At 35.9% G+C, this 105,519-nt stretch overlaps 5 protein-coding genes and 1 long non-coding RNA gene across 12 annotated transcripts; 3 read left to right on the top strand and 3 right to left on the bottom strand.

Annotated features, from left to right (window-relative positions):
* Positions 1 to 4,627: 4,627 nt before the first annotated feature.
* LOC148650479 (uncharacterized) lies at positions 4,628 to 24,189 on the bottom strand. Its single transcript, XR_015926139.1, has 5 exons — positions 24,025 to 24,189; positions 8,219 to 8,306; positions 7,259 to 7,336; positions 6,798 to 6,854; positions 4,628 to 6,453 (listed from the first exon to the last, which is right to left on the bottom strand). It is a non-coding gene; the product is annotated as an uncharacterized LOC148650479 (long non-coding RNA).
* A 4,318-nt stretch (positions 24,190 to 28,507) lies between these two features.
* On the bottom strand, positions 28,508 to 56,672 carry rgs14b (regulator of G protein signaling 14b). Of its 3 annotated transcripts, none has more exons than XM_088604313.1 (16): positions 56,582 to 56,672; positions 50,598 to 50,720; positions 40,479 to 40,500; positions 38,547 to 38,716; positions 37,464 to 37,556; positions 37,091 to 37,234; positions 36,491 to 36,670; positions 35,453 to 35,594; positions 34,793 to 34,899; positions 34,013 to 34,216; positions 33,063 to 33,136; positions 32,445 to 32,571; positions 32,115 to 32,196; positions 31,543 to 31,601; positions 31,342 to 31,453; positions 28,508 to 30,018 (listed from the first exon to the last, which is right to left on the bottom strand). In XM_088604313.1, exons 1-16 carry the CDS (start codon positions 56,603 to 56,605, stop codon positions 29,591 to 29,593), a joined length of 2,091 nt encoding a protein of 696 aa, XP_088460439.1. In that variant the 5' UTR covers positions 56,606 to 56,672; the 3' UTR covers positions 28,508 to 29,590. The 3 variants fall into 3 exon arrangements, with proteins under 3 accessions (XP_088460439.1, XP_088460440.1, XP_088460441.1); XM_088604314.1 differs by having other exon boundaries at positions 34,793 to 34,896; positions 56,582 to 56,668; XM_088604315.1 differs by lacking the exons at positions 50,598 to 50,720; positions 56,582 to 56,672 and adding an exon at positions 48,971 to 49,128.
* Positions 56,673 to 59,138: 2,466 nt separating this feature from the next.
* Positions 59,139 to 80,510, top strand: LOC148650481 (uncharacterized). The gene is made up of 18 exons (XM_088604317.1): positions 59,139 to 59,287; positions 62,907 to 63,058; positions 64,708 to 64,886; positions 67,028 to 67,233; positions 68,031 to 68,168; positions 69,324 to 69,504; positions 70,093 to 70,183; positions 71,002 to 71,100; positions 71,809 to 71,899; positions 72,316 to 72,495; positions 72,835 to 72,976; positions 73,556 to 73,652; positions 73,739 to 73,833; positions 74,796 to 74,950; positions 77,070 to 77,253; positions 78,091 to 78,203; positions 78,869 to 78,962; positions 79,313 to 80,510. The coding sequence occupies exons 2-18, from the start codon at positions 62,956 to 62,958 to the stop codon at positions 79,376 to 79,378; spliced, it is 2,214 nt and encodes a 737-aa protein (XP_088460443.1). The 5' UTR covers positions 59,139 to 59,287; positions 62,907 to 62,955; the 3' UTR covers positions 79,379 to 80,510.
* Positions 79,979 to 86,127, top strand: LOC148650482 (uncharacterized). Its single transcript, XM_088604318.1, has 9 exons — positions 79,979 to 80,095; positions 81,351 to 81,418; positions 81,727 to 81,849; positions 83,035 to 83,109; positions 83,218 to 83,343; positions 83,704 to 83,727; positions 84,435 to 84,689; positions 84,810 to 84,908; positions 85,486 to 86,127. The coding sequence occupies exons 2-9, from the start codon at positions 81,367 to 81,369 to the stop codon at positions 85,533 to 85,535; spliced, it is 804 nt and encodes a 267-aa protein (XP_088460444.1). The 5' UTR covers positions 79,979 to 80,095; positions 81,351 to 81,366; the 3' UTR covers positions 85,536 to 86,127.
* A 4,801-nt stretch (positions 86,128 to 90,928) lies between these two features.
* Positions 90,929 to 102,236, top strand: arl3l1 (ADP ribosylation factor like GTPase 3, like 1). 2 transcript variants are annotated; one of them, XM_088604320.1, is made up of 6 exons: positions 90,929 to 91,108; positions 94,842 to 94,964; positions 97,825 to 97,941; positions 99,211 to 99,261; positions 99,600 to 99,785; positions 101,867 to 102,236. In XM_088604320.1, exons 1-6 carry the CDS (start codon positions 91,091 to 91,093, stop codon positions 101,912 to 101,914), a joined length of 543 nt encoding a protein of 180 aa, XP_088460446.1. In that variant the 5' UTR covers positions 90,929 to 91,090; the 3' UTR covers positions 101,915 to 102,236. The 2 variants fall into 2 exon arrangements, with proteins under 2 accessions (XP_088460446.1, XP_088460445.1); XM_088604319.1 differs by having other exon boundaries at positions 90,933 to 91,108; positions 94,821 to 94,964.
* Positions 102,237 to 103,462: 1,226 nt separating this feature from the next.
* Positions 103,463 to 104,670, bottom strand: LOC148650484 (profilin-3-like). 4 transcript variants are annotated; one of them, XM_088602321.1, is made up of 2 exons: positions 104,575 to 104,670; positions 103,463 to 103,975 (listed from the first exon to the last, which is right to left on the bottom strand). In XM_088602321.1, the coding sequence occupies exon 2, from the start codon at positions 103,938 to 103,940 to the stop codon at positions 103,527 to 103,529; it is 414 nt and encodes a 137-aa protein (XP_088458447.1). In that variant the 5' UTR covers positions 103,941 to 103,975; positions 104,575 to 104,670; the 3' UTR covers positions 103,463 to 103,526. The 4 variants fall into 4 exon arrangements, with proteins under 4 accessions (XP_088458447.1, XP_088458446.1, XP_088458445.1 ...); XM_088602320.1 differs by having other exon boundaries at positions 104,476 to 104,605; XM_088602319.1 differs by lacking the exon at positions 104,575 to 104,670 and adding an exon at positions 104,424 to 104,533.
* Positions 104,671 to 105,519: the final 849 nt, after the last annotated feature.

A 105,519-nucleotide genomic window follows, 5' to 3' on the forward strand; every position in this document is an offset into this window, starting at 1 on the left:
TCATCATGGCGTCATGACTATCTGAGTACGGGGCTCGGAGCGCCCGGTCTTGTTACCTTAGTTTTATTCCCCATCCATGTTCTGGATCCCTTTACGGATTTTAACTGTGTTTTATTTAGTCTTGGATGGATCACCCGGTTTTGGATTTTGGACTGCGCCCCCAGATTTTCCCCTTGGGCTATCTGAACTTGGTTGCCTGCACCAAGCCCCCCGAGCACCGGATCACTGCCATCATGCCCCCCTGTCTGTCAACCCGTCCTGATCCTCTTCGTCTCCTCCCTGTTGTCCTTCTCCGCTTACTTCTGGATACCGTCTGCATAGGATCCTGAACTACGCTTCGTGGGAGCCTGGACTGGCTCCCATTAAAAGTCATTAATGATAAACCCTCTGTGCTGGTTGTTATTGATCGTGCTTTTTGTCCTAGATAATTACAAATGTCCTGTGATAATAGATGGGTGGGGATCAATGCATTATTGAAGCATGGTATGTCCACTGAAAATGGTTTGTAATTTCAGTGTGTCTACAATTACAGTATGAGGCCATGGAACTGCAGGGTAAAGTGTGGATGTCTCAGGTGTGTCAAAGCAACCATGGAAATGATCTTACTTTCCCAAGACATCTTCTGGGCTGAAATAGTTACAGTATGTACAGTTATAAAGATGGAACAAACCATGCAAAAACCTCTGAAACGATAATAAAAGATTTTAGACTTGATAACATTAGAACACAAGAATATGGGCAATGCATTTTTGAGATTATGTTTACAAGTATTTAAAAATATGTGTATATTCTGATTAGAAAAATTAAATAATGTACTCCTTTTAAATCTTATAATTCCCCCTTGCTCACAATTCCCCTATTTTGTAAGTACAACACATAAACCATATAAATAGTACCGAAAAATAAGTACCAACAGATATTACTTTTGATCAAAGAAATAGTACATTTATTTTCTGCTGTTTTTACAAGACATCAAAAGTGTTATTTTTTTCATTTTGGATGTGTTGTAGCATAGACTTTAAGACACTAAGCTATATTTACCTAATTGAGGAATTCCCTGGTGCACATCATAAATAACACTGGCAACAGTTTCTGGATTCCTACCAAATTATACATAAGCCAGGATTCCACTACTTAGCAAAGCTAGCTGTGTACTGGCAGAGAAACCACGGGTTGGTTGCTAATAAACCATGGATAAGGCAATAATCACTTTTCATGTGAAATGAGCTTTGAAATGGCTCTGTTAAAGTGGCAAGGTTTAAGGAGGTAGCTACCCACCAATATATTTTCACTAATATTGGGACAGCACAATGGGCAAAACTGGAAGAAGGGGTACAGGTTATGGAGACACACTTTGTACTATTTATCACTTTGCCAAAGTAAAATGTTGTAGAGTTGTCAATGTTCATGGACAGTGTAAAAATATGTGCTCACTTCCATAGATAAAAGGAAGAGAGTTTGTCACTGCCAGCAAAAACTCCTCGTGGTGTGAACACTAAAGGACAAGTGAAAAACTGGTAAACAACAGTACTTTCTCAGAGAATGCTTTCTGCCAGCAACCTGATGATGCATGCCCACAACAAGCAGCAGAGACAAAAGGCCATTCAGGAAACTCTTCAGCTTAGAATTCTTTTTGAGCTTCAGAGGTTTACATCACAATATTCTTACTAACATGGGGTTACGGAAATGGAGAAAATCAGGAATAAGCCGAGCGGATAAATCGATAAATAATTATAACCTCCTACCTGTTAATAATATCTGCCAAAAATATACCAAAGCAGTTGGTATAACTGGAGGCACATTATATTTTTGGCACTGGTTTGGTGAAAAAAGTAATAGTTCAGGCACAATTGGTTAAGCAAATATTTATTTAAAACGACAATACACACACTAAACCACATAAAACACAAACATACAACAGACAAGTTATGCTACAGTATGTATAAATTTACAAATAAGGCTCAATGTCCTCACTTCCCAGAAAAACCTCAGATTGTTACCAAGTATTCAAACTCTATAATGCTTACAAAAGCAATAAATAAGAGATAAGCTGCCTACTAAACTAAATAGAATACTGTCTGTTATACACATTTCTCCCTCAGTAAACCCAGATGCCACCAAATGAATGGGAACCTCTCTCTCCATTCTAAAAATGCACCCACGACCCAGGAAAGGCTGTTTTTAACCAAGGGATTCTTTACGCAGGAAATCAGAGTTCCTTAAAAACCACAGAATAACTAACTTCACAGAGGTTCAAATAATTAGCTCCAATCTGGTGGTTGATCTGGAACAAGGAGCTTGAGCCTCAGATATCTTTCTTGTAGTCTTGTCTGTTCTTCTTCTTCCAACCTTTTTATGCTCTGTTCCTGGACCGTTAATTGACACTTAATGATTTACCCGGAACTTAATTAACTAAGGTAAACCAAGGTAAACTTCACAATTACTTTGATCACTGAATCTGGACCCCCTACATCTCAGACACACAGCCCCTTGCTTTGAAGAAGGAGATGTTGACACCAGCCAGGTTTCTTAGAGACACTTCTGTAGTCACTTATCACTGTAACAATATTTTTATTTATTTGAGGGTTTTTATTGAGTATAAGAAAGATGAGTGAGGAAAAATGTACAAAGAAAAGGGATTAGTGCATGAAATATATAGCTTTGAAATTACACCAGGAATGATTATGATTTAGAAAAGCTGAGGTGAAAGTCTTATGTTATCATCCAACCTACTGCTGTTACAAACTTCATTAAAATGAAGCCTTGCATCTGGGCAGAGGCAACATTGACAGCAACCTGTTTCTGGACTGAACAGTAAACTGATACATCTGTTCTTTTTCTTTTCCCGTTTACAGCCGTTTTTGTGCAATACAGTATATGCCAGGGACCTGTGCAATACATTTATATTTATAGTCATATAGTGCAATACGACTTTTTTGTGTACTGTTCTGTTCTGGTTTGTTCTTTGTGTGTTCTGGACTGTGAGAAACTCTTCTTAGTGCACTTCTCACTGTACTGATTGCATTGTATGTATTGTATTATTAGTATTGTATCATTCCTTACACTGTGGCTGTGTCGTCTGTGTTAAGCTGCTGTTGCACTGCAATTTCCCTCATGGGATCAATAAAGTATCTACCTATCTAAAATGAGAAAAAAACAGTGAGGGTAGTGAGGACTGATGTTCTTCAATATACAAACATATACAGATTGAGTCCAGTACATACTGTTTATGTATACACACACTTATTGTATATGCATTCACATGTACGTTCAAAAATAAATTAATTAATAAATACACTTAACAAGTAGAAAAAACAAGTTTTATTATTCATCAAAGTCCTGGTTCACATCAATACATTTATATCGCCACTTCACAAGTAAATAAAACGATGTCAGTGACTGTTAAAGAGTGAAACCAGTGGTAATTGGTTTATTAGTGTTACACAAAGGTGCTCTTCGAAAACAGTTTGGGAAATTGTATTTATGGCAGTAGTAATGGTATTTGGTATTATTTGAAGAGAATAGCAAGAGAATGCTTCAGTCAGAAAAACTAATGGTTTCAGAGTGAGTGTTTCTTTTAAAAATCCACATGTTTGGGCTGTTTCAACCAACTCCCATTTAGGTGACCAATGAGAAAAACACTTACTCTAGCTTGTAAGGAAAGGGAGAACCTTTGACTCAGCACAATGATTCCACTTATTTCTTAAGAGGTCCCAGGAATTTTCTTTCTATCTTAGCTGATAACAGCATTTAATTGTGTGAAACATGGCTTATTTTAGTCAGTCATTTTATTGGGTAGTGCTACTGACCCAGAACTGTTCACTAAATTTGCATAGGCTACAGAATTCAAGTATCTTATTGAGTTGTAAAAGTACTGTGCCACTGTGCCAAATTACTTAGTAATTTTACAGTGCAAAAGGATTTAAAGAAAATAAAAAAGTCTGAGGTCATAGTTTGCTCGTTAAAATTTGAATCAAACTCAGTTCGTATAGGTTTATATTTGTTCTACTATAGATCCCCATTCTAATGCCAGCTTTAATATTCACAGTTTCTAGTTGAGAAAATTTCATTGCATGACTTGTTTACATCTAGAAATATATTAATTAAAAATAGAGTTAAAGTTTTACATAAGAGCCATGATAATGAATGACATCCTTCTTTGAAAAGAAAATGGAATATTTACCAGACAAGATGACTAAAACTAATAAAGACTAATATGACCTGTGCAATACATTTATATTTATAGTCATATTGTGCAATATGACTTTTTTGTTTACTGTTCTGTTCTGGTTTGTTCTTTGTGTGTTCTGGACTGTGAGTAACTGTTCTTAGTGCACTTCTCACTGTACTGATTGTATTGTATTGTATGTATTGTATTATTAGTATCGTATCATTCGTTGCACTGTGGCTGTGTTTTCTGTGTTGAGCTGCTGTTGCACTGCAATTTCCCTCATGGGATCAATAGAGTATCTATCTATGCTGATTCATTAAATTATTTTAAGTACAATTAATACAAAACTAAGCAATAGTTTGATTTTCCTTTTCTCAGTTACTATTTTATTGAGTAATGTTCAAGTGTGTAAATGAAGGGACAAAGAGAAATAAAATACAAATAACACAGGAAAGCTAGAGGTAAATCTTTAATCCATTAAAATAATTATGTTTGTGACTATACAGTATATCAGGAACAAAATATACTGAATCAACCATTCCTTGTTTAAACAATAATGTTTCTAGAACCATAGCAATACTTACATTTTTGTACTATAATTTGTATTCAAATATACTGTATGAATGCTCATTCAGGTGTATGTCCATTTTGTGATAAATGTACTTTACCTTCAAATAAGAAAAACAAACTATCACAGAACACATTCCCAGAAATAAATATCCATAAAATGGAAGATGAAATTAGTATGTTTGAAGCAGAAAACTGGCTAGGGATAGTCAAAGAGAAATGTTTATTGAAGAATTTAGATCAAGTATTTATCTGGCATTTGACCGATAAAATGAATAGGTCACAATAATGGTACAGTATATAAGTTATATATAGAAAGAAAAATACAGAGGTCATTAAATTCTAAACTATTTAAACTAATTATTGAATTGTAATATGTTGCATTCCTGGTCAATTTAAATTATACAGAACAGAGCATTCCCTGGTGTTTCTAAAACTGCAATTCCTGAATATGTTCCAATTTGGGACAAGAATGCTATTTGTATTGTGATATTACTGATAAAAAAGGTAATAACTCATACTGAGATTGAAAAAATTAATACATGTAAGACTTAGTAATAAGAAAGAGTAAAAATCAATACCAGAGGGAGGATTCTGTGCTCCAGAAAGTAATTTACTTTTTGTTCATTTTTAGTAAATATTTTTTTTTAATTTCAATATTAGCATAGCTATTACTCTGGGCTTAAAATTAACTAAATATATTGATGTTCTACAGCGTGCCTGCTACACACAAGCTGTATGTGGATATACATACATAATCTAAAAGTATTTAATGACATACTCTAAGCAACAGATATTCTGACCATCTAAGAAAATTAAGAACAAGAAACTGTTACAAATGAGAAAGAGGCCATCAGGCTGTCATACTTGCTTGGTTGTGGTATTTGGTGCTTGAAAGCATACCTTAAACAAGGATCTTTTTTTAGTAGTCTTCTACCTTTGACTTTCTTATTCCTAATTAATTTATTGTATTAGCATTCCCTGACAACTATTTCGATTCTCCTGGTTTAACAGATGCTGAGTAAAACTTAAACCATTTCACACAGGATAGCAATTTCAAATGAAGAACTGTCAGAGAAAAAAAGACCTTACAAATCTTGTAAGATTCCCCAAGAAGAGACTCTAACCTGCCTGATTTCCCCCAGGCTAAATTTTAAAAGCATGCTCCTGGTGAAGTAGAATTGAGTGATTTCCACGTCTTTCACATTATGCTGAGGTAAACAGTAGTTTTTTTATTATTTTTAATTAGATTTATTTTTACACACACATTACAGAGTTACTAGTTAACTTGAAGCATGACGCTTTATAAAATGAAAAATGTACAGAGACCATTAAGTGTAAAATAAGTGCTTCCAGATCTATATAGTAGTATTAAGATATACCCTGATTACTAAATAAAGAAAGAAGAATGAATTCAGAGAAAGAGAACTTCAAGGTCGCTTTTTTGTTAATGCACATTCAGTTCTTTACGTACAGTGGACTGACATTACATTGACATTACGTCAGCTTTATATCTGAAGCATGGTGATGACAATGGGAAAGTCAAGGCCAAACCACTGCACAGTTTTGGCTCCCTGTTGCTGTGTGTTTGAGTGGATACTGACAGAAATGCTGTTTTTGGGATGACTCATTAGCCAACTAGCCATTCGGCTTTGATCTCCCACTCATTTTAACACTTCAGGTGAGGGTGTTGTCTCTGAGACATCAGAGGCCTCCTGAAATGGGAGCAAAGATCCGTAAACAACATTCAGAAAGGCAGCTTGGAATAGTGTTAATAAGCAGAAATACACTGTACGTTATTTTGTTTCACAGTTTCCAAACTTTGCAAACTAAAGTGCAGTTTAACTGTATGTTTAGCTTATAGTTTATAGTTATAAGCTTAAAGTTTGTATCATAGCTTTATAGTTATACAGGTTGGTTGATTTCTTCTTGTTCAATATGTAGTAAAGCTAATACTATTAATACTATTAAGATATACCATGAAGAAAAAACAGACTGACTCAGAGAGAACTACAAAGTTGATCTTGTTGAGAAAAGCTCGCTTTGAAGCAAAACTTACCTTAAGTTTCTCTAGTTCTGTCTTCCCTGGCAGGGATTTCTGGGGAGTGTGAAAGGCCTGTGATGTGGGAGAAATTATTTTTTTAAACTGCTGTGAATCTTCCTATATATTATAGGATATACAGAAAGGGAAAAGTCATATTTTTCTAGGCAACATCCATTACTTACTAACTTATTAATCCTAAAATTCAGAATATTTCACTGATATTTGTAATATTTTTTAATATATATTTGATTCATTCTATAATAATACATTTTCAGATCCCATTTGTGCAATGAATATTCAGGATACCCCAATGATTCTTGTTTTATTTTACCAAAAGACAATGAATGCATTCAATTTTGAGGTATCTTACCATTTTTCTAGTTATTGTTGTAAGTGTTATTAGTAATAGTTATTTTTCAATATATGGTCTTGGTGAGAACAATGAAGAACAGTTACTTTTTGTAGAACACTGATACCTTTTTAGCTTGTTGGATCTCCTCAGTGGATTTGGACCTGTTTTTCACAGTCTGTTTCTGAGGAGAGGAAGATTGGCACTAGGAGAGAAAGAAATTGATAAATACTGATATAAAAGTCAACAGTCATCCATTTGAAGTTTGATTTCATTGCATACAGTAATTCCTACAAAACAAGGTGAAGTGTTTTAGCACACAGAGAACTACAGTATATGGATGATAAAGTACAGACAGCTTTGGTGAAACATGATTCAAACTTAATCATTGCGAAGCCAAATGGAATACTGTGTTTACATTTAGCAAGAGAAACGTTCATAACTAGGAACATCAGTAGAATTCATGGGATGGAATCTCTCATTCTAACTATAAAAATATATGTACCGTATATGCACTGTACAGATGAAACACAATGATTTTAAGAAAATATTGAAGTATAGATATGGAACAAAATAATATAAAATATGAGAAAAATACATATCAAAACACTTTTTATTCACTATGAAACATGAGAAATTAAAATATTACAAAGCTAATAATGAGTGTGATTTCCATGAGCATTGCCAGCATTCTAACAGCCTTGACACATAGACCCGAGCAGCCACTGGATAATTTGTTGTAGCCTTTGGACAGATTGTGAACATTGTCCTTTTGGCTCAGTAGCTTTTTGGTGTTGAACACATTATTGTTGTTGTTTTTTTCAATTACACAACTATATCAATAGTTTTTTTTTTCTTAGATTGTCACTAACCATGGGCAATTCCAAATGAATTTACATGGGACTCTAAGGATAAAGTATTTGTGTGTTATTCCCGAGTTGTTCAGTCAGAATTCATTAACATTTTGTGCCCATATATATGTAAGTGCTTTGATCGAACTATAGATGTGGCTTGAATTTAATTCTTTCTGAGAAACAGAATGAAAACATATTTAAATAAGAAAAAATCTATCCAGTTTTTTTTTTACCTTTGGGTCCATAGCTGAAAAGTCACTTCAGAGATTGACGGTGCTTTGGAATATTCACACAACTTTCTACCCTCTGGAACAATGATATCTATGGAAGTAAAATATGCAATCAGTAGTAACACATTTGTTTCTCAGTTGTAAGGTAGATTATCGGAAACACTTTAGAAATGAGTGTGGATAATCTTGTACTAACTGATGCCTATTAATGTTAAGTACCATGTCTTAAAACAAAACAGATTATCCTGATGTATTATTATACATTTCTTTAATTGAAAATTAATTTTTACACATTGTTATACATTTGTAATGTGTTATTTGAAATCCCTCAACAATAGTTATAGTCATGTAGTAAGTTTTTCTCTCCACTAGAGGGTTGTGTTTCCTTATATGAAGTAGGAAAGCTTTTACCTATTATACATTATATATAAATTGGACAACTGTCTACCAAAATGTGTCCCACACAAAATATCATCATACTGAAGTGAAAAGGCTTCCCTGTTTCCTCTGTGGCTGTTGACCACCACAATCAACAAAACTTTATAAAATCAGCATTTCCATTATATGTGTATATAACCTCTTCTTTAAAATATTGAAGAGATCAGTTTCTAAACTACATACAGTACATATGAAGTGGAATTCAGCATGTAAACACAGAAGTAGACACATGTAGTTTCATTGACATAGTGTGTCACAATCGTCCTTAGTTATAAAGCTGAAATTCACTTTACATTCCACCTACAATATATTAACAATCATCGGATACACCAGAATTCTTTACATTCTTATTATTATAACAACAAAACTCACAGTCTGTCCCTCCTTCACCATGAAGGGAGCATCTTTATTGTGAATAGTAACATTTGCAATCGCAGGAAGCCAGAACCTATCCTAGCTAGAAACAGGCCCAAGGCAGGATACACCCTGGATGGGATGCCAGTCAATTACAGGCCACACACACAAACAACACACACACCATTTTCTCAGAAGCCAATTAATCTATCAGTATGTCTTTGCACTGTGGGTGGAAACTGAAGCACCTGGCTAAAACCCACGTCAACACAGGGAGAACATATTGTCCAAACTACACATAGACAGCACCACAGGAAATTAACCCGGAGTTCCAGCTCAGAGAAGCAGCAATGCTAACCACATGAGCATTTTTCTCCCCTGGAATGTATTTGTAAAATTAAGTGGCTATGAATAACATTTGGATAGATGATGGACATATAAGTGGGTCCCATTGTGTCATTTCAATGCCTACCCAGCACTCATCAAGTTAATTGACTCTCGTAGGTCTTACATCTGCGCATAAAAAAAAATAAATAAATCTGGTTTCATGACAAACTAACAAAAGTACTTTTTGGTGAAACAGCTAATCATGAACTCACGGAGCTGAAAATATGCATCACACTGTGACAAAAGTTAGTGGTTACTCATACCCAATTAGTAAAATGCTCCAAAAATAACAAGATTATGAAAGCTTGACAGTCCTTCACTTCAATTCGTATTTGTGATTAATGCAGTCTGGCATTTAGCCCCCTGAACTTTCTCCTTTAAGCAAGGTAGCAATAATTAGATTAGACGCTTCAAGAAACAACAGGGTTCACTATTTCCATTTATTTACCACCCTTCAAACACTTCAAAAGACCATAAATTAGTGAGGACAAGACCTGACTGATAGACACTGGAAAACTGCACAGTAATAGCTACAAAAAACAATGATGTTCAAATGTGCATTATTAATCAACCCAAATCACCAAACTATACTTTTTTTTGAATGGATTATGGAAAATTTACACAAAGAATAGTTAATACAATGTTTAATACACAACATACTGTTGCTGCAGTGATGTTCTGGTTCAAAACCAAAACACTATCTCAATGTTTCATGCTACACACAGGATACACACTTAATTAGGTAATAATTAAGACTAAAATACATTTTTTTTCAACATAGGCCAGTTGCACAGCAAAACAAAATATGTTTTAGAAATGTTTTTTAATTAGAAAAGGACAAAAAACAGCTGATTTTTCTGACAATTTAAGTAAGCAATGAAATTAGTACAAGTAATTTAATTGTTACAGCAACTCTGGAATTTAGTTGATCTGCCCTTCATCTCACTCACATACAACATGAACTCACTCAGCTCTTGGAGTAAGGAAAATGAGTTATTAATTAATTCTGAGTCCATGAATAGTATCTAAAAATATTTTCTAAGGCAATTCTCTCTCTACCCTTCTTCAAACATCAACTAGACATTCTGAGAAAATTATGCTCATAGCTACTGTATAATGCTTTAATCAGCAGTTCTTAATGCCTCCAGAATTTTTCCACAGATTTTTGCACAGTATTCAACATCTTGTTCATTTTTTTCTTACAGGTCAGAATTCAGAATTGTTGTGTGAAGTCTGAGAACTCAGGCACCCAGTAATAAAATGCCTATTTCAGACAAGCTGACAAAACACGAATAGTTTTTAAAGGTAGATCTGATATTGAACACTGTGTGTCTTCTTCTCCAGATAAGAACGCATACTCCCATACTGTAGGTCACAAGCGCTTTAAGCTTTAAAATAACTAATCGTGTTGCATAAAGATGTCAACAAGGCTTCCAGGCACAATAACAAAAGTCACAGATTACATAAAAAGCACAGTTCTCTGGAACAGAAAGAGATAAGTGGATATCTGTGTAAAAAGAAAATATTTGGACTTTTAATTTTGCAAGCAAAAAAAATGAATGCATTTTATTTTCAATTTTAGAGTTCAGAAGAGAGATCTCTGTACACTGTTGCTTTAACTGCATTTGCTTGCTCCGCTTTGCTTTAAAGCCTTTGTTGCCTTAACTCCCAAGTGGAGCTCTATAATCATCTATTAAGAGATAATGGGAATCGTTTCATCTGCTTTCTGGCACTGTGCACAATACCAGGATATTAATAAGTTCACTTGAGAGACGTGATCCATGCTCTGAATCAGTTGCTAACTAACGCGGTCTTTCACCATGACAGAAAAACAATTTTCATGCGGCTCTAAAGCTCAAACCAGCCCCACTGTCAGACTGGATTGTTTCAGTCCGGTTAAACTAGTCTGTTAACACAGCTGGACAGCATTTTTAAAAGTGATATTAGCACACGTCTTTCTTATTACAACAATTTAGTCTCCTGTGAAGTCAATTCACATATTCACATACCATGTAACGTCAATGTAAGCTTTTACCCGAGTCTTTTTTCAGAGCATAATGAAAAATAAATTATTTTTTACATTGTCTTAGGGGCTCTGCAACAAATACGAGCAATTTGGAGGAGAAATACAAATATTTTTATCTTTTTAGATCTTACTTATTTAGACATGTAGCATTACTTTTACACAGATCCAGCTATTCAAAATGCGCGAGGTACGCTTCGTTAAAACGCGGTGGGCGTGGCGCATCTACTGCATTTTACCGTATGTTAAATGAAAGTGATAATAGTATCCGAAAGCGCCTTGTAAAACCGCAATGTGGAGCTAAGAAAGCTTAACTTCTCATGTACAGCATTTGAGGGAAAATTAATAATTTAAGTTGTATACTCTTTAGATTTTTAATAATTTTGTGTATTACACAATGTTAATCACTAAACATTAAAAAGTCGGTATATTTTATAAAAACAAGATTGCTCAATTGGACAAAAATACACAGCCTTAATAAATATATTAATTATGCATAAATATTTTATGCATCAAAGTCTTTCACTTGGTAACTTACACGGGTTCTGGTTTAAACGGGCTTGTTCTAACATTATTAAGCTTATATTCTGTACTTCATAAAAAGTTATAACGTTTTATCCTTTTCTAATACGTACAGTAGTAAGAACACCACTTGCTGTTATTGTAAAAAGATAAATGTTGTTCAAGTTCAAGTTTATTGTCGTTATACTCATATACAGTACAAGTATATGGCATAACGAAATGCTATTTACTTAGCTCTCAAACAGTAAGAAGTACATAAAAACAACAACACAATTGTGTAAGAAAAGAAAGACAGACAACAGGCAATGTACAAAACAACAACAGGTAACAGGCAATGTGCAAAACAACATCAGATGTGCAAACTCATACATCAACAGAATGAAATAAAGGATAGAAAATTATGGGGAGTGAACATCTTGACATGTGAGGTAGAGGTAGATTTCAATGTGTGTTTGAGTTTTGGTAAGAGAGAAGGCACTGTGAGGTTCAGATCGTAGGTGAGAGGGGCTGGGAGTTGAATAGTTTGCGGGGGTAAAAACTGTCTCTGAGCCTGGTAGTCCCGGCCCGAATGCTCCGGTACCATTTCCAGATGGTAGAGGGTCAAACAGTTTGTAGCTGGGGTGTGTGTGGTCTTTGATGATGTTTAGAGCTTTCCTCAAGCACTGTCTGTCATAAATGTCCTGGATGGACTGGGCAGTTTTCACCACCCGCTGTAGGGCTTTTTAGTCAGCAATGCTGCGGTTGCCATACCACACAGTGATGCAACCTGTCGCTGTGCTTTCTGTAGTGCATCTGTAAAAGTTATTTTTTTAAAAATATACAGTATGCTACATTTTTAGTTATCCATTGACAATTCCTACACTTAAATAAGTCAAACACTAACTATTGTTTAACTGGCCTAATTAGGAACTTTCTCTTTTCATCTGATTGTCCTCTGGAGCACTTGAGGTCTAACATACAGTTTAGTTCTATGGAGTTTTACAGATACTGTATGTTATGACCCCAGGTGTCTAGGGGTAAAGGGGTGTGACATTTAGGATGGATTTGGATGCAGGTGGGTTTCTGGTGAGAGACTTAGAAAGTGTGACAACAAGTCTGGTGCAAAAGTGATTTCTTTTAAAAAGTGAATAAGTGACTGGTACGTGTACAGAACACAATAACACACAGGGAAAAGGAACTTGAGCGGTGCCAAAGGAAAGAAAATAACAAACAAAATGGAGCAAGCTAATAAAGTGAGGGGAAGCTGACCTAACTACAAAATAAAAACCCAAAACATTCAGTCTTCATTGTCTTCTAATGCCCTACCTAACCTTCACTAACTACCCAAAACCATAAAAGACACAAGGCATTCACCCATCCTAAACTAGTGTTTCTAATAAAAAGATAAAAAGAACTATGTGTGCACAATGTACCCGACAACCTTAACTAACCCTTTACACAAACGTTCACACAAATACACAAGTGAGCTACGAATACAAATAAGGGAAAACAAGAGTAGACACAAGGAATACAGTACAAAAGAGCACAGAGGTTGATATGACACATTTGGGCAAGGTAATGGCGAAATAAAGGCTAATACAAACAAATGAAAGTACAAGGCGATGAACACAAACCAACAAAGTCGAAGCTATACGGAAAAACACACACAAAGCGAAATAAACTAAAACGAAGAGAGACGAAGCCGAAGCTGAGCCGAGCAGAACCGAAATCAAGCAATAGGCCCTTTCATCCTGAAAACCTCCAAGTTAAATACTGAAGAAGTTGAGATCTGATTGGTTGAGAAGCTGATTACGAATGATGTAATACAGCAAGATGGATAAATTAATGAACCAATAGGGAGGAAGAACAACCAAGGTCAGGAAGTGTGGAACACTGAATCAAAACAAACACACACGGACCACTCTGGGACGTACCACCCCCACCCATAAAAACACACATCTAATGTTTGGACAAATGGAAAACACAAAGGAAAACAAATCTCATTTAAACTCTAAAAGGGCGTCAGCCAACACATTTTCTGCCCCTCTCTTGTGGAGAATTTCCAAATTATAATTATGGATAAACAAAGACCAGCACATCAGTCACTGATTTTGATTATACATATGGTGCAGAAACACCAAAGGGCTATGGTAAGTGTAACAATTATAAACAATTACACATAAACTTTGAATTATTATGGAGCTAATAATAAGGCCAATGCTTCTTTCTCAATGGTGGAATAATTACCTTGATGCTTGTTTAATTTTCGCAAGAAATAGCGAACCGGTCTTTCTGTCTCATCATACTGCTCCAGCTCCCAGAGCATTTGCATCTACTTCTAATTTAATTGGTAAGGAGAAATCTGGAGCAGCAAACATGGTAGTGCTACAGAAGAGAGCCTTTAAATACACTCTCGAAAGCATGTTGACACTCATCAGACCAGGTGACGTTTTCATTGGGCTAAGTAAACTAGTAAGTGGATGTACCATTTTAGAGAAGTTTTTACAAAAAGTTCGATAATAACCAGTCATGCCTAAAAATCTTTCTCTAACATCTCTGTTTACTCTTTTGTTCCTTTGCACTCACCTACGGTACCAGCTTTAACTTTTTCAGACCAAATACCATCTACTGTTAAGAAACACTTATATAATATAGCTAACTGATACTGATATGGATACTGATCTACAGTTACTTTAAACACACTTTGGAGAAAGAAAATCTAATGTATTTCATTTAGATGTACAGTGCAATGTGTATTCCTTCCAGATGTACTATTGTACCTGTAGCTGTATTTTAGAGGTTTGTCATTTAAAAACTCCTTAGATCTCCTAGACTTGTCTAGAACTTAAAAGTTTGGTTTCAGATGCTATAGCATGCAAAATCGCATACTGTGGAAGCCTATTTTATTTTTCTGCCCCACCAGGTAATGAAGCTGCTCTGTAGGAATGAAAGGGGTCATCTCAGAGGGGGTACGGAAAAAAGCCAGCAGGAGTGAAGGACGCCCTGCTCAAAGTTCCTGCCAGCTGTATAGCTCAGCCTGTCCCCCTCCTTTGCCCATTAATAATGGATTGGCAGAAAAGGCAATGATACCTCAACAGCCGCAGTATGGGGTTGAGCACTGCTGCAGTATGTCCGGAAGAAGGATAAAGATGTTATCTAAAATAGTGACATCCTAAAACCAGCAGAGAATTGTGAAGCCTACACTTCAGGCAGATTTCTTCATGTATAGTACAGATGAAACAGCAGTCCTGAAGAACCAAAGTCATTAAACTGTTCATTCATCCATGTTAATGATGTGACCATGCAAGTTCACTGGTGTTTGTGCAGATAAGAGCAAATTAATAAGGTTGGGTTGGGGTTATATCTTTGCTAAAGGCAGTCGACACTTCCAGTACTCTAATACTGCAGGTGATTTTATTTCACCAACACAAAGCACCAACATTACACAAGAAAAATAGGCACATTTTAAAACACAAACAGGTCCTCACAAAGTTAATTAGAAATGGACAGCTCAATTGTTCATCTGTAAATTGAAGAATAGAAAAGGTATTTGTCTTTTCTAAGGAGGAATTAATAGTAAATACACTGTAAATATAGTTAATAGTGTATTGTGATATTTGATTGTTTGATCTACAAAATTGCTAAATTAAATCACTTTGAAATTACTGAAATTACTGTATTCACATCAAACTTGTTGTAAAATTATTTTTAGCGTTGTATAATGTCTCATAAGTAGTTTTATTTAGGATTGCTATCTATTAATCTTGGGTCTTCTATTTAAACCAGCAAAGCAATCGTTAGTAGGATTATAACCAAAAAATATTTAAAAAGTAATAATAATATGCTTATTATTCAGAGTTCAGAGATCAGTATTTTAAACACAGGCCTTCAAGTTATAGATCCAATTCTACTGAAGTAGCTTCAAGTGGAATTGAATGGAGGAGAAATTCTAAATAAATTATTCAAATTGAGTTAAAGGAGAGCTGCAAAGTTATTTTTACATTTCGGGATTAGAAAGAATCAGCATTGATGAGTGCATTTCAAACAATAAAAGTAAAATGTACACAGTAACTTGTAAAGCCTCCAATTTACATCACAAAATAGATTAATTTTCCATGTATGCACAGCGCCATGTTTTACGATTCAGAACAAGGCAACAAAGCATCCGGTGATGCGTTGCAGTCTTATTACATTTTAAACAAGCACGCTCTCTTGTTCAATCCAATAAAATTATTGCTCCTGATTTCAAAACGGTTTTGACAACAAATACTACTTACTTGCTAACTCTGCATACAGATCACATTGGAACATTTCTGCAGTGAAATGTCTGCTGCACAACCTGTACGTATTCGCTCTTACATCACATTACATTAGTCATTACAGTAACTAGTGAGTAGGAAGGGCTGCATCACATTGCAATCCGTGGGAAATAGAATGCAAGTTTCCGACAACATGGTGACTTACAATACTTTCACAAAGTTTGACGTTTCTCTTTTTTTTAATTCTGTAACATCACCAAGATTTAATAAATGTCTGAGACATTGGGACTGCAGTTTCCCTTTAGGTTTTTCAAATATAAAACATAGTTCTTACAATCAAAATTCAGGATGTCACAGAGAAGACTGCCAAGCAGATATATTCCATGTTATGCATTATTGTGTAAATATATTTGCTTTTTTAGAGTTTTCTTTATCTAATCTTCTTTAACTAGGGGATATACAGTACCTTTCAGTCAGAGAATCGGACACTGTTAGTATTTTAACAAGTATATATGTACTTATTTCACTACTTTTATGTAACTGATACTTTAATATCTTCTTCTCAGTGTTTTCATTTTAGAATTATCCTCACATATTTTATATTTTCATTAATGTGTTCTACTGTTATATTGATAAAGTAAGAAGAATAAAGATTTTATCTTTGTCTCGAGATCTTCATACTTACAGGTGCTATGGAAATGTGAATTCAATTGTACTATATTGCAGTTGATTGTAATTGTGCCCTTAGTCAATAAATAAAATCAATTTATTTATTGATTGAACTCAGGGGCTGATAGACTATTCTGTCTACATTTGGTAACCTGTAGTTTTTCCCATCCTAATTTCTCATAATAATTCTGGAGAGCACCTCTTAAAAGCTGAATTAGTCACCTTGCATAAATTCTTTTTTTTAAATTCATAATGATAATCTAAGCACACTGAATAAAAGAATCACCATGGGAACAAATAACAGGTTACACAAGCATTACAAAATAAAATAGCTGGCAAATGTAACTTGTTTTATAAGAAATTAAATCACTACATTTTAAAACTGGTCAGAAGAATAATTTGCTATCTGTACATATTGGCCTTTCTGTGTTCCATTGCTTATGATATACACATGAACTACACCATTAATATGACCCTCTCTGACTAATAAAATATTTCTTAATGTCATTGTGTAAAAATAAAGAGGATGAATCGGTAGATGTACTTTCTTACAGAATTGATTTTTTTATTTTGCTTCCATTTTTATTTTTTTTAAAAGCCAAATATCCCATCTGCTCCTGCAGGCCATGGCTCATATTGCTCACTCTAGCTAAAAGCAATAGTCACAAAGATATTTTCACCCTAGCAACACTGAGACTCACTTTTCCTCCGAAATTTCCACTTTGCCTCAAATTTCTGGTGAAATTTCATAGATTTGTTTTCAATGTTTGTAACTATGGATTCCTATACAGGAAGGTAAATCGTAAGGATTCACCTTCTTGTGATTGCTTATAATGATTTCTAACTGGAGACAGCCTAATACAAAGCATGACTTTAAGTAATTTTACTCTGGACAGTATGTAAAAAATTTAAAAAAAGATTTACATTATGAAGAATCATTTGACCAAATTCAGAGCACGAAACATTCTGCTGGCTGTGTGAGGCTGTACTTTAAATATCAATATAATTTTAATTTTATTGTTATATTATTAAAACAAACACACCAGAACTGATTATAATATATATCACGCTGAATATGTGGCAGTTGTTTGAGTTTGTCTATTGTATAGAGACATACTTCTGTTTTACTGCTTTTCTGAGGGAAAGTTTTGTCAGACATTGCGAATACGAGATGATAAATCTAAGCTGAAAGATGCAGAAAGATAGGTTATATAAATATAGGGGTTCAAGATTCAAGATTTTTTATTTGCCATATACAACAAGTATATTGGAATGCTTACTCGCTCAGCTGTACCCAGTAACAGTAGAGAAAAAAATAGGCACAAATGACAAATGGATATGGACAATATATTTAGACAATAGACGTTATAGTACAGCCAAGACAGGTCATAGTGCAAACAGTGCTAATTTGGGCAGGTGCTAATTTGAGCTGTTTATGATGTGGACTGCTTGGTAGAAAAAAATGTTTTTCAATCTATTGGCCAGTGTTCTGATACTGCGATACCTCCTACCAGAACCCAGGGGTGAAAACAGATCGTGGCCAGGGTGAATTGGGTCCCGAAGTATAGCTCGAGCCCGGCTGTGGCAGTGGTCGAGATATATCTGGTAAATGGAGGGTTGCTTGGTCCCAATGATTTTCTGAGCAGACCTCACAACCCTCTTTTTGGCTTTTCTGTCCTGTACTGTGGCTCCACCATACCACACCGTCATACCACTGGTCAGAACACTCTCAATGGTATTACGGTAAAAATTGGTGAGTGTTGTCTTGCTCATCCCCCACTTCCTTAACTGTCTCAGGAAGCGAAGGCGCTGGTGGGATTTAGTGAGGATATCAGCAGTTTTCTCTGACCAGCTCAGCCTCTCACTGATCTGGAAGCCAAGGAACCTGAAGGTGCTGACAGTTTCGACTGGAACCCCGTAAATGGTGATGAGTGTGTGACGTCCTCCATGCCTCCTGAAGTGCACAATAATTGTGAACAGGTGTCTAAATATTGTTTGACGTCTTGTTATTATGAGCATAAAATTTGTGGAAAAAATCCAAATCATACATTTATTTAAAGGAAACACTGTTTATCCATTTGTCATTTATATATTCAGCTGCGATCAAAGAAAAGCATTTTTACTTATTATTCTTGTTACTTAATTGCAGATATTGAGATACTCCTTAAAATGTTTTTTACAAGAAGGTAAGAATAGCACTAATTCACTTTTTACATTAGCTCTGCTACTACTGTATATTATATTTCGCCAAAGATCGGGTCTACGTGAAAAGTGATATCAATGTTATTTCTCTTTTTCTTTATCTGACAAGATTTATCATTGTGACCCTGTGTAGTATTTTAATTTATTTCTATTATGTATCTTATCTGCCTTTCATTTATAATAACACCACCTATATCACCGAGCTCTGAACTGCAAACGTGCCATTTATTTCATGCTCTCATTCAGTACACACACTGGCATGTTCACTGACAAAAATACCCTTCAAGAAAAATCCATTTAAAATCTCAATTATCACTTTCTATGATTTTATTTCCTTTAGGCAAATGAAATCTGCCGAAGTGTGGAATCAGGTCACAGATGATACAAGGAGGTTTTTATGTAATGAATTATTTTCCTTTTATGCAAAGTATGTACAGTACAGCCCTTCAAATGCCAGATCCAAGGAAAAAAGCAAACTGCAAGGCTACAGAATACTAAATCAAAGCACAACTAAAGTGCTTTGCTTAGCCAACAGCAAAAATATTTACCTCGTTTTATGAGATAAATGATTGGATAAAGTATTATTATTGGAAATACCTAGATTGGCTCTGATCCTTGCTTACAAGGACAGCTCAGCATAAGTTCTTTACTTCTAGAGTGGCCACATCTCCAAGCTTCCATTGAGTTTTAAATTATTAAAGTAATCAGTTATAGTTTTTATGTAATTGGTCAAATATGCTAGTTTTTCATGTCTTTATCCCTATAATTGCTCTTCTGAAAAACTGCCTAACCTTATAAACACCAAGAGCTGGCCTTTACTTTAGTGAGATCCAAAGGCCCCTGAGCTGAACTTCTCTTCAATTTATCCACATGAACGAATTAAGTACACCAAATGTGACAGTCTTTAAATGCAGTCAATATGAATCTTGGGGGGAAAGCTTAAAAATGCATTTCTCTGTTGTAACAAACGGCATGTCTAACACGTCTAACACAGTAATGTTTTCTCCTTACAAACTCTTCCAAATAACTAATTCTTTATCCTGTGACAGTAGCACATAGGTAGGCAAAGTTCAGCTGAGGCTTAAAGAAAGGTCATTCAAAGGAATATGATGTGGCAGGGAATTCCACAATTATCTTGGCTGATGTGTGTGTTTCTCGCTTCAAGTTCAAATTGAATTTGCTTCTCGCTTTCATGCCATTAAACAATGAGCTCTACTGGAAAATATGAGGCTCCCATCACTCTTTAAATGTAATTTAAAAACTTTAAAAACACAAATTATTTTGAATAATAAAATTTAATCTTCACAAATGAAGCTACCATTAAGCCATTTTACAGTAGGAGACTGAATAGCATTAAACATCTTAAGCATTTTGTCTAATGTTAACCCTTTTAAATAACCCAGAAGGTTCTTTAAACGACTGTATGCATTTAGTAAAACAACTACTTTCCTTTTTTGTTTATTTATTAATGTGCTAAACCTTGTTTCAATCATAAGACACAAACCTATGAATATACTTTTTATCAAGACAAACCAATGAAATGTACAGTAGTTCTGTTTTACATGCCTTGAGCACATAGTTATTTGATATTAAGAGAAGTTTTCAGTACCTTCACTGTCAAAAGCAATAGAAATTATAGGCTTCCCAGAGTTTTGGTTATGGTTTTCATTTAAATGCAAATTCTTATCTGTGTTCCTAACTGGGTGGCACATCTTCAATCCTGTAATATCCCTCTGAACAACAAGCCAACTCCAATACTATTATTTACAGTATCTTAATTTCTTAATCCAGAACCTACCAGAATTTGTGATCATTCCCCTAGTTCTGGCCCTTTTTAATCTCTTTCTATAAAACGGGCGATCTTTCAATTTTGACAAACGATAAAAATGACAATTGACCAATAATGAACAAGAGAAGCTAATTCTCTATGTAACTGAACAAGAAGAATTAGTTTAGCACAAGCAGATAATGACTACAAGGAAACCCAAAAATACCCAGAATGGAAAATAATTATATATATACTGTATTGATTTATGGTTAAAAGTTAAATGTTGAGTTCCTATGTTCCTGTAAATGTATTCAGTAACTCCTTTTTTGTATTTTTGGCTTTGATACAGGTTGAGTAGCTACCAGAGCTAGATAAAGATACCTCCACTGCCATTAAATAATTGATGAAAACTACAGATTTGATCCAATGCTCAAAAAAGCCTTTACATTAATAAACGTGGAGCACCTGAAATGCCAATTTTATTAAAGACCCAGTGGAGATCACATGTCAAGTCTGAATACATTCATTTTCTTGGTGTCTTTAAATTAGTTTCCTTAGAAGACATGTACAACTCTTCAAGTACTGAACAAATGAGTGGAAGAGAGTCAGTAGGAGAATCATATTGGTTTCCAGCACAGCAGAGACCTCTTAGTATGAAAGGCTTCAGCAGAAGCTGCATCTATGCCTCAGATTTCCACCTCCAGAATGGCACTTCTACTGCAGTCTATCTATTCTGTCCAATCTGTAGAGATGTCTGGCACAGACATTTGCCATAGCCCTCTATTAGTGAGCTGAGGTCCAGATGTGTCATGGAAGATCCAAGTCTGGAAGTTAAACAGTGCTGCATCTGGAACAATAAGCCTCCATCTCACATTTCTATCTAAAATGTCATCAGGAGAGTAAAATATTGCATATATATCAAGAGACTCAGGGGAAAATACAAAAGTAATTGCAATGTGCATACTGAAATATGCAGGCAGGCATTATCTCAGTAAATAATTACTGTATGTGGTATAAAGTAAACTACATAACATATTTCTGGATGTTCCTTTTTTTACAATATAAACCATTTATATTGGTTTTCTCTGCACAAAAGCATTGTTCATACCTTTAGTGTGCTGTAACAATTACCCTTTCCAAATGAAGCCTAAATCAGGACAGGTGTTTAATTTTTGTTCCAGATCAGTTTGATCAAAACCGATAGATACTGACTTCTTGTCTCGTTAACAAAACCAAAACTGGGATCTGTGATTCTTCAATCTATAACATATTTCCAGATGCTTAAACTCTTCCTGAAGACAATGATTCATTCCTCCCTATGAGATATTACACAGCTGGTAATTAAAAAAAACATAACTCTCAATGTATGGTCAAATACATGATACTAAAATAAAATACAGCATATTACTAATACACTGTGTAGACAGTAATGTTAAGAGATGCACCACTGCAAAATCCTTTTCTCTTACAGATTGACTAAATTATACAGTTGTTTTTACATCTTGGTCACTGAATGAAGAGCTAGCCATTTTACAGCATGAATCCTATTAATCTGTTTTACCCCCAAGCTAAAGTACAGATACAGTACAGTAGGTCAATAAACAAGAGACCATGCAGAAGTCAGTGATCCTAGTCCTATTGCATAAGCACCTGGTAAACCAACAATAATATGAAAAAACAGATCAGGCAAGTGTCTCCAAACAAACAATACTGAATAAGTGACCATTTTACACAGCTGTGCACAGCTGCACATTCAGTAGTATGTGGACATGAGAAGGAACCAGGAACTATAGTATGTGTGGTACACGGTGTGATTTTTCATCTTACCCTAATGATATGGGTCACTTGTAAAAAAAATTGATATCTAATCCTGAAGTCCACAATTTGATTTCGAGCCCATTGGAATTTAGGGATCCTTTTTATATGGAGAGCTGGAAATTGAAATGACTTCAGTAAAGAAACACATTGCTTCAGCTGTGTATATGATGAATTAAAATCTTTGAAAACCCAGAATTCCTTAAGATGATAAGAAATAAACTCAACATTGAACTGCGGCATTCCTTCAGTGGACAACCTTGTCCTCCCTCTCTCTTGCATCGATCCATGAATGCTCTGAACATAACTGCAGAAGCGCAGACACACCCTTCCACACACATCTTTCCATATTCTGTCCGAGGCACCTGACTGAGGTACCAGAGCTTTGAATTTGCATCATTCATAGAACAAGAAGCTTTGCCTGTAATTTCTTCTTGAAAGGAAATGTTTTATTTTACTTGCTCCACATGCTATCATTTCAACCTCCAGAGAAAACAGCACATTCTCATCTTCAACTGGTTGTATGAAGATAAAGCCATTTTGAAAACACACAGTAAAACATTGAACACAGATATCAATGTTTAATAAAATGACTTCTTTCCATTCCTCTCCTTGTCAGTTTGGATACACAGTATCATTTTATAAATGTCTAACAATGTGTTGTTATAATATAAACAATAAGTATGTTTATTTCTGTGCTCATCAGTAAATTCAGATACAAGATATGTTACTATATATTGTATACACTGTATATGTCATTATAATGATATCTATCATAATAATATATATATGTATAATTATAAACATTAATAGTGTTTGAAACTGTCTGCAGCTGTAGCTGATATTTGCAGCAGGTATGAGACATACAGTATACCTTATATAAGGTATAAGATATAAGGTTTCATGTCTAGAATTAATATAAAAAAATATTATCACCTCTAGACTGTTATAAATGCAAAACATACCAGTCAAGGACCTTTAAATATGAACACGCTCTTCTAGCAAATACATATATCAAACCTTATTTATCCTCCAAACAGTTTACTGCTTTTCTGTCCAGATCACTATATCTGTTTACTTCTGGATTGCTTATTTTATTAATTACTTGTTAATACATGTAGTGAAAGAAAGCAAGACACATTACCAAGATGGCATACTGTTTTCAATTAGCTGTCTGATGGACCTAATATACAACCTGTTACAGCCTAGCAAAAACATTCTGCTCCCTAGTGTATTGTAAAAGATGATAATAAAAAGTGATCCCAGCACTTCTACATGTTGTCAGTTAAAGAACACCCTCAGAGATTCTTATTCTTTCCAGTATTGCGAAACAGTATTTTAAATAAGGCAGAGACAGCTAATGAAAAGCTAATGAAAATGAGAATTCTATTACCTTTTTTTCGCTCTGTCTCTCCACCAAGAGGAAGCAATGAAGCTCACAGGTTTGCACTCCTCATTCTGCTGGTGAATTTTTGCCTTTCTTGAAGCACTCTTTGCTGCCCATTCATAATTTCTGTGACATACCAAGCAGCATCCCTCCTCTGAGTCTCCCAGGCCTGTCAGAGAATGTCAGGTGCTTAGTCTTGCACCAATCCTAGCCACTGAGACTCTGTTTAGGGTCTGTGAGTGTGCATGCAGCTTCAGCAGGCAGACTCATTATCCACCTACCAACGCGTTGCGAATGCAAAAGGACTGCTTCTTCAACTAACGTTTCTTCTCTCTCTTGTTTCATTCCCTCTATGTTATCCTTGGAAGAGAATTCAGAGAAACTGAAATCTTTTGCCAAATGCATGGAAACTGCATGCTGTAAAATTAAATATGTTTACATGTTTTAATAATAAAGGTGGTCAAGTCTCTTTTACACTACTGTAAATGGGGAGGTTTTAGATCATTAAAATATTTTGGAATGATTTTTACTTTGGGATTATTCCCACAGAACTGCGAGAAAAACAATCTTTAGCTAAGAAGTACTGCCTGAATTAAGATTTGCTGAATATATAGTAGATAGTCATCTATGCAGCACTTTCACCTTCGTGTCTTAGTAATAACACACTTTTGTTGTTGCCATCTCTTCGAGTTGACATTTATAATTATTGTCAAGTCTTTTATGCTGATATATTCAGTATATTTAATTTCAAAGCACTGAAAGGCTAAACGAGTTACTGAAGTCTGAACAAAATTATCTATATCTAACTGCCATGAATGCAATTTAAGAAAAAGAAAAAACCTTACTATGTTTTCCAGTATCATTCAGATGTAAAATTCTCATGGACTTCTGCTGCTCCTGAATTTTCTCTTTGCTCCAAGGCATGTACACAGAGTTATTAAATTAGTCTACGAGATGACAGGGTCATCACTTCAGTTTGTCAAAAGAGAGACAGATTCCCTGGCTGCCTCTTCTGTGTAACAAGTGCTTTGGATGACTGTGTTTACTTTTACTAACTGAAAAGTTATTTTTAACAAGAATGTGAATCAAGCTAGGAATGACTCAGATAATATTGATTGCTCACTCCATCTCCAAAAGTTCAAATTCTAGAATGAAAGGGATGCCCTGCCTTATTATCAAGTCCCCAAAATAGATACAGCTGTTAAACTCCACATTTAAGAAATATCTAAAAATGCAAGTTTACAATAAGTGCTTCACATATAAAACATCCTGAGATTTCTTGCAGTTTAACAGAGACTTTGAAGTTATCTTCCACTGTTGTGTGCTGTGATTTATTTTAATCTACATTTAGAAAAATGTCAAGCTGTTAGCTGTTCTAAAGGGTATTTGACTGGCATGCCTGCAAGCTGCCTGACAAGCTCTGTCCATCTGCACAGCAGTGAGGCTTAGTCCAATAAATACAAATCATCTCCACATACTGCCAATCTCCTAACACAATTATCCCAGTCCGACATAATATACAGTACGGTAATACACAACATGTCTACAATAACAAGAGAGCCCAGAGTGAGGTGGAAAATACCTTTTGCAGCTTTGTAGGGGGACTGAGAATTCAATGAACAGAACCAAGTACACATTAATTGACAAAGAATTTATTTATTTGGTTCACTGCACTTACTTTGGATAATAAGCTGACACCTATTTGATGACACTGATCAAAGATAGCTACAGAAAGTTGTCTTGAAAACTTCTATACACAGAACATGCTTTTGCAAGTTTTGACTTTATTCCACACAGCCAGGTCATTGCCCCATCTATGCATCTATGTCAATAACTTAGGACTATCTCATTGACATGCAGACTGATTTTCTTTTATTGGTGGGGATATCTGTGACTCTTAGCAGACTGCTATTCTGCAAAATTAAAAAATAAATAAAGGTGGTTGACCATTTTGCTATTTTTAAAAACACATTAACTGTCCCATATATTGTACATTCTTAGAACTGCAATGGAATGAATTAAATTAAAAGGTAAATGAATTGAGTTTTTAACCAAAAGCGACTGAGGAATTGTCTTGTTCGTGCGCTTTGTGTGTGAAAAAATGATCCAGGTCAACAATGTGCTGCTCAAGAACAAAAACACTTTATTCCGTAATATAACTCCAAACATGTTAACCCATGTGTACTTCACCCTGTGTTCCTTAACTTGTATGAATCCCATTCCCACACACCAATCAACATGGAACGTCATGTGGTCAATGACGTCAGCCGATGGCACTAACTGTAGCTATATTCACTATGTGGTCGTGTGCATATTACAGGAATGACAATTCCTTTTTCCTTTCGCCTCTTTTGCTCTTACAATCTTTCACAAAGCCACTTTCTGAAAAGCTATAAAGGAAGCAAATCTCTTCACATAAGGTTTTCTTCTGTATCCCTCCATTAACTCATCTCCACCTTTGCAGGTCCAAATGTCCCACAGGCAGCTGGTTGACCCTTACCCAAGCAGGTCAAACAAGAACTCATCATGCCTAGACTTGCAATAAACACTGAATCATAATGTCTTAACATTTATATTATTTCTAAAATTATGAATATTCTCACAGTCAGGTAGACATGCTTTTTGATTGATTCTCAGTAATCCCTAGCAAAAAAGGCAGCTTTGTAGATGTTAAATGAGCTACGTAACCCTTTTTTCTTAGTTAATTAACCATGAAAAAGCACTGAAAATCAGATCATTACACACTGCAATGGTACAGTATGCTAGCCAGCCATTGCAAGTTACACACAATTACATAACTATAACATGTGGGTATTTTATCTTAACTAACTTGCCCTAGTGCAAAGAAGAATGGTCTAGACTGTGAAGTGGAGAAAAATGCAATCAAATAACAGATCAACCCTTCTAATTACTGACAACATCATTTGAGCAGTTTCTGTCTGATACAGAACTTCAATGAAAACTACAAACTGTTTTTCATCCCAGGGGACATAGATGCGTTAATTCTTAATGTTTCACTAAAGAATTTATGAGCACTTAAAGGTAAAACCTAAAAGGGGGAAGAAATCAATTATCACTCTTCTTGATATTTATTATGCAGGAACTGAATCTTCTGTAGCTTGTCTAGTGAGTGCCAAAAACAATGCTTAATCCTTGTCCTTTTTGGAGATTGTTTTTGATTAAACTTTTGAAACAGAGAGACTGCAAGATCTTCTTCATTGATTTTTTTACATGTGTATCATGTACAGTAGCAAACATTTTGAGGTCTGCATTTACTCTAAATGGCAATCATTTGCCCAACTTGAAAGGTGATTTTAGAAAAAAAAAATACCTTTAGCTAGGTTCCAGAACTTAATATGACCTACTCCAATCAAAATCAGTCATTTGAGGGAATATGAGAGTTCAGTTTTCCCTTGTGATATTACTGTGTTGTAGAGAGAGCAACTGACAGGGAAACAACTGTGTTCATCCAATTTCCCTGAACACAGAAATTGCCTCAGACTCAGAAGTACAACAATATGTCAGTGCATTAATGGTTTGATTCCAGATCTCGGCTCCAGGCATCAAACATCTCCCAGAGCTCACTAAATGTAGAAAACAAACCCCTGCTGTTTTGGAGACACTTATTGCCAGACCCACCTAGGGGTGTCTAGACTTAAAATTGTCAATGAAAACAATCAAGGTTAAAGTCAATATGTTCCCACCCCCACAGAAAAAAAAAACATTGGAATCTTGCCTTCACTTAACAATTTAAAGGGAAGTTGATTTCAGTACTGTATATAGAGTATATAGTATATATACCTCCTCTCTCCCAGCCTTTGTTCTCCAGCTACATTACCTTTGCCTACTGCCTTGTCTCTCTCACACCAGCCGAAACATTGTGTTCTCTTTCTTCTTTTTTTCAGCATGGAATAAACCTATTACTTGTTCCTGTATATAGAGGCATTTCATTCTCCAAATCCTGTCCATTGCAAATAAAACCAGAAGTAAACTGGGTGGTTTCAAACCAGTAGACTTCAGTTTCTTTTGTCACATTTTTTTACATTAAAATCTAGGTCTTTGTATTTAAATCTACAATGATCTTTATATTTTAAGAGCCATGAACATGTTTAAGCACACAAGAAACACAAGAAATAATTTAGGTATGGTAAACGTTTTTCATAGCCACATCCAGTAGTGTCTGACAGCTTGGCAGATGACAGGTTTTTGAAAAATAATTTCCTGAGGATGCTAAAACTGTTATGCATTATTTAGTGTGGCTATGTTAAAACCTCTCGCACCTTTGCAAGGAATGAGATTGAGAAGAAAAACTGAAAGCTAAAAAGGCACCTGTGATGATCCCCATTACTGTAAGGCAGCAATGGTAACCATTGCAAAACCATGACACCCAGATCAGCTTTCTTAAATGAAAACTAGGAAACGCTTAATACATGATTAACTTGCTAAAGCAACATTCCAAAGTGAAAAATCAGAGGCCTCCAGCAGTTACTTTCCATTTCATATTCAATTTATTCTGTACTATAACATGGACAAAGCAGCTTGGAATAATTATTTTTGGTCTGTATGCATTCCAGATGAGTACATATTAAGCTGGTAAAGAATGATTAACATCATAACAAAGAATAAGGAAGCCGAAACCAAAGAAATATAATTACACATACCCATATACAAACTAAAAACAATGTGAAAAGGGGAAAAAAATAAATTAAAATAGAGGAGTGCAAAATACCTAGACAAAATAAATAACAATAACTTACCCTTAAAGTTTTTCATTCAATAATCCACAAATTTCAGTGTTGGAATAAAACTAATGTTGAATAAATACATGACCGATTACTGCTCTGCTGTAGCACAATATAAACAGTCTTTCTCAACAAGGTGCCTCATTGGTGCTAAGAGAATCAAAAGTGCAATTCTAAAAGTGGAAAAAATCAGACAGCTGAAAGGGAAAGCAAGGCAATTTGAGAGATTTTATTTTTATTGGATGTATCTAATACTTTTTACTAACAGCCGAAAACCACAACATTTTAGAAGAACTACTGAACAGTGCAAAAAGTGCATGGACAATTGTTTCTACTTTAAAATGTGCAAAATGGAAAAACAAAGTATAAGTTAAAATAGAAAAAGGCACAAAGGTGTAGCATTTTTTGTATGTTATTATACAACTAATTCTTCCAATCTACAGTATCCGAAGCCTACATAAGTTTAATCACCATTTAAAATAAGTTAAAGCAGACAACTATACTACAATATATATACAATTAGAGGGAAAAGGTTTTTGAAAGCTTAAAATGTAGTTTCTCTTTCTAGTCCAAATACACAAAAATAATCCCAATAAACCATCTGACCCCTCCACTTCACACACATTACCTTAAAGTCTATAGTGCACAGTATAACTCAGATAACAGAAAGAACACTGCTCTTTTACTGAGCCACTTTCAGCTCACTTTATCTACAGCTGGCAGTGAGAAAAGCAGAACTCTTCCAACTTGAAAAAGGACTTCTCTCAAAAACAGTGAGGGGAAAATGCAAAACCCATTTGTTAAGCAAAAAATTTTTTGCTGCCAGGAAATCATACTGTTGTTTCGCGACTGGAGTCTGTGTGCACAATGGGCATTTTCGTCTGCAATGAAGGTGCATTGCTGTCTGTCACTTGGCTGGACTGTTTGGATTGACATTCACTTTGGTCTGAGTCATTAGTTAGTCCTGTATCACTGTCCCCTGAACTCACTGGCTTGTTGCATTCTGGAAGTGTGGTGGTGCTTGCAGGCTGCTTCTCAACATTCTGTCCACCACTGTCCAGTTGGGCCAGGGGAGGGGAAGGGTCGGACACGAGCTGACTCTCTTTCAGCTTCTCACGTTTGTCCTCATCTTCCTCACTTTCTTCCTCCCTCAGAGGCTGCTGCAAAAAGTGGGGAATTACCAAGTTCTCTTTGCAAAGGAGGCCTCGTTGATCATTCACTCTGGAGTTCTGCACTTTGGAGAGAAGATCGATCAGCCCTTTGGAGGAAAGGGAAGGAGCTTTTAATGCATAATCTAATAAAAGACTTTCAACCACAATATGATGTACAACTATTGGAAAGCAGCATGTTCATCCTACAGGTGTCCCTGTGAGATTTATGGAGGATTGTACCATTATCCACACAATTAGGACTGCAGGTTCAATGTCTCAATTTTCAGTTTGAACAACAATATTCCAACTTGCTTTCTTTTATATCTTTGCAATTCAATATACAGTATTATTATATGTGATACTACTTTTTCATTTCCAACAGTCTGGATATCTGGAGTAAAATAAAAACAGTTTTGAATTTTGTGATCCTTTGACATGATTATAAATAAAAGGCAAAAACACAAACACTGAATTCACTTAACCACTTACAAATGTCTCTAGCTTGCCCAACATGGAGCAATAAACATATTTTGTTTATTTTGTTGAAGTGGTTTCTTCATAACTTTTTTAAATGCATTCAAAGTGTTTTCATAGGGTGCTTTTTCTATTAAGGCCTTGTACCTCATGAACCACAATAGGCCTCGTGAACCACAATACATAGAACCAAATGTATCAAAGTCTTTGTAATAGAGTGCCACTGGGACAAAAGAACACAAAGTATTTTACTCCTAGAAAACATTCCAGCTCATATTTTTGGGTAAGTTACCATTTAGTTTGGGGTATTTCAAAATAACAGTATGGCTTCATTTTAATATTTCTGATTTTATTTATATTGTTTTCATGAAATACATTAAGACTCAAAGACAATTTAATTCCAATACCTGTAATGGAGAGATAATTGTCTGATAATGGTTTCAGAACCTACAGTATGTGCAGAAAATGTGTCTGGAAACCACAAAAATGTTTAACCATTTTAAACCTCCCACCACCTCCTCAGTAATATGACAAAATATTGGGTCTTTGTCAGTTGTCTGTACCCTGCAGAGGTGTGTGAGGGGTCAAGGGTTATAAAGCCTTGGTGACCCCAGCTTTCTCACATTAATCTTAAAACAAGGACAGCTTTTTCTGGGCAGAAAGATGATATCTTAGGTTGGATTTACAGTTCACACTAGTCCCCCTTCTGATGAAAATATTCCATCCTTACATTTTCACTGAAAAAATAATAATTTAAAGGTGATGATAATAGGTTCATAGACATTACCTGATGAACAAAAGAAGTTTCACTGTGTATTTCTGGGATTTCTGTCATGTGAAATCTGTTTTGTATGTTAAAGATTGATCAACAAAATTTTGTCACTAAAATCCCACATCAATTTATTGCCCCACTTAGATCCTTTAGACTATGTTTTAAAACCTGAAAAATTCAATACCATCCATGTCGTATGTTCTCCTCTGCATGGGGTTTCTCACTCTGGAGTTTGTTCTGGTTTGGTTTCTTCCAGTGTAGGGAGTCTCACTCTTTTCTTCTTGTATTGAACTTTCCTATTAAAAATGAAATCAGTATGAGAATTCACATACTGAGCGCATACTTTAATTATTTTTCAAAGTATGTAATGACATACAGTACTTACAATCACTTGAATCTCTGGAGGGGAAATAGGTGTTTTTGTGTTGCTACTCTGTTCTTTACCTAAGAAAGTAAGAAATAAAAGTTTGACCTTAATATCTTATTTGATTTGGTCTGGTACACAAATACACCTTAGTCCAGTTGTGTTTTAAAAATGAATCAAAATATATAGTAGTTTTCCACCATAGTATCTTATATTGTTGTTTTAAAATGATTTACGTACACTCAAGAAAAGATTATTTAGATCTTCTGATAAGCAAAAAAAACATTCATTTTCCCTGTGGCTTGACCACACTAAACAAGTTCTAAAAGCACATATAAACATAAAAACCTATAAGGTACTTAATCTCTATCATGATATACATATTCCATTGTACTGTAAGTGGTATGTTAAAAGAAAATCCCATTTCTACACCAGTCATATATATCTTAATATTTGATCTAATAGGAAGCATATACATTCATTCTGGTATTAAAACGTCAGACATTAAACATTAAAACTAAATATTTATTTCTCAGTGAATGAATTTAAGGAATTTAAAAAAATGCATGAAAAAATAAAATGTGTGTTTCTACCTTTTATTCTGTCCAGAAGTACTTTCTTTTTGGCTAACGACATGACAGGTATGCTCATGTTTAAAGGCTCCTGGCTTCCACTCTGAAAAACAATATTTAGATTCAAGGAAACTTCCACTAACACAAGGCAGAGCAATTTCTTCATCTCTGGGGGAAATTATAAGATATCTTCAAAAAAGCAAAGTGTTTATTACCTCCACAGTTATACATATAGAATATATATACACACCTCTTGGGAAAAGCAGTTTTGTCTTTTTGACAAGCCAGAACTACTGTTAATAAACAGTTAAGCTCATTCCAGTTACTGCATGTTTCCAATGCAGTACTTACAATAGTAGCCACCACCTCTTCGGGTCTGAGTTCATTTTTCCTCAGGACAGGGGCGAGAGCTTCAGAGAGAACCTTGCTGGATTTAGCAACAATTCCTACAGTTTTACCAAGAAACACCACCTCCAATCTAAATGAAATAAAAGAGAGTTTAATGGAAATAAACATCAGTCCTTACTACAGCAATATTACGGTGCCAGTTGAGTAACTACTGACTGAATGGTGAAGTACTGTGTAATTAGCTTGCAATTAAATTAAACTATAACAAAAGGGGGCACATAGTGTACATCCAGTACATCTACAGTAGCTGTAAAGATTGAAAATAAAGGAAGCCCAAGTCTAACATTATGAAAAAACAATGACGCATTGTAGCAAAACGAACATTGGTTTCCCAATTTTGAATCATTTGCAGAAGAAAAGCATAATTAAAAAGCAAATAATATAAAGATGAGACTGTATACCGTGCTACTACAAAGTTATTTTACTACAGGAGTTATCTTATAGTTTTAAGCATTAAAAGTCAATACAATTATTAACAGGGGAAAAAAAAGGTATGACACCAAAAAAAGTAATATAGTTGGTTGAGTAGCACTGATTAACAGGTGCACCAAAACCACTCACGTAAATGTTATCATGGTCTCCAGAAGGACCTGTTGATCTGTTAGGACAAGGCTTTCCTGGTCAAGAGAAAGAGGCTGTTGGGAAGAGGAGAGATGAGAGTTTCTGTCAAACAGTGGCACAAAAAAGGCAGGTAGATGATTGATGATGATAGATGGGGATTCTCTAATTGTTTTTTTTTATGCCCATCCAATCTGGAATTGCTAATTGCAGATGAGCTTATTGTGTCTCTACATCCAGCAACAACTCCTGTACCCACGTGAGCAGAATGAGGTAGGGCAGACAGGCTTATCCTGTGACACACTGAAAGCTACATCTCGCCTTTGTTTGTTTGTACTGACTGGAGGATACACTCCTTGGTTCAGGCCATTGGCCAACTTATCCCAGTCCTACCCCCGTTAACCCCCTGCCAATTAACACCATCGTTTGGTGGAAAGATTCTAACCACACCGGGAAGAGAATCTTCCATATGAAGATGAGATGAATGTTGATGACTAAAACTAGATGTACTGTACTGTTATTAAGATTGCTCAAAGTTTCTAATCAGGCTATAATAATAAAATAATCATGTAATGAAAAATATAAAAATAAAATACAAATAATTTAATAGGTGTTACAACATGGTTTGTTGACTATCATTATATTTAATAAAATGAAAATGTAAAAGGTAAATTTTGATTTAAGATAATCTTAACAACAATAACAATTTCCCCCTTTTCAGTTTTGATTCCTTTTTTCTTCAATTTTTACCTTCCAGAATATTATTATTATTACAGAATATTAGAAAGACATTAAAACCTAAAACAAAACCAGCCTGCAAGGTTGGTACTTAATATATTACAGGAAAAGCTAAGTTCAAAAGCTTTTAAGGTTTCCTAAGTTCAGGTCTTAGTGGAGTAACAGCTCAGTTATATCAGCGTTTTGTTGCAACTTCACAAAGCACTGAGACCCACTTTATCATTCCCCTTTAAGTAGATTTTGACGTCTTTTAGCAGGATTCCCCTTTTCTCGCAGATCCCCGACAGCATGTCTCGTACGGTGAGGTCAGCGCGCACGGGGGCGAGGGAAGCCGTCCCATCAGGCAGGTAGACACAGCAGTACTTCACAGCACGGCTTTCTTTATCTTGGTAAGTAACACGAGGACAGGAGCTTCCATTCTGTCACGACAAGAGTGAAAAATTCAAGACAAACAATCTAATTAAAAAAAAACACAAAAGTAAAACAGCTTGTACTTTGTTTGGTGAGATGCTGTGGCTTTAGTGACAGAGTTTCCGGGAATATAATTATTGAATGACAAAGCATGAGTATCTTGTTATAGGCATTTCAATACATACTTTTTTCGCCTGGTGTCGATGACATAAACAGATAGATCTGATAAAGCATATTCCGCATCAATAAAAAAGGGAAGTGTTCTTTGTGAACTATTAAAAAGCACTTCCTTTCTGTAATCAACCATCACTTTAGACGCACGCTGATTAATCTGTTAAGGAAGAAGGGTTTTATTGTGTATTGTTATCATCGTTTCTACATTATTTACATTGCTGCATTGCTGCATTTTACCTATCAATAAAGGTATGAAAACATCTAAGTTTTGAACAGTAAATTATAAAGCACCTTAGTTTTGTTTGGCATGTTTAGATTACAAGTCACAAAGTGGAAGCCATGTTGTTTCTGGATATTTGAAGTTTTAAACAACATGAAAGAGGCATTAAGACAGTGAGCACATACTGTACCTCTCCTTTATTGCAGAAAGACCCCAGTTCCACACTGGTGGATGAGGTGACAGAGCTCTGGGACTCACGGCGGGAAACTGATATTGATCGCTGGTCAGACAGCTCTGCTGTTGAAACAGGTTTTTAATAATTTAGAGGAAACTGAGGCTTGGTTACAGAGGTGTTGTAAGAAAGAGACAGGCTAAGTGAGATTCAGAAACAGCAGTGTGACATTTTAGCAGTAAAAGTCCATTAGTTAAACTGGTTCTTGTAGCCTAACAACTTGCCCTCAACAACAAAGTTTCAAAATGAACCTGTTAAATAAATTGAAACTTAGGAATTTAGGTTAAAGGAGTTATCTAAGATTTGGCCATTCCCACAATCCAGGTCATTCAGAATGTTCCAAACTGTTCAAAATGTTCCAAAAGCACAAATGTTAATGCAAGTCAAACCTAGAGTAAAACAGTAAAATGCCATATGTATATTCTACATTGAAAGAAATTTTGTGATTTCAGTTGAATAAATCAGAATCCCGTCATTTCTCGATAGAACTTGGTTTGTCCTTACATTGGATTGTGATGATAAGCTGTCTTAAGCCTTCAAACAAAATCCAATGCCTTTTTTAATTATTCATTTGGAACTGTATTTAGAATCATTTTTTTATCGTGCTAATAACCATACCTCCCCATGAGCCTCTCATCTCACGACGCTTGTCCCTCTTTGATTTGTCCTGACTGGGCCGGCCATCCAATGTAGCTCTCTTTCTCTCTGAGCTGTCCTCCACATCAAAAGGTAAGGACTTTCCAGCCTTCAACTTCTTCTTCTAAAAAACACCATATCTGAGACATTTAGTTCTAAACTATCTTAAAACAACAATCCATACATTACAATTTGAAATGAAGTAAAAAATAAGATTAAAAAAAATCTTCTTGGTGTTTCATAAATTTAGTCAGTGATACAATAAAATCTGTTGGGAACTATCAGGTACTCCTCTGTTAGACCCTGCCTTGCCATTATTACTCAGAAACAAAATCTCCCTGGTATTAGACACTGAGTTTAATCATAAAAAGCACCACAGTATTTTAACATTTGTGGTTTGCATTCAATGTAACTGAATTTAGACTGAAAAGAAACATAAGGCTTCTTTTAAAAGCCGTCTAGATTTTGGATCTTTTGCTAGAAAAAATAAAGTGTAAGATAATTAATTTACACTACATCACATGATTTTGTATGCTCTTTAGCTTATACCGTATATTACTAATTTCTCTCCCTCTCAGTTGAAGAATTCTTGAACTTCAGTAACACTTTTGCTTGAATGAGGCTAAGAAACATCTTCATAGCTATTAGAGTAACACAAAATAACACACCACACATAATCCTCAATCAAAAGCAATTTATCCAAATGACATGGGATGCAATTATTTGCAAAGATTCATAATAAGACATTAATACAGCTGAAAGCTAAACCTAGGTAGAGAAAAGTGAAAATTATTAAATACACTGTGAAGTAGCTGTGAGCTGACAAAAGCTTTCTACTGATCCATTCAGTAACAGAGGTCCTGGTGTGTTTATGTGAAGTTTTATTTTGCCATGTGGCTTTTATAGATGTTGTTTTACAGTATTGTGTGGGGGAGTGTTTCTGAAGGTGTTATGACAGTGTTTTTTAGCTTCATTAGAGAAAAGTGTTACCAGATTCAGATGCGAGTGCAAATGTTTTACCTTTTTGGAGTCAGTCAAAGAGGGACTATCATTGATCATGCTCTTCCTAGAACCTGGGCTCTTGGAACCAGGACAAAGGTCAGGCAAGGGCTGTCCTGCCACATTGGCCAGCATACATTTCTGGTACAGCTGGGACCTAACAAAGCGGGTATAGCTGTCAAATTTCATCAGCTTGAATATCTGCATCAGAGAGGAGGGGAAAGCGAAATGAAAAGTAAATACATTGCTGGTCAACGAGTGTATATTTGGGAATATTATTTTGTAAATATAAATTACATTAATGTGCTAATCAATTCACCTGTTCAGTTATAAAATAGGAAAGACCACATGGCATAAACAAACAATAAAGCAAAAGATATGTAATAAAGATAAATTAATATAGACTGGACTAAACTAAAATCTTTTGCAATCACAGGTAATAAAAGTGTCTTCAGTCTGCAATACATATGGTTGAAACTTTCTGATCACTTTTAGAAACTATACTGACTATACTATAAAATTTTGATGATTATGCATTATAGATCAGATCAGATGCAACAGACGTACTCAGCAGACTTGACCAGCATTCCATAACAAAAAGAATTGGCCTTGGTGTACTACCTGTTGTTGGGCTTTCTGGAACATGTCCAGTGTGGGGTTGTCCAGCAGGCTCTCCTCTATCCTGGCTGTGTCATCAATGTTAATGGCATGTAGCGCGTTGCTTGATAGGTAGTTGACATAGATCTCTCTGGCCTCACGTAACAGCTGTACAGTCAAAATGATTAGTCTTGGAATAGGACTAAAGAGTCCTTCTTTTGAATCCCAATTTATTCAAAAGTAAATATTGAATCTTCATGATTGTTAATGGTTCTAGTCTTGGGCTTGTTGCCCAAGATAGATAATAATTTCAGTGCAGAATTCAGGATAGAAATACATACAGTATCTAGCACTACATATCTGTGTTTTGAAAAAAAGTAAAACGTGTCTACAGTACCTCATCCTTCTGACTGGGAGGAATCTGCCTGAACTTCTCGCAAGCCTGCCAGAATAGGATATTCTCTGCGCTGACTTCTGATTTCAGAAAAGCCTGCAATACACAAAAAAGCAAAGCTCATGTTACACCACATACAACTATTGTGGAATTGTGGAATTAATTGAACATAAGAAAAAGCCACAGCCAAAAGATGTTTTTTCACAGCTCAGCAGATAATATTTCAGCCCCTAAGTGCAAACTTTTCTATTCTTTCTTGCACTCTTTCCATCCCATCTTCACCTTTACAGCAGCTCCCTGGCTCATTCCTCATAAAGAGAGAGGAAGGGTCCTGACAACCTCATCCCCACAGGGAGGCCGCCCTTCCCTCCGCCACATGAGTTATGCCAGATTAATTTTTAATACTTTTCAGACATTCCATACATTTCATCTCTTTGTTGTATTGAGATTTGGATGAACTACTGAAGTGATATAATTCTTTACAGACACACCAGGCTCCTCTCCAACTGCTATACATTTGTTTATGGAGCAGGTTCAATTTTAATCAGAAATTACTGATATTGGGGTTGTTTTAATGGCCACAAAACAATACCTTCACAGGTTTTCAGACCGAAGTTGTACAAAGAGGATGAGGAAATGTAAAAAAACTTTTCAACATGTATAAAGTTCCATTTTTGTTCATTCATAATAGTATTCTGTAATACACAAATCACAGCATACTGTAGAATGGATGAATGAATAATAGCTACTAGACACAATCTAATTACTTAATCTCGTAATTTTCATGTATTTAATCTAAATATAATCTATTTAGAATCTGTGAAAAACTATTCCAAATGAGGTAACAAAGGTAGCCTCACAACAGTAACAATCTAGTCTATAAACTAGTCGCATTTTTAAGTAAACCCTCTACTCTCAAAAGTATCTCTAAAACCTGAGATTTCTAGCCTCTAATGATCAAATAAGATGATTTTCATAATCTTTGGTAGTGAAAAAAACCATTAAATACCAGTAACCAACCTACAACAAGTCGAGTTAAATTTCAGCATTAATCTTACTGCTTGTGGGCTTATGTCGGAGCCTTACCGTGAAATAGCGGACACCTGTGGGGTCCTCCAGGAGCCTCTCGAATGAGACTGCCCAGCTGGCCACAGACTTTTCCACACGACGGCTGCCACTCTGGACACTGGGCAAGCTGGTGTTGCTATTCAGGCTGTGAGTGCTGCCGTGCCCATCTCCCTCGGTGACATTCAATTCTAAATGATGACAAAGAGCTGCTCGTCATGCAGATCCAAATACTGAACTCTGCTACTGCATGAATCCCACATCCTGCTGGCTTGCAGTTTGTTTTAATATAAGTTCTGGATAATGAGCAGAATTCCCAAAATCATCAGGAACAAAAATTTTCTCCAGAAAGATCTAAAAACTGCTCTAGTCTTCTTTGCCCAAAAGAGATAATAGTAAGCGGTCTAAATAATTGATTTTATAATCAAAGCCTTTCATTGTTCATTCATGACGGTCACAACTCTTGTCAATTTAAGCAGATCCAGCGACATGCCCCTCCACCCCTTCAGGAAAAAGAAACCAAGTGAAACATGAACGTTTTGAGCACAAACTTTCCTCAGACTCACCAGGATCTCTTTGAAATTTGTAAAATCCACGACCATTTGAGAACAAGGATAAAAATGCATCAGAGCAGAACATCTCTGATAATAGGGACAAACACCGATGCACAACTACTTTCCTCTTTACATTAAAACCCAAAATGCTTAGAAGAGGAAGTTATTTCAAATTAGGGGAAGCTTAATTTAGTAAACAGGTGACACCTGAGGATAGCCTAAACCTGAAATAATATATGCATTATTTCTTACTACACATGATCACTAAATCAATGTGTAAAATTCCTAAACATGTATTTTGATTGTGATTGGTGTGACAGCTCCAGAGGTTTGGTCTCCCATTGTGCACAGCTTTGTACAAGATACATACAGAGATGTCGTTTTTGTCAGAGCATAAGTTCCTGACGAAAACAGATTTTAAATGTAAGCGTGGCCATGACCATTTAAGGCCTTGAAAGTTAAAATAATGTTATAATAAACATGAAATCCAACAGATAGCTAGTGAAGAAGTTTTGAAACTGGAGATATCTAATCATATTTTCTTGACCTTGTTAGAAACTGTACAGCACTGTTTTGAATATACTGCAGGCCCTGCAGGAGCATACTAGAAACCCTCGAAAACAGAGTCTTTATGAGATAAAAGCATAAATAAGGCATTAAACAAACTGGGTCTGAAACAGAACATGTTTCAGAGATTTCAGAAAAATACACTAATTCAGATTTTTAAAGGTCAGTTACCACAAAAAGAGGTTAGGGATAATAAACATAAGAAATAAGTGCATATACAGTATACCTTGTCGCTAGGTTGGAAGTGTGCTGTAAAATGAATTTCCCCAAAAGGGACAATATAGCATGAATTGAATTGAATATTCACGCAGCAGTAATTTAATTTTGAGGAAATTATAACAGAATTCTTAGAACAAACAATACCAACAATGCCTAACCTTTGTTTAAGGTAATAGCAAAACATCCATCCATTCATTTCATAACCACTTTATCCAGTTCAGGGTTGCATGGGAGCCAGAGTCTATCACGGTAAGCAAGGGGGACAAGGCAGGATACACCCTGGATGGGACACCACACACCACACAAGGCACACTTAGGACCAATAGTCCCAGAAGCCAATTAAACTACTGGCATTTTTTCTGGACTCTGGGTGGAAACCAGGGGACCCAGAGGAACTCCATGCGAAGATGGGAAGAACATACAAACTCTACTGAGACTGAATCTGGGGCCCCAGCATTGTAAGGCAATAATGCTGACTGACCACTGCACCACCGTGCTGCCCAATTTAATTTATGTTACAGCATAATAAAATATGCTGTTAATGCTGGGCCACAATTTGGAAAATACAAACTTGTCTTTATTCTTCCAATGTAGAAAGTGCTTTATAGCTTACCTCCATCCGACACTGCCAGTGTCTGCAAAATGAAAAGAGTGGAGCAATTAGTCAAATACAAGTAGATTCTCTATGAACATAAAAACCCAGAACTATATCCAAATTCTGAAACTGTGATGAATAGTACAGAGAGTAACTTCAAAAACATTCTTCTTAATCTAAATCAGAAAGGACTGTAATAGCAGTGGAATACTGAATAATTTTAAATAACCTGAGGAACTTGACTTCATCTCATATTTAATGACTTTAGACACATATAAAACTTGACTTTTTACATAGAATGCAGTAAAAAACATATGTTCAAGTTTGTCCTACTGTATGTTTTACAGAGAGACAACACAGGTTCCAGTGTTTGGGCATCAGACTGTACAAAGGTGTTTAAAACAATATTACCATGGCAACACAATATGAAATTACAGACATTGTTTATATAGTGCTTTTCAAGGTGCAAGGCATTTCACACAAAGTTCAAATGCAGACACAGTTACATAAAAATATGCAGTGTATATTAAAAGATTAAATTATCAGATTATGAAGATAAAAAGTACATTAAACACTTGCAAATGTTAAAAAATGCATAACCCGATAAAATTCTTAAAAGAGCTATAAAAAGCCATAGAAAATCAGAAAGTTAGCAATAAAAAGGAGCTACATAAAAGAACCAGAGCCAGAGAACTCTATAAATCCAGAGACCCTACAAAAAAAAAACTTCTCTTTTCCCCCTAAAGTGTTCTTTTAGTTTTCAGTGGCAGAATCCTCTCCATTTGATTCTCCATGGGTTCCATCTCATTGTCCTCAGGTTCACATGACTTTTTCTGAGGGGGAAGTAAGGTTGCTAGGAGATGTGATTGTGGCTGCGGCGGCAACGGGTCATATGACCTATTTGTCAACAGGGTGGTAATAAAACGTTTGCAATAAATACGAAAAGAAAACATCTTTAATTAAGAACTTGCTTGTTTCTGACACAGGCCTCTTGGTTTGTCTCATTTTCTGCATCAGCCTGTATAATAAACTCCAGGGTGCGAATGGCAGTTCAGCTTACGCTATGAAGTTGTTTCGTAGCTCCTCAAAACAACAGCAACTTGAACAAAAAATCAAATCAAAATTTTGACCCCAGTATAAAAAGATAAGGAGTTGCCAGGAGAGACCAGTTACACATTATAACAGTTGCCTTACACAACCGTAGAGAAAAAGCTACCTCTAGGACACTATTCACGAGGTAGGGCAGCCCTGGGGGCTATTTACCTCCAGAAAAAAAATGTGTGTGAATAACCCCTCTTGGTGCACACAGACTAAACTAAAGCACACTGATTGTGATAGCCAAGACAGCTATGAGAATGACTTTGGTGCCATTCCACTTAATGCATTTAGCACTGGATAAAGAGAGCTAAGTTGTTTATTTTTCATTGTTGGCACTATTTTTTGAATGATAAAACATTTATAGTTAGACTCAGAACTTAAAATAGAGTCAAGAATAATGCCCAGATTTCTCACGTCATGTGTCATTAAGTGTCCTTTGGCATTAAGTGACACCAGCGACTATTTCACAAGTCCAGTTGTTGTTGACAACATACAATCAGGTTTTCCGACTCCTCAGAATTTAGTTCTAAAATTGCAGCTGCTTGACCAATATTATAGAGGACCTCAAGTAGAAATGGTTGGAGGAGAGTACAACAAAAGAGGATGGGTGAAGAGGGTATACAGTATGTGGGATGGGGAATGGTAATTCTTATATCTCTACAGTATTCTACAACTGCATTTTATTGTTTTAAGGAAAATAAAACAAACATTATTTTTCTCAAAATAATGGTTATAAAAATTGATAACAACAATCCACTTCAAGTGAGGCCGAAGTAATGGTAATGTCAATAGGTTTCACAGATATGTGTAACTACTGTATGTGTCATTGACACAAAAGGGAAATTTAACATCACATTTGTAAATGATATAATCTACAGGGTACATGTACTGTAGAAGGAGAATAAAACTGGACCAAGAATAGACACCTGAGGGACACAAGAAGTAATAAAAAAAACTTTTTGGAAAATAGATTCACCCATCACTTACAGTATGACAGTCAATTATTAAAAATGTTTATACTGTATAATAATTTTAACTAGGAAGTACAACATGTTCTTTGAAACTCAGGACAAGTAAGCAGAATTATCAATTTGTAAACATTCATAGAAGAAGATAGTGGTGTTGCACAGCTAAAAAGCTAAACATACAGTATACAAACTCTAAAAAGTTACTTGATGGTTTCATAGTGTACAAATTCTGGGTATTGCAATTGTTAGTACCATGCTCAAGTCCCCAGGTGCATAGATAGTGTGAAAAAGCATGTTTTTTCATAACATCAACATTTCAAATTCTACACACACATATACACATGAATTATACAGACATAGATATAAACACCTTCAACTAAGTACATGTATGAGAGGAGCTCATTACAGTCTCCTGTGACCTCCTGTAATTTACTTAATAATCCCTATTTGTACTACAATCAAACATGCTTTAGAGAAAAACAAGTTGTGTCTAAAGTGAACAGAAGCAGTTTTGTACAAGCTTTGAGAAGACCATGCATTCACGATAACAGTAACCAGAATCAAATATTATCAAATCCTTTCATTTCTCTTGTGCTGTTCTGTCACTGTATTTCTCTGTGTCTTAACAGATATTAATTAAAAAAAAACACAAGTGACAGGTTTTATTTCTAGTGTTACTGTCATTGCATGCATTTCACTTCCTCTTGGCTAAATTAGCAGAGAAATGGGTTATTTGTTTCAGTGAAGATTTGTGTTGTATAAAATGGATGCTGGGTGGCATGTTGGCTAGTGGTTAGCATCACTGCCGTGCTGCACTGAGACCCTGGGTTCAACTCCTGGGGTGCTCTCTGTGATGAGTTTGTGTATTCTCCCTGTGTTTGTGTGGGGTTCCTGCAGATGATCTGGTTTACTCCCACAGTCCAAAGACATGCTGATAGGTTTATTAGCTTCAGGGTGTAGGTGTGACCCTGGTGTGAATATGTGCACGTTTGTGCCTGTGTGTTTGTCCTGCAATGAGCTGGTGTCCCATCAGCGTTTCCCTGGCTAGACTGCAGGACACTGTAACTCTGAACTGGATAAGCAGTTATTGAAAGTGATGATGTGGTGAAGGTTAATGTGGACTGTGTAAACAAGAAGCAAATAGACAGAGCAGAGAAACAAAAAGTTTGTCTGCTGTCTGTAAACTTGACAGTATTATGGCTGCCTGTTGAAAGGTCATTTCTAACTGAAGAATTTAGCTGTGTCCTTCACAACTTTCTTCAAAAGAAATACTGTACCAATGCCTTAATCTTCAAAGAAGTTTTGATGGTTAAAAAATGTAAAACTTATAAAAGCATTAATGCAATTGTTCCTAGTTTTGGCTATCAAGTAGTTCTTGTGTTCAACATACAGTAAGCTGCTACACCAAATCATTATTTGGTATACTGTATATGTTATTGCATTGTCTCAAGGTAACTACTGTAAGTGCAGTCATACAACAAAGGAAAATATCAAAATATCTTTTTCTAGATTGCAATGAAGCAAGACTGTTTTCAAACAGGATATGGGTGTGTTTTGTGCTGTGTTTGCTTTTTAATCAGCTCATATTTGTAAAAAAAACAACTAACCCCAAACCTCTGCAAATCTCCACACTAAGTTTATATTGCACTATTTAAAGTGATCACATCTCTCCTTATCTAAAATACTTACAATAGCATTCACTGCTTAAGGTTTTAAAAAAAAGTGAGAAAGCTTTCTAACAACTTGGTGAAATCACACGGGTCAGCCTGCTCTACCAGTGTGTGAATTGCGTAAAGTACCGTACAGAATATCACAACCACGATTGCAAATTTTCTGTTATAATTTTAAAGAAATAAAGATCACGAATAACAACTGTTTTAATTTAAATGAATCAATTAACTGATTGTTTTAGCAAATGGCTTTCACTTTGCCTCTCACTGAAGGAAAATCATGTCTGTAGGCAATAAAATGCCTAGAAAAACAGGAAGCTAGAAATCTTCCTTATATTTCTGCATTGTGTCTTGCAAAAGCAAAAACAAGTTTATCTCAAAAGGAAAAGAAGATGTTTAGGAGTTCCACCCTGGTCTTAAAATTAGTGTGCTTGACAAAGGCATAGAAAAAACCTTAATGGCGGTCGAAGAATTGATTGAATATCAACAGCATGTGCAAAAATTCTAAAACGAAACCTCTAAGGCTTGACGCATATTCTGTAGGTGTGGAAGTGGTAATGTGAAACTCGGAAAGGAAATAATGTTACATCCTTTCAAAGGTAATAGCATGTTACTTTAACATTTTTTAAATACTTTTTTGGATGGGATAAGGTTTAAAACTAAATAAATAAACTAAAAGGATAGCACTATGCAAAGGATATCATTATGCAAACAAACTGTCACCCTGAAAAAAATCTAACTTTGTTTTGTCTTTTTTTATGCTGCAGTAGTTCAAGGCCATCCTTTTTACTATTCAGTTTCTAAGAACTATTTTTTTCAATAGCATTTGGCGATAGCAGCATATTGTCATACTCAAAAAGATGCACAAAAAACATTATATTGTTTCAAATGTTGCCAATGTTGCCAAGGACATTGAAGGCAACTCCTAGGGTTTGGATTAACATGATAATCGTATCTTAAAGGTTAGAGGCATTACGCATGCCTGTTGTGCCTCCTTCAGGGATAGGATTAACATGTTCATTAACACACATAAAGTATGGTATATGGTATACAAATGTGCTGAAAACATCCTAAACATGCACAAGGACAAAGCCAGATGTCTTGTCGTTCCTTCATAACAATTAACTCTTTGTTTTACCGATCAAAACAGTCATGAATTTCCCTTTTTGCCATAAGGAAAACAAATCTGTGCAGTTATTAAATGTCTGTTAATCATTAATGTCTGCTTTTCACAATTTATATTGGTACGGGAAGACATGGAATAGTATGTTTCATGGAGATCAACCTCTTTATTCTATCCGAACAGTGTAAATCTTTTCTTTCTAAAAGAGCCTTCCATTCAGGTAGGTAATGTTGAAATTGTAGTTATTGCAAAAATATTACTGAGAAATACTGCATCATCACTCTCTGTTATCAGAAATCTGTGATAATGAACCACTAAGTTATGTACCCAGCTCCAAATATAAAATTGAGTATATGGCCCATTAAATTAGGCTAGATACTTCAGAAAAGTAACCATACCTCATAACAATGTAGTACATACAGCACAATCGAATTTTAGGCTGACTAGAAAAGAATCGTGGCTGGGAAAGAAAGCATTGTCAGCCAAGCATAAAGATCAAACATGATAATAGGATCCACATCTACAATATTGACAAAAAAATATTAGGAAATCAGACCACCAAAAGGTTCATTGTCTTTGAATGCCATTTTAAAAAATGTTGAAGTTATTAATTTTCTCTTCTTGTAACTATTAAAGAAAAGGCTAGAAAATGCTGTTCACTTCAAATGGGATTAATAAAACAATGTAAAAAGATGGAATAATCCTCGGTGGTTAATTACCTGCTTCTGTTGCATTAGTGCAAGTCACATTTTACTGGCTTGGTAAGCTAGTGGGAACTAACAAGTTGAGCTAGTTATAAATATTCTGTAATTTTTATTACAGTTAAAAGCCCCTCAGTTTAATTAAAGAGCCGTTAATATTTTACTAGCAGCCTAACTGCCATTTCTCTGTTTCCCCTGCTAGAGCATCATTGATCTAGTACATTTCATGGAGCTTAATTACTTGTACTGTCTTATGAACAAGAAAAAACATGATAATAATTATACATATTAACAGATATTACTGTTTAATATTAAAAACAACCAGAATAACAGAATAACAGAATAAAATTTCAATTTATACCACACACTGTAGCTTTATAAAACACTACCTTTAATACACAAAGGTATGCCTAAGTATGCCTAAGAAAAGGTAAGAAAAGGCAGGGAATGTACTGTAGTACACGACTCATATTGCACATGCAATATTTAGAATGGTATATATAGTCAACTTAAAACACACAGAGAACATTCCATGTGTTTCAGAGAGTAAAGCTCTCATTCAGAGTCCTGTAGTTCAGATATCACTGTATCCTGTCTGAGCATGTCAAGAAATGACATACCAGGCCATCCTTGTCTTGCCACACCACAGTGATCTCTGTTTTAAGTGAAAGATATTCTATTCCTCCAATTGACGATAATTCTGCTGGGTATACACTGGGTCTGGCACTGTGGGGACATGGCTGACAGTGCCTGTTTTTACTTCTGTGGCTATGCAAGTGAGCTCATCAAGAGCTGGCAATACCAGATGAGAAATTCTTGCTTTCAAATTCAGTCCGAACATTTAGATTATGGTAAACTTCAGAGAAAAGGATATGAAAACTGTGGAGAATTGCAAGATGAGCAGGAGGGCTACACTGAAGAAACTCTGTCCAAAACATTCTCCTAGCCTCTGACAGACATACAGTATGTGAGAGAGATGAATGTTGTCAGTTTGGAAAGTTGAACATTCTACTTTCATTACAGCATAGCAAGCAAATGCAGGTATTTTGTTAAGCCAAAAGAGCCCTGCCCTACAGCTTTTCCATCTTAAGTGGGTGCAACTGCACTAGTCATGGCCTCCCCTATAGGGGCATCCCAAAACTATAATAATAAACCTGACAACTCATTTCTACACCAATACCCAGCCCACTGTCTGCTCAAATATAATACAGTGCAGAGCCGTTTCCATTACAGGATCCAGCAGAAAAAAAAACTGAAAAATAAGTCTATAGAATTCAACATCTAAAGCTTTGTAAAAACCTTCTCACTTCAGAGATGTTCCAACCATCCTTTCATTATCTGAAAGGTGAGTATTCCTGCTCAGTATTGAGGCAACTCCTGAGATCATCCCAGAACTAAAGGGGAGACGGTAGAACCACATCCTGAATGAGACTTTTTTTCCATCTCAGGGCACACAAACAATTGAGATGAAAACTGGAGGAGACACTAATTATCCTAACCAGGAATCTCACACAATCCCCAAAAATATTCCACAAACACAGCAAGCACTTGTAAAATCCTCACAGAAGCTACCCCAATGTGGTATCAAACCAAGTATCTGAAAAACGGAAACACAACAGCAGCAGAAGTGAACACACCCCAGAACTGTACAGTTAACTGCAAAATTCTAAGAAACCACAAAGAAAACATAATCTGAATTGTTCTTATTTTGATACAATAAACCACATAATAATTAAAATAATTTAATTTTATAATTAATTTTAAATGTGGACTATATTGATAGCTGATTAGATTTCAACAGATTACATGGTGTAGCAATTCTTCATCTGAAAGTGTTTTTAAGAACAAACAACTAAACACCGGCCATCAGTAAAGGTGTAGCAAACCGGATTAACAATGTATTATTGCTAATGTTTTATCTGTAATATAATTTTGAAATATACAGTATGTTGCATATATTTTAAAGATTTGCTATGCTATGTGCATTATTTGCCCACAACTAGAATGAGCTACCCATGTCATATTGGAAACCCATTCCATCAGGTGTCAGATGTTAGCCAAGACTGTGTCTGGTTAGTCTTTGGATGGGGCACAAGTGAGGAAACTCACTGCTGGATTGCTGGACCACATGGTGCCCTGAAGTCTCATAATCATGAACTCTCAGAAACCTCATGGTTAAGCACTTGCAAACCAGATAAACAAAATCATAGAATAAAATGTATATCTGAGTTTTCATACATCAAGGATGCTGTACTCCTGGAACTCCTGCAGTCCAGAATCCTGGTTTTCAGGTATTTTCCAAGAACCAACAATTAAGAGCTAAAGAAAACACATAATTTGACTTTTCAACCAGATAATTAGTTAAATTGTGTAATTACGTTCTGAGGTGAATGAAAACATGAGGACTTACTAATCCTCAAGGACTGGAAACCACCATCATTGCAGCATTTCTCATGATTGTGTTGTACAAGTATTTACAATTAAAGATGTCATACAAATGTTTGCAATTTTATTTAAAACCAGCATCATTTTTTTAAACCAACAGGGTCTTTACTCCTACAATGATCATCATTGATAACCCAAGCTCTGGGTTCCTTAAAGGTAACCCAAGCTCTGTGTAGTCCATCTAATGTGTATTCGTACTATAAACATTGTAAAAGGAACCTATTCACAGCATTAGGTATACCTAATATTAATCTACATTGATTGCACTGTGACAACACAGCACATACACCTACGTATTATATAAAAATACCTTTATTATACAATTATTTTTAACAAATAAGCCAGAACAATGCCAAATATAATTTCCGTTGAAGTCTTCATTGAGATGATTGAATCTAAACTTTATTTATCTTACCAATGTGAATTAAATACATCTTTTCTGTTTTTTTTTTTACTTTAATATATCTGAATATCTGTATAAAAACAATTGATCCTCAAAACTCACCAAGTGTCCATTTGGAATTCCAAGTTGTTTCATTTTCTTTGACATATCCAAAGTTTAGAACATCAGTCGAATCCGAAATCCCAAACAAGAAAGATGGGTGTGCAAGAAGTGTGTAGAATGTGCTTCTTTTTTTTAAGCAGACACTCATTTGACATCCTTATTTTACAGTCACTAACATTTCCTGTTGCCACAGGAAGTTTTACCATAGCAACAGGCCGCAAAAGGGAAGTGCGGTTTAAGTGAGCTTTTTTTTAAAGTTTTTCTCTTTTTTTTCCTTAAAGGTCTTTTTTCTGAAGAGCGGTCATGAAAAGGGCTCAATTGGTTGTTGTCCATGCTATGTTAAAGTGAAAAAAAACATTACTTCCTGTGCTTCTTTTTCTATTCCATTTTAGGTACACTACCCCATTTATTAAACAATTGGTGCACACATAACTTTTAACCTCCAACATATATTCAAACTACATCATCCAGTCAAGGGGGCAACTAAACCTCTGAATGCAGCTATTGTCTATGAATTATGCGAAATATTCCAATTTGATGGTCTAGAAAGTCTAAGAACTGTCTGTGATATGGTCTAATGAAAGACATTTTACAATCTAGTATATATTGTTAATCCTGGCATTTTAAAACCCCATATTACATCAGTCATGCAAAGTAACAGATTTAATTATTAATCAGATAATTAAAACTACTAATCAAACAAGGTTCTTTGCGGGGAATACTTACAATCATCTAAACAATTTGTCTCAGAACCCACTTCCTCAAAGATGAAAACATGACAAGGTTGCATGTTTGAGCGAAGTCGTGCCTTAATGATGTGATACCAAATCATATACTGATAAGTGCAATGTAAGACAATGTGTGAAAATGTCCTGTTCTGTTGATATTTGAGAATGTGTTTGGGATCTTTGAATAGGTTAAATTCTCACATTTGTGTGACCATTTATCATTGCAAAGGCTTTCTTCTTCTTACTTCTGACTATACTGCTTTGCTCTTCATTAGTCACTGCCAGAACAACTGTAAGAAGCCACTATGTAAGTGCTTGACCAATAAGACAGAAGACTGATTTACAATTTGATCTATGGCCTGGCATTCTAATTTGTGGAATGTATTTTGGAAACAGCTTTTGGGCCCTTTATAATCCATTTCACACTGATGTACAGTACAATTCTTAACAAGACTACAATTCATTTATTTACTGTCCTAAAACACCATCACTAAAGATATAAAGCTGTTAAAATACCAAGCACACTTTCTGCATTTCTACATTTCTAAAATGATCTTACTCCTCCTCTGAGTTGAAAAGGCAAAGATCAGTTCAATCCTTCAGTTTAAACTAAGAAAAAACAATGACCAGTGAATATCACAGGATATTTCAAATGGACACTTCTAGTTTAAGGTTAAGTGTCAAATTGTCAGGTGTTCATCTTGAAACCTTAAAGCATATGAATGTGACAGAGTTTCCCCTCCCAAATAAAGAGGATGCTACAATCCCACTTTAATTTAGTGCTTTGAGCACTAGCCAATTAAATTAAAACAGATAATGTGTAAAACAGTAATGGTTATCACTTTACAGTATAGTGTTATATACTGTTTTCTATTATGGGTCTGAAATTGCACACTTACTTTTGTGTAATTCAAGGGACGATTAATGATGAATGTGTTGTATCGCCCAAACTTCCTTCGCAGAGAAGCTCGTGGAGTGAAGGAGCTGAATCCCTTTGACAGCTCGTGGAACATTATCATCCTCTGTGGAGCACAAAAGCAATGTACAGTGAGTTCTGCAAACACATTCAACTTGTCAACTAGAAACAATGTGAAGCTACCAACATGCAGTGCATATCTAGTCACTCAAGGCTGACCAGTGCCTGATAATCTGGATTCTACATTACTATTTTACACCCACTTTCTCTTAACCCTTTCATGCATTAATTGATTACAGAAAGATGTAAAAAAATCTATTTTGAAAACGCAATAGTTGCTTTATAATTTGAAAAAGAACAATGGGTTTATTCCATGCTGAAAAGAGAAAAAGAAAACACAACGTTTTGGCTGTGGAGCCTTCTTCAGGTGTGAGAAAGACAGGGCAGTAAGCAAAAGTAATGTAGCAGGATAACAAAAGCTGGGAGAGAGAAGGTGCAGGAGGCGGGAGCAGGTGACAGACAGATTGGTCAATCAGGTACGTGAAGTCAGGATAGATGAAGAGAGGTGTGAAATGAAACCTACAATGAATAGAGAGAATTTAGAAGAAAATTAGTCTGTCATTGAGATAAGGGGAAAGTTGTGATCCTAGCTGCAAAATAATTTTAGTTTCTGTGGTCTTTCTGTTGTTGGAGTTAGGAAAACCAGCTTTGAGAACACAGACGGAGAGATTAGTGTGATCATGGCCGTCAGAGGGGAAATGAGAAACAATGGGCTTGGAGAAATCTTTAATCTTCAACTTGTTCTCTGAAGCGGTCTCCTAGTCTCCTTCCTGTTTCCCCAATGTAAATGGATGGGCATTTACTGCAAGAGATACAGTAAATAAGGTAGTTGGAGGTACAATATGTCATCTGAGTGATCCAGAATTGTCCTGAGGAGCCTTGGATGAGTGTGGTGTTAGATGTGTACTTGCAGGTGATACAGCGAGCTCTTTTGCAAGGGAAAGTGCCTGGTGTGGATGGTTGCTGAGGGCGGTCAAGGGAGCTGTAAACAAGAAGGTTGCGCAGATTAGGTGGTCGGCAATATGAGATGATGGGGTGGTCTGAAAAGAGGTCCACATTGGAGGGATCATCCTGTAGGATGGAAAAGTTGTCGTTAATAGAACTGGGGATAGAAAGTTTGTTGGGGTGGTGGGGAAGCACCAAAGGAATGTGGTTGTTACAGCGAGAGTTCCTGCTCGAGTTGATGGTCCAAGAGGTGTTTTTGGCTTTGGCAAGAGCCCTGTCAATAATACTGCTAGGGTATCCTCTGTTGATGAAAAAAGAGTACATTTTGAGGGCTTGGTTCTGGAAATCAATGGTGTCGCTGCAGAGTCATCGTAGCTGAAGGAACTGTGAAAAAGGGAGAGTTTTTAATGTGTTTGGGGTGAAATGAGCTATACAGGAGCCGTAGAAATTCCTTAGCCTCTTTATTGTTGTTGTTGGAAAGGATAATCTGTTTTTTGAGGGAGAAAATGGTAGAAAGCATTAGTTTCCTAGAAAATTGTTGTAGAAGTCTCTAAATGTGTTACTCTGGGTGGTATCAGAGTCAACAGAAAAAGTATTACATTTTAGGCGAAATCCTTTAGGAATGATATTAAGTCGAAGACATCTGTAAAGGAATAGAAAGTGGATAGAAAGCCTGGTCTTGGAACAGATCGCTGTGAAGAGACGGAATGCTGGTATAGTATGAGAGGGGGGAAAGTGAAGAGAAGGAATGATGAAGAGATATAGAAAAAGATTTAGAGAAATGCATAGTGGGTCACAGCAGATGTAGGTTGAAGTAGTTCAGGTGGGTAGCTGCATCAGAAGCTGCGTCAGTAAATACCTATTTACTTTTTATACCACTGTGCTACAAAGCAAGACATCATTGATTTCTCATATTGCATATTCTCATAACTCACTATTTTGAATTATCAAGCGACATTAGAGCAATAAACACCATTTGCCATAAACTGGAATTTATATGAGCAGGATAGACATCACATATTTGTCCAGTTGTTTGTCTGGGTTTCATTACATTCTGATAATGGGTAGGTGAATGGACTAAAGGATCAATGAAGTGAAGGTACAGTATAGTGAGGAAATAACATATGTAAAGTAGTCCATGTCTTATGGCTAGCCATAATTACCTGTTTCTTGCCCAATGACAATAAACAAATGGAATTTCATATTGCCATTGTGGCTTAATGTCGACTTGAGGTGTCATAACTAATTAATAAGTTGATAATAATATATATTTCATGAAAATGAAGTAAAAAATGAAATACTAATTCTAAACTTGCCTATGACAGTATGTGATGCCTAATAGACAGCAAACAAGAAACAAAACAAAGCCACTTTTACAGGCATTTGAAAGATAGGTGAAAAACCTTGTTAACATTGAAACTATTACTACTTGAGGAGTGAAAAAGAAGTATGATTGCACATTTCTGCTCATAAAACTATATCCTCAGAGAGCCTTATAAATATGTCAGATTTATCACTTTTCAATAAATGTATCTCAGAGCAACTATTACTAGTGAGTGACTTCATCCTGCAGGTTCTAGGTCACATTATCTCTAAAATGATGATAAACTGGTTCTTGTTTGTCTTTTGTGCTTACAGTGTGGCTGCTTATTATGAAGTTCTTATTTAATTTGCTGTAATGAATAACATGCCATATAAATATCAAATGCTATCAACTTCCCACATCATCTGTGTATGAAAAATGGAATTCAATAGCCTTCATTTCTCAGCTATCTGTGATGTGCTAATCATCCTACAACATTGAGCAGACAAAGCTGGTATCCCTGCTTTGTGTGAAGAGTACAGCAATGAGACAACTATGTATTCCTAAACAAAGTAACTTCAGGGAATCCCTCTTTGAGACTGTTTGGATAACTCCTTAAATATTCTCTGTCTATATTTTTGTTTATATGGTAAAAATAAATCTGAAACACATTATTTCACCTCAGTTTTTATTTACAATTAACCTACTACCACTATACAAAGATATCAGGTTTTCATTGATATAAACATGCAATGGGTACCTTTTGCTGTAGAAATTGTTATATAAATACATCTTAATTTGATTATAATCGTTATCAGCTGTTGATTACCATTATTTAATTTTCCCTCAAAAATAAACCCATAACCAAACAAACTGCAGCTGGTTCTTGAATATTTTTTTCTTGAGATATTAGTATACTTTTTCAAGAATAATTTATGTCCTTGACTTTCAATCCAGAATAATCAAGGCAACTCTTCCAGACATTAAGGCTATTTGTGCACATCGTTTCACAAAGGACGTTAAGGACAAATCAAATGTTTAATGTTTGCATAAGGCTGTTACCTTGGTAACCACTTTTCTCCCATGTCAAGCCCCTGGTGTTGACTATGTTGCATCCTTGTGTCTATCTGTGCAATGCAGGAAACTGATCCAAGTTTTTTTTCCTCCTCAATTGACATTATTAATTCATATTCACATTTATATTGCAGCACCACTGATAGTCATTACTATTCATTTACTGTATTTGTCAAACATTCTTGGAAACTTATTCAAGTGGATTTAAATATCTTACGTTTACTAAATTCTGTTCAGTGAGGTGGTGCCCACTCCAAAGAATTCATTGGTTTCTAATTATGAACTGTTAAATGTGAACGTCCCTCACATGTTAATTTCAAAGCTATGACTGCTGAAATGAAACAAATATATTTACAGTATCTTGTTTTGGTGGATCTTCTGTAATTGGCATGTTTGAGTGCTTCCCACAGGTGCAATCTGTGTGACAGACCTATTTTTGGTAGAACTGGATTGATGGTAGTGACCTCAGCCAAGATATTGTAATATGTTATATGCTGTAAGACTATGTTGATTTAGAATGACAGTTTTCATGGGAAATCTGCTATATTACAATAGCTTAAACAATTTACTGAATATCAAACAATATGCAGTTCAAAGGGTTTTGCTTTAAAACATTTACGGAGAAACCAAAGATACTAAGACAGTTAAAAAGAAAAAAAAACTAATGTAATAATTCACTCGTTCTTTCAGAAATTCAAAGAGGCACCTCAATGCCAATACATTAGACACAATTAAACCCACATAATACTTTCAGTATTCACAGCATTTTGTCCACTTTGTAGCCTATTTAATAATCAGAAACCACCATACCCGATGAATGACACGTAAAGGATACCCCCACACTACCTGTAGCCACAGATTAATATAGATAATAGATAATTTTATGAACTAATCAGTGAAGGGCAAGGCATATAAATGTAATGTAAATTACATGCAGTAATAAGGTAAAGTAATAAATGTAAGTAAAATATCCATGCACCTATAAAGAGGTAAATTAATGAGATGTCCTGACTGATATTTAAATTGTTGGGTTTCAAGCTTCCAAATAATACATTTCCTTCTCGCCAGCAGTTATATCACCCTGCAGCTCTTAACTGGCTACCCACTGAAGCTAAGCAGGGTTGATCCTTGTCAGTACCTGGATGGCAGACCTTCTGGGAAGCTATGGTTGTCTTTGGGATGAGACGTTAAACCAAGGTCCTGTCTCTCAGTGGTCATTAAAGATCCCCGGGCATTCCTCCATAAGAGTAGGGAGTAATCTTGGTGTCCGGGCCAAATTTCCCCCTCGGTTTTTACCGTGGCCTCCAAATTGTCCCCATGTATGATTGGCTCTCACTTGCCCTGCGGTGGACTGGCACCCCGTCCAGGTGTACCCTGCCTTGAGCTTGTTGCTTCCCGGGTAGGCTCCGGCTTCCCGCGACACAGTATGGTATAAAGCGGTTTGGCAAATGACATGACATGATATTTCCTTGTGAACAGGGGTATTAGGTTTTATTTAATTGTACTATCAAACATGCTATCATTTTATAGAATAAAATCCATAAATACAGGAATAAAGGACACACTCACAATTAACCTCTACATCTAATAAAATGATACAAATTATATAACACTCCACCTATCTAAAGCTATACTAAATAAAATATCTGTGTGCTGACTAGGTAATGCATGAATCACTGTCACTTTGAGCCTCCTTCAAATTCTCTGTTTCATTTCTCTGTTATTTAAAAAAAAGTGCTCCTCTGCTGTCTTCCAAATTGGTCAGGGATTAAGCTAACTGAACCATAGACTAAATCACTTAGAAGAAAGAAAGTGCTGTATGTATCTCCACATTGCAACACATGAACCATTAAAAACTCAACAGACATCTTAAAAAGTATTCAAGCTGTGTTGATTTAATATCATACTTGGGCATCACTCGTGAACAGCTTAAGAGGTGTATTTCTCATGTAATGAATGTGTGATTCAAAAATACTCTGTAAAAAGTATTAATTGAATGAATGAATTTTTCACGTAAACTGAAATTTATTTTGTTGTATTGGAACAGTACGCAACAGTATCACAAATGCAGCAGCAAAAGAAAAACTATTATTTGAAGGGAAAAATAAAAGATATAAGGCATCTTATAATGAGGTGCATTTTTGTCTGGGGCTAATTATCAGGACTTTTTTGGGACCTAATATCAGCACCTAATTTGAGTGTAAATGATGCTTGCATTGAGCATCTGATGGATAAGAAGCTACTGTAAATGCTGAAAAGCATGTGTGAACTTTTCATTTTATTACACTGTTTTATTTAACAGACACTAAGCCACTGAGAGGCCTATAATTTAGTACTTTAAGCTTATCCTGCAAAACAAGGAAGGAAATACCAAAGGGACAAGGACAGCCCACTGCATTTGATTTCAAAAGCCTTCTTGCTGCAAGCAAAAGGCTTTTATTACTTGTTTCATTGTTTGTAGGCTCTAGCGTACACCATTGTCAACCACACATGTTCACACGGAAAGATAACCAGCTCTGCCCTAAAATGACACACATATACAGTATATATACAAACAAGTGAATGAAATAGAGGTACAAAGATACCTTCTCCTTGGATTCACAAAGCATCTTTGGAGGTGGACGATGTCAGGTCTGGGAAGAAGAGTGACCATCTGGGGTGTGTGCTTCAGGGCTGTGCCTGTCTGTGGTGAAAGGTAGCATTAAGCAAATAAAGGAAAAGGTGACGTTGGTGCAGGATCCAGGGAATAGTGATGGGTGATCAAAGAGCAAACACATTAGGCTAATAAATCTCAGACCTCCTGAAAATAAAAGCAATTGGATTAGCAAACATTGCCCACAGAGCCTGGAAACCACAGAGGGAGTCTTTCATCAGCATTTACAGAGCAGATGGGCGAACAAATGCAGGCTTTATAAACCTATTTTGCTTCAGGACCTGTTTCTTTCTTTGTCTTTAGGTGATTTTAAAACATAAACTGATCTGTACATGAATCTCTGCTGGAATATAGTCTCCTAAATGAAGGATTTTGCATATTCTTATTTGTTGCCAGTTGTAAGAAAATATTTGATCCATATCTTTATACAAGAATATTGCAAAATGGCATTCTTAAAACAAGAAATGTGCTAAAACATTTTTAAGCATTTAAGAATGTAGTGTGGTGGCATATCAAAATGTTTGGTGTAAACACAACGGATTTTCTGTCTGTTTTGTAAGGAGAATTACAGCGGATATATAGTCTACCTGTATACAAAACTCTGAAATGGTCTTCATTACACAGTATGTGATATCTGACAGGTGTTTGCTCAGTCTTCAATCTTGTCTAAATGTTTTTAAATTTCCCTTTCAGCTTCTACTTTGTTTTTTAATACTGCTATTTTGGCAATATTTGTCAACGTATCTGGTTTAATATGTATGTCAAATTCTAGAACCATCCTGATCCTTTGTATATACTGTATTACAAAAAATAATGTTCCTAATACAGATCCCTGTAGTACTCTGCTAATTACATCACCACAAACTGCGTTTGCCCCATAGCCATACTCTAATTTTTATCCATTAAACAGTTCTTTATCCAAATATATGCGTTTCCTTGAATACCTACAGTACTACCAGCAGTCTATAATGTAAAATGGAAACCATACACAAAATAAATATAATAATTATTTTTAATTTACTGTGATTTTATCAAAAGAGGAAAACCACAAATATGAGTAAAACATTTAAGTAAAATTTGGGTAAGAAAGTTTATTTTTCTATTTTCTTTTCTATTTTTAAGTTATTTAAGTTATTTAACTTTAAATGACCTAAAGGGTACCATGGTAAATCTACAAAAAAGGAAGTATGCAGACTCAAAAGCATTATATAGCCACATTGAACCATGTTGGTTAAATACAGGAAATTTAATCAATGCATATATAGTTCATAATGCATCTCTTCTATCAGCAGTTGCCCTGATCTCTGAGATAAGTGTGTGCTGAGAGCATACACCATTTTAGAAAGAGATAAATTTTAAAAAGAAACTGTTAGGAACTTATATCACTGTTTTTGTTACTTTATTACTTTATTGCATTCTATGTGTTACAATAGCTGTGACATTCACTAACAGTTTTATTTCTTCTTCTTACTTACACTTATCTTGAGAATATCTCAACTTGGTTTATTTCATTGTTGGTTATTAATTTTAACTGGAGTAATTTTCTGACATATTAATACTTAATGAGTTTTTATTTTTATGAAAACAATTACTTATTTTTCAAATTTGGTAATAATGTTGTGTTATACAAGCTTAGAGAGAGAGATTTTGTAAGATGATGTGAGTGAAGTGTACTACAATTTATTCATGCTTTGTGTTTGAGTAATTATCAACAAAAAGAATAGCAAACAAAAATATTAATATTAATAACAAAGAAAGTAATCATAGCCTTTCCAGTGGACGGCTAGTGGACGGTTATCTGAAATAAACACATTAAAGGAACAAAATTACATCAGGAACAGGAACTGCTTCAAATTAAAAAGGTATCATATTGAAAAAGGAACTGCAACAAAGCTGATAAAAAATTCTGCAGTCTCCCTTCAGTATCTACAGCACTGTTTCCTTTCCATCTTTTTCAAATATCTGAGTTTTTTCTCTAGATCCTGATTGCATTCTAAATCATACTGTATAGTAAAAGCGATTTAACAACTCACACACAAAAAAAACCTCACACACAACAATTCTTTACTGTAGTCAAAAAGTACTCACTTATTGGCCAATACTTACAATACAAAACTGAGTAGTTTTCTGTTGAGAATTCTGCCCAGTTGTACACAAATCTTAGAGCTAATTAAAGCTAGTTTTAGTACCATGTAATAATTGCCTGCTGAATACTGTATTAGTGTTTTAGACTGTTTGTTCGGAGTCTGTTTTGCATTTGTGTTGTGTACCATTATATTTATATATATTTATATTTGAATCACCATAAGATTTTATGAGAAATGTCAATATAAAAGGTGCTTCCTTAACATACAATGAAGAGGCTTTAGGACCCAGAGTCTGTCTGTCAGCCAGTCTATGTATTGTCTAATACTTTTGAGTGACTTGGTGTACTCTTGTTGCTATGGCTACCTTCCAGGGAAAGCTGTTAACAAAGACAACAAATGAATGGAGAGAAGCAGTGCAGTGACTAAAAGGAGAGACAGGAAAAGTTGACTGTGTGCATTTCGTCTTGTGAGTTAATCATCAGGAACGGAATGGGATGACACTGACAGATGGAGACCCGGACTCAGGCTTGATTGCTCTGCTTATTGGCTGGGTGAGGCTGAAGCTGTGCTACAATATTTGCTCCTCTGTTAATATTACACAGCATTTAAAAAAAAGAGCTGTTACTGCTGTCTTACCTTACCAGTAGTGTCTGCTGTATTGAGAGGTAAAGGACTGGCAAAGTTATTTTAAGACAATTACTGTAGCAATCTGCCTGGTGTGATCTATAAAGCAATAAGGTTCAGTTCAGTCTATCAATGGTGCTCCTTGCCTCTAAGCCTTTGCCAGTTTATGTATGTTTTTTTTTATTTAAAAATTGTTCAATAAACATATTTGTTCTATATTCCTGTCTTTCCTGTAAAGCTGTAATGTTTCATGTGTAAAATAATGTGCAGTTGTGGGTGTTGCTCTTCACTAGTGATGATGTGAGTTCCCTCCTATATACTGCATTAATCTCTCTGGGATCTTTTGGAATGAAAAGTGCTCTTTGCAGTAAATGCAAGGAATTATTATTATTATACCAAGTACCCATTTAACTTTAGATAAGATCCAATTAAGATAGAGATTCATTATGAAGTCTTGTCTGCCCTTTTGCCTCATATTAATGAATTGGTGAAGGGCAAAGACTCGAAGGTTAAAGATTTCTAAAATATATTTATGTATTAAATTATAAACATTTAATGTAGTGGACAAACAAAATGAGGAACCTGTTAATTAAGTAACAATAAGAGACAATTAGAAAATAATATGGTATATTGAAACTGTGTTTTAATTGGATGGTAGAATGCTTAGCCTTGTACATAAACATGCTGACTGTTTTGCATTATACCAGGTTATGAAGGTTATCAAGTAAGGAAACATGACATTTTGATTTGTTTAATTTGAACAATGGGTGTGCTAAGAAGAATGAAAAAAGAGAGAGTGAATGCTGAAGACCAGGAGCAAATACCATTGACAGACTTTCACAACAGAGTTCAAGTATAGTTCTGGTCAGCCCAGAAATGCCACTGTAATCGAGAACACCAGGGAAACAAACAGACAGCATGTACAGGGTAACAACCTGTGTCTCCAGCATTGCAGCTTACATGGTGACAATGAGCCTACAGTACATGTAATATGATAAACTGACCTTAACAGGGTTTCATTATGGACAACAACATCTAAGAATTGAATGCTTCTGAATGCTTAGAAAACTGATGAGATAAGTTTGGCTTAACCTGCTTGGTTACTGGGTAGCCTCCAGGCCGTAGGATGACGAGGCTCGAACCCCATTCAAACTAATAGAACCAAGTGGTAGTAGCAAGATGGAAATGGGTTGGAGGAGGATGCTTGAGACAAATGCAAAGGGAGGCATCCGAACATTCAGTTTATGTACAGTAGCTAGTTTGGTGTAGCTGGTATACAGTAGCTGTGTGAGATTGACTTGTCATTATTCCTCCTAAACTTCAGTTAATATCTTGCTTTTCATGCATGGTGCTAAAGTCTGCAATCCACAATAAATAGGAGCACTTGGTGAAGAACGTTTGCTGTATCATCAGCATATTAAAGGGGCCTTAGTTAACAAAAAACAATTATTTTAAACTTTGCTGCTCTGGAATTAGATCTATGATCTTGCCCTAGTGACATGGCTATAGATTCACACAAACAGCTTTGAGAATTTAGATGTCACTTGATTGTTGTGAAGTTGGTCTTGCAAATGTTCCTTTTTAGAAGAGTTTCAACACCACGCCTACAGATCACAAAATACTGTCATCATCAACACCAGCATGAAATGTTCAGTAATCAGCCACATTAAAGGTATAAATTGAACAGTAGAAACATACTGCTAAAAAGTCATCTAAAAAATGCCAGTCTCAGGAAACGATTCATAGAACATATAGTATGTTCTTGAGTTTGCGTGCTAACAATTGACTCTCAGATGAATATGATGTATAATGTATAACATAATTATAATACCCTGGCTAAAGGATTTAAGCATTAAAGTATTATTAATATTGAAATACATTTGTTCTCTGAAACCTGTTTATGAAGCAAAAATAATTTGTATGAAAATATTATAATGGAAAGTTTTATTTCCTCTTATAAATTAAAAGAATATTCAATTACATATCTAAAATCATTATCATATTAAAAAAGAAACCATTTACAAATGGATAGCATTATTATTATTATTTGCATTACACATAACCCTTACAAAGTTTAAAAAGCTTCATTAGTCATGCTTGTGTTTTTCTTGTGGCCAGAAACCCACATCCTTGTGTTTTTATAGTTAGCTGTGTTACAACAGACAGCACCAGTGAGTCATGGGCTGTCAAGTCGGCCTGACAAATATCTAAAATCATACTTATAGCAACAAGGACCAATGTACAAGCCCACGATGTGGACACGGGCCTATCATTTGAATCCTTAGATTCCACCATTCATCGACCCATTCAGCCATCCATTCTCAGCCTGTGTGCCCTGGGGGGGACGCTGTCCATTGATCCACTTTGTGGTATTTGATTGCTAAGTGGAGCCTCATGCAACTGTGGTTACTAACAGGATGACAAGGTTCCAATTTGTTTTGTACAAAAACATTTTTTCATCATTAAACAGAATTTTTGACAGTACTGCTGATCAGCGTGAAACTGTTTTGATTTTTTTTTTTGCATGAACTCTTTAAGAGAGGAAAAAAAAAGCAACAGTTGCTTTGGTGTTCAGCAATGTCCACTCCACTTGAAAGATGACTGGTTGAGATGAGCTGTGATGTTTATAATTTTCAAGCAGTTTATAATTACTAAAGAGAATAACAAAAGACTCTTGTAAGGTGCTGAGTGCTTTGTTATACTTTGCATTGCTGAGAAACGAACAGTGTTAGTCAGTGGAGTACAGCATTTTTCTTCTAGCAGTTATTCCACCCACCAAAAACTTCATTTACACTCCTTCTGTTCAAGCTGTTAAAGAAGTAATCAAAATAAATGGTGTTGTGGTTGTTAGGGGCAACATGGCAAGTGTAATGTTTACCGAATAAAGCCACTGCAGTAATAATATAATATTAAATTACCCGCCTTGTTTCCACTCTGTGTCTACCTTAGGGGGGATAATATTTTCAGACTAGGAAACTTAAAAAGTAGCTTGAATGGACGACTAGTTTAAAAAAAAAACAAGAGATTGCATCACTGTGAAGACCATAACGTTTAACCTCTTACAGGTTTCGTAGCTATCTACCTGTCTTGTACAAATAATCCAGACATTTGAATGTACAGTATCTAATTCAGACACCATTTAGGTTTTCCTGGAAAGCATAACCAAACAAGATATTAAGGAGAATAATTACAGGTGTCAGGAACTTTCTTACTGTTGTTTGTTTCTTACTTAAGAGGAAGGAGAAGTTGACAACAATTACAGTGGAAACAAATTGGCAGACTTCAATTAATTTGGGGAACATCAGAAGGACAATATATTGCATTTCCATTTTGAAATATGCTAAATAATAACTATATAAAACTATAAGTCTACACACTTGCATTTTAAATTTGTATTTTCTTTCTGCGTGCAGGATAGGCTTCTTTATCTGTGTGTGGTTAATAATGTGAAAATGCCAATTTTACAATTTTATTATTATGTTTGGTAGTGGCAGCAGAGATAGATCAGTAGTGTCACTGTCATTGTTATTCCTATCTGAATTCTAGTACCTGAGGATAGATCCTAGTGTGAACACCTCATAACATCTCATCAGTGATGTCCATGCAGAAACAACTGTCGATCAGGGATGGTGCCTGTCGCCCCATCACAGCTCTGGGGTACCACCCCTCAAGGAGAGAGGTCATCACCGGCTGTGCTGGTAAGGGATGTGGTCCACAGTGTCAAAGCACCATGGCAGTTTATCAGTGATGTTCCCTGTTGTCTAAATATTATGGTTCATGATGGTACATTTGTATTTTCCATGAATGCATGCAAAAGATTTAGACGTTAACTCTTAGCCTTACAGTTCAAGGAAGAAAATGTATTTTTATATTTATACAGCAAAGCTGCTAGCACCATATCAGTAACTTAAAGAAGTTAAAGAAGCAATTGCCTCCTTTTCACACAATAAATCACCTGGACCCAATGGTTATACAGCTGAGTTCTACCAGATATTTCAGCCCATACTTAATCCAATCTGACTGCAAACATTTAATAATATTTGGTTAACAGATATGACTTCACTATCATTTAGGGAGTTTTTAATAACCCTTGTATATAAGAAGGGTAAAGATCCATCATTGTGCAGTAGTTACCGCCCCATTAGCATAATGAATATGGACAATAAAATTCTAGCTAAAATACTTGCTAATCAGTTAGGTAAGCTGCTACCAATAATCATTCATCAGGATCAAACAGGACTTATGAAAAATAAATATTCAGATAATACAAGAAAGCTGTTTAATAATACAAACTGCTTCAGTATACCATTTTAAATAGACTTTATTATACCCCAGAAAAAATTAAAAAGATGAAGTGGCATAATACAGGAATGTGTTCAAAATATAACACACATAAAGGATCACTATTGCACTTATGGTTATTATGGTATTGTCAGCACATAAAGTCATTCTGGACCTCCACAGCGGGGAAAGCACTCAGGTACCTAAATACCTCAATTCCACTTACTCCCATTATATGTATCCTTGGTGATTTATCAAAGGTAAAGCAGCAATTCAATATAAAAATACTTTCTTGACTCTCTGTATTATTGCTAAAAAAATAATATTGCTAAAATCGGTGGACAGTACAGGACTGGCGTGCAAAGAATGGATTAAAGAGGCTGTATCACAAGTTAAATTTGAAAAGATTTCATATAATTTACAGGGGTAACTTAATGAGTATAAGAATGTTTGGGGCCCATTAGAGAGATATTTGAATGGCATTGGATGTTAAGAATATCAGTAGGAAGTTTTTGAATTAATTTTTTTTTCTTGTTGTGTTTTAATTATTTTTTTGTGAAAGTAAGTTTTTATATTTTTGTCAAATAAAAAAAAAGAAAAGAAAAAAAATAGAGTGAGAAAAAGAGAAAGAAGAAAAAAATAAGAATAGAGAAGTCCTCCAAAGTTGGAAGGGTGGAGGTGGGATAGAAAAAGAAGAAAAAAAAACAAACTCAGAGTTGAGAGCATTTTATATTTTTATTTTTTATTGTGGCTTGAAATGCACTGATAAAAATAAAATTAGTGTTGCAGTTCCCCTTTCATGAGGTGTTAAAGAATAGCTGGAAAATAATTGCAGAGGAAGACAAAGGCAAAAATAAGAAAATGTACTTGCTCAGCTCTAAAAGCTCTGAATGGTCTGGTCCATCAAGAGTTTCACCTTGTGCTGGGCTGGTTTGCAGTGTGAACATACAGAGCAAGAACACTTTCCCATTCTTTAGAGCTATATACTGCTTCCATAACATATTTGCTGGCAATGAATTAAGAGTCATATCTAATCTGATATTGGGTTTTGTGTCTTTCTGTTGAGATGGAGTTATTAAATGGTGGGATATAGAAAGTGGAAAACTATCCATCAAAGCTGCCAAGCATTCTGGAATGGTCACCAGTTTCCTATACTGGGAAGAAGCAAAGCTCCTCCTTTCTGCATCAAATGATGGAACTGTACTTGCATGGACCACAGGTGCCACCATATATGACAAGATAGAGGTAGGAACAGGATATCACTTTCCAACTCACTTTATGACACAAAAAGTACCAGTGCCGATTTGTTTAAAGAAATTGGTTGTCGAACACAATGTGATACCAAATACAATCCTTTTCTTTCTTCCTTCAGTGCGTTACAGTATATTGCTTTTTGAGCCTGGTATGAACATGTATCTCTAGCAGTAAAACAAAAAAAAATAATTCTCTAAAAAAATATATTTATTTCCAAGATTGACAAAATCAGATAAGATAATCATTTAAGTCTCTCTCACATTGCATATAAATGATTATTGTACTACCATCTTTCTAAATGACTGGTTGTTTTGTTGGAGCTCTTCCTCAGTGCAGTGGGAAGCTCACTGGGGAGGGCTAATATACAGCCAAGGCTCAGAGGAGTGGCAAAGCAGGACCAACTCCTCTGTCTTGGAAAAAACAGTATAGCAACAGCTTGGGAGGATTAATATTATCGGAATTGTAGCTTATAGGACTACAATGCTAGATAACAAAAATACAGAAATGAATAATTTCAGATCAGAAGAGCTGATATTTAAGCATTAGATACCACACAAAATAGAACTGAAAAATAAGTAAATATATTAAAGTTAATCTATGTGTGTTTTCCACTGATGGCACAATTATTTCTTGACATCTTAAGTTATTTTGTCAGTTGCCATTCTAACATTCAAGACATAACTTTAATCAAAGGTTTTAGACATACTGCAATCAAAATGACAGGCAATACACATGTGCCCTATGTGTAAAATTCTGCACAAGATCTGTTTCCTGTTGAATCTGGCTCTTTTGTCTGTTTATTGTACAAAGGGCAAGATTTTATATGTTAGATTTGTTATTTTATTTCCGAGCTTGGTGGAAGGAATTAAACACTATCACTCTTTTATAGCAGCTATTAAAAAAAATAGATTTCCTGAACAGATTAGATTTAACATGGGTGCTGAAGAAAAAGTGCCTGAAAACTTTAAAATGGCATGCATTTTAAATAGTTACTTGTTATTGTAACAGGACAGAAAAATCTATAAGTATTTGATCTTGTACCTTTGCTTTTAGTGAGTCCCAGAGAAAAATTAGATTAATATTTCAGGACCTATGATTAATATAATACTATTTTTAATGTTAAGCCTTACTATTCTCTCACAGTTTCCTTTAGATAGAGATAATATTACTGTAAAGTCTGCTCATAGCAGACATAGTTAAGTCTGGAATTGGTCTATTTTACTATCTAAATCCAGGAACAATGTGTACAACTCCAAACATTGATCAGACATCAGCAGTAATTAGATGTCTATTTATTTATCACTTAGGCATAACTTTTTTTCGTCAGTTTACCAAAGCACAAAAGCAGATGCTGCCATCAAGTGGCTAATGTATGTAAGATAATTTCTTCAGTATTGCAAGAAAATCAAGATTCACAGAAAATGTGTCTTGCCAGCTATTCACTGTTTTCACTGTACACTACTTAGAAAGTGACAATATATGAAAGTTACAAACAAGACAAGAACTCTGTTCCAGGCTAAACCATTTGAGATCTTTTACTCACTCGTGTTGCTGTTTCTTGTCCTGGTTTTATGTAAATAAATTACCCATTTGATGAGTACAGTAGAAATCTGATTATAAATATACCACAGAGAATGTAAACTTGTAATAATTTAGAATCAAAATCAATTTATAGGTTTATTAAAAACATTTGATTTTTTTCTTTGTTTCTTTACCCACCTGAGCTGAAGGTAGGATGAGAGCACATGTCTTTGTTTTGGGCAGGGAATGCGTTATTGTCCTACAATTCCACGTAGTGCTCCAGTATGTTCATTATTACTTTTTTAAGATGAGGAGGAGGAAGAGGATAATACAAGTATACTTCACTTCTGAGCTGTTGAGAATGTCTCAGGAAACTATGCAGCAGATGAGCAGATATACTTATTGCACAATGACTATTTAGCTTTAAACAGTTTTAAACCCTGATTTTGTCTTAGTTTCATCAACGTAATCATCAAAGTATTTAGAAACATTGTTTTTTCCCAATGAAGCTGCAGAGTCCTGCAGTGTCCGAGATACTGTTGTTAACTATTCCTGTTTTCCCATGTGTATCTGTTGCACTTCAATCTGACAAAGGTCTACACTTCCTTTAGATGGGCAGGCCTGTTTTCTCCATGGCTATTAATCTCCGTCGACATCAGCTGGTGTGTGGTTTTAAGAGTAGGATCGTTGTCTACCCTTTGGATGAGAACAGGACTTCTGGCCATATCATTAGGATGTCAGAGAGCTCCACTGACCGCAGACACAAGGATATCGTGTCCTGCATAGTGTGCCATGATGCTCAGATTTACACAGGCGGGTATGTACAAGGATATGGATGTCCAGTTGAGTTATATAACCCTATAGACTGATGCTGCACTTCTTTATCACTGGGATATGTTAATAAAAAAAATGTTATTTTGAAAAAAAGAAAGGAGAAAACAAAATGGGACAAGAAAGAGATGAGCAAGAAATATTTACTTTGCATTAAAAATATCATTGATATTATTGTCTCAAAGTACAGGACTTAAATATGAAAAAACAATGGTATTTCCACTATGAGGACTTCATTAGCTTTGATGGAATCTGGAATCTGGATACTAATGTTGCTTAGGGCTTTAATGTTAACTTCATGAAAAAGCAGCACAAAGTGCTACAGGTATGCCACTGGCTTCTGGAGAGTACTTGATTTTGACTTTTTTGTAAAGGTACTGATCCCAGAATGAATGGATGAAAATACATACTGTACTGTATATACTGTACTGTACATCCCTCTGAGACACAAGTATCACTTTTTTCATTAACAAAAATGAGAATCAAAACAGATAAATGCTGAAACCATAGTATAGTATACTGTAAAAAGTTCATTTGAAAGGGTTATGCAGGTTTTTATTGGTGTGCAGGAGATCACTTGTTTGTTGTGACTCCATGACACCAACAAACCCTACCATCTGCCTGGTGCTTTCAGTGAACACAATTAGCATTGAAAAGATTTTCACATTCCTCTGAGTGAGGTGGCTTTGTCTAGGCAGAACACAGCCTTGCATAATGATCCAAGAACATTTCCATCTGGAAGCCGCTGATTGAAACCACCAACCCCCCATTCTGTTTCGGCAGCTATGACAGAAGGTTTATCGTCTTTGACACCAGCTCCTACCCCAAAGCGAACGGGCTGACAGCAGTGCAGTGTAACTCCAGCGCCCATGAGGCTGGCATCACAGCTTTGCTGCTGGTAAAGGAGAGCGAGAACACGCGGTGAGAGATACTCAACACAGAGGAGAAACACACAGGTTGATTTCAGAAGGCCAGAGTTTTACTTTATGCATTTCACATAAGCACAAATGTAGAAATACATTTGCTATACTTTGATGTACTTGACATGATAGTATGCAAAGGAACAAGTAATAGGTTTATTCCATGCTGAAAAAAAAAAGAAAGAGAACACAACGTTTCGGCCGTGGAGCCTTCTTCAGGTGTGTGATGATAGTATGTCTCTGTAACAGGGCAGAAGTAGTGGCAAGGGGAGCTTAGTTATAGTAATAGTCGTGTCATTTGCCAAACTACTTTATACCATACGGTGTCATGGGGAGCCGGAGCCTACCCGGCAACGATCGCAAGGCAGGGTACACCCTGGACGGGGCGCCAGTCCATCGTAGGGCGAGTGCAAGCCAATCATACATGGGGACAATTCGGAGGCCATGGAAAAAGGCTGAGGGGGAAAATGTGGCCCGGACACCAGGATAACTCCCTACTCTCATCGAGAACTGCCCAGGCATCTTTATTGACCACTGAGAGTCAGGACCTCGGTTTAACGTCTCATCCGAAAGACAACCATAGCTTCCCAGGAGGTCTCCCATCCAGGTACTGACCAGGCTCAACCCCGCTTACCTTTAGTGAGTAGCCAGTTGAGAGCTGCAGGGTGATATACAGTACAGTAGCTGCTGGGCTGTAGTAATGGTAATAATGCAAATATTACTAATTTTAATATGATCAAATATTCTATTAGTAATGTTAATAATAATATAAGTAGTAGTATAAACAATGGTGATAGTAATAATAAAGTAACGAGAGAGATATTCAAAACATGCGCTTAGGAACAGAGCAATGTAGCTGCATGTGCAAATGTGTGCACTTAACCTACTGTATGTGCACACATTTGCACCAATCTCACTAATTACTTTATTAACCTATTAACCCTTTCATATTGCTCATTAGCCTCAACCATGCAAGCTCTCTTCACCTCTACCACTGCCCTGTTAAAGTCTCCTAAACTGCACATCTAGTTATATAAATCTCACATGCCTTACCTTCTTGAAATATTCTTACAAATTTTACTGTCTATGTCAAATGAAAGTTTTGCTCCCTCTAGAAAGGCCTCTCCTAAATGCTGTGCTTCACTGTGCACTTCAGCCTGCTGACAGGTTCCTTTGACAATGCTGTGTGTATATGGTCCCAGGACGGGCAGCTCATTCAGAAGCTGAGCTTCTCTGGAGTGATCACAGGGCTGTGTTACGCATCCTGCGTTGACCTTGTGTGGATAGCCTGTAGGTCACCATTCGCCACCCTGCTGGAACCCAAATCTGGAGAGATTGTAAGTGGAAAAATAAGAACAGAAAAGAAACAGACATTGCAAGATGATGATAAAGTTGTCAGTCATTTTTGTCTAGTTTCACGTAACAAAACACAAGCATTATGATTTTCTGGCCTGCATTCATAAAGCTGCATAGATTACCTTCCCCACATCTTGCTTCTATGTAACCCAAGTAAAAAAGGCAAAAACATCAATTGGGTTCCAATTGCATTTATGAATTACATACATACTGTATAAAGAGCAAAATCTAGTTTAAGGCATTTATTGTAATTATTTACAAAACATTTGATTGAGATATCGAGAATGTTTGAATGATTGATAATGTTAATGATTGAGAGAGGTAATTTGGTAATATAAATCTACAGTAAATACAATTATCTTCTGCCACTTTCCAGGTAGAAAATGTTTCTACAGCTTCTGGTAGTTATTTTTCTCATTTATTAGCTTGTTTCAAAAAAGTTTATGGAACAAAACTCAATTCATAACGTGCACTTAACAATTAAAATCTATTATTTATAAGTGTCTACAGTATGCCTTTTAAAGTTCAGCTAATAATTAAACCTGTTCTCTTTTTCTCTTGTGCTTAAGGCATCTGATTTTATTGATACATTCCAAAAGATAGAAACTGGGCCCAGGCTTGAACGACTTTTATACTTAGCAGAAAATAACTCTGTTGTTGGTAAGGGAATTACTGTATGCCATCCCATAAGGAGAAACTTTTAATATTTGGTGTCTTGCTAGGAAAGCAAACAAAATCATCTCCACAAACTGATCTAACCAGTGTGGAAAGTCAATGTATAGAGTATACTATATCAAATAAAAACTTGAGCTGCTGTGCTGAACAAATAGAGGATATTTTAATGCTATTTTATATTGAAATAAAAATGTTTTTGAACTAAACAAATTGTTAAAGGCACACAAGAAGATGGAGGGGCTGGGGATAGATGATTCATATGACAAGCAGGTTTCACTTTCTTGATGAAAGCAGCCATTTCAAAAAGTAGACAGTGAACGTACAGAGACAGAGATACTGTAGAAGAGGAAGAAACACTTTTGAAGAGGCAGAGATTTAAGACACAGCAGCAGTGTCATTTTCTCCCTATATAGTTCGTCAGTCGAGAGACCTTATTGAATAAAACATTATGTGGGCCCTACATAAAATGCAGACCAGGGTATAAGTATAGGTATGGGTACACGGTACATGGCATTTGAGCTATCATCATCTTGTCTGTCAAGCCACGAGAGTAGGTGATTAACTAATATCAATGTAATTTATCACTGTGTTATAATATCCTAAATTGTATGTACTAGTTTTAGAGTTAGTATGTTGTGTATTATGTAGTACTAACAGCAATCACTGCATTTCATGATTAAATATGAGTCCACATTAGGTACATGGGCAGTTGTTAGTCCACTGGTCCACCAGTTCTACAATCCTGTTCTTGGTGAGCTGGATTGTGTACATTCTAAGCTCTAACAATATCCTGTGTTTCTTAGGCACTGCAGGCCACAACCATGTGATAGTATGGAAATGGAAAAAAGCCAGGAGCACCACTGTCCTTCAGAACAGACAGTCTGTGGATTGTCTGGCTTACAGTAAGTATTTGCCAAGTCTAAATATGTCATGCCTGCTGATTATGAAACAAAAAACTAAAGAAATCCACAGATGAACAGCACTGCTGCATCTCGATTAAGTTAAGAATTGTTCTTAACACTTCAGAGGCCTCAAAAGAAATCAAAATACTCCGAAAGTCATGAATGAACATGGATAGAAGAAAAAAAAACATTTCTTTCTTGCAGTAATACTTTCTTTTATGCAATGGGGCCAATACAATGATGACATTCTATAACAAACATTTTAATAACCTGAGTGGATATCACTTTGCTTTCGTGTTTAATTTTTATGATGTTATTATATTCAAAAATAAAAAGGAAAGCTTCACAACCAGTGGTTTAATCTCGAAAACATAATCAGAGTAAAATGCTAATTATTGCTCATAAGTTAAATTAACCCTCAGAAGAAAGGCTTGGTAATTTCATTAGAGGGCACATTCATTTTAGAAGATCTTCAAATGATAAAAAAAAATATTCACATACTTGTATTTGAATATGCCTTTAACCAGAAGAGGTTTCTAAATATCTTCTTAAATCTGATGTAGTTGATTATCTTGACCTCAATATATGCAAACATGTTTAATCTGTTGAAATGTAAAGCCTGCAGATACTAAACATTAATAATACTTTTTTCAGTTTCTATTTCTAATTATTTTTACATAAACACTCTTTTTTTATTAATTTATACAGCAATGAAAAAGCCCATTCTGCTCTTCAGTGGCCACAGTGATGGGAGTGTGACAAAATGGGAAAGGATGAATTCCTCTAATTATATTTACAGGTTATTAATGAACACGTATTGAATGCTGTGAGACAATTATTCCACTCATTTGCATCAGTGCTAAGCACAATTTTAGAAACTACTATCAAAGCATAGTTAAGGTTTTTATGGCTTTTTGTGGAGTTTATAATTCAAATAAATAATCAATCATGTAAAATTAATGTAAAATTGTTTAATGCTAAATGTTAATGTTATGTTTATTTACTTTGGGTTTTATGGGTGAACCCTGTGTATAAACGATACGATACTATCAAGAAATATTATAATTTTCAAAAGAAACATAATTCTGTAGATAAACTTCTCAATGCATCATGTCATTGCTACTATCGGACCTTTTGACACAGAACCTGCCGTTATGCTTCAGTTTAAAAGTTCCCATCATTTCCAAATCAAGCTGCTTCTCCATTTTATTTCAGTAAAGAGTCCTTCAAGATATGTGAACACGTCCAGAAAGCTAGAAGCCAGTCACACAGTTTAAAACCGAAGAAGAATACAAATGCTGGTGAAAAAAGTCCTGGAGCAAAATTGAGGAGAAGCAAATCATCAGATGGCACCATGGTTCAAGACAAGCAGAATGAGCCATCAAGTTTTACAAGGTTCTTTGGTAACTCTTCTTTAAAACAGAAGTACTGATAATTAGAACCTAATACGTACAGTATAAAATATAACCCTACTGTTTATACAGTTTGAAATACAGTTCAAACATATCAGCTGTTGTGTCATACCTAAATTTATTTTTTTTCAATCAATTTAATATATTGGTACTTCATATATATTTTATATTTGGTCTTTCGTTTTGCAATTACTTATCACAAATGATTGAGATAAAAACCATAAGACCTGCTGTTCCAACAATTTGTATTTTGCTGTTTTGTTGCAGTACTCCACAAATGAAGTTGTCTGTCAGTCACTCATTTGTTTTTGCTTTATTAAAGGAGTGTGTTTGTTGAAGAGTTGGATCTGCTTGCTCTGTCCTCTGAGAATGGTAGAGTTTATCTCTGGGGCTTTGATGACTCCCTCTCCAGCATTGTCAAGCTGATGCCAAATCAGTCCAGTGTCTGCCCAGAAACAAGAAAGGCATGAATTTGCTTTTCTTCTCCTTGTGATAAGATCTTATGATAAGATTTTGATTCAGCAACAGTGGATGAGCACACCATTATGAAACTTATCATCATGCCAACAATGTTTATTTTTACTTGAAAGTCCCCAACTGGCTTTTTTATATAATATTACATTTGCATTATGCCACCACTTGTCAGTAGTGAGAAAGAAACATAGTGAATAATGATGATGCAAGGAAGTAAAATTCAATAACTACATTTTGATGTTGAAAATGTACCCTGGGTTGCGCTCATTACTTGCTGCTCCCCTGCAACCTGAATTGGAAGAAGTGGTTAGAGAAGGATGGGAGGTGCAGTTTATGTGCTTTTAAAATATGAATTTGCTTAAAAATTGATAACTGCTTTGCTTTCAATGTGAGATGCAAAACATATTTAAGTATGGGTTTTAAAGACAGTTAGCTTCAGAAACTCATAGTTTAAAATACTGACACAAAAACAATGCAGAAATTATACTTGGAGTTCATAACTACCCTAGGTTTAGTGGGAAGTGTGCTGCTATCTCTTTCCTTTCTTACTGTGTCTGCTCTCTTCACAGAAGTTCCATTTCCTGCTGGACCAAGCCAGTGAGTCACAGAGCAAAGACTCTTCAGGGGAGGAGGATAATCCTGATGCTGCAACTAACCGAGTCTCAGGCAAGAATGACCATTGTGGGTGGTCTGGTGGGCATCTCTATGCAGTATGTGATAGTAAGACCATTTTTTCCCTATGATTGTTGCAGGATTTAGCTGTAAGAAGGTTTTGCTTGGACACTCTCAGTCTGTCTCTGCACTTGCAGTGGTTGGCAAAGGAAGTCCTTATAACACTGTATTCTTGGTAAGACTGATTTTGAATAAGTATTACATGATTAATTCTGTTTCCCAAAGAAAGTGCAAAAGGGGATATTTGGTCCAAATAAAATTAAGCACATAAAACTACATTTGCAAAGTTCATAATCATTAAATAGTCATAGTATATGTACTCTTTATCTTATGCTGGTTCAGAAAGCTGCACTGAAAGAATTGGTTTACAGATTGGCACTACAAAAACGATTTGGATCATATGATCCAATAACCTAATATATTTTTAAACTACAGTTGGGTATGATTTCTGTCTGACATTTGAATTGGGTTGATTTTCATTATTACGATAGTGGTAGCATTTATAGTAGAGCAATTCTAGGAATGCAATTGTAGCAGTAGGAACTGGGGCTGGGGCAGCTCGCTTCCCAACATTACCCTGGGAAACCGGAACTCTCAGCCTCCTTCTGACCCCTGCGAATGTGGTCGGGATGCATTTCTCAAAGACTTCCTGTCTTTCAATCAGATGGTTATTTTACAATCAATCAGGCAATTCAGCAGGATATTAAATTTGTTTTCCACCACTTATTCAGTGCTCTGACATTGACCTAGAGCTAACAGTGCTTGCTTTCGCTTTCACTTTATGCTCTTTCCACTTTCTAAATCTTTAGGCACCGGATGACCAGGGTCACGTCATCCTTTCTGTATTCTCTTCTGACGTGAATTGTTTTTCTTGCTTCTTTCGAATCGTTGTCACCTCCAAAGCTTCTGCCCCCCAGCATTTTCCATTGCCAGATTTTTTCACACTCACTAAGGGCCTGATCTCCAGCCTCTCCACTGCAGCTAACACCCACGTTTTTTCTTCTCTGAAATCCTGCACTTAGAGTCGGCCTGTCACAGACCAAGGATCTGTTATTTCAGGAGCTGCAGCATAACAGGAACACTGTTGGTGTAACTCTGATTTCCCTGCCTTTCACACTAAAGTTAATCTCCTGGCAGATCAGCGGAGGCTGGGACAGAAGACTCTGTGTCTGGGATTTAAAGAAAGGTGTTCTCCAGGACACCTTCAGCAATGCTGACTTAGAGAACTGGCATGAGTTTAAGGAGGTGGCATGTGATGGAGCCATTTTAGACCTGGCCTATTCCCCAAAGAGGTACAGTATATCACTTTTGTTTTGTTTTGAAAACAGCAAACAATTATAGTTAAGGCCTAATCTGAACTGTTGCATTGTCATTTATTTTCTTTTCATTAATGAAGTTTACAACAAGTTAATTAAATTAAATGTGGTTCTGCCCCCTGGTTTCCTTCTCTCTTCCATTGGGAAGATAATTTCTAAATAGATTAAAATTCACCAAGAATCTTTGTACAAGTGTTAAATCTCTGTATCTGTGTGTCTCCTGGAGAGCAAGCTGGGGTATGCGAAAGGACAAATTCCTAATGCAAGAAATTGTAAAGGGTTAATAAATTGATGTTATTATTATTATTATTATTATTATTATTATTATTATTATTATTATTAAATATAAGTTTTTCTAGTATGACTGAATGTAAAGAAAATGGAGAAATGTGTTTTGCATTGTTTAATATGTTAGTTCTTTGACAAACCTCATATCAGTGTTGCACAAAATCTAGAATGTTAGGATCCAAGAGACCACTCACCAAATAATTTTAAAGCAGTGCTGAGCAGTGAAAAAAATAAATAACAAAAGAAATAAGGATCAAGTGTACTGCTAAAAAGTGGAAAACAGCTGCACTTCTTTATAGAAATGTTTTGTTTTTACTGTAGTCTGTCATGATTAGCTTAGTGAAAAGCTGAAAAGACTTGATCTGGACTCTGTTCAAAATGACAATAACATGCTGAGCTGTTAGGGATCAGGGTGCATAAATGGAAATGAAATTTCCAAGGAGATGAAATAAACATAATAAATTACATGTATGTTGCAGATTGCAACAGGTGGAATTTCACCAGGATTATTCAAGAAAAAGTTTAATGAAACATGTCTTGAAAGAAAATGCATGTCTTAAAATGAATCCTTATTCAATGATCTAAAATGGGTGTATAGCCTCCTTTTGTCTTTAACGTTCACTTATAAAGTACAGTAAGTCACTTGATTTTTTTACTTCAAGAGATATATTAAGAGGGTGTCTTTTAAGAATATGCTGTGCTTGCATTAGTTTTGTCTTCCTTTTTGTTTATCATAAAATTGATAACTTTCACCGTTTTCTGGTAACACGTAAAGACATATCAGGAAAAATATGTCTAGTCCCTGGTCTCTATTTACATAATGCCTTTGAATATGTATATTAGCACCCTTTATGACAACACAATAAAGTAAGGTTTTAAAAAAGGCTGTATTGTTTTTTTTTTCTCTGAAAGTCCTAGGGGGTTTAGTGTATTATCAATGCTTCCACAAACAGGAAGGATAGCAATGGAGCTCTCAGCAATCTCCTTGTGATGAGGAGCTGGAAATTCCCCTCAGCTAATTACTTTATAAAAATGCAGGAAATGTGCACTAGCCTGAAATATTTGACTAACACGGTTGTTAAATACTGGAATCACATGCCCCCACATCTTCACAGAAAAGACATGGAGGAATTTCTGAATTTCTGTGGTTATCACAATAATGTATTATAGACCTCATCTAAAGCTGATATGAAACATTTTTTAATATACTGTATACAGTATTAACATACCATATATATTTACAAAGTTGCCTGGATGCTCACCTGTTTTAATATCACTGTTAATGATTTTTGTAATTGCACTGTGTTGTTCATTTTTAACATAAATAATTCTGGAAAGCTCTCCACTTAGACAATTGTTTAGTGGATATATTACACAGTTTGAAGAATTTAATTTAATAAGGAAAATGTAATGGTTTATTCCAATCTGAAAAGAAGAAAAGAAACACACCGTTTCAGCTGTGGAGCCTTCTTCAGCCTTCCTGCTGACACAGCTACCTACTTTAATTAAATATATGATTATAATTCAGAAAAATAATCAGATTTAAAAAATACATTTAAATAAACCATGGAATGCAAATTTCTAACTAAAAATACTGAAATGTATCATTGTGGGCACCCTGATCATGCAAGATGACAAAGAGCATGCAGGATGACTAAGAGTGAATAAGTCATTATTTTTCCATACTGCGGGAAAAGAAATGCTAATAAGATAATAAGCTTGTCGAAAAAGTCTTAAATCATGAAACTCATTAAGATGTTAAAGCAAATACCTGTACTGCCCCTTCATTGTTCCTTGAATTTTTCAGGAATGAGTTTGCTTACTCCTCCAGCGATGGGCTTATCTACTTGCGCCAGTTCAGCCCTATGGGCAGAGAGATGAAGCTAATCAATGTGATGCGGGGGCACGAGAGTGATGTCACTGCTGTCATATGGCACCACAGTCGAAGTCAGTGGATCAGCGGCTCAGAGGACAGCACCATACGTATATGGGTACGAGATGGGATGTTGCAACTCTATAGATACAGAAGAAAAGCAAATGTGTTTGAGAACTGGTCAGAATTACTGAGTGCATACAGTATGTCAGTCTCACAATAGGTATACAAGTTGATGAGTGAAGTGTTTTTTCCCTTTTAGATCATTTTACTCCAATAGCTTTTCCTTCAGTTACTGTAAAAGATGAACATATATTTTCACTCTAATTTCATTTTAAACTACATGGCAGATTCACAGTATAGGTCTTATTCAATTTCTGAAAACCCAGATGACATTGAAAGCATTTTATGCTGTGCCAGTAATATCAATAATATTTTGGCACTAACACTCCCTTCTGAAATCAAGCAGTTAAAGGACTTGATTCTCCAAAGTTATGGTATGATTATTTCAAAATATGACTGAATTAATCCATTCACCTGTCACAGAACTTTCTTTACACAGAACTGCCATTGTTCTGTGTGGAAAGTCATCTGTTATACCACAGTTCAACACATAGCATTACAAAAACATGCAGAGCAATTGTTCTCCAAGCTAATTTGTTTGAATTTGATTCCCACTCTCTTTAGTTCAACAAAGTTTCCATTTCAGCACAAGGGCAAATACACAGACAGTATTAATGTATCCTAGCTAAGATTAAGGAGTTTCATGATCTGTTATTAACAACATATTCCGCAGATAGGAAAAAAAATCATAATCAAGAACTAGACTTCCTATTTGTGTTGCATCTGCAACATGTAAGATGAAAATTATGTGTATAACAGAACTTTAACTTAAAGACACTTTAAATATTTAACCATAGTTATTGGGATCTTTCAGAGTGTTTTTTTCTTTCAGAGTGAAAATGGCATGCAATGTGAAAACATCTTATTCACAAATGGAGCTGTAGGCTGCCTTGCCTTTGACCATTTCAATGGCTGTATCTTGGCTGGAGTACTAAACGTGTTAAGGTACCTTATAGGCTACACCTGATATATAAAAAAAGGTGCTCTGTAGTGACTGGAGTCGGAGTTTTCACTGTTGCTAGAGGATCTTCTCTAAACCTTCTTTAAGATGTTGAACAGCTGTATATGGAGCACAATCATTTTAACTCACAAATCTCTGAGATAGAGACATTGAATTTGGATGATGCTGTTGTATGTAGCCTTAAACGGGGTATTACACTTAAAATTTGTCTACAGGTCATCATTATTGTAAATCATAAATTGTTTGCAAATAATTTACCTGGTAAAATGAAAGAATAAATATATATATGGAAGTTGAAGCAGATAGCTGCATCAGTATGCATAAGCTGCAAAGGAAGAGGTAAAGGTTTATTGAAAAAACGGAAAGGAAAAGAAAAGACAACATTTCGGCTGTGGAGTCTTCATCAGGGATGTAAGAATCTTTTAGGATCTTTCAGATCCTAAGCAAAGACTCAGTACAAAGACTTTCAGTAGTGAAAATTCTCATTCAGTATAAACAGCCGTTCTGAGATAATTTCTCCTCCCCAAGTGAGACTAGAACTAAATAAAAGGAATAAGCCTTACGCAGTTGTAATATTAATTTTAATCTTTAATTTTTGTTCAGCTCGTATTATTTTTTAATGTAGTAATTTTACTTTTTTTCTTTTCAGGGTGTATGACCTGGATTCATGTTTACAAGTGCAGTCTCGTCATGGGCACACAGATACCATTTGTGCTGTTTTACATATCCCAGAAAGGAATCAGGTGAATTAACAACTAAAGATGCCAACATTAGAATACCTATTAGGATAAACACTTCAATGTGGTTTTCAAATACTGGTTAAACTTTAGAATTCATAACCTTTCTACATATTGTGATTTCTATTTCAGTAGTTCAGTCAAATCCTTATTAATGTGATGCAGAGATGACACTTATTAAAGGTATGCTTTAAGTGTCTTAAAGATCAAATACATTTGCTTTGTATTGAGCAGTATAAGTCCTAGTATGTATGGTTGTTCTTAATTCACAAAGTGAATGTAAACAATTATCTTCTTGCTTATATCTAGGAAGAGTCAGACAATACACTTATTATATTTTATCTTCTGTTCTTTAGTACATCACAGGCTCTTCAGACAAAACAATACAGATATGGAACACCTACAGCAAGTCTCCTCCTTGAAGTGCATTTAAACAAAGCAGCAAGCACCTTCTTCAATTACTTGAATTATTCAGAATTGTATACGTTAAATGGCATTTTAACCCTTTTGATTTTGTGAGCTTTATTTTACCCTTATGGCCATATTTGTGATGTTAATTTCAGATATCAAACACAAGGATAGCGGTGATCTAGCTTCCCCAGACTTGAGATAGAAGGCACTCATCAAAAAAGAAAAGTAAAAATAAACCCATAAAAAACCCATAAAATGTGTCCTAATTAAGCGTTTGCAATTCAAAATTTCCTTTGGAAGACATTTTCTTAAATGTCACAGGTCATTCCATTCACTGAACTGGAATTGCTTGAACTCACTGGTTTTTCAAATCTTAAAACTTAGTACTGTATATCCCCTTCACCCTCCCAAAAAATCACACATGGCAGTGAGTTTCAAAGTGGATTTTGTGACGTAACATAAAAAAAAACTAAACAAAGTGATCTTAGTTAGACTATACCTAAAGGAAAAAAACTGATTTGCATCATGGAGTGTATGAATGTTACTATGCACTGTCCATAATATTAAGTATTTGCATTATTATCTCTCTACATTTTTAGAGAGAAAATCATGCAAAAGTCATTGCACAAGTCATGATCTGCTCTTTGAGAGCAGTAATTCACTGCACTCAATAGGCATTGCTCTTTCACAGAAGCCAAATGTTAAGCAGAGAAGGTTAAAGAAATTAGGTAAGAACAACATTTCCTTTTAAAATTATTATAACTACATTTTGAAACATTTTTTCTGCCTTTAGAAATATTTTTAACATAATTTTTCAGTAGGAAATCTATTTGAAGCATATAATGAATTCTGTCTTCAAACTATGTACAGTAACTGTCTCACTTCATCTTTTAGATGTTTTTCCTTTGTCTTGATTTGAGAACCAATGCATGTACTGCTATCATTTATCTATTACTACTGTAAATATAAAATGGCTTTTCTGACAATGTATAAATGATAATGTTGGTTAATGCTTACTGTATTTCATGTTTACAACTTGTGGAAACTTTATTTTTTCAAGTGAAACAAAATGCAAATTTACTTAATGCTTAATGGATTATACCCCCTGTAAATGTATAATTAAATCTGAAATTGGGTAATGTATGTTCTTGTTTACAATGATTTTCTTTCCCGACTTTACTACAGTTTACACTTTACCCATTTGAGGTAAAGATCTGAATCAATATTAATATGGTTGTATTTATATAAATCTTTGTATTTATGTGGCTGCTTTGCAGCCACAGGACCTGAAAGCTTTACAATCATTGAGTCTGCTCTATACCAGCACATTCTAGAGGTATTTTGAGACCATCTGTCCAACAGCTAAAGCTTAGCCAAAAATGGATCAGCTAACGGGACAATGATCAAAAACACACCAGTAAATCTACAACTGAATAGCTGAAACAGAAAAGAATCAGGATTATGGAATGCCCAGGTCAAAGTCCACACCTCAACACCATTGAAATGCTGTGGTGGGAAATCAAGAGAGCAGTTTATGAATGAATGCCCCTTAAAAATCACTGAGCTGAAGTAGTTTTGTAAGTAGGAACGGGCCAGAATTCCTCCCAGGTGATGTAAGAAACTGATAAACTCAGTTTATTTCAAGTAATTAGTACTGTAAGGACTTGGTGATGACTAGATGAAGGTCTGATCTGTTTTAATATGCAAAACCATAGGATCATAGGGGGAGATTACTTTCTTTTCCACATCACTGTATATCTCCCCACTGAGACACTTTGAGACCAGATTCAGTTTTAAATATATATTTTAAGAGACATACATGGCATACAGTTTATTTTTTTATTTGGTTCAAAAGCTAATGGAAGGCGCAGTGCAGGGTTAACAACACAATGAAATATACAGTAATATCTAAAAATTTCATCCTGCTTCCACTGATTGGTTTTTAAAAGAGTACTGTATAAATGCTGTTTTTTTTTATTGCAGCTTCTATACTTTGAAAATGAAACCCTGTGGACTTCTTCCTTGTATGCTGGTTTTGATTTTTATTTCTAGTAAGTGGTTTGTCACCGTTTTTCTCTTTTATATATTTTTATTTTTAAATGCTATTATTACTGTGTTTGCAGTGTAGAGGTCCAAATCCCACATAAATCAAGACATTTACCAATTAGGCACCACATATGGTGGACATACAGAATATGTACATAATATACATTTTCCTTGAGAATTCATGAGGGCTGATTTTCAAAAGTTTCTGTTCCTGCAGAAAGCAGTTTATACAATATCACATTTGAAGGCTGTATTTTAAAATATGAACTTAACCTGTGTGAAATATTTTATGTTTGTGATTTTTTTGCCCTAGGTATCCAAATGGACATCATTGATCAATTAAATCTCTGCAAACAGTGCAATGTAAACAGCAACTGCTGCATACCGTCTATTAAAAATTTTTACCAACAGAGTATTGGATGGTCTATCCATCTTGGTAAGCTTGCCTATCTTTAGATGATAGTTCCTGGAATCTGAAACGATTAAAGATTCTTCATTCTCTCTGAAGGAAATTACTGATCCTGTTTAAAACTAAAAGCAAAAAGACTATTATTCTGCATCTCTAAAATATTGACAGTGGTGTTCAACTCCTTTTTAATCTGAGCAGTTAACTCTCAGTTCTGTTCTAGTAAACACCTCATTTTCTTCCTTACTACTAGGAAGGCCTTGGAACAAATTTGAATTTATTATTACCTATATCAGGTTATGCTTTGATGAATTTTGTCCAAGCAATTATCTATCTGGTCCCTTTGCCACTCTAGTTCAGTTCATACCTTACAACAACCTGCCCTAATTATTATCCCCAATAAATTATATTTCATTGTGTTACAACCAGAATTGAATCTGGATAATTAATCTATGAGTTTTATAATGGAGTAATGATGGATTTTCATCAGTGTATTCTGATATCTGACCACTCATTTTTAAGTACTTAAAGTATGTGTTACGATCATAAGTCCCTCCTCTTAAGGGCACTCCGGCTCTTTCTTGTTTGCTTGATTGTCCTGCACCTGACTCCTATCCAGCCCCTCCCTACAAAAGCCAGATGCTCCTACCATTCTGGGCTCAACATTGGAAGATGGACGCCTGGAAGCCCTCCTACCAGTGGGTCCAGGAGAGGCTCGACGGCATAGGCTTCGCAACGGCATCCTGGTCATCTGGGTCTTGCAGCTTGGAGCTTGGTGCTTGGAGCACCTGACCCTGTTACACCTTTTTATTCCCCCGACCCTTCGCCGGATCCCGCTCCGGCTTTTAACTTTTGTCTTGTCTGTCTTGGATGGATGACCCGGCTCTGGACTTTAGCTCCAACTCTGGATTTCCCTTACGGACTCCCGCTGGGCTGTCGCATGGGCTACGCCCCCCCCGAGCACCAGTGCACTGTCGACACGCCCCCTTGTTCTTCTATCAGCCCCACTCCTAGTCTTCTTTCCCGTGTGTTTGATACACTCCCTTCTGGATTCTATCGTCTGCATAGGGTCCTGATTAACACTGCGTGACAGTATGCAAGGAACCGATGATCATATATCTCATCAAAAGAGTTTGTCGTAAATTGTTAAAGAAAAAAAAGACAGCAAATTGTGTGTTTTGAATATTTTATTTTATTTTCTCCTATACCTGACAGTTGAAACTGATTCGAAGGCAACAAATCAATGCTGTGTCAACGTGTCTTTAAACATTCCTGACGGCATTACTTCCTGTAAGTGCTGTTGTTTTTTACACTTTTTAAAATTTTCATAGATTACGGAATGTTTTCAAGTTCCTTAATTGTATTGTGTTATATTTATTTAATATTTGGTTTCTCCAGCTGCCTGCAAATCCCTGGCGGAAAACATTACTAATGTATTCTGTAAAGCAGATAACAGTACATGTGATGCTGCAGTTTCACAACCCAGCCTCTCGGAAAATAATTTTACAGATCACATGTTTTGTGGTAAGCACTTCAGCAGATAATGCATGCCTTATTAAAAAGTTGTTCTCGTATGGTATTTTTTTCTTACAAGTTTTATTATTTTCTTTATTTTTGTAGTCAATACTTCTAAAACACCAGGAAAAGTACTTTGTTCTATTAATTTAACTTATGTTTTATCTATCTAGTTCTCAATCTACAGTATGTACAGTATTACTCAGTTGTTTCCTGGCTTATTAATGACCCAGTTTGAGCAGCTGGGTTTTCAGATTTTTTATCCTTCTAAAGTTAGATTTATTATTAACATCAGGCCTTTTATAACAATATCATTTTTATTGTCAATATATTTCAGTATTATAACTATATTCTCCTTCCATTTTTCAGTAATATTCAAGGACTGCCTGAAAGGTATTTTTTTCTCAGTGTTCATTCCTAAGACACATGTTTTCTATTGTATATGGACCCAAATAATACTAATTAAGAAATTACAGGGATATTTCTAAAGATTACTTCTCTGCAGTATATAATTGGCCTGCAATTATCTGAAACTTATTGTAAAATATTTAAGTTGTAAGTCAAATAACAGATAACTGTAGAATATGAAATATTTTAGTATGTAACAGGAGAGAGTTTATAAAATAAGTATTGAAGGACATACAGTCAGAACCTCTATGAAATGTTCCACTGGGTTGCAGCAATGGCCGTGATGATAGGGTTGGTGGTGGTGTATTTTTGCAATAAAAGCTGGAAATGTATCTATATCTAGTGAGTAGTGATTGGCAGGAAATACATTCAAGCTCTGTCCTGAATGCATACTGTATTCATCTATAGAATGATTGATTACAAATGGCTTTCCACAGACTCGCGGTATTTTGAATTTTATAAAGGTAAAACTAAAGCCTTTTACTCATCCCTCTCACAATTCTACAATTCATCAATTAGTTTAAGCACACGTTTTCTGTATTTTTAGTTAGCCATTTCCTGAACATTTTCACCCTCAGAAGGCATGTTTAACTTGATTTTAATCCATTTGTCTTTAATTTTTTATTTAATGTACACATATCACAGAAGTAATCGATCTAATTATTATGTGTTTTTTGTACCTCTGATTGCAGCTTACACTGTTCAAATAAAAACAAATAGCACAGAAGTTCCTGAAGGCAATGACCTTACATTGTCCTGTGCCAATTATGTTCCTAAAGTGACTCAATTGTTTTATTGGTTCAAAGATGACCAGTTCTTGAAACTTACTAATTCAAGTAATCTGACATTAAGAAATGTGTTGCAAAACTACACTGGAATGTACCACTGTACTGTGAAAACACCATGTCTAAATCTGACTTCAAATAAACTTTATATTACTGTTAAAAGTAAGTATGTCTTAACTTATATTTTTTAAATACATTTTTCAACATGTTCTATAATATTTACAGAGAAACAGAATATAATGTTATTATTATTTATGGTTTTGTCTGTGATTATACAACCAGGTGATGGTTTTATACTACTTCTTCTGTGTGGCTTGGCTGCTGGGATATTTGTCTTTGGCTTGGCTGTCATGATGAGATGCATACTTAAAAAATCAAGAGGTAAGGTTTTGTGTTCCTGCTCTACTTTGAAATAGCTGTCCCTCTAAATGTAGCACCATTAATAAGGTATACTGTAGCAGTGCACAGATAAATGTGACCTACTGTATACTAGTAATATCAGAACTAAATATTTACAGACTTTTAGAAAACCAAGAAACAGTTGTCTGTAGTTTGCCAAAACCATGACTTGCCAGGTGCGTGCAGGCTTACAGTGATGCCAGTGAGAGACACACAGCACTCCTCCAGCTGGTGCCAACTGTGCTGTTGGGCACTTGCAGCATGCCAAAAAACTATGAGAGGTGGCATGCCCCCACCTCAAAATGTGCTCTCACTCTTATTTTTCTCCATGCAGCCGCAAGCTGACAATTGATCAATCGGATGGACATTTAAAACATATTTTAAAATTTTAATGTCCATGTTTAAAAACAATATCACCTATCCATGATCATGTGCCAATACTTTGGCTTTCGCATTAACAAGTACACATTTGTGTATCTGCCTGTAACATTATACAGTACTTAACACCTTTTTTTATTTTCATCTTCACCTTTTAATTTTCTGTTGTATTTCTTCACAGCCCAAAACACAAAAAGAAATGAGATGCATATCTACGCCAACGCTACTTAAATTTCTATAATTTTGTAACATTCTATACAGTGTATGACCTATAATGGCCTTTTGCAAAATTCTGGGTGCAGCTCAATCTTTAGATCTACTGTGGAGGAAATGTTCAGTAATGTTTGTGGGGGGCCTCTTTAAAAAATGGGCAGTCTACTATTGTTATAAAAGGCAATGTTTTTTTTTTTCATTTACTGGGTAAAGGCAAAATAAGTGTTTCAAAAACACAATTTCTATTGTAAAAGAATTGCCTGTACAGTTGTTGAACCAAAGTCATTACTCATGCTATATGGTATACCAGGCTATTCAATACAGGAAAGGAAGACTTTACAAACAGCTTCCATTAAAATGTTACCTGATTTTCCGTTTAGAAGTTAAATGCTACTTTTTATCACATATTTGAATTTGCTTGATATGGGGCCTGATTATAATCTTATCTTCAAGATATACATATATTATACAGCAAATGGAAAACCAGAAGACTGCTTGGAAATTCAAACATGGACTCTGGAAATGTAATGAAATCATGTGAAATGTTGCTTATTGATTTCATTATTTTTGTTTTGTTGACAAATTAAAATGATATATTTTGTTTCCCCTCTATTTTTGTACTTAAGACTACTTATTTAGAAATTTGTTTTTGCAAAATAGAATGATGACAGCATCTGTTTCCTGCTAATTCTAAAAGTGTACCAAACTGGGTGCAACTTTAAAACTGAGAACAGGAAGCACTTATGTATGCAAAGAGTTATGGGTGTGTGGAACAATCTAACCAGTAATGTTACAGAAGACATAATTTCACATCTCATTTGTAAGTGTTTTTATGTTCCTACCCCTAAATTATACTTCAGTAGAAAATATGCACTAATTAATACTGTTTACCTAAGACAGCTTGTATCTGGATGATTACATTTTGTTGTATATAGAAGACATTGTATACTTATACTGTATACTATAATAAATAATTATATAACATGTAGAACGTGTATCTCTGTTTTTTATTTTGAAATTAAAAATATTATTTGATAAGGAGTCAAGGGGTAAGTGAAACATGGGTGGTTATTATATATGGACTGAATATAGTTTGAACTGAATTACATTTACATACTGTATAGAATGTACAGTATTTTTAATATAGTACACGTTTATTTTAAACTTACACATAAATGTACTTGTAACACTTTGAAGTTTTGAGCAAATCTGGACAGGTAGTGGTCATTGTTCATGATTTAAATTGTACAGTATGTTTTAATATTGGCTTTGGTCTTCATGCATTTTAAAATGAGGTTCCTAACTCAAGAAAAGACTGTTACTATCCCTGCTTCAGAAGAAGACGTAGGTCACGCTGAATTAGGCAACCTATCTGATCACTTATTCACCACCACACCTCCATCTCATTATATACTTAAGCAGTCTTCCCTAACCTCCTCGCTCAGTATTGGTTTTCCGTGTGAGCTTCATTACTGCTTTACGCTTTTTTCTGGTTTACACCTTTTCGGCTTGGAACTGCTTTCCTCTGTTGGACCAATGGCTTTTGGCTTATGGCTTGGCTTTGGAAAGTACTCTCATTGGTTTCGGACTCCTGGCTTTCTCCTTTGAACTATGGCTTCCGGATTCAGCTCAGTTTTGGCAAGTACCCCTCCCGGTTTTGGATTTCTGTCTTTCTCCTCTTAACTACGGCTCTCGGATTACAGGTTTGACTCGGCAATCACGCTCTCTCGATTTAGGATAACTGGCTTCCCCTTTTGACTTAGTTTTTTCGAATTTTACAAGATTCTTTTCCAGCTCCTGCATTAGGGTTTATTTCTTAGTTTTCTTAGCCAGACTCGTAACAGAATACTGAGCTCTTCATTCCACCTGGTAAGTTCCTGGCAGCCGTAAGATGGGACATCGAAGTAATAGTTAGACGCGCCTTGGCTGATCAGACTGTACCTCCTCAGTGCTCCCCGGATAAATTATTCGTCTCAACCCTGGTTAGATCTTAGGTTCTTCAATGAGGACATGGGTCCAATTTTGCCAGACACCCTGGAATCCAACGTACATTGGATTTTATCTCCAGAGACTTCCGGTGGCCAACAATTGCTAAAGATGTCAGGGAGTATGTCCAGGCCTGTTCTATCGGTTCCCAATATAAGTCGTCTCGGATGAGGACAGCATGTCCTCTTCAACCCCTACACATCCCCGACCATCCTTGGACCCACCTCTCTGTCGATTTTATTTCTGACCTTTCACCCAGCAAAGGATACTCCACAGTCATGGTAGTAATAATAATAATAATAATAATTGCTTACACTTATATAGCGCTTTTCTGGACACTCCACTCAAAGCGCTTTACAGGTAATGGGGACTCCCCTCCACCACCACCAATGTGCAGCATCCACCTGGATGATGCGACGGCAGCCATAGTGCGCCAGAACGCTCACCACACATCAGCTATCAGTGGGGAGGAGAGCAGAGTAACGTAGCCAACTCATAGAAGGGGATTATTAGGAGGCCATGATTGGTAAGGGCCAATTGGAAATTTGGCCAGGACGCCGGGGTTACACCCCTACTCTTTTCGAGAAGCGCCCTGGGATTTTAAATGACCACAGAGAGTCAGGACCTCGGTTTTACGTCTCATCCAAAGGACGGCGCCTGTTTACAGTATAGTGTCCCCGTCACTATACTGGGGCATTAGGACCCACATGGACCGCAGGGTGAGCACCCCCTGCTGGCCCCACTAACACCTCTTCCAGCAGCAACCTTAGTTTATCCCAGGAGGTCTCCCATCCAGGTACTGACCAGGCTCACACCTGCTTAGCTTCAGTGGGTTGCCAGTTGTGAGTTGCAGGGTGATATGGCTGCTGGATAGTAGTGGATCGCTTTTCAAAATCTGCTCATTTTATTCCCCTGCCTTCCTTGCCTACAGCACAGGAACTGGCAGACTTATTTGTGGTGCATATCTTCCGTCTTCATGGCATCCCCAAAGACATTGTTTCGGATACGGGCCCCCAGTTTGTATCCCAATTTTGGAAGGCTTTCTGTATGTCACTGGGGGCTTCAGTCTCGCTAATGTCAGCCTACCACCCCCAAGCTAACAGTCAGCGCATTAATCAAGAGCTGCAAACCTTCTTACGGGCATATATTTCCTCTACTCATGACAACTGGGTGTCATTGCATCCGTGGGCAGAATATGCGCATAGTTCTTTGTCAACTTCCTCTGCAGGCATGTCACCCTTCAAATGTGCCTTGGGTTACCAGCCTTCTCTTTTCCAAGATTCCCCTCCAGACATGGAGATTCAATCTGTTCAGGAATATGTCACAAATCTGCCAAACTACTGGAAAAATGCAAAAGCCACCCTGCTTCGCACCTCAGCTCGGCAAAAGAACATGGTGGACCGGCACCATCGAACTCTACCCAGACTTCGATGTGGACAATTTGTCTGGTTGTCTACCCGCAACCTTCCATTAAAACAACAATCTCGCAAGCTTGCCCCCAGGTACATTGGCCCTTTTCGCATCCTCGGGCAGATCACTCCAGTAACTTATCAACTGGCCTTGCCTCCTACCCTTAGGATTCACCCTACATGCCATATTTCCCTCCTTAAGCTCTTTTACAGATCCACTTTGTCGAAACCCCAACCCAAACCCCCACTGCCTCGGGTAATTGAGGGACTTCCTGCCTTTACTGTAAATAAGATTCTGGTCTCCCGTTAGTCTCATGGGTCCCTGCAGTATCTCGTTGATTGGGAAGGCTACGGTCCAGAGAAACGTTCGTGGGTACCAGAGAAGGATATACTGGATCCATCCCTGATCCGGGACTTCCATCACAACGTCCCTAATTGTCCCACTATGGTGTCAGGAGCTGCCCCTCAAGGGGGGGTAATGTTATGATCCCCGCTTCCCAGCAACGGAGTTCGGTCAGCAGAAGAAGTCGTAGACCACGATGAATTAGACAACCTATCGGATCACTTATTCACCACCACACCTCCATCTCATTATATACTTAAGCAGTCTTCCCTAACCTCCTCGCTCAGTATTGGTTTTCTGTGTGAGCTTCATTACTGCTTTACGCTTTTTTCTCGTTTACACCTTTTCGGCTTGGAACTGCTTTTTGTCTGTTGGACCTATGGCTTTTGGTTTATGGTTTGGCTCTGGAAAGTATTTTCCTTGTTTTTGGACTCCTGGCTTTCTCCTGTGAGCTACGGCTTCTGGATAATGACTCGGGTTTGGCAAGTACCCCTCCCGGTTTTGGATTTCTGGCTTTATCCTCTTAACTACGGCTCTTGAGTTACGGCTTTGAATTGGCAATCACACTCTGTCGATTTAGGATTATTGGCTTCCCCTATTGAATTGCAGAAAAGATCTTTTACAGGATTATTTTCCAGCTCTCGCATTAGGGTTTATTTCTTAGTTTCATAACAAAGAAAAAGTAATATATACAGCAATATTATACTAATTTTAATTTATCTTAATTTTAATTTTAATCATGCTATTACAATTTTAGTATTTATTTAGGAGGGATTTAAGATTTGGGTAAATAATTTGTTTATTTAATGGTAGAGGGACACAACTTTGTCTCCTTTTTGTTGGTTTGTTTTGTAATAAATCTGCATGATTTGGATATTTATCCTGCTAAATATAGTTGTTTTTCTTCTGCAAATAACACTTATCCACAAGCATCAGTGACAGGTCATCAGTATTAAATCTCTCTTCACATTAAGGTGACACCTACAAGTCATTCTACAGATTATTTTACAATCAAACTCAGGCCACCTATACAGAGGTTTGTTTTGACTGCTACAGGTAGACATTACAAAGGGGGGAAAATATCAATACAATTTCTGTTTATAACAGTGAAATATTTACCATAGGTTAGGTCCCCTTTTCAGGCCATATAGGCCCATGGGGAATGAGGGGCAAGGGCCACCATTTTTCTCAACCATCAGACACTGGAGGTAATGTGGTCAGCATCACACTCTGGCCGGCCTATTAGCCCTGGAAGGATTAACCCCTGGTCCTCATTTGGAAAGCAGGCTGAGTGGACTTGGGAGCAGTCTGGTAGAAATTAGAGTAAGCTACATCACTTGCCTCTACCTGGGATGGCCTTGCTGTCTGAGCTACCACGGCTCCAAAATATTTGCCATATTAGCACTAAAAGGCCAGTCCGGTGCACGATTACATCAAAACATAATCATTTCTCATTTTTGAATTTTCTGAAATAGCACTAAAATTCAATCCTGTTGGGATGATAAAAAGTAAGGAAGAAGAAGAGATACATGTTTTCAAATCCATGAATGTCAGGTAATCCACATGACTTCCAGAGCAGCAGGTGGCACAGGGATAATCCAGGTAATTATTTAGTGCCGAAGAGAGGGAGGTATATGTGGAAGACTGCAGCTAATTCTGGAGTTCTAATCCTTCCCAGCCCCCACAGAGCCAAGAAGAGAGAAGACAATCCCAGCAGACTTAGCTTATTGCACAAGTGTAACCAGAGGAATAGAGAATCCATTCAGATGACCAGGGCACCTCAATAGAATGTAGCTACGTTTCATTTCTGTTGCTGAAAACAAAAACAACCTACAATGGGAGAAGTGCAAAAGGTGCGGTTTGGAATATTGTTTTGTCTTTCTATGTGATTTAGTATGATCCTGATATTTTCAAGGTAGGTGGGTACCTGGGAGTAATACTCTTTTAGAAGGGATATGGGGTTGGGGTTTGCTGAAATGGTTAAAAAGCTTGACAGTTTAACAGATTCTCAACTCCATAAAACTGAAATCTAATCTAAAGGGCTGCCTCGTGGGCCCAGCAATAGTTTTGATCTTTCGAACTTTCAAATAATCGTAATTATTTGAAATTCTAATTTAATACTACTACTCCTTACTACTGATTATGATTGTCCACATTAGGGACTATTTATCCTTTCTATTTTGCATGCTCTATATTTACACACAAAAAAACATTGAAATGAGCAACAGTTTTCACTGATTCTTAATGGGATTTCAATGATTAATCAAAGTAATTCATTAAATAAAATTACAGTATAATTTTCTGTAATTTTCAAGGAGTATCTCATATCTAAACAACAGATACTATATATTACTTGGCTGACACTTTTATCTAAAGCAACTTGCTGTACGGTTTGTGGAAGCAATTTGAGGTATAAGGAGAAAGGGCACACTAGCAAGATCCAAGTGCAAACCCACACACTTGTAGCTACAATTTCAGATTCTGTTAACATATGCACTTAGACAACACTCAAGAATATTTACAATCTATAAGTATTTATTTTGTATTTTATTACTGAATCACAGAATGCTGAGTTAATGTGTTCCGCATGTCTTAATACTATATAAAGACCAGTATTAATCCTTTATTACTGACAAAGGACTTTGTACAAGGCCACAATATATCTATGATATGTTAAGTACTAGTGTGTCAGTCATACATAGTTAATCCATTCCTTGTAGTTGATTCTTAAAATACTTTTTCACTATTTTCAATGACATCATATACTGTAAGATCCATTGTATTGTTATAAGGAAATTAGGGAGATGATGATGATGATGATGTTGATGATTATTATTATTCTGGTAGTTGTTGTTGTATTTTTTATTTGACTGATTTTTTCACCACATAAAACAGTAGTCTTTCCCATACACAGAAGTCGTTTTGTATTGAAATAGACAAGTACAAATTATTCTGGATAATACAGTGCCCTCTAGATTTATACCCCTGATGAAATAGATCAACATCATATAGCAGAATGATTTATGGATTGGATAATGTGTCTCACTTAATAGAGTACAACAGTGTTCTATTATAATCATAACAGTAGTCTACAGATCAAAAAGTACAGAGGAAGCACAGAGCAAAGTCATGTTTGTCAAATTCCAGAAAAACGAGGGCTTTAGCAAGACGCACTATCCAATCTGTACGTGTTTCTGTTATTTGGTGTTTATGTCATATATTAATATATGAAACACCCCTATTTCATCAGTTGTATGAATAATTTTGGTCAGCACTGTACATGGAGTGTATGCAATATGAGGGTTTCTAAAGTCCAGCCTCTTGCCTTTTCTACTTAATCTGTTCAATAAGCAAAATAGGGTCAGCATCGACAGGCTTAAATATATAAGGACTCCTTTCATGCTGGATTCACTTTAAGTAACCTCGAAGGCTTGTTAGTTTCCCTGTGTCCTATGTGTTAGGCAAACAGGATTATGGAGGTTAACACAATTGTACCACAAATTACACTTTCATCTGTCTTGGTCTTCATTCTGTTGGATCAAGGTCACATTCTGTCTAGACATATGTGTCCACTGGTGTACAAGGGTTTCTCCACAGTAAAAGATGTTCTCCAAATCCTTTGCAAACAAATTGATAGTGACAGGAGTAAGATACTGATGCCCAGAAGCTCAATGTAATGTTCAAGCACAAAGGCAGCTGTAACATTTGCTCAGCAGCAACATTTGGGAAGGAAAAAAAGGTGACCTAAGCATAGTCTGCCTCAACACTGTTAACTGGATAGCCATGTCCAGAACTGTTACCATTCTACACTTAAAAAAAAACATAATTTGGCACTTCAAACGTCCAGACCATGACTGACCTCACCGCATTTGTGGCCTGTGAACTATAGAGAAAAGACATTGAAATCACTGCTCTGAGCTGGAGAAGGGCAGTGCTCTGAGAGTATTTTAACCCTGCTCAGTCTCTCCTTGGTGATCCAGCATTGACATGTTCACCACTTCACTCCTGAGCCACTTTCCAGCGTCTCAGCAGAGCCCTTCCTATTCCTGATTTCCAGTCCTCTTGGGCTCCATCTGGGATCTCTACCCATGGATGTGCTGTCCAGGTGGAGACCAGGTTCAGACCTGAACCCCAGCTGTCGACTGCCTCAGCCGGGTCACAAGTACATTTCCTTATTCCACCCTGATGGCACACACCGGCCTGGTCTCCGGAGATGACCCCCTGATGAACACATGCCCAGTCCAGCCCGGAGACAGACTTGTCTAGTGGATGACCGCCCTGACTGGGAGTCTCCTACCTGGTTTCAGTGCCGAACCCCTCAGCCCTGCACGGCGTCCTGGAATGAAACACAGCTCTGGACCTTGGTGGCTTGTCCCTGTTCTACACCAGCCTTCCCTGGACTTCCCTCTCCTTCTCCTACATTTCAGTCCCTCAGTCCACCTGCCCGCACCCCGCACAGCCTTTTCTCCAGGAGCCCGGCTGCAGGATTCTGGACTGAACCTGATGTGTCCAAATCACTTGCTTCTGGACCTTGACTTCTGCAGACAGTTTTACCTCATGCTGGCTTTGTGTCAGCTTGTCTTGCACCCGAGGTGCAGTGATCTGAAAACTCACCCTGGACTGTAGCACCTTAGCTCTTGGATCCATATGGACTTACCTGGGGGGGCAGCTGTAGTCGTAGTATCTTGATCTCAAATGAACAGTGATCCAGTAAACCTACTCAACATGATTTTTACATAGGTTTCTTTAATATGTAATAAAGAATCTATGAAATGTCCTTAAAATATGTACTAAAACGTCCTTAAACTTGTGTTACAAACTTACTTTTACTCAAGTCTTTAAATTCAATTGTCTGGCTGCTTCATGTCTGATTCTGCCCATAGTGAAGGTTTCTTTTCTGGCAATAGGAATAACTACGGAAGCAACAGAAAGGAGTAGTGATGAAAGGAAAGGCTATTTGATGAAATAATAAACGTAATGCTGTACAGTTTGCACCAGTCCTTTTAAAACAAATATTTCCATCATTATAAATAAACTTAAATGCAAATGGACACACAAAAACAGCTTTGCTTCAAATGTGTTCCATTTTTACCTTCTATTTTTTTAAATGAATGTTACAAAATGTTTTATCACAAGCCTTTTATAACCAGAACATAGTGTTGCTTTCTTTTATTTTCATCATTACAGTATATTTATATTTCATTAGAATATACTGCAGCAAATATTATATTTCATACATCACATAAAGAGAGAATTTACTTTTTCAAAAACTGTTAGGTGAAGTTCTTCATGGATTTTGCATTTGTTAAAGATTGTTTGCATGGAGGACTCTCAAATTTCTAAACAAATCTGTCCTCTACTTCTGACGGACCTAATTTTGTTATATCAGGCAGACAAGGTCAGTCATTAGGGTAGCGCTGGTTGCCAAATCCTTTTCAGCTTAGAAGCAGGTTAGAAACACCATACCTCTTTGACAGACTCCTATCGCATTCTGGTCACTGCTACACAACCTGCTCACATCAGTTTAAAAAAATAATATTGTAACCTCTTTTGACTCTATTTTAGGGTTTATTTTCTGTCATTCAGAAACTGAAAGGTTCCACTGAGCAGGAGTTGAGGATAGTTCTTCTGGGATTGGACAATGCTGGGAAAACGACATTACTGAAGAAGCTTGCTTCAGAAGATGTGAACACAATCACTCCAACACAGGTAAGAAACAGGAAAGGAATTTGACCGTAATGGGGACAATGGATAATGAGGCTATGCAACATTATAGAATTCTTCCTACTTGTAATTAAAGTACTATCATGAAAAAATAAAAATGTGAAATTTGTGGATACAGGTGTACTGTAAGATAATATGCATTGTTGACAATATTTATTAAAACACATTCCTGTTATATTTCTGCATTGTAATGCTGATCCTTTCTCTTGATTATTTTCAGATTACTGTAAGATTAGTTTCAGCAATTTTGAGCATTTGACGTTAGTTGGGCTCCCAGGTCACTCCACTCGTGTGGCTGAACCCATGAAGTAAATGTGGAAAAGCTGTAAGGGTTTCTAATTGATAAAACATGAAGAGCAGAATTATTATGGTTGGAATTAGGACAGATGCCTTTCCTTATTGTTTTCTTGTTCTGAATTTAAGCCTTGCCATCACAGCAAGGCAAAGTTCTAATACTAACAGCTAAGTTGAACAACTTGAGCTAGTGGGGGAAATGTCTTGTAGATAGGTACATTCTCAAACTTCATTCACCTTTTTATTTAATGTCACTGATACATCCTGTCTAAAATCATGAAATAATTTTGTACTACCCTTGTACTCCAGTTGTAATTGGCTGTAATTCAATACAACCAGCTAAATTACTCCTTACAAGCAGACTCAAATGGATGCAATAAATCTTGTGTGTAAGGCAGAGGTCAGACAAAACCAGCAGTAATGACTCCCTACTAAAGTAGGGAGCAGTACATCTTGATAAGTGCGCTAGAGCTCCTCTTGTACTCAACATATAGGCACCTTGTGTTGCTCTTTTCGGCTCCTAAACTGTTTTGAACCCTGATACAGGACCAGATTAGTTTTCCCTGAAGGTGAAATTCCTTAAATTGAGCCAAGTCCTCAAATGAGATTGATCCACTAAAGTAAATTGTGTAACAGATTGCCAGAGAAAATCTGCCTCTGAATTGGATAATGTTGCTGGGGTGTGAATACTGGTCAACTCAAGAAGAAAATAGCCTGAGAAGTTGCATCACTAATCTAGCGTGGAAATAAATACAACCTTTATTTATTTAAAGAATTAAACGTGATTTCTAAAAATCAGACTGAAATATACAATCGCATATAATACATGGATAATGCAGAAAACACGAATTCTCTATAGTTAAGATAAAAGTAAAAAATAAACACTAGAGTTTCAATGTTCAATAGTTCCAGGTGCTAGTAGAAATGTCTGCACATGGTGCTTGGAATTGGCACTTTCTTTATTCACCACAGAATAATTAGTTCTGCAGTATTGTTTTTAAATGAGATTAAAAAGCAATCTGTGTTTGAAGAGCCTTAGCCTCTTGTAAGCTTACAGTATATAAAAGCTTATCACTTTTCACTGTCTTTGGAGGACTTCTTTATTACTTTTCTCATTCTGGGGGGCAGGAGTTCTCCTAGATATTTTTTTGTTTCCTGGAGCAATGAGTCCATGGTATGCTTGCTTCACATAAAGGATTGCTGTTGGTCAGTAGTTCTGTATTTTTTAAAGGCACAAGTATTATTTGTTGTGGGTGCCAATGGTGAAAAGCCTAAAAAATGTGCCAGACATGAAACATGGCTTATTTTCTAATATTAAGCTGCAATTAAGATGTTTTCACAAGCATAATAACCTTTGCTGATTAAGAAATTTAGCCTACATAATTAGTTATATTATCAATGATATATCTCTTTTTTATCACCATTTCTTTTTCAAATAAGATAGCCAGACAACTGTGTATTCCAGAACACCTGACCTTTTACATAGATTTAATTGTTCTTTTCAATACAGTAAAAAGGTTTTGGATTAATGGAGTCAATTTGACGGTTGTTATACCTTATTAATTGCTGTCCGTTGACTAGTACCGCAGTCTAAAACAATTTGGAAACAATGGCTGCAACATTACAATTTCACTATTTAATACAAAAAACATCCAAGGTTGTTAGAAATTGCACTTTCATACTATTATGGTGTTTCCGTTTTGCCACAAACAATTGCTGAGTAACCTTTCTCTGCTCTCACATCATACAGCTTCACTCATCCTCATTGGCACCAATATAAACTGGACACTCTGCCACAGTGCTCTGGCTATTATAGTAGCACTTAATCCCTGTCACTACTTTGGCTCTGATCTCTTCTGGATCATCTAACTTGTGCAGGCCCTAATTGGTACAAATGAGTCCTTCTAATCTAACAGACTGTTAGACTTTCCCATGGGACTAAAGATTTTAAAGTATTGCAAAGGCTGTTTCTCTAATGCAAAACACTCCATAGCATATTATTCATTGTTACCCTAAGTTATGTAGAAAAACAAAGTTTCTAAACTGGCAGCAAACATCCCAGAGTGCTTTAAAGAGGCTCCCCGTTTCTACAAAAAAGGAAAAGAGTGACAAACACTAGGTTGACAAGTTACAAATAATTTGTTACAAAATATGGGATATGGTTGTTTTATGAGATAAGAAAAGGTTATATTGCTAATATGTCTGATTGTGTCAAGTCCACTTACATAAACTGACCAAAGTGGTCAAAATAAATTTGCAAATAAAAAAAGCAATAGTGTGCTATCACTAGTAGGAAATATTAAGAATTGTTCAGCAAATGTTCAGCAAGTTGAAATTGAGCAAGTTTACTGATTTAGGTGGTAACTAATCTCTGTCAAAATAAAAAGTCCACAGTGCACTTTCAAAGAAAGTTTTAACAAACGTTCAAGTATTCAGCAACTTTTTATGTAATCAGATACACAGTATATTTTCAGTGTTCAGAAATGTAAAATTATGGTTTTAAATGCACTGAGCCTACGTTCTTTTATCATTTTAATTTCCTCTACTGCAGGGTTTCAATATTAAAAGTGTGGCTTCCAATGGTATGAAACTGAATGTCTGGGATATTGGAGGCCAACGGAAAATTCGCCCTTTCTGGAAGAAGTATTTAGAGAACACAGACTTGTTGGTGAGCAATCTGAAATTATTTTCTCCCACTTTTTAGAACTCAGCCTTCCATCATGGTATGATACTCAGCACTGAAGGACTAGGTAGTAAATCTGAATCGTGTCTCCTTTTTTGAGAAAAAAAAAACAAAAGGAAAAAATCTCCAAAGTTTCTCTGTCTTTGTTAATTATGTTTTTGTATAATTTCAATCACACTGTTTCCTCATTGTGGAAATAAATACTAAACCTCCATATGTCTTTCTAATATTAATATGAGTTTCAACTTTACTATAACTAGTTTTACATAGTAACACTTTATACTATGGTACTGCTTATAAATGTTATTTTGACATTCTATGAATATTTGGAAGATGTAAAAATAACATACAGTATAACAGATTGGACATATTGGAGGTTTTTTAAATTTAGGAGTACTTGCCAATTACAATTTACAAGAAAGTTCTACTTATTACTTTATTTTCATACCTTTATTACTTATTTACCTTATTATTGCATTTTCTTCTTTATTAACAATGTTCAAAAAGACTGAAGAATGTCAATAAGAAATATATGTAAAAAATGGGGGCCTTTGGCTGAGGCACAGGTTCTTTTGCTAATTCGAGCCTGGGTCAGGTTGCTTGCCAACTGTGACCGGGATTCCCCACGAAGTGTCACATAGTTGGTTGAGTTGCCAGGGTAGTGCTGGGATGAACCTGTTGGGGCTTTCTCTCCTGCAACATGCCTGGCACTTTCAGGCTTACACATATGTCAATGAGAGACAGAGCGAGTTAGGGGCAATGGAGCCTGCAGCATGTCAGATGGTTCAGCAGGTGGGCATGTCTGAGGAGCACATTTGTGGTCTCTGTCTGTGTGAGTGCAGGAGTCTTTAAGAAACTGGAAAATAGACATTGGGTGAGTATAAAAGAAAATGTGTCAAAATAATAAAAACATATTTATAACTCCTTTATAAATTGCCACAGAGGAATAATTAGTGTTGTGTTTTTCGTCTTATTTCGAATTTAAAATAGTTTTTTGCTTCTTTCTTCAAAAAGAAGAAATGATTTTCCCCCTACATATTTCATGACTTTATCAGTTGTTCTTGCACTGATAGATTTCTGGATGATTGGTCAATAGTTAATAGATGATAAAGGCGCAGTGTGGCAATGTGGCAGTCTGCCAGTACAGGGTCATTTTACATTCTAACAATGCTTCTTTCTGTGGGACTATGACTTTGATGTAGAGCACATACTTTCATGTAAGCCTTGTAAATAAGTCAGCTTTCTTTTTTACAGATCTATGTCATAGACAGTGCAGACAAGAAACGGTTTGAAGAAACAGGCCAGGTAATGTTTTTTTTTTCTTGTAGGTCATGCCAAAACCCTGCATCATTTTTTTACTACTGTGAACTTTATATTCTTACCATGAGAATTCTGGGACAATTTCCAGACTGTTGCACAATGCTTCTACAGTTATCACTTTGCCTTGATATTAGCAAAGTAGTACTAAAAGCAAGTTAAAATACATATGTTAAAATCCCATACCTTTTTAAAATTTGCAGAAACAAATGAATGAGAAGGCAATCGACTTTTAAAACACGATTCTCCTCACCACATCTTGGAGGTGTTCTATATGTCCTCATGGGTTTATTTGTTGTGTTCGCACTGTATCTCACCTATTTCAGGAACTTTCTGAACTCATAGAGGAGGAGAACCTGAAAGGTGTCCCTGTGCTCATCTTCGCTAACAAGCAGGACCTGGTGTCAGCAGCTCCAGCAAGTGAAATTGCAGAGGGGCTCAACCTTCACACATACCGGGACAGGGAGTGGCAAATTCAGGCCTGCTCAGCGCTGTCAGGGGAAGGCGTGCAGGTAAAAGCATCACCTGGTAGTCTTGAAGCAGTGGCCTGACAAAGATGATGTCCGGAAGAGAATACACCACGCTGTAACATGTTCTTGCTTGGGATTCAGACAAACATGGCGAGTCCAACACTGACTGCCCTCTGGCAGAAGAGAAATCTATATATTCCAGTTGGCATTTTTTAAATGGGTTGAAATAATTGAAGTTTAAATGACTGAATCTCTTCAATCACACATGAGCACAATCCAAACGTTTAGCACTTACCAACCCAAAAAACATGTCCAAAAGAATTAGTGATGTTTTATGTAATACTTCTCAATCTTGAAGTGAAGTGAATGATGTCTGTTCACTTTCATAACATATCACCATAACATCTATGTCCCAGGTTGCACGAGGAAAACTGTAGGTACCTTTTGTCTCTTTTGGTCATATCCTGGATATATTGTCCTTTGTAATACCTCTAGCAACCAGAAGTTAATATCAAAACCCTAGCATTGCAATTTCTCTGAGTGCAAAGCAATTATTCCAGGTGACAAGTTTCAGGGAATGTCCAATCAACACAGTATGTACAATATCACATGACTCAGTCTTTTATTAAATTATATGACTTGCTAAGATAAAGGGAAATAAAAGAACAAAAGCAATTATTATTATTCCTCTGGCAGCTTATTGCTTTATATGTTCCCAGGTTGTAGTCCTCAAAATGTGATTGGCTGTTGCTCTGAACAGTGGCAATTTGTATCAGATGTGACTTTTGTCAGGTCAAGACAAACAATCAATTACTGCAATAGGTCCAAACAGAAGGCTTTTTAGTCTAGATTTTTGAATTTGTTAATTTAAGAATTTTACATTTTAACTTAAGGTGTTAATTTAAGAAATTTGGAAATTCATAACACAAACCGCATATCAAAATTCTATCTAACATTTACCTTTTGTAAACATCAGTACACATCTTACATTCTGTGGTTCATAGACTTTTGTATTCTCTGTATCTGTAAATTTTCATTTGTATCTATTCCCTACCAAGGCAATTAGCTTTCTGAATTATTTTCTATGCTACTTATACATACATGTCTGGTATTGTTATTACAAACTTTACTTACATATAAGCTTATATACATGAAATGTATATTTACTGAAATGTAAAGAAATGCTAGATAGAATTGATGTATTTTATCAGTACTTGTATTGGTAGATTTTAAATCCGTATGATCCTATCTATTTTTGAGGGATTTACAAATATATATATATATAACTCTAGTCTGCACTTAGAATCATCAAAATGGAACAGAACTACTGTAATTGCACACAGACATATTTTTTATCATGAACAATACTTTTGTTTTTAAGTAAAATGCTGCAATGATTTCTAAAATATTAGTCCTGTAGAGCTATACTGTAGGAGATTTGCATAAATTAATGTCTTATTTTACGGAAAATATTTCAAATCAGCTTTTGAATTAAATCCTGCCATAAACCCCATTTAAAGCCTGTTCCATTCACTGTCTGAAGGTTTATTTATGATTAATTTCCCTATTGGTGTGTTTCATTCTTCACTTTAGTTACCAGATGAGAAACAGTAATTGCCTTGAAGTGTACACGATATAAAACATTGAGTTTTATTGAATTTTCCTTAAAGCAACAACATGATACTTTTTCTGATATAGATGCAGTGTCAGTTACAGTTTTGCCTTTACACAGACGTGGTTAAGTGGTCTAAATACAAGACTAGACTCAGCTCAAAGTCTGCATATAATAATCAAATAATAATAATATGGTGTTAAAGAATATTTCTTTGTGAGTTTATATTTTTAATGCTTGTGGCTTATTCAACTTAACACCTTTTAACACCTTCTCAGTTTTTGGAAACTTATAAAAATATGATTAACCATGATATAAATCCTATAGTTCAGGAAGTTTTTTATGGCATTAAACAATACACATGTGCACAAAAAGATATCCTGAAGATAAATTATGAAATACCCAAAAAGTAGGTTTAGTAGAGTAATAGAGTGTATTCATAAACCCAAGCTATTCAAGGATGTTAAAATTCAGTTCTGAAAATACTAATTCCTGCTTTATTATTTTTTAGGATGGGATGAACTGGATCTGCAACAACATTGTTAATAAGAAAAAGTAACATCATTATCTACAGTACATTGTTAAGAAAATAATCCTTAATTTTCACTTATACTTTTAAGTGTGTTATTGCTGTTAACAATAATTATGTTAATCGTGTTTGCAGCTTTAAGCTATCTCATTTGAAATTAACTGCTGGAAAATAAAATTACCAAGATCTGTGACTGATATTAATGGCCTTTTCTGCTAATATTCATATACAGAAAAGGAAATCTATCAGTCAAGATGGGTTTACTAGTGCAGATTGATCTATCAAAACTGTATGGGTTCTTTGGTTGATAAGCTGTAATGTACAATTTTAAAAATAAAACACTAGATCATTATTGTTTCCTGTGTTCATTTATTCCCCTGTAATTATTGTAAGTAGAAAGAGGTTGACCATTTCAGTTATTACATCTATTGTACTTTCAGAAAACAAATGACTGTTTGATACTTATGGCACAAGAACTGTGGGTTATGTATGAAGTTTGTACTCTTAGATCACACTGCTTAAAAATCAGTTTTGTGTAGGTATTGTTTTTACTATTACATTAGTTTAATTCATTTTCCTTAGGAAGAAAAGTGCTGTTTTCTAATTTTCTGAAAACTTTATAACAATGGGAACACTTCATGACTAATTTTTATAACAACCATCTTATCAAAGTACTAAAAGGTACTGTTACAGTTACAGTATGTGGGTGGAACCACATAAAATGTAATGAAATACAGTACTTGAGCTTTCACCTCTGATGACTTTCCTACCATGTCTACTAACAGAATATAATACTAAAAGATCTAGTCCAGCCATTCCTTGAAAGACGTCAGGGTATGAGCTTCAACAACACAGCTGGGTAGCGATTTCCTGCCTCACTCTCAGCTGTGAAATGCCTGGTGTTCTAAATGTCTAGTATAACTTTTTTCAGTCTGTGTGTTTCCCATCTTACATTTATTATTATTTTATGACCTGTACATAATACACTGCTTTTGTCTACATTGTCATCCCCCAGGTTTTTGCCTACTTTTGAATATTGTCTTAATCTTTTTTACTTTTCCTTGCATCATCTACAGTGTTTGTAACTCTCTTAATTTCATGTGATCTGCTCATTTTACAAGTGTGCTTATTATACCAGAATTCAGATGATTGACATACACTAGAAAAAGCACTCTGGTACCAGCACTCCACTCTGGTACTAATCCATAGGCAGGTCATTTCCAAATCCAAGTCACATTGGCTCATCAGGCAAGAACTTATCCTGGTTTCTGTGACATTAAGCAGATGAGAGAGCTCAAGACACACAATACAGAACGCTGGTCCATCGCAGGGATTGTTCACAAGCAATGCAAGTCCCCATTTCTATAGCCATGTGGACTGGGAAACTGGGGTAAAAGTAAAGTACATTGCTCATGATACAATAGGACTGTCTGCAGTGGGGACTTAAACACACAACCTTTTATTAGAAAAAGTATTAAAAGCCATCTGAATATCTAAACATACCATATCATATGCTCTGTATCAACCACTGTTTTTGCTTGTTCACAGATTTGTAATAAAAATAAAAAGACTAATAAGAATGGTAAAATGAACGTGATTTATTATTGTTTCTGTAACCTGTTTGCACTGCTGTGCAGGAGATTTAAATCCCTCTCTCTTTGAGATACTTCACAATGTCGTGGACTTTCTTGTTCAGTAAGCCCCCATGGACCCCTCTCTTCCCTATCAGAAACACCAGTGCCTTCGCTGTCCTTCCCACGGCTATTGACTTCCCTTCGTCGCCCTTGGTCCTGATGTCCATGGCTGAATCTTCATCGATCATCAGATAGTCTCTGATAACCGAGGCTTTTTTACCTCCAATGGTAATACCAGTCCTCAGGAAGGATGTCCGATCATTTCCCATCAGTATCTCCACTTCTTGTGGGCTGACAGCTGCCAGAACACCACCAGGTCTGGAAGCCCAGACAGCCTTGCTCTCTGAACAGCCGACGACAGCGGCATCTTCCACAGTTTCCTCTTTGAGAAGAGCCGCAACGTAGTCTTTCCACTCTCCCATTTTTTCCCCTATTTTCAGTTTTTAATATAGAGCTCCTGTTGAAAGATGATGTAGAGGAGTCAGAAAAATAGTCTAATCATTTATCCTACTGTTGTAACTGGTCCATCACATTTTCTCTAATCTCTGAAAACAAATTAATTGAATTAATTGTAGGAATTACAGTATTACTGAATCACACTTTTCTACTGTAAGTGCATAGTTATTACAGTTCTGAACACTGGACTGTTTATAAATGACACATATCTAACTACTGTTACTAACCATATACAATTCATCATTAGCAACGATCGCGTACGACCAAGCTTTCGGTACAAAGTTTCTCTTCATCTCTTACAATTGTACATACTGTAAGTCTACAGTCCATGTATTGAAATGTTACCGGAACAGAAAATAATAATAATTAATAACAGCAAACATTTCTTCCTGGTTTGTTTTACCCTTTGTGTTATTAATTGTTGGAATGAAGGAAAGCGCAGAATGAACCTCAAATCAGAAGTCAGGCAAACAACGTTTTCACACCGAGATCAATTCTCACCACGCTGTGGTGGCCGTCCAGCAAGCTTTCAAGCGTAAACATCATTATCCTTTCCGCGTTTCCGACACGGCACCTGTAACTGTTTTAATTTCGGCTCACCGTGGAAACAGAACGTGTCTGGCTTTCTGTGAGAAGAGGCTGGAGCTAGAGCGCACCGTTTTCTGTGTTCTGGCAGTAACACATTAAAGGCTTTTTTTTTAAATTGGTAGCTATTGTAAATGGGTGCTGCAAAGAACATGCTGCTGCACGAATTGGTGAAACAAATGCGCTAGACCTACTCGCTATCACACAACAACTAGAAACATACTATTAAAGTAAACTACGAATTAATTTGTAAAATATTAAGGCAACTAAATTGATTAAAAAGTGTTGTTGTTTTTTTCTTTTTAGGCCACTTTCCGAAACTGATTTTCTTATTTTGGGACGTTCTGAAATAAGGAGGCAAACACTTCTAGAGTCGTATAGAGGTTAATTTATTAAGAAGACAATTCAATCTTAAAAGATTCATGTTTATTGTTTACACGTTTTTAGCCTTTGTGTGGAAACACTAAAAAGCAGAGCTACATCAATCTTTAAAATGCAGTAGACCTATATTAATGTTGTTAGAAATTAGGGCTATATCTATACTGTACATTCTATTTGGAAAGCAGTGGAGTGTGTAATTAACTTAGGACATCGCTTTGATACGACCTACTCAATCCATTAATGAATAAAGTAATATCTTAAAGGGTGTTATTATGTCCCCTGATTTTCTAACTACAATGAGAGGGAATCGTGGGCGCAGGTTGTCTAGAAGAAATATATTAGTGATAAAGCGTAGTGTTACTACTTACACAAAAACACGAGAATTAACAACTGGGTTTTGAGGCCAGTTACTAGAATTGAACTTTTTTAAGGAAATAATTTTCCTTCTGAATCCTTGCTAGTAGTCCATGGCATTCCAGTCTTGTGTGTGTGTTTTGCAGTGCCGTCAGTAGGTGGAGCCAACAGCTTTCAAACTGCAGTTTATTAATTGCTCCAGCTACATTAAACTAGCAGTGGCTG

This window comes from Lepisosteus platostomus, chromosome 13, assembly GCF_059453375.1.
Source record: "Lepisosteus platostomus isolate fLepPlt1 chromosome 13, fLepPlt1.hap1, whole genome shotgun sequence".
NCBI lineage: Eukaryota > Metazoa > Chordata > Actinopteri > Semionotiformes > Lepisosteidae > Lepisosteus > Lepisosteus platostomus.

Coding starts and splice junctions, on each gene's coding strand:
- arl3l1 (XM_088604319.1), top strand. Junction 94,965..97,824: donor ACACAATCACTCCAACACAG/GTAAGAAACAGG, acceptor CCTCTACTGCAG/GGTTTCAATATTAAAAGTGT. Junction 99,262..99,599: donor GGTTTGAAGAAACAGGCCAG/GTAATGTTTTTT, acceptor CACCTATTTCAG/GAACTTTCTGAACTCATAGA.
- rgs14b (XM_088604313.1), bottom strand. CDS start 56,605: ATGCTTTGTGAATCCAAGGAGAAG. Junction 37,557..38,546: donor CAGGTGTCCGCTATTTCACG/GTAAGGCTCCGA, acceptor TGTGTATTGCAG/GCTTTTCTGAAATCAGAAGT. Junction 31,602..32,114: donor ACTTCTGGACAGAATAAAAG/GTAGAAACACAC, acceptor TTACTTTCTTAG/GTAAAGAACAGAGTAGCAAC.
- LOC148650482 (XM_088604318.1), top strand. CDS start 81,367: ATGAAACCCTGTGGACTTCTTCCTTGTATGCTGGTTTTGATTTTTATT. Junction 81,419..81,726: donor GGTTTTGATTTTTATTTCTA/GTAAGTGGTTTG, acceptor TTTTTGCCCTAG/GTATCCAAATGGACATCATT. Junction 83,728..84,434: donor ATTCAAGGACTGCCTGAAAG/GTATTTTTTTCT, acceptor CTCTGATTGCAG/CTTACACTGTTCAAATAAAA.
- LOC148650484 (XM_088602321.1), bottom strand. CDS start 103,940: ATGGGAGAGTGGAAAGACTACGTTGCGGCTCTTCTCAAAGAGGAAACT.
- LOC148650481 (XM_088604317.1), top strand. CDS start 62,956: ATGTCCATGCAGAAACAACTGTCGATCAGGGATGGTGCCTGTCGCCCC. Junction 63,059..64,707: donor GGTCATCACCGGCTGTGCTG/GTAAGGGATGTG, acceptor CTTTCTGTTGAG/ATGGAGTTATTAAATGGTGG. Junction 74,951..77,069: donor CTGGCCTATTCCCCAAAGAG/GTACAGTATATC, acceptor TGAATTTTTCAG/GAATGAGTTTGCTTACTCCT.